The sequence below is a fragment of the Dipodomys merriami genome, unplaced genomic scaffold, assembly GCF_024711535.1.
Source record: "Dipodomys merriami isolate MVZ:Mamm:240054 unplaced genomic scaffold, mDipMer1.0.p SCAF_1370, whole genome shotgun sequence".
NCBI lineage: Eukaryota > Metazoa > Chordata > Mammalia > Rodentia > Heteromyidae > Dipodomys > Dipodomys merriami.
Window position 1 is genome coordinate 35,250 of NW_027202683.1, and position 139,137 is coordinate 174,386.

At 42.1% G+C, this 139,137-nt stretch overlaps 1 pseudogene; it reads left to right on the forward strand.

The window, feature by feature from the left end:
• The first annotated feature begins 44,343 nt into the window (after window positions 1-44,343).
• LOC138825523 (tubulin beta-2A chain-like) lies at window positions 44,344-117,995 on the forward strand (annotated as a pseudogene).
• The last annotated feature ends 21,142 nt before the right edge of the window (window positions 117,996-139,137 follow it).

Sequence of the window (139,137 nt, forward strand, 5' to 3'; positions counted from 1 at the left end):
ATTGATGTCTTTTTAAACCAATTGTATTCACAAGTTGGAGAGTCTTTAATTCATGCTTAGGTCTTGGTGTCCATAATTTTTAACCTCTCGTTCCTAACATTAATGATAGGTAAGACTGCATTTTTGGGTATATGAAAGGTAAATATTTATCTGGGGTCAAAGGTGAGTTTTATATCAGTCTTGCTTTAATAACATTTTAAAGTAATACATTTCTCTCAAAATGTTGGGTATAAAAAGCAATCAAAATACCTCTAATGGTAAACAACTTATGTGAGCTACAATGTGGAAATGATTGGTCTATAAGACCTGCAATCTGTTTCCATCAGGAATTGGGGAGATTATTCTTTCAGTATGACTGCGATGCAGTGTTGTCATGGGATAGAATATAATTTCTACAATTTTGAGCTAGAAATCAAGAATGTTATAGTTTAGCAGTTCCTTTCACCAGGGAGGTATAAATTGATTATGAACTTGGAGTTTTCATATTGCAGTTACCTATTTCCTTTTTTTTTTTTTTTTAGTTGGTCTTGGCACTTGAACTCTGGGCTTGGGTACTGTCCCTGCACTCTTCCACTCAAGTCAAGCACTGTACCGCTTGAGCTACAGTGCCACTTCTGGTTTATTAGCGGTTTATTATAGATAAGAATCTCTCGGACTTTCCTGACTGGGCTGGCTTTGAACCGCATTCCTCAGATCTCAGCCTCCTGAGTAGCTACGATTACAGGTGTAGCCACCGACATCCCGCTTAGTTTCCTATTTTCTAACAAAGATAAAGTGAAATATTATTAGAGTGTGGACAATAATTCTGGGAAATTTTCCTAGAATTAGTGGACTAAGTGCTGGTATTTTAGTCACAAAATAGAATGAAGTTATTTGGTACGGTGGGAATGGGCCGCAGGCTAAGATTTACCATTTGTGAAATGTTGTACTAGTAATTCCAACTCTGAAGACTTCAATATCATCATCTGAGAATTAGAAATAGAAGTAGTTCTACTTTATGGGATTATTGTGAGGATTAAATTAGATACCATAGGTAACGTACTTGGAAAAACAATCAGCATTTGATCCTTTCTACCTGTTATTTTATCATGTGATGAATTCTAACATTTTTACTGTGATTTTTATATTGTTTCTCTTTAGGATATGCAATGTGATGTATTGACATTCATTTTGTTGGTCACTTTTCTGTCATTTTGAGGAAAATAACTGCAAAGAAAATTTCTGAGAAGGAAACTATTATTTTGACTCATGATTGAAGAGAACACAGTTTAAGGTTCAGATGTCTCCATTGTTTTTTTTTTGGGGGGGGGTCCGGTCGTGGGGCCTGAACACTGGGCCTGGGTGATGTCCCTCAGCTGTTCAGCTCAAGGCTAGCTCTCTACCACTTGAAACACAGCGCCACTTCCAGCTTTTTATTTTTGCTTATGTGGTGCTGAGGAATCGAACCCAGGGCCTCAGGCCTGCAAGGCAAGTTCTCTACCACTGAGCCACCTTCCCAGCCCCGTCTCCATTGTTTTTAATTATATTTTTATTAGATAGTTGTATGAAGGAATTTCCATTCAACAAATCAGTTTATAAGTACAATGGATCTTTATGTAACTTTCCAATACCCTTCCAAACCTCACCCCACTTTCATTTCTTCTAGTTTCTGCATTGAATATTATACCTTCCCTCTCTTCATCCATAACTCTCTTTATTCCTTCCCTTTGACTTCCGCTCATATCTTCCAAATGATAGTTTCTTGGTATTCATTTTGTTGGAATAAAAGTTCAATTTTATAAGAAATTACACCTTTTAAATACTCGTCTGCAAAGAGCATGCTTTGGTGAATACTGTTGTGTAAACTTGCATAAAGTCCTATGTTCCAAATACGCGACAGAACATGGGTCCTTTGTGTGTCTGGCTCTGACTTAGTTTACTTAACATATTTTTAGATCTATCTATTTCTTTGCAAATTATGTAACAGTCTTCATAATGGATGGGTGCAATCCAATTGTGTATATGTGCCCCACTTTCTCCAACCATCCTTCTACCATAAGACATCTGGGCTGTTTTCATAACATGGCTATGGTAAATAGTGCAGCAGTGAACATGGTTGTGGAAGTGATTTTGCTGTATCTTTTGGAATTATTCGTCACTATCTTTCTGGGAGCAATCCTCTAGACAATTTTCAAGAATAAGCACATCCCTCCTTTCATCTCCATCACAACGTTTTGCAAGGCCTCAAAAACACACTACCCCCTACAGGTCTCAATAAGCTAAAACCACACTGGGCCCATATTCTTTCAATACATTTTTTTTCATGATTATACACATAATTTACTGAGAACCTTCTATATACTTTTCTAATGTGGGAATGAGAGACATGACAATAGAGTAAAAGTAAGAAAATTTCAATTTAATTAGCTATTATAATATTTAAAAACATTTTCAGCTCTAACTCATCTCCTCACTTACTATTGTTTTAATCTTTATTTGAGTACTTCATCAATCCCCTAAATTATAACAGGTGCGTTAAATACAAAAGCAAAAATTGTGGTTTGATTTTGATACTCATGTGTGAGGATGCACAATATGGGCAAATAGATAGATTGGAATTAATACCCATTATCCATTATGTTAAATTAAGATGGTTTTCCCAAACTGATTCTCGCAATTCATATTCCATTCAACAAGAAACTTGTGAGAATTCCCTTTGTTTTGCTCCTTAATAACTTTTGTTTCCATTTTATTTTACAACGAAGGTTGATATTTCATAAATCTACTGTAGATACAAAGATTCGATAAAATATTTCTGTCTGTATGCATTGATATATACATACACACATCTATTACACAGGTTGTAATGATAATTTATAACTTCTGTAACTACATGATTTACTAAACTATTTAAAAAATAGACAGCTTATGCCTGGAATCCTGGTTACTCAGGAGGATTTCCTGCAGGTTTTTAAGTACTGAATTAATTTGTGTTTTCTTGGGTTGTTTTGTTTCATTTGAATGTATGTGTTGAGTTGTTCCAAACTTTCCTTTTGTTTCTTTCACTCACGTTCTTACCTAAGTGCTGAGAAACCAATTCTTCTTTCTCAACATAGTCAAGGTGAACATTATTTATTCCAAAGCAATTTCAGTAATATTTAAATACCTTCATACATATGAATGTTATACGAATGCTAAGTGCTGAGAATGGTCTTTTTATTTTCACAGCAGTCTTTGGCATACACAGACAGATCATGAAATATATGAAGATAATAAAACTATACATGCTTGCCAGGAGGAGAAAATCCTATTATTAATTGTTTGACAAAGGCTTCCCTTCTCGTGAAAGAAATACTTTGTTTGATGCAGGATTTCACAAAATCATATAGCTAGGAAGAACCTAAACAATCATCTAATACTACAGAGTTGAGGGAGATGAATTGCCCTCCTGAATAATTTACTTTTGGGTCATATAAAAGCAGGCTTGCAAAAAGAGAATAGACTTTAGAGAAACATGATCAGTTATATGTAAATAGCTGCTTAGCTGATTTTGTTAATTTGTGAACCAATACATGGCAATAGGGTACAACAAGGTAAAAAAAAATTAAAGAAGGTAGCATTGAAATACTCATTGGTGTGTTTGTGTGTTCATGCACACGTGTGTATGCACATGCACATTTGCAGGAGCTCATGCATGTATTCATCATTCCTGAAGCTTGTTAGTGCCTGGGCACTATCCCTAAGCTTCTGTGCCCAAGGATAGTAGTCTACCACTCGAGCCACTGCTGCACTTCTGATTTTTTGGAAATAATCACATGTATTTTCGTGATTGGACTGGCTTTGAACAGTGGTCTTCAGATCTCAGCCTCCTGAGTAGCTAGCTAAGCTGATTCAGCCTCTGAGTAGCTAGTTAAAGTTCTGACTGTCCTTTATGCTTCACTGCTCTTTTATTCTTTTCCTGAGGTAATCACAAGCCTAACTCATATATATGTCAAGTTTTTTAAAAATACTGCTACTGCTTGGCACCAGGGGCTCCCATCTTTACTCTTAACTACTTAGGAGGCTTGAGTACAGAACCCAAGCCAAAAGTTTAGTGGACTTCCTTCTCACTCTATAGCTGGGTGAACTGGATCATTTCCACGATCCTGCACTATCTAGAGGCAAAGATTGGAAGGACTGCAGAATCCAGGCCAGCCAAGGTAGGCAGCTAGACAAGTTGGTGTGCAACTCTGATGCCATTGATGATGGGAAGGCTAAAAGGACAGATCAGGTGCATGTTCTTGTGGAAAGGGAACCCCTATCCTATAATTAACCACTGATATGACGCCAGCCTAGCAAGAACAATACTCCAAGTTGAAATCCCCACAGTTACCCACAACCAAAATAGGTAAATACATTAACATCCCACAACTTAGTACAATCTGTTCTTTGTTTTAATATCATCTTTATCTGATTATCATATGATGTGACAGAATAGTTTCTTCATTATCTTAATATATATTTTAAAAGACCTAGAAAGTTCTTTCTCACTTATTAAGTGCAAACGAATGGCAATTCGTCTCATTTGTTACATATTTGACTACCACTATAAATTCATCTTATGATTTTTATTAATAGTAATATATTCTGATTTATTACTTTACTTGTAACATTTATAAACTTTTTGCTTCTCTGCTGAAGTTTGAGTATTTAAATAGTATCATCAAAGTATATTTCTTGGGTTCCTAAGACAGTTTTTTACAAAGTTTTTAACCAATGGCTTCTAAGAATTCTTAATTGGTATATTATTTAGTTTATTTTTAATTTCAATTTAATTTTATTGTAAAGATAATGTACAAAGTGGTTACAGTAACATAAGTAAGGTAATGAGTACATTTTTTAATGGAAGGAACATTGTTATCCCCTCCATCGATTTTCTTGTACACTCAAAAAAAGAAATACTGATACTTTAGCTGGTGCTATTGATCAATGGGTACTTTTGCTTTCTTTGGTCATGCATTTTTTATTATAAAATTGATATACAGAGGGTTTACAGTTTCTTCAGTCAACTAAAGAATGCAATTCATTTCATTTTCTAAATTTCAAATTTTGAACTTAATTATTTTCTTTTGTTTCTTTAGAGTAATTCTTTTTTCAGAGTCGAAGGATTAATTTAATTTTGCATGAGTTTTACAATGTAAATTATTTAGACACATATATTTTGCTTTTAAAATATTTAACATGAATATTTAAAAATTATTTTCTTAATTTTTATATGGTTGGTGAATTTAAATAATTTTAATTTCTTATAGTTCTAAACATATTTGTCCTTACTGTGTTTCCAAGAAGCACATACTTTATTAAGAAGGCTTCATTACCTGGTCACTTTTTGGAAATATTTGTACTTGAATTAAAAAAATGTTTGAGCAGGGAATGGTGATTTGTGGCTTCCATTTTCTAGCTATGGTGGGAAATATAAGCAGGGTTTGTGATTCGGGAGAGGCTTTGAAATGATGAGACCTTTATTATAAAAGTATCCAGAGTGAAATGATTAGAAATATAGCCATCTCTAGCGAGATATAGAGCATCTGGTTATCATATTCTAAATCTTGAGTTAAAATACCAGTAACATCAATCTTTTGTCAAAATAAAAGTATACATGTTTCAAAATGTTTATTATTTAAAACTTGTTTGCAAAGGTTCTCGTGTCTTCTATTTCTTAATTTTCAATTTAGTTGATCTATAAGAATCTAAGTATATTGTGAGTATTTTATTTCTAGTAAACTTTTAAATAGTATGAGCAATAATATGATTTCATATTAACATATTTTTACTATTTGTGATAATTATCTCTGTTTAATATGATAATATCAATATTCCAAATGTGTGTATGTTGTGTGTGTGTGTGTGTTAATGTGGGTTTTTGTGTGTGTGTGCTTTGGGTGTACTTTGTAATGTTTGGGCGATCACACCATTGCTTCACACATGCTATGGCAATGTTTTACCATTGGGCTATAGTGTTTTAAATTATGACTTTTAAATTTTCATTTCCTATTACTTCAAAATCATATATGATAAAATATGATCCATCTTCTATCCACATTAGCAATTTTTATTGTTATTTTATTGTTATTTACAATATTTCTACTGGCTTTGCACTTCCAAACTCCTGTGTTTGTTATTGATAAAGGTTTATTTTGCTTCTTTTCTCTCTTCATTCTTTTTCCCTTTAGAGTTTACCTGTCCTTTCTTTTATTTCTTTGGAAAATATCATCTTCCTATTACAATTTCTTTACATTGTAACAGGTTTACACAATGCTTTATTTTCTATTTTTCCCATGTTCTCTGATTCTCAGTCAAACTATTAGGTGGATTAAAATGAAACTTGATTCAGGACACCTTATATTCCTGTTTCTCTTCTCTGAAGTGTTTCTGTTTGTTGAAACACAGTACAAATGACATACAGCTCCTATGTGGTCCATCATTCTATCCCCTCTCACTCTCTTCTGCTGTGCATCGTTATCTAAATCTTAACTCATTCCTAAATTAATTTTAGAAAACAAATATAGTCTTAGAGCAAACTAGCCTTGGAATACATTTCTTAATTGTTTTGAAAGTACAAAAGAATTGATAATCCTTTGCATTGGAAATCATTTTAAAATGTTTATCACTTATTATAATTCATATACCAAGCAAGAATAATTTTATATAATCATTACAAATATCATTTTATTACTACTGTAAACTAGAATTAAAGTCCAATCCCAATCTATTACCTAACTATCATTATTCTTAATTCCTAATCATTACCTAAATATCTTAAACAATCTAAATAGTCTTGTCTTTAACATAGACGTAAATATTCTATACTTTTACTTAACATTTTCCAGGGGCATGTATTCATGTTTCTAAGAAATGTTCACAACAGTTAAAATTTGCTTTTGTGAAATTAATGTGATACATTTTGTTGTTGTTGTTGTTTGCAAGACTTTGGCATTGTCCCCAATGTTTTTATGCTCAAGGACAGCACTCCACAACTGGAAGCACAGAGCTAATTCCTGTTTTTAGTGATTAATTGGGGATAAGACTCTAACAAGTACTTTTCTGTCTGGGCTAGTTTCAAACACAATTCTACGATCTCAGCACCCAGAATAGCTCGAATTATAAGCGTGTCACTGGCACTTGGTTTGATGTATTTTTTTAATTTTAATTATGTTTTAAGATGTATCTTTCACTATAATGTACATCATTCTACACAGAAATTTAAATATATGTACATATTTCTGATGACAAATAATCTCTAAAACTCTATATCTTTCTGCACATAACATATATATAGATATATATGTATATGTATTTCTGAAGACAGACTCCCTCTAAAATTTTTATGCTATTATTTTGACCTTTTTCATTTCAAAGATATACAGTCTTTATCTAAAAGTTCCTGAGAATAAAATAACTAATACTTGATTTGAAAGTAGACTTTATTACTTTAAAGGAAATTTTAGATATACACATGATATTGTAGTAACATTTAGAGTATATCACTTGAAAAAAGTTCTGTTCAAACTCTTAAATATTTGTGTGTAGTGACGGAGAGAGAGGAAGTTAATTCATACTGGTTAGGAATTTGTAATGCTTCAAAAATCTATTCCATAATTTGTTAAAAGCACATAGTCAAGCTACCTGATATAGTTTAGTTTTTTTAGTTTCTTTATTTGTTCAAAATTTTAATATGGATGCATGCACAGTGGTAACATTAAAATTATTAATCAAAAGACAAATAATAGCAACGTCATAGACACATACCAGGCTTTCAATAATTAGCACTTATGATGCTAATAATAATTTTGGTGAGGATGATGACCACAGTGTAGCCTGATGATGACTTATTTTTATTTCTGCATGAAAAAAATTGTGATTTTAAACCAACAAACTGAATTTGACTCTTTTCTTATTTGTAAGGTAAGGTGGAAAATGTAAGGACTCTTCACTTTTCTTTTTTCTTGCTCTAGAATTCAACAAATTCATTCTTCAATATTTCTGGTAGACTATATCCATTTACAGATGAGAAGTGTAATGCCAACAGTCAATGTAGTGAGTAATTAATGATACTAGAATTTGTGTCTGAGATATTCACTCTGTGTGCTTACATGGAGCAGTAATTTGGTGATGGAGAAGAACAATATGAAAAGTCTATGGGGAAAAAGCATACTATGTAAGCAGTTGTTTTAGGACAAAGTGACCAATGATGAGTATTTGAAACAGGCCAGTTTCAGTTGCATAAAAAGGAGTACATAGAAATTATATTAGTGACAGAAACAGAAAATCTTGATCATTCATCTTATCTAACAGACGGAAGTAAGAAGGGTAAGAAGAAATCTAAAGTGCTCCCACGTCTCTGGCTGGCAACCATGTTAGTAATATTCTTGGTGATAAGGATTACAGGTGGAAATGATGGATTTAGAGGAAAAAACTCTCTGATAGTTCTAAAATTTATGTTAAACAGATGCATAGATAAGTCTTTTTAGACATCATTAAAATATCCACGACCAAAAACAGATTTGGAGAGGTAAATGAGGGAACAAATTGTCAGGAAGATACTGAAGGAAATATGCTATTTGGATTTGAAAACTAAAAGGACATAGACAAGTTCAATAAGAACAGTGTTTTGGTGAAAGTCATATTAATAAAATTTTGAGATATGAATGTGAAGCCATAAAATTCTGGATCCATGAATTCAACAGATCCTGTTGATTTAAAATATTGAGAACAAATTCTTTTATCCTGACCTTAGAAGAATTATACAGATATAACTGTCATGATCTTTACTTAGAGGAATTCTGTGAATATTTTTGAAGAGTTTGTTTAGCCAGGTGATTATAGATTGATCTATAGCACAGATAAGACTAATTTGTCTACAGTTTCAATGAGTGAGCCATGTATCCATTCAGTTTGGGATTTTATTGAAATATCTTCAGATATGTTTGGATATTTTATCAGCCTATTCATTATAAATGTAGGACAAGTAACACTGATGTTACTGATGTTACTGAACAGTCCTTGAATTGATTCTTCTTTAGAATAGAAAATGCCTGATTGACACATCATAACTGACATATATTCTATTTAAATCTAGTTCTTGTTAGGGATATCTCCATGCTGAAATAACCCTGTCAATCAACATGCCACAACTTCTTATATGTAGGAAGTACTCTTATAAACTTTAAATGTTTATTGAATGGGAGAGTTCAGACATTACCCTCGCCACTAGGATTAAATGCCTAAAAAGATAAGACATTTTGTAATGCCTTTCTTTCATTTTCTCATCCATATTTGCAATAGGGAAGGATTCTGATGTAACAATAATACAATGGTGACTTGTATTAACACAGCATCTAAGATCTAGTGTTAATTCGGATACTTACTAATAAGCTCCAGGTTTTGTGGATATTTATATTTCTCCTGGGTAAACTAATAGCTCCAAGAAAATGTCCCTAAGTAGCCTTTCAATTCTAATATCACTGTTTGTCTCAAAATGCTTTAAATTCTACGCCCTCTAATGTGAGCATAAGGTTATAATGTGGAACTATTCTCCTCAGCATGTACAAAGTACCTTCATACATAGACTGGGCATGTGCAAACAAGAAGTGGTAGTTGAACAATGTTCTTAGCAGTTTTTACAGATGAAATGGAAATAGAGCAACCATGAACTCAAAAGGAATGTGCAAAAAAAGACAAAGGCACAAAGTAGAATGTGCCAAGGAAATGCTGAAGTATAATTTCAAATAATCTGCTCATGTGTGAGGGTGTGTTCAAAGCACAACTTCAGAAAATGTAGTTGGATATCTTGGGAGAAAAAACTACTTTAAACTATTCTGGGATAATTGTACAATTAGAAGCTCCTTAGTCTACCTCTAATCAGCCACAACATCATCAACTTAAGTACTATTTTCCAAGTGCAAAGTGAGAAAAAGAGGGCTCATCACAGTTAGTGTTCAGGTTGAAATAATGGCAATCACATACCTTTTCTTATGTCTTCATTTATTTAGGAGCATTAGAGTAGGAAAAAGCCAAGTAAACATTTTGCATGTACCTAAATTAAGTGCGACGTATTATATTGGTCTCTTTTTAACTTGGAAGTTATAGATTATGTCTTTTATACTCTAATTTGGGACAATGATCTGCTGTCAGTTATTTTCTTCTCTTCCCCTTCTTTTGCCCTTCCACTTACATAATTATTATTTAAAGAGACATACCTGAGCTTGCATTTCTAAATTCTTCAAAATTATCTCAACTACTTCATACTTCTGGCAACCTCCTATGTCTTTCTCAAGGGAATATTTTATCACTACCATTTTTATCCTATATGATATTGGATATCTTCCTGCCTAATTCAGTGCAAGATATAGATAGACTAATTCAGATACCTCAACACCTGCCACCATAAAATCCTGACATAGAAATCATGATTTTAGAATGTCTGGGGAAGTGGCATCTGTCATTTTTGAATGACCCAAAGTGATACTTACATGCAATCATGTTTTAAACCAATATGCCACTCAGTTGATGAACGAATTGACAAAATGTGGTATACACACACACACACACACACACACACATACACACGGTGGAATTCTATGCTTCTAAGTCATACGGAAATGGAAAGACTTGGAAATATCCTACTAAGTAAAATAAGCAAGACACAAAGAGATTCCATGGTTTCTCTCATTTGTAATAAGTAGGAAATGTCTAGGATAGTCCTAGCAGATGAGCCGAATGTCTCAATAGTTATGTATATATGACCATATAAGATAATGCTGAGCAAAATAAACTCCTAGATATGGAAACAGAGGTTTTTCTTTGAGGTTGTTGTTTTTGATGTACAATGTAATTTCTTTTTCTTTGTGTTTACCCCTATGGTTTATCCCCTGCTATATTTGATTTTGGGATCCTGTGTATTGTATATACATATATCTTAATTTGGCAAGAGAAGAGGAACAACAAAATGGCGAGACAAAGGGCAAAAGACAAACCAGTGCAGGGCTGGGAAGGTGGCTCAGTGGTAGAGTGCTTGCCTTGCATGCATGAGGCCCTGAGTTCGATTCCTCAGCACCACATAAGCAAAAAGAAAAAAGCCAGAAGTGGTGCTGTGGCTCAAGTGGTAGAGCGCTAGCCTTGAGCTGAAGAGCTGAGGGACAGCGCCCAGGCCCAGAGTTCAGGCCCCACGACTGGACCAAAAAAAAAAAAAAAAAGACAAACCAGTGCAATAGCAATACGCACAAGACTTGTTGGAAATTTACATTACAACTTGTAAGGGGTATTAGGGTGAAGGAAAAGTATGAGAAAAATGAGGGAGGAGGTAAAAAGTTCAACATGCTATATATTTACTACCTTACAATTACTGCAACCACTTCTATATATCACTTTGACAATAAAATTAAATTAAAAAATAAGCCACATAAAATATAATTTCACTATATTGGTATAGTAAATATTCTATGTGGATTACCTTTTTAAAAAATGAACGCTATTTGTTTTCTAATTTGTATTAATTACCCCTTTCTTTATCAGATGGTCATCAACTTGAATGTTATCAAACTATACAAATTTTTCAGAATATACTTGCCATTATTTTGGAAAAAACACATTATTTTAGTATTGTCATACTAAAACAGAAAACAGTTCAATTCTATGGAAACTCCTAACTTTTAAAACTGACTAATTGTTAAGAGGACAGAATATATGTATTTTTCAACATTCCTGTAACTACTAACTACTCATTTTCAAATTCTGAACATGCCGAACCAGAGACATTCAAAACAGTACCTGTTTGCATTTTATTCTGCAACTGATGCAGTTTCCAGTGGGGGGGGTACATATTTAAAAGTCAACAGAAAAAATAGCCACATTCTGGTAGAAGATAAAACTATGAAGTATCTATAATAAATTCCTCAAGTGTAAACATATGTTCATCAGAGTAAGCTATTATTTCTATGACCATCAATCCTAAGTTTTTATGCTGTAAATTCATCCTAGCCCAACAGTTTCCAACTTGTAAGGTGGACCTTAAAATTCCCTAAATTCACATCAGGACTAGCTTATCATTCTTGTGAAAAAATACTACACTTCTGCTAATGTGATGCTCTTCCTATTGGGGAAAGAACATTACACTAAACTTTGCTGCATCATTTTCCCCCCAGTGGTATTCTTGAGATCAAAACACTTGCAAATATTATTTATAGCTATATTTTTATCTATCACAGATATTCAGGAGATCTGAATACCTGAATATGAAGATCTGAAGCTTATGGTTCAAAGCCCACACAGGCAGGAAGGTTCCTTAGATTCTTATCTCCAATAAACTGCTCACGAAAAGCCAGACACAAGTGGTACTGTTGTTCAATTGAAGAGCAGTAGCCTTGAGCAAAAACAGGCTCAGGGACAGTACCCAAGCCCAGAATTTAAGCCCAAGGATAAAGCAAACAAAAAAACAAAAATAAAAACAAACCCCAAACCTAGCATTTTTCTCATCATATACAGAGGTATGTAATTAAGGAAATTTCTTCCTGTGTTATATATAGGTAGAAGAAAAAGGATGTCACACAATTACTCTATACATACCATGGTGTACCAAAGTCTCACAAAATTCCTCTTTTTCTAAATTTATAAATTAATGTTATAAATTTGTTGGCAACTTTTTCTAGATTATTCACATTATCATGTTACACAGGAACTGTTTCAATTATCTATTAACTAAGTTCTAATTATACCTCACTTGACAGAATATTTTAGGCAAATAGAATGCCAGAATCATTTGTGAATTTGTGAATTAAATCTTCTATCCTATAGAATATGAAATACAATATGAAATAGAATATGAAATTACAAACAAAAATTACAAACAAAAATATTTATTTTAAATCTAAATTCTAATTTAGACAGGTCTACAAAGTCCTACATTAGATGAACTTCGCTATTTCCCTAGGCTTAAGCTTTGGTAATCCATCATTTCTTTGGAATCCAACAGAATGATGCTTACTTTTTCAATTTTTTGTTTGGGAATCTTGAGCTCTTTAGCATCTAGGAATGTTCTGTAATGATGACAGCATTTAAAACACAACTGAGGATTACATATGAGTTGCATTTCAATAGGAAACTTGACTTCTTAAAACATAATGACAAAATTAGCCAAAACTTGCAACTGTATATTCCTTTCTTGTTTTTTTTATTCCTTTCTGGTTTTGTTTTATTGAGACAAAATTATATTACCTAGTCCAGGGAAGGTACCACTATGTAATTCCACTCTCTGATCTCCTGTTTTAGTCTGAGTGCTAGAATTCCAGGCTTGTATCTCATTGTCCTACCATACTTTGTTGGTTTATTTAATCTTGATATAGACTAGCATTTCTGAACTTCTCCGATAATATTTTTCAAAAGACTGATGGCTCAGAATGTTTATGTACTATTTTCTAACATTTGACACAGGATATGAACGTTTTCAGATGCACCTGCAGGGGTCTCTGATTCATTCCTCCATGGATCCAACCCCTTCAATAACGATTACTTGACTTTCTTACTATCTCTGGTCCCTAACTATGTAATATTCTCAAGCATTTTGGGGGGAAATTTCACTTGAGGACTTTCTAAAATTAAAAAATTATCACTTGATTCTAGTCTTAGGACATATTTTTTTTATTATTTTCTAACATTTCTGCACATTCTGAGAGTTGTTTCATATGTGTGTTTGCACATATAAGTGCCTTTGTGTGTATGTGCATGTTTGTATATATATATATATATATATATATATATATATATATATATATGATAACCTCAAGCTCTTATTCAGCAATCTTGCTTATAACTAGTATTCCATCACATGAGCCATTCTTCCAGTGCAGCTTTTGGCTGGTAATTATAAATAGTGTCTCAAAGACTGTTCTCCCAGGCTTGATGCAAGCTGAACTTCCCAGACTCCTTTACATTCTTAGGTTCTATTTTTCCAGGAGTATCAACTTTTAAACTAGAAACATTTTTGTGAGTGCAAAAGCTGTAGCCCAGATTTTTAACTCGAGTTCATATAAAGATAGAGAAACATACACATTACATATACTGAGTATACACTGTTAGAAATGTGATGTTAAGAGGGATGCTGGTGGCTCATGCGTATAATGCTAGCTACTCACGAGGCTGAGATCTGAGGATTGCAGTTCAAATCCAGCATGCGTAGGAAAGTTTCTGAGGCCCTTATCTCCAATTACCCAGCAGAAAACTGGAAGTAGCACTGTGTCTCAAGAGGTAGAACCCTAGCTTTGGACTGAAGAGTGGAGGCCCAGACTTCAAGCCCACAACCATCCAAAAAAAAAAAAAAAAAAAGAAAGAAAAATGGAAAAAGAAATGTGATCTTAGCCACCAGTTCATTGCTAATATAATTCCTGCTTTATCAACATGGCCTTTTTTTCCAATTAAGTCCATGCTCTTATATCTGACTTACTTGGAACCAGAATTATTTTTCCATTCTACTTTTTACAAATTTGCATGATTAGCTACCATGATTTAGAGTTAGTAGATGAAAGAGAGTGGCCTTATCCTTCATGTTTCATTAATAGTAATGCTTTCTCTATATCACTCCCATAGATCTAAATACTGGTTTTGGCTTTATTGTTTCAAAGTTGTGTTTTGCAGAGTCTTCTATAGTGTATTGGACCATTATATTTAAACACAGAACTTGTCTTTCTCCTATTATTCTCATTGTATCTCCTACTGTTAACTTACGTACACTAGGGAACTAATGAACACACACACTTACTAAAAAATGTTTCTGAGAATCTTCTTCCCACTTAAAATTGGTCTTAATTTACAGAGCATAGGAAATTTCAACTTAATGTACTCCAGGATAATTTCTGTCATGTTTTTTATTTTGAAAATGATGTACAGAGGGGTTAGAGTTACATAAGTAAGTTAATAAGTGCATTATCTAATGAGCATTGTTACATCCTCTTTGTTTTTCCCCGTCATCTTTTTTTCTCTCCACCATCCAAACTCCCCCTCCCATCCCCAAGTTTTAAAGTTCGTTTTCAACATAGTGTCTTGTTCATCTTGTTGTTACAATGGGTCATACTGTTTCCTTGTTTCAGCGTTTTTTTTTCCCTTCCCCTCCCCACATTAGAAAAATGTATATGTAAGGTGCAGATTAACGACATCAAATACAGTGAAAACAGGGGTTACACCATGGAGGAAGAAAATAGAAGAGAAACAAAAAATCACATAGTACATTTAGTACATTAAAAACAATAACAAAAAAGAAAAAAACAAGTTGTGTTCCTATCTTGAGGTTCATTTTACTTAACATCATCTTATATGGCCATATGTACATGGATAATGTTTTATAAACCATGACAATTCCATATTTTCTCATTACTAAGTTGTCTCTGAAACACGTGTTACCTCATGTCCAAAGATGTACTTGTGCTATTTCAATGAAGCCAGAAAACATTCATTTTATCGGGAGTAGCACCATAGATTGTTCCTGGAAGTAAGTGGAAGGAACTGTTATGGGAAGTGGATACTGATTCCAAGAGAGGAATTGAACATAGGGCAATGACCAAGTTCAAGTTAATTTGTGCTGTCCTTTTTACTGTACAAGAAAATAATCCAAGGCTTGAAGGAAAATCTGTCCCTGACTTGTTCCATTTTGTTCTTTACTCATATAAAACTTTTCTGTAAACTTCTAAAATTGAGAGTATTACAAAAGGAAACAATCTGCCATTTGAAGGCCAGCATAGAAAAAGAAAATAACTTTGTTTTAAAGTATTCTACTTCAAAGAAACAAAGACATGAGGTTTTAAAATGTCTTATGCATGGGTATTTAACTCCTGAGATGATTCTCTTGTTGCAAAAGTCAGTTATCCATTCCTTTAATCTGGTCCTGAGTTCACCATAGCAATGAGGATTCCAAAAAGCAGGTTCCAGTGAATATGATAAGCAAAAGGAGCCTCTTCTCAAACCAGTGCTGTAAGGATGGTCCCAAAGAAATATGTGGGTTTTTTGTTTGCTTCTTCATTTGTTCAGTTTTTTCTGGATATGGGGCTGGAACTCAGAGGCTGGACCCTGTCCCTGAACAGTTGTCTTTCTTGTCTACCTGCCCTCAAATCTAGTATACTACTACTTGAGCTAAAACCCCACGTCTGGCTTTTTTGGTGTTTAATTAGAGATAACAATGTGACAGACTCCCCTGCCTGGGTTGGCTTTGAACTGAGAAAACCAAGTGACATCAACTGTATGGACTTCTCTTTTGAAACAAGAAGTATTAGAAGAAGTTTATTTATAAAGCTAATATTTAGTAATTTTTAAAATAAAAGAATATATCCATCAAAGAAGCCATAACTTAAATAACTCAACTAAAGTAGGTGCACTGAATCATTTTGGAATTATTTTTTATGCATAGGAAGATTAATATTGACTTCGTAGTTCCTTTTGGGGAAACTGAAAGTCATATTTGCACTTGTTTTGTTTGTCGTGGGGCTTGAATTCTGCTCCTGGGCACTGTCCCTCAGCTCTTCAGCTCAAGTTGAGCACTCTACCACTGTAGCTACAGAACCACTTCCGGGTTTCTGGTGGTTAATTGAAGAGAAAAGTTTCATGGACTTTCCTGACTAGTCTGGCTTTGAACCACAATCCTCTGGTCTCAACCTCCAGAGTAGCTAGGATTACTGGCGTGAGCCACCAGCACCTGGCTCATGTTTGAATTTACTGCATTTAATGACACTATGTATGCAAAGAATGGAAATTTGAATCAAATGATGACATTGCAGCTTTTCAGAAAAATTGAGGTAGGAATAACTATGTCCTCGTTTTTCCATGTTGTTATACTAATGACTCATGAACTATGGGACTCTTACATTAGCATCCTCTGCCATCTGTGTAGGTGTTATTTAATATTAGGAATTGTTCATAGAGAAATAGAGAAAGACAGATTTTTAGAAAGCAAAGGATATCAGGAATGAAAGAACAACATAAAAGGAGATACAACTTATCACACAGAGATTAAGAACTAGCCAAAGTGATTTAGAATGCTAAAGGCAATGTGGAATGAGCCTAGTTGATAACTAGTTCTTCAATAACCCAAAATAGTTCCCTAGAACAGTTTCTGGTATAATTTAGTTATTATTATCATTTATTTCTTCGAGCTGGGGTTATTCCTTCACTTCTGTTAAAACTATTAATTAGCCTCTGCCTTTTTGGTGCCATAACTGACCAAAAAAGATTTCCAAATCTCAATTAGACTACCCTTCTCATTGTGATTAGAAGTGACAATTCAAAAGCATGGAATCTTTGAATTTCCAGGATTAATCTTCACCTGATATCTAAGCACATTCCTGGCACTAATTGCTGTGACCTGTTAACAAAAGGGTTTTTTTTTTTTTAAACACAGTATCCTAATATAGGTTAAAAAAAAAACATGAATTAAGGACTACTGTTACGTAATAGTTGGAAGGAGCAACTATATATTCCAAGTATGGATTCTCTATTCGGCATTTACTAGCTAAGTGACATTTTTGCCAGTCCTGGGGCTTGAACTCAGGGCCAAGGAAATGTTCCTGAGCTTTTCGGTGTTTTTTTTTTTTTTTTTTGCTCAAGGCTAGCACTCTACCACTTGAGGCACAGCACCACTTCCAGTGTTTCTTTTTCTGTTCATGTGGTACTGAGGAATTGAGCCTAGGGTTTCATGCATGCTAAGCAATCACTGTACCATGAAGCCAAATTCTCAGAACCCTAAATGACTTTCTTAAGATGGCATTACTTTTTCTTTCCATTACTTTGTATTATAATTTGGGCCAGGTGGTAGAAAAGGAAGTGGAAAACAATACTAAGTCCAGTAAGGTTTACATTCCTATCACATCACTAAGGAAGTACAGTGTTGACCTGCAGGACTCATAGGGCTGTTGCATGTGACATTATTATTGAAAACACTATTAACAGCTCAGACATCCAAAATATTCTGCTTCCACTTTCATGGTCAAGAGCCATATCTAAGCCTTTTTGTTGATTGGGTGTGTTTCCTAGGAAGGAAGAAGAAGGATGTGGAATATGATGGTTGAAAAATGTGTATATTTGTTCCCTGTCCAAATTTTTTGCAATTTAAAAAAATGCTACTGATGAACTCCCACCTACATCTAATTGGCTATGCTGTCTGCACTGGCCCTAAGCCGTGTTGGCTTAGGTTGAAGACACCTTATGTGTATATTCCCTGTGTAGGATATCTTTCTCTCACCATTACCTATAGATAGGTATTCTAGGCAAGGCCGGTGTGTGTGTGTGTGTGTGTGTGTGTGTGTGTGTGTGTGTGTGTGTGTGTGTGTGTGTGTGTGTGTGTGTGTGTGTGTGTGTGTGTGTGTGTGTGTGTGTGTGTGTGTGTGTGTGTGTGTGTGTACACCAGAGCCCAGACTCTGGTTCTACAGGCCTGTATAATCCGGCATGTCTTTCTCCCACTTGGCAGGCACTCTTCTGCTCGAGACCTGTGGCTCCGAGTCCAGCTCCTTCCCGAGTCCCTGGTCTCTGCAAGGGGGTCTGAACGTGGATCTTCACATACTGACCCTGATTCTACACAAAGCCTCAGAGCCACCTTCTACCTTGGAACCTACAGAGACCAATGGAAAATGGAAGTCTGGGTGACTTCTTAGAAGGTATCTGACTCAACCTCCTTCCCCCCTCTTTCTACCCCGATCTGTGTACTGGAAGTGTCCCTCTGGATGAGACCCCCCATCCCTGGGCTGTATGGGGCCAGAGCTGCCGATTAGCTGAGCAGGTGGAGCCACATCTCCTTAATTTCGACCACATGCAGCCCCTCTTCACCCCAGCACTCTCCTGTCAAATCCTCCACACCCTTTCCAATTTTACATAATTTTCATGGTCTAATGTCTTTATTTTTGCTTCTTAAATCTTCCTGCTCTTAGAAACCCCTCCTACCCACCCTCCCAGCAGAAATAGCTTTTAGAAGCCCTGCCCACCACATGTGCCAAAGTTGCCCCCCACACAAACAGATCAGATCTGCACCAGAATGCCCCCAGAAGCCCAAGTTCCTGAGTAGGTCCTGCACCACCCCAAAGGGGGCCATCTTCCCTCCTCGTCCCTCCTACCTTGTTCTATCCCTGGCCACTCATGACCACCAAGATCTCTCAGGCTTCTTCACTTCCTGAGTGCGGGTCTCTCCATCTGTTGGGAATAGATTTTAGGAGAACCCCCCCAACATACACAGAGTACCAGATGCCGCATCTGAACCGACCACCCACTCTCCCCCTCCCCCCTGCCAGCCCTTCACTGCTCCACCCACTGTTGAGCCAGAGGGTGCTTCCTGTACACCGTGCATCCTCCAGTGCTCCTTCCTGGACTTGATTCTGCACTGTGCTTTCCCTCTCCACCTTCCCCATGCAGGAAGGACCTCTCCATGTCTGGATAAGGCTTGTGAGACATGCCCCTGCCCCCTGCCCCACCTAGGGAGCCAAAGGAGCAATACCACCACTCCCCCGACTCCAGGGAGACAACTCACTGGGAGAGATGGGCTCCCTGGTGGGGCAGGAGTAGGCCCAAGCACCTGGCTCATGTTTCCCCCTCTTCCTTCCTGGACTGTTTCTGCTGTGGGCTCTGCAGGTGCACACGGCCTCCCCCAACCCCTTTCCTCTGGAGATGCCTTTTCTCACCCCACCTGGAGAGGTCACCAGCTGATTCCCCACCCCCTCACCCCACTCCCATCCCCAGCTCCTTCTTGGATCCCTCTTGGCTGTCCAGCCCTATGCAACCAAGTCTGATCTGTGTGGGAAATCCAGAAGCTGGCCTGCATTCCTGTGGGAGGCTCTCTCCTCCACTGCTCTCGGATGTGTCTTGAGTTCCCTCCCCCATGCTCACCCATTTCCCTGGGAAATGACCTCTCAATGCCACAGCCACACACAGAGCCAAGGCTCTCTGTTGGCACCTGGGCCATGTCAGCCACAGTGGGTCTGAATTAGAGAGGCCTCAGGAGCCAGAGGGGACCCACAGGTTGAGGGCAGCCTTTCCTATCTCCTACATTCCCTCATCCCAGGATATTAGTCTGGGAGGAGGTGCTGGTGCCCCGTGGCCCCACTGGTATGGTCGGATGTGTTGTAGCAAAGCCCAAGGGAGGCCTAGCCCCCCTCCCCCCTGCAGGCATATGGCAGCAGCCCCAAATTCTCCCTTCCTACTTTCTCCCTTCCCTGAAGGCCAACTTCAAGATTTCCCAGATGGAGGCCCACCCCTTCTCCCCTACTGGTCTCTGAGGGCTCTGCCTACTAAGTCCACCCACACTGCTGGGTTGGCCTGCTCCACATTTGCTGCCCCTCCCTGGCAGCCCGGGTTGGTTCTCATTGAGGAAGCCCAGAAATCCTGCCTTCCTCTTCCCCGCTTGGCTGGCCCTTTCCCACTAACTGCTCCTGCCTCTCCTGCCCCTCCAGTCCCTCTCCTGCTTCTCCTAACCATAGGGGCCTAGGGGCCCAGCAGGCACAACACCGAGACCCCATCTCCATCTGCTCCATCCTTGCTCCTCCATTTCCCCCATCAGCCCTACCTCCTCCATTCCTGGCCTGCCACTGTCCTAAGTTTCATGCCACTTCCACTTATCCCACCCCTCCTTGGCAGCCCGGCCCTCTCAGAATGGCATAGGCTCCATGGGCCATTAAGAGTCAGTTACCAGTCTTGGAGCTTGCTCCAACCTCATCCCTTCCAGGCCAGGGCCATTCTCTGCTTTCCAGGAAATGACTTCTGGAGCTGTCCTGATCCCATGGGCTGATGCGGGGCAGAGGAAGAGTTGCTGGGGCCTCAGCCTGAGGGTCTTGCCTGGGGTACCGGGGCTGCAAAAGGCCTACTGGGAACAAGGCACTGGGATCCAAGCAACAGCAGGAAAAATGGGGCAGGACCAGGCTCAGGAAACAGATGCCAGCAAGCCTGAAAGGGCAGGGCCTTGTCGCGAGTCTGTCCCTGTGATGCAGGTGGGAGCAGAAGGAAGTGGGTGGGCCCAGTCAGGCCCCTGCATCTGTTCTGCCCTGAATCCAGGGGATGGAGGGAGACCTAAAGGGCGAGTCCTGCTCAAGGTGCAGGTACTGATGGGCAAACCGCTGGGATGGGGCCCTAATTCGGGTACCGCCCAAGGCGCTCCTGCTAGAGAGCCCCATGGCAGAAACCGCCCCAAGCACCCCACTGGCAGGTGAGCTATGGGGCTGAGCCCTGGGGCTGGTCTTGCCAAAGAATGTGGATGCCAACTATATTTTAGATATGAGACTCTTGTCCGTTGTATGGCTAGTGAAGATTTTCTCCCAATCTGTGGGCTTTCTATTGATCTTGCTAGCTATGTCCTTTGCCATGCAGAAGCTCTGCAACTTCATGCAATCCCATTTCTCCAACCTTTCTTTGATTTGTTGTGTTTCTGGGTCTCTATTAAGAAAATTTCGGCCTGAGCCAAGGAGGCCTAGGGTTTCTCCTATTCCATCCTGTAATGTTTTCAGAGTGTCTGCTTTGACTCCGAGATCTTTGATCCATTTGGAGTTGATTCTGGTGCAGGGTGATATATAAGGATCTAGTTTTAGTTTTCTACAAGTAGTTAACCAATTTTGCCAGCACCATATACTGAAGAGGCTGTCTTTCTTCCATTCTATTATTTTCACTCCCTTATCAAAGATTAGTTGGCTATAGGTCTGTAGGTTCATTTCTGGGTTTTCAATTCTATTCCATTGGTCCTGAGGTCTGTTCTTATGCCAGTACCAAGCTGTTTTGATTACTATGGCTTTATAGTAGAGTTTGAAATTTAGTATTGATATTCCATCAGCAGTGTTCTTTACACACACACACACATACACACACACACACACACACACACACACACACACACACACACACACACACAGAGGAAGGTAGTAATGATGAGCTGAGCTGGAACTGGGGGCAGTCCTGAGGCATAGACATAGTAAACTCTCAAGGTGGATCAAGTAGTTTCTCCCTAAGTCCTTCTTGGGCTGAGGGTTCTGGGTCATGGCAGTTAGTACCATGGAACCTGCCCCTTCATCCGTGTATGGGGCCACAGGACCCAGGGAAGGACACTATGGATGTTCCTTTGTAGTCGGCCCACGATTGCAGACCTTCATATACCCCCACGCACTGGTGAGGAAAACAGGGTTCTGAGCCCTGGGACTCCAGAGATAGCGACTGCTACAAGCAGCAGCCAGCCGGCTTTAGATTCCTGAGCCTACAAGTCTATCATGAGCCCAACTCAACACCTGCTCAAGGTGTGCCTGATGATTAACACTGTTGTGATACTTGTATGAGTGGGTGTTACCTGCTGTGCCATTTTGCAGCCCTTGCCCCTCCTGGCCCAGAACTATGATCTGAGACGTCGATTGCCTGGTCAGATGCACCCATGACAGATGCCATTCTGATGACCCGACCAATGACCTCCATACCCCAGGGCTGGATTCTTCTCTGATACTGTGGCCTGCTCTATAGGAAAAGGCCTCAAAAGAGGCTGCACTCAAGACTTGTAGAAGACCAAGACATTGGGAGATCCTCAGGGGCCCACTGGAAAGTACTCTGCCTAGAGTCACAGAGTGAGGTCCAAGAAGGTCAGGTGTTGTTCATGGGGCTTGAACTCTGGGCCTGGATGCTGTCCCCTAGCTCTTCAGCTTGCCACTTGTGTCACAGGGCCAATTCCAGTATTCAGGAGGTTCCTTTTAGATCAGAGTCTCCTGGAATTCCTGCCTGGGGTTGGTTTTGAACCGTAATCCTCATATCTCAGCTTCCTGAGGAGCTAGGAGGAGAGGTGTGAGTCACTGGCACCTGGCTGATCTGACCTTTCAGTAGCTCCTGAAAGCTTTTCTTTATTTTTTTAGGTGCCAATGCTGGGGCTTGAACTCAGGGTCTGGCCTCTGGTCTCTTAACTTTTTCCCTCAAGGCTGGCACTCTACCACTTGAGCCACAGCTCCATTTCTGGCTTTTGTAGTTAATCTGCAAGAACAGTCTCACTAACTTTTCTCACCTGAGCTGGCTTGACTCATGATCTCTGATCTCAGTCTTCTGAGTAGCTAGGATTTACAGGGGTTGAGCCACTTCTGGCATTGTGCTAGAAGCTTTTCTTAAGCAAGCATTCTTCCCTGTGTTTGCCTTGAATCCTCCATGCAAAGGAGGCCTGAGGGTCAGGAGGTGTGAAAAATAGGCTTCCAGCCACAGGAAATGGCTGGAGTCCATGGTGAAAAGCCAAGCTAATCTTCCCCCTGGGCCCCATTCTGGGAACCCACCATTTGCCCTACCTGTGTCTCAACAAACCTTGATCCAGCCTTGAATGTTCTGCCAGAATGTCTGAAGCCATAGAACCTTCATTCCACCTACACCACTTGCTCCATACGACACATAAGGACCTTTGCCCATGATGGACCTTCTGCCTGAGGCTCTCTGTCCAGTTCCATGCCTTAGAACTCCTGTGGAATTTTGGCACTGGTTATATCACCTCCTGGAGCAAATCTTTCCTTCCCTTCTCCCTTTTTTTTATTATTAAGTTGCTATAGACAAAACGTGCAGGGTGACTGGCAAATGCTCTATCTTGGTGTGTTGTGTGTGCATGTGCATGTGTGCACCCACGCGAGCATGCGCGCGTGTGCGTGTGTGTGTGTGTGTGTGTGTGTGTGTGTGTGTGTGTGTGTGTGTGTGTGTGTGTGTGTGCCAGTCCTAATGTTTGAATTTATGGTCTGGACGTTGTCCTAACCCTGAGCTTTTGTGCTCAAGGCTAGCACTCTACTCTTAGAATCACTGCTCTACTTCTCACTTTTTGGGTGTTTAATTGAAGAAAAATGTCTCATATAGACTTTTTGTTAGTAATTGGGATCCTCAGATCTCAGCCTCCTGAGTAACTAAGATTACAGGGGTGAGCCAGCAGCACCTGCCTTCTACTCTACCTCTTACCTATAACCTTGGCCCTCCTCTGTGTCCCAGAAGAATATGTCTCACCAGACTCACTTTTTTTTTTCTTTTTGCCAGTCTTGGGGCTTGAATTCAGGGTCTGGGTATGTTCATGAGCTTCTTTTGCTCAAGGCTAGCACTCTCTCACTTAAGCCACAGTGCCACTTTTGGCTTTTTCTGTTTCTGTGGTACTAAAGAATGAAACTCTTCATTTGTGCTATGTAAGCACTCTATCACTAAGCCACATTTGCAGCCCACTTCTAATGGGAATTATGAGAGTGGGATTTATTGAATTACCCCTTTTGGCGCAGAAATAGCTGATTATTTCATGTCTATGCCAAGATTTGGGACTAGCTTTTGACTTGGCAATGAAGAATGATAGATGAGTGATAGCCACCAGGCCCCAGAGGTCTAGGCTCACATCCTACACAGGGATAGAGATGATGCAGAGAGAACCTTGGACAACTCCTCCAACCTAGGGACTGTGGACTCTCTGGAAGCAGTGGCTGGCTGCAAAGTGTCCCAATGGGATGCCTCAGACAGAACATTATGCACCCGTTGCACACACTAGCCCAGGCAAAGCCTTCAGGTCTTCAGTTATTAAATGGCAGAGGGTGCTTTGTTCAAGCTGCTGGCTCACACTTAGTACTCTATGAGGGCTTGTCCCAGTTTGACCAGGTTGGGGTGGCTGGGGACCGGGCAACCTGCTGAATGCCCATCATCCATACAGAGATCCATGTAGTTATTGCCTCCTTTTTGGGGGAGGGCAGGTACTCTATTGCACTATGATCCTAGGCCCTGCTCTTGAGCTCCTTTTGCTCAAGGGTAGCACTCTGCCATTGAGTCACAGCCCCATTCATGTTTATTTTTCTGGTGATCTCTTGGAAAGAAGAGTGTCCTAGACTTTCCCATCCCATCTGAATTTAAATTGGTATTTTCTACATCACAGCCTCCTGAGGAGCTAGGGTTATAGGCAGGAACCAATGGCACCTTACTTTATTTTCTTCTTGTTATTTTTTTCAATTTTAACAGTCTGAAATTTTCACCGTGTCATTCGAAATAAACTACCGAGGTCTGGAGTTCAAATGCTAGGACTACCACCCACAAATGGAGGGAGATCCTGAAAAACCCATTTCTGTTCATGTGAATGCTAACGGAATGTTATAAAAATGATAAATGTGCCGTTGATTCATGATTCTATTTTAGAATGCCTCTCAAAAAATATTGGATTTATGTCTTCCATTCTAGCACCATGGTATGATTAAGGGTATTGAATGATTTTTAATTAATACTTTTATAAGTATTCAACAGTAATATTTCATTAAATGGAGGCATAATTTAATAACTAATAATTGGTAATAATATATATAATTTAATTACCTCACAGTCCCTCTCTTTGTATATATATATATATATATATATATATATATATCTACACATGTCTCTATCTATATCTATCTATCTATCTATCTATTTATCTGTCTATCTATCTAAATATCAAGCACTCCTGTGGCTTGATCACAGGTCCTCAGAACTTCCTGGCAGCTCAGTTTCCCAGAGGCTGGTCTGCTAAGACTGTGACCCCATTTATGGACTGGGCATTCTAGGCTGTGAGCTGAAATCCCAGCATGGCCAAAAATTTATTCATGGAATAAGAAGCCAATATTAGCACATTGTTTTCCTTTTCTGTGAAAGTCCATGGTCTCAGTATGATGTATAATCCATATCTACATATATCCTATGTGATATGATGTAATAAAAGAAATGTTATATGTGTAATAATGCTAAATAAATAAGGGTAATAAATGTCATATTTCTGCAAAATTTTGATCAATCAACTTCAACAATTCATCCAAAAAATCATATACCACGATCAAACAAGATTCATTTCAGAGATGCACAGCTGGTTCAATATATGCAAATCAATTAATATAATTCATCACATCAACAGGAGCAAGGATAAGAACCACATGGTTATCTCAATAGATGCACAAAAAGCAATTGCCAAGATCTAACACCGCTTTATGATGAAGGTGTTGGAAAAATTAGGAATCCATGGAACATTCCTCAATACAATAAAGGCAATATATGACAAACCTACAGCCAGCATTATTCTTAATGGTGAAAAATTAATGCCATTTCCTCTTAACTCAGGAATGAGACAAAGAGGTCCACTCTCTCCACTTCTTTTGAATCTAGTATTAGAATACCTAGCTACAGGAATAAGACAAGATGTAAACATAAATGGGATCCAAATAGGGAAAGAAGTAAAACTCTCCCTCTTTGCACATGACATGATCTTGTATTTAAAGAATCCCACAGACTCCACTCCCAAATTACTCAAGCTGATTCAAAACTTTGGCAAAGTAACAAGATATAAAATTAACCCTCAAAAATCATTGACTTTTCTGTATGCCAACAATGAGAAAAGTGTGGCTGAAATTAGGAAATCGACTCCATTTGTAATAGCCCCACAAAAAAATAAAATATCTAGGAATTAACCAAAAAAGTGAAGGAGCTCTATGATGAAAACTTTAAAAAGTTGAAAAAGGAAATCAAAACAGAATTTAGAAAGTGGCAAAAACTCCCATGCTCCTGGATTGGAAAGATCAACCTCATGAAAATGGCAATACTTCCCAAGGCTGTCTATCAATGAGATACCTATCAATATTCCAACCTCAGTCTTCAAGGAAATAGAAGACGCACTCCAAAAATTTATATGGAACAACAAACGATCCCAAATAGCAAAAATGATCCTCAACAGAAAGAACAGTGCTGGAGGAATATAAATACCAAATTTCAAACTCTACTACAAAGCCATAGTAATCTAAACAGCTTGATACTGGCACAAGAACAGACCTCAGGACCAATGCAATAGAATTGAAAACGCAGAAATGAACTTACAGACCTATAGCCATCTAATCTTCGATGAGGGAGCTAAAAAAATAGAATGAAAAAAGACAGCCTTTGCAGTAAATGGTGGTGGCAAAATTGGTTAACTACTTTTAGAAAAATAAGCTAGGTCCCTATATATCACCGTGCACCAGAATCAACTCCAAAAAGATCAAAAACCTCAGAGTCAAAGCAGACACTCTGAAAACATTATAGGGTGTAATAGGAGAAACCCTAGGTCTACTTGGCACAGGCTGAAATTTTCTTAATAAAGAGCCGGAAAAGCAACAAATCAAAGAATGGTTGGACAAATGGGATGGCATGAAATTGCAGAGCTTCTGCATGGCAAAGGACATAGCTAGTAAGATCAATCAAAGCCCACGGATTGGGAGAAAATCTTCACTAGTCATACAATGGACAAGAGTCTCATATCTAAAGTATACCTAGAACTCAAAAAGTTAAATCCTCCAAAAACAAATCTTTAAAGAAACAACTGCCCAATAAATAAGTGGGCTAAAGACTTTAAGAGAAACTTCTCTGAAGAGGAAAGAAGGATGGCCAATAGACACCTGACGAAATGTTCAACCTCCTAGCCATTAAAGAAATGCAAATCAAAAGAACATGAGATACCACCTCACCCCAGTTAGAAAGGCTATAATCAAGAACTACAATAACAACAGGTGCTGGAGCGGATGTGGACAGAAGGGGACCTTACTGCATTGTTGGTGGGAGTGTATACTTCTTCAATGACTTTGGAAAGGAGTATGCAGGTTCCTCGAAAGATTCCACATAGAGCTCCCCTATGACCCAGCAATTTCACTTTTGGGCATTTACCCAAATGTTCACAAACAAGACCACACTAAAGCTACCAGCACGACTATGTTTATTGCAGCATTATTTACCATAGCTAAGATATGGTACCAGCTCAGATGCCACTCAGTAGATGAATGGATCAAGAAAATGTGGTATATATACACAATGGAATTCTATGCCTCCATCAGAAAGAATGACATTGCCCCATTGGTTAGGAAATGGAAAGACTTGGAAAAATTATATTAAGTGAAGTAATCCATGTCCAAAGAAACATAGGTCCCATGGTTTCCCTCATTTGCAATATCTAGTATATGTCTGAGTCAAGCAGAAAAGGTCAAATAAATTGATTTCCCGGAAATGAACCCTAAGATATGTATTCAAATGTGTTTTTTCTTTCATGTGATTGTTTCTAACACATTTATAAGATTATTTCTTTGTTGCTTTCTATGTCCCTCCCCACTTTATAACCTCTGCTTTCACTGTATTTGATGTCGGTATAATTTGTGGAGGGGAAGGGAAAAAACAAATTGTTTAAATAGGGATACAGGTGGACCCATTGCAACAATGAAATGTACAAGTCATTATGTCAAAATATGATCTTTACAACTGTGGTAGAGGGGGTGCTTGGAACGATGATTGTGTGGGGGGGTGAGGGGCGGGGAGAGAATGGGAAAAGATAGGAAGGGGAAACAAAAAGGAAGAGGCTACGATGCTTGATAAGAAATTTACTCATTATCTTGCCCATGTAATTGTAACCCCTCTGTACAGTATTTTCACAATGTAAAATAAAAGAAAATAAGTACCAATTAAAATAGTAGTTAGTGTATGATTATATAAAACTACATTGACTAATTTTCAATTAATACTTTATTATTTATTCAATCATGTTACTTAAAAAAAGAAGGAATAATTTAAATGCCAATAATTTGTAATAATATTTTATATGCAATTTCCTAGTATATATCTCTCTTGCTATATATATATATATATGCATCTATTTATCTATCTATCAATCTACATATTTATGTGTTCATACACTTGTCAGTCATCGTGCTCATTTGTAGATTGCTCACCTACTATGTACAAAGCCCTGAGTTCGATTCTTCACTCCCTTGTGCACAGAAAAATCTAGAAGTCGTGCTGACGCTTAGGCAGTGGAGCACTCGCTTTGAGCATAAAAGCTTCGGGACTGTGTCTAGACCCTTTCTCAAGACCCAGGACTGGCACCAAAAAAATAAAATAAAATAGAATGTTCTGACTGCAACAATATAAGGATAGTTCTGCAAATACCTCATCACAGAACAAGCATGGAGTCTGGTGCTTGCAGCTGCCATCTTACCTGACTTAGCCAGAGATAAATCACTGCAACCCAGCTCCACGGAACCAGAAGTTGCTGGTTCACTCACCACTGTCATCCAAGATACTCGGGGGCTGATCTGTGAAACTCTGAGCTGTGGTTCACAGTAGTAGAGCTCTAGCCTTGAGCAAAAGACCTTAGAACAGTACCCCCAAATTTTCAGTGCATTCCCCATGGCTCTTTGCAACAGAGAGTTATGATCTAGGTGTCTGTAGCTGAGGTCTGTCACCCTGCCTACTCAAGAAACTGAGATGTGAGGATCTGGGTTCTAAACTATACCAGACACAAAAGTTCCCATGAGACTATTATCTCCTATTCACCACTTAGATACTTGAAATGGAAGCTGGGCACCAGTGACTAATGCCTGTCATCCTAACTACTCAGGATCCTGAGAGCTGAGGATCATGGTCCAAAGCCAGCCTGGGCAGGAAATTCCTTGAGATGGACAATTCTCTCCAGTGACCCACCAAAAACCTGAAGGGGTGCTGTAGCTCAAGTGGTAGAGTGCTTGGTTTTAGCTGAAAAGCTCTAGGATAGACAGCACCCAGGCCTAGACTTCAACTCTTCCAACTTACAAGAAAAGAAAAGAAACAAACAAACCAAAAGAGGAGTGGTTAGAGTGCTTTGCATGTATGAATCCCTGGAATTGAATCCTCAGTACCACATCACTAGAAAAAAGCCTGAAGTGGCCCTGTGGCTCAAGTGGTAGAGTGCTACCCTTGTACAGGAGAAACTCAGGAACCATGCTCAGGTCCTGAGGTCAAGTTCCAGGACAAGTGTATGCACACACACACACACACACACACACACACACAGATACCAGAAGTGAAGCTGTGACACCAAATGGTGGTAAAGCACTGAGCTTCTGTTCTGAGCTCATGGTCAGCACCCAGGTCCTGTGTTCAACCCCAAAAGCTAGCCATCCAGGGCTCAACTAGGATAGGTCAAAGGTTTCAAAATCTGATGCACTTCACCAGCCTTAGATGATAGAAAACTTTGGGATTTTGCACAAGTGCTTAGATTTAGCAAGCTTCTGGAATCCTAGGGAGGCACCATTGCCAATTAGAAATTTTTTCATTAGGTTCAGCTCCCTTATTGTCTGCCAGAAGGACCCATGAATTAATTGGAGCAGGTTATTTCAATACTGGAACATAATCTAACAAAGACAGGATAAGTGCAGGGAACTTGGCCTGCCACAGGAGGTGGCACAAATGAAAGCTTCCTGGGGAGAGAGATAGCTTAGAGTACAAAGAAGCCTTTTTCTCCTGGCCTTCAAATTTTGCCTACACTCATCCTCACTAATTGGCTCAGATGGAATTGTTTGTTACACAGCTCTACAGGAGGGGGGCCTTTTTGTCTGTCTGTCCAGACCTGGAGGCAGACTTCCTCCAGCAGCCTGGAGTGCACAGAAACCCTCAGGCTACACTGGGAACAGTGACGGGAGCCCGGGAACATGCACTGTTTTGAAAGCAGTCTCTGTGCTATGAAATCATTCTATTCAAAGCAAATTTCCTAGCTGAGTGCCTTTCAACATAGCTATTGTGGATCTTTACCAATAGAAATACATGCATACATACATGGGGAGACATGGATTTACTACTTTTTCTTTTTTGGCAGGTCCGGGGCTTGTACTATGAGCCTAGTCACTCTCCCAGAGCTCCTTTTGTTCAAGAGTGGTGCTCTGCCCTTGAGTTTCAGTCCCACTCCTGGGTGTTTATATTCCTGTGATCCCTTAGAAATAAGAGTGTCCTGAACTTTCCTGTCCCGACTGAATTCAAGCTGCCATTCTCTACCTCTCAGCCTCCTGAAGAGCTAGGATTACAAGCATGAGCCTCTGAGACCTGGCTTTCTTTTATTCTTGATGTTCTTTGTTTTATCATGACAATCTGAAATCTTCACAGTGTCATACTAATGGTTTGCATTTCGAAGTAAACTACCGAGGCCTGGAGTTCAAATGCCAGGACTGATACCTACAAATGGAGGGAGATCTTGAAAAAATCATTCCTATTCATGGGAATGCTTAATGGACTGTCATAAAAGTAACAATTAAATTTCACAGTCGTTCATGATTCTCCTAAAGAATGCCACACAAAAAGTATTGGATTATGTCTTTCATTCTAGCACCATGGTATGATTCTCTTAATTAAAGAATACTGACTACTTTTACATTAATGCTTTAATAAGTATTAAACAATGATACTTTATTAAATGGAGGCTTAATTTAATAACTAATAATTCACAATATATATTATTCAATATCCTCATATTGTCTCTCTCTCATATATATATATATAGAGAGAGAGAGAGCAAACTACACATCTATCTATCTATCTATCTATCTATCTATCTATCTATCTATCTATCTATCTATCTATCTATCTATATCTATATCTAAATCTAGGCCACTATGATGGCTTGATCACACATCCTCAGAACTGGCTGGCAGCTCAATTTGCCAAAGGCTTTGTCTACAACTGACACTTTCATGAATTGGGCATTGTGGGTTGCGAGTTCATATCCCAGCATGGCCAAAAATTTATAGGTGGAGTAATAAGCGAATTTTGACATTTTTTTTCCCTTCTCTGTAAAAGTCCTGGGTCTCAGTATGATGTAAAATCCATGTGCAAATATATCCATGTGATAAAGATGTAATTAATGAAATAAATATTATATATGTAATAATAGTAAAATAAAGAATAAATAGATAAGGATAATAAATGTCATATGGGGTAAACCCATGTATGTAAAAAGATTTCATACATGAATATTATTTTTTCCAGTGCTGTGGCTTGAATTTGGTCCTGGAAATTGGTCTGAATTTCTTGTTTTCAATGACGGTGAGCTTCCTGTCCCCCAGAGTGCCACAGAGATACCCAGACGCTGAGTTCAAATCCCAGGCCTGCAAAAAAATGGTGCAAATTCCAAACCAGTGCCTTATTTTTTTTGGCCAGGCCCGGGGCTTGAACTCAACTAGTAGCAACTCTGCCTCAGTTTTGATCATCCTAGGCTGGGGTGCAACCTCTGGACCCACAGCCCATCTTGAGATCCCAGGACCCAAGTTTAAATCTCGGGACTGGCAAAAAAAAAAAGTGAAGGGCTGGGAAGGTGGCTCAATAGGAGAGTGCTTGCCTTGCATGCATAAGGCCTTGGGTTGGATTCCTCAGCACCATATAAGCAGAAAAAAGCCAGAAGTGGTGCTATGGCTCAAGTGGTAGAACGATAGCCTTGAGCTGAAGATTTGAGGGACAGCACCCAGACCCAGACTTCTGGCCCCACAACAGACCAAAAAAAAAAAAAAGACGGGGAAAAAAGGAGAAGTATAAAACTGGGAAGTTCCGGAAGGCAATTTTACATTGTTTTTTTCCTTTGCATTGTGACCATCCTGGGTCTAAATGACAGGACCCGAAAAGTGTACATGACCTTGCATTGTTGAAGTTTGGTGGGCTATCAGGAAAGTCACAGCCTAAACCAGCAACCTAGGTCCGGGGTTCGGATCCCGGGACTGCTACCTACAAATGGCAGGAGATCCTAAGAAACACATTTCAATAGTCATCCATATGAATGGAATGTTGTAAAAGTAACAATTTCATTAGTATTTAGTGTATGATTATATTAAAATTATACACAATAATCATAGTACATTGACTAATTTTCAATAAATATTTCATTATGTATTTAACCATGATACTTAAATAAAGGAAGAAATAATTTATCGATAATTAATAGTAATATAGTATATATAATTTAATAATATACAGACATCTCCCTCTTGTTTTATGCATATATATGTATATATAAAACAATCTACATATCTAAGTCTCCACTTGTCACTCCTGGGGTTCAGTGGTAGAGTGCTCGCCTAGTATGTATGAAGCCCTGGGTTTGTTTCCACACTATCACATGCACAGAAAAGCCAGAAGTGGTGCTGTCACTCCAGCACCAAAAAATCAAGTTAGAACGTGCTGACTGAAAGTATAGAAGGCTAGGACTTCAAATACCTCATAACAGAGCAAGCCGAGGGTCTGAAGCTCATGGCTGCCATCTAACCTGACAGCCAAAGGTCAACTGCTGCAAACCAACTCTATTTAGACAGACATTGCTGGCTCACCCCTAGCTGCTTGGGGGATGAGATCTGACACTGGTGGGTTGAAAACTCAGCCCTGGCAGGAAGTCTGTGAGACTCTGAGCTGTGGCTCAAAGTGGTAGAGCTCTAGCCTTGAGGAAAAGGTCTTAGGACAGTACCCCCAACCTATGAGTGAGATCCCCGAAGCGGACGACCCTCCCCCCCATTAACCACCCATCTGTATTGTTAGATGTGAACTTGTGTGGTTTGTGACGTGTTTCTGAAAGAATGGTGATACTGATGAAAGCACCCGAATTCTAATGACAGCTTGTGGGATACAGCTATGTAATGAGCCCTTCCTGGGATGCTGGGTGCTGAGTCCTTCACGGGTTGCTGTATGCCGAGTCCTTCACAGGGTGCTATGCTATGAGCCCTTCATGGGGTGTATTCTTTCATCTGGACCTTGTTAGAGCTCCACAAGTAAGATGATTGTGCTGATGAGAAAGTTGAAGCTCAGATATGTCCCCAAGGCAGGGTCAAATTTATGTATATACTGAACTCTACTGACTTGTCTCCTGCAGACAATTGTTTGGTTTAGTTTTCTCCATCATGAACATTCAACTTAGAGCCTAGGTACTGACTTTCCTCTTGGGCTCATGGCTAGTGCTCTACCTGTGAGCTAAGGACACCTTTGCAGCAAAGTGTGTCTTTAGCTGAAGTCTGTCATCCTGCCTTCTCAGGAAGCTGAGGTTCTGGGTTCCAAACAATCCCAGACACAAAAGGTCCCATGAGAATATTATCTCCTATTCACCACTTAGAAACTTGAAGTGGAAGCTGGGCATTGGTGACTCATGCCTGTCATCCTAGCTACTCAGGATCCTGAGAGCTGAGAATCACAGTCCAAAGCCAGCCTGGGCAGGAGATTCCTTGAGATGCTTATCTCCAGTGAACCACCAGAAAGCCTGAAGGGGCACTGTAGCTCAAGTGGTAGAGTGCTAGACTTGAGGACCCAGTCCCAGACTTCAACTCCTCCAACTACAAGGAGAGAAAGAAAGAAACCTGAAGTGGAGTGCTGGGGATGTTTCTTAGGGGTAGAGTGCTTTGCATGTATGAAACCCTGGGTTTGAATCCTCGGTACTACATCCCTAGAAAAAAAAAGCCTGAAGTGGTTCTGTGGCTCAAGTGGTAATGCACTATCCTTATACAGGAGAAACTCAGGTACAGAGCTGAGGTACTGAGTTCAAGCTCCAGGACTGGTGTTTACACACACACACACACACACACACACACACACACACATACACACACACACACACACACACACACACACACACACACACACACACACACACACACACACACACACACACAAAGATACCGTAAGTGAAGCTGTGACACTAAATGGTAAAGAAAAGAGCTTCTGCTCTGAGCTCATGGTCAGCACTCTGGCCCTGTGTTCAACCCCAAAATATAAACACCCAGAGCCCAACTAAGAGAGGGCAAAGGTTTCAAAACCTGATTAGTTTCACCAGCACTAGATGACAGGAAGCATTGTGATTTTGCACAAATGCTTAGAGTTAGCATCCGGAAAACTAGGGAGGCACCTTTGCCAATTAGGAATCTTTTCATTAGGTTCAGCTCGCTTGTTTTTTGCCAGAAGGACCCTTAAATTAATTGTAGCAGTTTGTTTCAACACTGGAACATAGTCTAACAAAGACAGGAAGAGTGCAGGGAACTTGGACTGCCCCGAGAGGCAGCACAAATGAAGGATTCCTGTCAAAACAAAGCACTAGGGAGAGAGATAGCTTGGGGTACAAATAGGCCTTTTCCTCCTGGCCTTCAGATTCTGCCCTCATCCTCATTCATTGCTCATCCTCAGTAATTGTTCCGGATGAATTGTTTGTTACACAGCTGTTCAAGAGTGAGGCCTTTTGTCTACCTGTTCCAACAATGAGGCAGACTTCCTCCAGCAGCCTGGGGTGCACAGAAGCCCTCAGGCTACTCTGGGAACAGTGAAGGGAGCCCCAGAACATGCACTGTCTTGAAAGCACTCCCTGTGCTGTGAAATCATTCCATTCAAACCTTTCTTCACAGCAACTCTAGATGGTCACTGATAGAAATACATGCATACATACACAGACACATAGAGTTACTGGCTCTATTTTTGTGGCAGGTCCTGAGGCTTGAACTGTGACCCCAGGCACTGTCCCTGAGTTCCTTTTTCTCAAGGAAGCACCATATTGTGTCTTAACCCATGATTACCCTACGCTGGTTTGCAGCATTTACACCCACAGATGATCTAGTCATCCTAGGACCCCAGTTAAACTCCCAGCACTGGCAAAAATATAGATGAGGAAAAAACCAGCAAGTATTACACAACTGTTTTACCTTTGTTTCCTTTGCACTGTGACCACCATGGGTCTCAATGACTCAGCTTGAAAATTGTATGTGACCTTGCATGGCCAAAGGCTCACAGATTGTTGGTAAAGCCTAAGCCCCACCCAGATACCTATGCCGTGAGTTCTATCCTCGGACTGCCACCTACACACAGCTGAAGATCCTAGGAAACTCGTTCCTATCTATAGGAACATTAATAGAATATTTGACATGTACAAATTGAATTACTATTTATCTAGTCTTTCTAGTATAATATTGTACGCATAAATATATAAATATAAATAAAATAAAAAATGATATATAATTATGATTAATTAATGGAGGCATAATATTAGACCAAATAATTGGTAGTAATAGAATATATAATTGGTAGTAATAGAATATATAATTGGTAGTAATAGAATATATAAAAATAAGATGTAGACATCACTTTATATAGAGTTATACACTAGATTCTACATAAATGTCTGTCTCTCTCTGTATACATTTATTTATAGATGTATATTCATATGTAAATACACACACACTGCAATCTACATATCTATCTTTTTATATATTGGCCACTCCTAGGGCTTCATCTCAGGTCCTGAAATTTGCCTGAAAACTTCATTTGCATCAGACTGGTGTGCTAACATTGACCCATTCATGAAGTTGGCCTGCTAGGTTTTGAGTTCAAATCACAGAACTGCCAAAAACTTAATCCTAGTGGAAGAAGCCAATTGTCCCACTTGTTTTCCTTATGGGTGTCAAAATTCCTGGGTCTCAGGAATGATGTATAATACATAGGCAAATTTATGTCCTATGTAATAGGATGTAAAAAATGTTATATGTGTAATCATACTCACTAAAATACATAAGAAATACATAAAAATAAAATAAAATGAATAACTACACTAACTGCAATATAACTAAACATGGGTATGCAAATATAAATCATGTATTTAAAATGTATATGAATATTATTTTTTGAGTGCTAAGACTTGAATTCAGGCCCTGGGAACAGGCCTGACTTTCTTGTCTTCCAGCATGGTGAGCTTCCCCTTCCCCGACAATGCTGCAGATTTTCCCAAAGTCTGAATTCAAATCCCAGGCCTGGCAGAAAAAATGGCGTGAATTCCAAGCTAAGAAGCCTCATTATTTTATAAATATTTTTAATGAATTTATTTATTTATTTATTTTTATTTTGTCAAGCACAGGGCTTGAACTCAGGTTGGGGCAACTCTGCCTCCACTTTGATCGCTCTAGGCTGGGGTGCAACCACTGGACCCACAGCTGAACCTGGGTTCCTGGGCCCCAAAGATTTACAGGAAAAAGATAAATAAAATGACACGGATAAAAATCTGGCAACTTGCAAATGGCTATCTGTTTTACATTTGTTTTTTTTTTTTTTGCAAGGTGACCATCTTAGGTCTGAATAACATTGATGAAAAGTTTTGTAACCTGACATTGCTGAAGGCTGGTGGGCTACCAGGCAAGCCATAGGTCAACACAGCAACATAGGCCCTGTGATCAAGGCCCGGTCCTGACCCCTACCAATGGTGGGAGATCCTAAGAGTCTCATTCCTATTCATAGGAATACTGATAGAAGATTATGAATGTCAAGATTAAATTAGTTGTTCCTGAATGATACTACTATAAAAGTAGTGATTTTAGGAGGCTGATGGATTTTAATGAATATTTTGACACATTAAAAGAATACTATTAATTACATGGATGCAATAGTTCTGTGACAGTGGTTGATTAAATTAATAATTCATTAAGAATGAACACAATAATACTAATGACATGGGGGCATAATAAATACCCAAGAATTGTTAAAAATGTAGTCTATATAACTGAAGAATATATAAACATCTCTGGTACTCTATAAAGATCTATATTTATTTGTGTACTACCATCCGCATGTCAATCTGTCTTATTTTGTCAACCCCTGGGGCTGGATCTCAGGTGCTGGTAACTGCTTGTCAGCTCCATATGGCCCAGGTTGGCCGTGCTGACACTCGCCCATTCATGAATTGGGCTTTGTAGGCTTTGAGTTCAGATGCCAGCACTCACAAAAATTGAATCGTGGAGTAAGAAGCACTGGTGACACATGTTTTCCTTTTCTGTGAGCGTCTGGGTGTCAGGTATGAAGTTTCATACATAGGCAAATCTATATCCCATGTAATAAATGTAATAAATATTCCATGTGTAATAACAGTCAATAAAATAAATGGTAAATAAATGAATAAAACTACAAATAAAATGCATAACTTCACTAAGCACAATATGGGGTCAACATACAGGGCTCATTCTCATTGGCTGGGAACTGCCTAGCAGCTGAATTGGCTAGAGGCTGCTGTGCTGACAGTCACTCATTCATGAGCTGAGCCTTCTAGGCCCTGAGTTTAGATCCCAGCCCAGCCAAAAATGCAATCTTGGAGTAAGAAGTCAAGAGTGACACATATTTTCCTTTTCTATGAAATTTCTCTGTGCCAGGTAGGATGTATAATTCGTATGCAAATCTATATACTATGTAATAGAATGTCATAAAGGTAAAACTGTCATAGGTGGAAAAATGGTCACTACAATAAATGAAAAACAGATTGAATTTGTAAGGTCCATTCCTGGACGACGAACAGACCTCGCCCAGTACCTGCGTTACCTAGGCAACTGGGATACCTGGAAGAGGTCACGTCCGCATCTGCTGAGCGTTACCTAGGCAACTGGGATACCTGGAAGAGGTCACGTCCGCATCTGCTGAGGTCACATCCTAACCTGATGTGGCCACACCTTTCTCCCACCTGATCCCACTTCCCTTTACCTGGACACACCCTTCCCCGCCCCCTACCCTATATAAGGCCTAAACCGCCGCCAGACCGCTCTCTCTTTTTTTCTTTTGCCAGCCGCGTGGAGTGCCAACCTTGCCTGGTCCCAGCAGGTCTACTGAATAAACCCCTTACCTGAATACCACGTGCGTGGTGCAGTTTCAGTTCTTACTCGGTCACCTCTTTTTAAAAACCTAACATAAATGGTGCCGTGACTCGGATAAAGGGCTTAAAGTCAGGACAGCCGAGATTCCTCTCTGTTTTTTTTCTTTTTTTCATTTTTGTTTTTCCCTTTTTGCTCTGAGGAATACCCACAGTTCTGACGGCCTTTTATGAACCCGTCTATCTGCTGCGGACACAGTGCATCAATTCTATTGCTGGCCTCTGCATCTTCCTCGACACTTCTACATTTTGGTGAGTGACCTGCTCCCTAAGGGGTCTCTGTCGTTCAGTCTCTTTACAGATACCACGCCGGAGAACCTACTAGGCCTTTACTTGACTCCGGTTGTTCGTCACTTCTCTCTAGAGGGCTCGGTGGTAAATTGGGACACCGCTTCCATTCAGTAAGCCCTCCTTCACTCACTAAATTTTTCCCCCTACGTTTTTCTCTTTTGCATTTCTAATGGGTTGTTGTAAGTCACGCCCAAAGGAGGAAACTCCATTGAAATGCCTCCTGCGTTCCCTGGATGTCTTGTCTATTGACTGCATCGACAAGAAACGCCTGATTTATTATTGCACTCAAGTTTGGCCACAGTACCAACTGGATAATCGTTCTCGATGGCCCAGAGATGGGACTTTGGACTATGTCATTCTCAGAGATTTAGACGATTTTTGCCGTCGTAATGGTAAATGGTCTGAGGTCATTCATATTCAGCCATTCTTTGCTCTCCGGGACAACCCGGCCCTATGCCAATCATGCCCGGCCTTTCCACTCCTCCTGGCACGTGGAGAACCCAACTCTAGCGCAGGGCTCCCTCCGGAGCCTGAGGTGCCTGACCCTCTTTTTGACTCTGCCCCTCTTCCTGCTGAGCATCTGGTGCCTTCCCCACCTTCTTCACTCTCCTCTCCTTCACCCTCTATCTCCTCCCCCCCTGCAGCTCACACCCGGTCTCGCACTGGTGGCACACAACCTCCACCAGACCCCCTGTGCCCTTTGCGAGAGGTGGCAGGGGCTGAAGGTGTAATTAGGGTGCATGCGCCATTCTCAATGTTTGATATTGCTCAGATTGAGAAGCGGCTGGGATCTTATGCCCAAGATTCTAATAATTATGTCAAGCAGTTTAAGAACCTGGCTCAGACCTATGACCTTACTTGGCAGGACATATATCTAATGCTATCCTCTACCCTTACTGCTGAGGAAAAAGAAAGGGTGTGGACTGCAGCCCAGGCACATGCCGATGAAGCTCACCGCCTAGATATTAACTTTCCAGTGGGAGCAACAGCTGTGCCTAGGGAAGAGCCCAATTGGAATTATCAACATAATGCTCCTGGGCGGGAAAGCAGAAATAGGATGATAACTTGCTTAGTGGCTGGCCTTCAAAAGGCAGCCTATCTTCCTGTTAATTACGACAAATTAAACCACATTACTCAAAGGCCCAATGAAAACCCGGCGGAATTTCTTGAACGCCTTACAGTAGCGCTCCAGCGCTATACAAGGCTGGACCCAGAGTCACCAGAGGCTAAGGTGGTTCTCAATACTCATTTTATTGCCCAATCAGCCCCCGATATTAGAAAAAAGTTAAAAAAGGCTGAGAACGGTCCTCAGACCCCTCAACGAGATCTGGTGAGTATGGCATTTAAAGTTTTCAATAATCGAGAGGAACAGGAGATTGCCGATAAGACAGCCCGTGAGAGGGAAAACTATCAAATCCTGGCTGCTGCCATCCGGCCTCCTCTGAGGAGACGCACCCAACAAACACCACCTGGAGCATGCTTCAAGTGTGGGCAAGAGGGCCACTGGGCGAAATTCTGTCCCTCACCACGACCTCCACCTGGACCCTGCCCAAGGTGTGGACAACAAGGACATTGGGGAGTCGATTGCCCCTCCTCACCTCCACAAGGTAGGCCAGCCCCTCCCCCACCCCGCCCACCCAGGCAGGCGGAGCCAGACCGGTCGGAGATTTTCTGCTTGGCTACAGAATGAAGGTGCCCAGGGCCACCTGCTCCCAACAACCAGACCATCACAATGACGGAGCCCAGGGTGTGTTTCTATGTAGCCGGTAAGTTAATATCTTTTCTCTTGGATACGGGAGCGACTTACTCGGTGCTATGTCAATATACAGGCAAGACTTTTCCCTCCCAGATCTCGGTGGTGGGTGTAGATGGCCTACCTACCTGTCCCCCAACTACGGGACCAGTATCATGTAAAATAGAAGACTTTCCTTTTTCACACTCCTTCCTAATCCTACCTCACTGTCCTACCCCACTCCTAGGAAGGGACTTGCTCTCTAAATTTCAGGTCTCCCTTTCATTCCATATCCCCAAACAGCCCACACCTGTTCTACTTTTGTCTTTAGATGAACCTCCACCTGTAACTTCCCAACTAAATCCTTTCCCTTTACCTCCAGATCTTGTCAACCCTCTTATCTGGGATACTTCCACTCCTACTATGGCTAGACACCATACTCCTGTCCTCATTAAACTTAAAGACCCTACCCATTTCCCTGGTACTTCCCAATACCCCATTTCCCTTAGGCACAGGCAAGGTTTAAAACCCATCATCCTTCGCCTTCTTAAACAAGGACTTCTCAGACCCACTAACTCCCCCTTTAACACCCCTATCCTGCCAGTAGTTAAACCTGATGGGACCTATCGCCTAGTCCAGGACCTGCGCACTATTAATGCTGCAGTCCTTCCCATTCATCCTGTTGTGCCTAACCCATATACTCTCCTTTCACAGATACCTCCTGGTACCACCCACTTCTCGGTGCTGGACCTCAAGGATGCATTCTTCACAATCCCCCTGCATCCTGACTGCCAAGATTTCTTTGCTTTTACTTGGGTGGACCCAGACACTTCAAGGGCACAACAGCTGACCTGGACGGTCCTCCCTCAAGGGTTTCGAGACAGTCCCCATTTCTTTGGACAGGCTTTATCAAAGGATCTCCTCTCTCTTCAGGTGTCTCCTAGCATTGTTCTCCAGTATGTGGATGATCTTTTGCTTTGCAGCCCTTCCTTTGAGTTGGCTCGCCAACATACAGCTGACCTCCTCAACTTCCTGTTGACAAAAGGATATAGAGTCTCTCCTTCAAAGGCCCAGATAGCAAAGTCAGAGGTAACATACTTGGGTTTGTCCATAACTCCTACAGAGAGAAGAATTACCCTTGATAGAAAAGCCTACATTGAGTCTCTCTCTGTCCCACAGACCAAGGAGGACATTCTGTCTTTCCTGGGACTTGCAGGCTTCCTTCGTATTTGGATACCCGGTTTTGCTACATTGGCCAAACCTCTTTATGAGGCATCCAAAGGTTCCCTACTGGAGCCGCCAGACCCCACAAAGCCCATTGACACCCCATTTAAAGTTCTGAAGCAAGCGCTTCTTCGGGCTCCAGCACTGGCTCTACCTAACCTCAAGGAACCCTTTATACTCTATGTCACTGAGAAGTGGGGAATTGGCCTTGGGGTTCTTGGACAAATGTCAGGCCCCTCATTTAGACCTGTGGCCTACCTCTCAAAGCAGCTAGACCCAACGGTAAAAGGCTGGCCAGCATGTCTCCGAGCTTTGGCCGCAGCAGCCACCTTGGCACAGGAGAGCACAAAACTCACTTTTGGCCAACCCACTACCATTCGCTCTCCCCACAGACTAAAGGACCTTTTGTCTCATAAATCCCTGTCTTCCCTTTCCCCTTCCCGCCTACAGCTGTTTCATGTTACTTTTATTCAAAACCCTGACTTTTCACTGGAAAGCTGCTCCCCGCTCAATCCAGCCACCTTGCTTCCATCCAATTCTAACCCTCTTTCCCATTCCTGTACAGAGACCTTGGAGGAATTCACACCCCATTTTACAGGTATCTCGGAAACTCCTCTTCCTGACCCAGAAGACACCTGGTACATCGATGGCAGTTCCACATCTACCTCTTCAGGAAGCCGAGTTGCGGGCTATGCCATCGTTAATAACTCTACCATTCTTGAAAGCAGCCCTCTGCCCCCTAGCACTACCTCACAAAAGGCAGAACTTATAGCTTTAACTAGGGCCTTAATTCTAGCCAAGGGCCGGAAGATCAATATTTATACAGACTCAAAATATGCCTATCTTATTCTCCATTCTCATGCAGCAATTTGGAAGGAACGTGGCTTCCTGACCACCAAAGGGACTCCCATAACTAATGCCTCACTTATTCTTAAACTATTAGAAGCTGCTTCCCTTCCCCAACAGGTTGCGGTCATCCACTGCAGAGGACACCAGACAGGATTGGATGCCATTACAGTCGGCAATTCAAAAGCAGACCGGGAGGCAAAGCTAGCAGCCCAGAGACAACTCCAGGGACAACTTCCAGCTCCCTTGCTTCTGGTATTGCCTTCAATTCAACCCTCTTATACCCCACAGGAGATCGAGGAACTTATGCACCAGGGAGCCTCCCAGGAAGCACAGGGATGGTGGTCTCTGGAAGGACGAGTTGTTCTTCCTGAGACACAAGCAGACAGCTTTCTTTCCCAGGTTCACCAGGCGCTGCATATTGGATACAAGCCTCTCTCCCACCTTCTTAAACCTTTAATCCATTGCCCTAGCCTAACTACTCGACTAAAGGCTATTACCCAAGCCTGCCCCACGTGTTCTCTTACTTCCTCACAGGGTGGTCTCCGACCAGCTGCATTCCCCACACACCAAGCACGGGGACACACCCCAGGGGAAGACTGGCAGATAGACTTCACTCACATGCCCAGATGTAAGCGGCTCAAATACCTTCTAACTATGGTTGATACCTTTTCAGGATGGATTGAAGCCTATCCCACAACGTCGGAGACAGCTGACACAGTTGCCTCTGTCCTTATTAAAGAAATTATTCCTAGGTTTGGCTTACCCAGGTCACTTCAATCTGACAATGGACCTGCTTTCATCTCCAAAGTGACCCAACAGGTGGCATCCTCTCTAAACATCCAGTGGAATCTTCACATTCCTTATAGGCCTCAGTCTTCTGGAAAGGTTGAAAGAGCTAATGCGCTCCTTAAGACACAACTTACTAAACTTTCTCTAGAGCTCCAACAATCCTGGCCAGAACTGTTACCCCTGGCGCTCACCCGCTTACGTGTTTCTCCCCGCAGCCCTACTTTCCTCAGCCCCTTTGAGTTAATGTATGGAAGACCTTTTCTCCTAGGTAATTTCCCTACTGACAATACCAAAACTCCACTAATAGACTACCTTCCCGTCCTAACCTTTCTTAGGCACATGCTGCGCCAACATGCTGACCAGTGTCTCCCTCAGCCTCATCAAGGCCCCTTTCCCACTCCCCCAATTTTGCCTGGTGATCAAGTGTTTCTCAAGACCCTTAATCCATCTGGTTTACACCCTAAGTGGACAGGCCCTCACCAGGTTCTGCTGACCACCCCCACAGCAGTCAAGCTCAAGGGACAGCCACAGTGGATTCACCTGTCAAGAATAAAAAGGTCTCCTGCTCCTGCCCCTTCTATGCCAACACTGACTTCGAGGTACACCTGTTCCCCCCTTGGGCCTACCAAGGTAAGGCTATCTCGCATCCCTGAAGATCCGGGTGAGTAACACTGAGCTAATTGCTCTCCTCCCCAAAGACCTCACTACCTCATCCCTTAGGTCACCTCCAAGCCATGGACATCCAATCTTTTCTTTCCAGTAATATATTTGCTTTTCATCTTTGTTCAGCCCCCTGCCTGAGAAGACTTCCTCCAGACTTCATCGAAGAGACTCACTTCTTGCAGACATCATGGAACTGGCAGACCAGGAAGCAGTCACCTCCTACTAGGTCACCTCTCTTCCCCCCCCTTTCCTTTTTCAGCCATGCTTCTCCACCATGCTGGGTGGGACTACAGTTCAGTAACTTCTTTTCCTGCCTGAATAGCGCATGGTGTTCTTTTCATCTACCCAATAACTACCCCTTTTGTGTGAACCAAAGTGCCTTGACACCATGCGAGATTTTTCACCAATACCATTTCTGGCCTTCACATCCACGTCCACACCACTTCTCTACTCTGGTGAGTGAAACTACTCTACGGCTCTCTGTCACTCAGTCTCTGTCCAGACGTGGCGCCACGCCAGAGAGCTCCTACGGCCTTTAGCTGAAAGGCCGGTCACCTCTGAAGCCGAGGACGCTTGGCTTTGGGGGCTTGGCCATTTCTCTCTAGAGGGCTCTGGGGGAAGTCGGGACGCCGCTTCTGCCTGGTCAGCTCTTATTCACTCACCAGACTGACTCTACTTTTTGGCTTGTGCCCTGAAGAGTGTGACGCAGGCTGGGTCCCGGGGACCCTCCCCTCTAGGTTCCCTCTCAAAGGCTAGCCATTCTAGGTTTAAAAATTGTCAGAGTTTCCATTTGTTCAGGTTTCCGTCAATGCCTCATGAAACTTCTCCAGACTCCGTCCAACAGACTCGCCTCCTCCAGACTTCATCGAGGAATCAACACCCAAGTGACAGCTGCAGCCTGCTGCCTTCTCCCAGCATGGACCACATCCCAGCCTTTTACCCCTACGACGCCCCTTGCCAGCAGGAAGTAGCCAGAGAGAGTCTTCGCCCTTTTTCATAATTATCAAAAGGCTGGAATGTAAGGTCCATTCCTGGACGACGAACAGACCTCGCCCAGTACCTGCGTTACCTAGGCAACTGGGATACCTGGAAGAGGTCACGTCCGCATCTGCTGAGCGTTACCTAGGCAACTGGGATACCTGGAAGAGGTCACGTCCGCATCTGCTGAGGTCACATCCTAACCTGATGTGGCCACACCTTTCTCCCACCTGATCCCACTTCCCTTTACCTGGACACACCCTTCCCCGCCCCCTACCCTATATAAGGCCTAAACCGCCGCCAGACCGCTCTCTCTTTTTTTCTTTTGCCAGCCGCGTGGAGTGCCAACCTTGCCTGGTCCCAGCAGGTCTACTGAATAAACCCCTTACCTGAATACCACGTGCGTGGTGCAGTTTCAGTTCTTACTCGGTCACCTCTTTTTAAAAACCTAACAGAATTAGTAGCGAATCATTCTGGGATAATATTAGACAAAATAATTATAGGACATGGATTAAGTTTAATTAATATATTATTAAGCATTAACAGAATGAAAAGTAAATGGAGACATAGTTAAATACCTAATAATTGGTAGTAACACATGATGCATAAATTAATTATAAATAGAGGTCTCATTCTATAAAATATGTAATTATATATATGGATGTGTGTACATATATGATAAACAATAACAGTAAATTGAGTAATAATTAATGTTTTATTAATTGTTCAACTGGGATATATAATTAAATGGAGACATCATTTAATACCTAACATTGGTAGTACTATTAGCTATAATTTAATAATATGCATAAATCTCTCTCTATATTTTTTTTTTGGGTCCAGTCGTGGGCCTGAAGTCTGGGCCTGGGCTCTGTCCCTCAGCTCTTCAGCTCAAGGCTAGCACTCTACCACTTGAGCCACAGCACCACTTCCGGCTTTTTTTTTCCTGCTTATGTGGTGCTGAGGAATTGAACTCAGGTCCTCATGCTTGCAAGGGAAGCACTCTATCACTGAGCCACCTTCCCAGCCCACATCTTTCTTTTTGTATATATAATATTTATATACAGCAATCTCTATTTATACCTCATGCACTCCTGGGACTCGGTGGTTGAGTGCTCGCCTAGTAAGCAGGAAGCCCTGGCTTCCATTCCTCAGTACCATATAAAAAGAAAAACCAGAAGTTCCGCTTTCTTTCAATCAATTGTGTACTAGCCTGGAGCACAAACGCTTGGGGAGAGTGGCTAAGCCCTTACTAAAGGCCCAGGACTGCTGCCAAAAAAGGTAGACTGTTCTATCTGCAACTATAGAAGGTCAAGACTTCAAATACTTCATCACAGAGCAAGCTAGGAGTCTGGTGCTGACAGCTGCCACCTAACCTGACTTATCCAGATGTAAATCACTGCAACCCAGCTCCACCGAACCAGACGCTGATGGCTTACCTCAGTCATTCTAGCTGCTCACCTGCGTTAAAACCCAGCCCTAGCAGGAAGTCTGTGAGACTCTTCCAAGTGGTAGAGCTGTAGCCTTGAGCAAATGTTATTAGAACAGTATCCCATTTCAATTCAAGCCCCATAGGTAACCTCCCCCCCAAAAAAACACTCCACTAAACCATTAGATGTGAACTTGTGTGGTTTGTGAAATGTTCCTCAAAGAATGGTGATACTGAAGAAAACACGTTGATTCTAATGACAGCTTGTGGAATACAGCTATGTGCTGAGTCCTTCATAAGGTGCTCTATGCTGAGTACTGCACAGGGTGCTATGTGCTTAGTCTTTCACAGGTTGCAGTGTGCTGAGTCTTGAATTGGGTTCTGGGTGCTGTGTCTTTTACATGATGCTGTGTATTGAGTCCTTCAAACAGTGTCATGTGCTATGTCCTTCACAGGGTGCATTCTTTCATCTGGTCCTTGTAAGAGCTCCACAACTGAGATGCTTAAGCAGATAAGAATATTGAGGCTCAGATATATCTCCATGGAAGGAAAAAAAATTAAGTATAACTGAAGACTAGTGAGTTGTCTCCTGCAGACCATTGTTTTGTTTGTTTGTTTTTTCAGTCATGAACCTTGATCTCAGGACCTAGATTTTGACCCTTACCTCTTGGGCTCAAGGCTAGCACTCCACCACGTGGAGCCAAGGATCCCCTTGCAGCAGACTACCATGGCCTAGGGGTCGATAGATGAGGTTTGTCATCCTGCCTTCTCAGCAAGCTGAGATCTGAGGATCTGAGTTCTAAATTATCCCAGACACAAAAAGTCCCATGAGACTATTATCTCCAATTCACCACTAAGAAACATTAAGTGGAAGCTTGATGCTTGCAGCTCATGACTATCATCCTAGGTTCTCAGGAGGATGAGAACTAAGGATCATGGTTCAAAGCTAGCCTGGGCAGGAATGTCTTTGAGACACTTAGCTCCAATGGACCACCAGAAAACCTGAAGTGGTGCTGTGGCTCAAGAGATAGAGCACAAGACTTGAGCTGAAAAACTCAGGGACAGCACCCAGTCCCAGACTTCAACTCCTACAACCAACAACATAAAAAAAATCCCAAAACCAGAAACAATCTAACAAACCTGAAGTACAGAGCTGGGAATGTGCCTTAGGGGTAGAATGCTTTGCATATATGAAACCCTGGGCTTGATTACTCAGGACAACATCACTAGAAAAAGCATGAAGTGGTTCTGTGGCTCAAGTGAGAGAAGGCTATCCTTGTACAACAGAAATTAGATACAGTGCTGAGTTCAAGCTCCATGACTGTATGCGCGCACACACATGGACATACACACACAGACACACAGACGCACACACACATACACACACACACACACACATAGACCAGAAGTGAAGTTGTGACACAAAATGGTAAAGCACTGGACTTCTCCACTGAACTTATGGTCAGCACCAAGGCCCTGTGTTCAACCTCCAAACCTAGCCATCCAAGGCCCAATTAAGAGAGGTCAAAGGTTTCAGAACCAGATGATCTTCACCAGCCCTAGATGACAGGAAGCTTTGTGATATCCAACATGTTCTTGGATTTCTCAAGCTTCCAGAAAACCAAGGAGAGGTATCATAGGCCCATTATCGCTGGCAATGAAACATTTCATTAAGTTCAGTGCCCTAGTTGTCTGCAAGAAGGACTTCTGAATTATATTGAGCACTGTATCTGAGCACTGGAATATAGTCTCACAAAGGCAGGATAAGTGCAGGGAACTTGGCCTGCCATGGGAGGTGGCACAAATGAAGGCTTCTTGTCAAAACAGAGCACTGGGAAGAGAGATAGCTTGGAGTACAAAGAGGCCTTTTTCTCCTGGCCTTCAGAGCACACACACACTTATCCTCACTAATTGGCCCAGATGTGGAGTTGTTACAAAGCTGTACAGGACTGAGGCCTTTTGTCTGCCTGTCCAGACAATGAGAGAGACTTCTTCCAGCAGGCCTGGGATGCAGAGAAACCCTCAGGCTACACTGGGAACAGTGAAGGGAGCCCTGGAACATACATTGTCATAAAAGTAGTCTCTGTGTTATGAAATCATTGTATTGAAAACAAATTTCCTAACTTGGTGCCATTCATCATATCTACTCTGGAGCTTTGCCTATAGGAATACATCCAGACATACACAAAGACATGGAGGTATAGGCTCTATTGGGGGCAGGCAGGTCCAGGAGTTGAACATTGAGCCTAGACATTGTCCCTGAGCTCCTTTTGCTCAAGGGTAGTGCATTAATCTTGAGTCACAGCTCACTTCTGGATTTTTCTGGGATCTCTTAGAAATAAAAGTGTCATTTCCTTTCCTATGCTGGCTGGATTCAAACTAATATTCTCTACATCTCAGCCTCCTAAGAAGCTGGGATTACACAGACACTGCCTTACTTTTCTTCTTCATTTTTTTAATCTGGACAATCTGACTTCTTAACAGGATCATTCCAATAGTTTGAATTTATGAGTAAACTACCCCAATATTCTTTATAGCTGCTTTCTCTGAGAAGGATTTTCTCTCCTCATCTTCTCTGGTCACAGATTTGAAGGCAAAAGTGAGAAATGAGTGTCACAGGATTTGGGAGCATATGTCCACAGGACATGCCATTTCCATCACTTAGCATTGAGCTGAATTGATGAGAGGACCAAAGCTGGAGTGATCTTCATACTGTCTGCATTGCTCCTTTTGCCTATAAAATGATCTAATAATTATGAGTGTTTTGTGTCTCCAACCTTAAGTATCTGGAGCATACTAGAAACAACTGCATGTTTCTGTTTTCTCTAGTACCTCCTGAGATTTAGATTAAGGGTTTGTATGGAGAGGCTCCTCGGTGAATCCCTGAGAAAAGCCACTGGAAACCCACTCAGGAGATCACCATCCAAAGGCAGCCCAACCAGGAAAGTCTGTGAGACTCTTATCTCCAATAAACCACCAGAAAACCAGAAGTGGAGCAGTGGCCCAGAGGGTAGAGCTCGAGCTTTAAGAGAACAAGCTGAGTGGGAGATACAGTCCCAGACCAGGCAGGAAAGACTGGGAGGTGCTTATGTCCAATTAACAACCAGATGGCTGGAGCTGTGGTGGTGGTAGAGCCACAGCCTTGAGCAAAACAGCTCAGGAACGCATCATGCCCTGAGTTTAAGCCCTGGGATGGCCAAAAAGAAAATTCAAAAAGAGGAGGCCAAGTTTATGAATCAGTGCCCTACCTACTTATGTGTGTAAATTACCTCCCTGAATGCAAACAGAGCACATGTAATGCTTCTGCTTTTATTTACTGATTTATTTTTCAGATATGTTCATTTTGCATACTACATCATTCTCTTCACTTCAGGCCTATCGCTTTTCTCTTCTGGGGTTCCTGGCCTGTGTCTTTATATGATGCATACTTAAGCTTTTAGCAGCCTTTATTTACATTTTATTGTGAGGCCAATGCATGAATGGCCACAAATGAGGCAGGGAAATAGAAGACCAGGTTTCATAGTAGTAACCGGCATTCAGAAAATTAAACGTAAAATTAAACGTGAAATGGAAGCATGCTTAAGTAAAAACTACCATTAAGAAAAGATGAGGGGACTGGGAATGTGGATTAGTGAGAGAGTGCCTAGCATGCAAGAAGCCCTGGGTTTGATTTCTCAACAGCACATACACAGAAAAAGCCAGAATTGATGCTGTGGCTCAAGTAGTAGAGTGCTATAGACAGTGCCCAGGCCTTGAGTTCAACCCAAGAACTGGCAAAAAGATACCTAGCTGGCTAGGTAGGTAGGTAGGTAGATATGGAGATTGATGATAGATTGATAGATAGATAGATAGATAGATAGATAGATAGATAGATAGATAGATAGATAGATAGATAGATAGATAGATAGATAGATAGATAGATAGATAGATGATAAATGAAGCTGGTCTTGGTCGTTAGAAGGAAAGAAGGCAACAATTCTGTCGTGAGGCCTTCTACAGTGTGCCAGGACACCAGCATCACCTTCAAACAACCACAGAGCAAGAAGACTGTCTCTGTCCCACTTCTCAGGCAGCCGAAGGCCCCAGAGCCAAGCGGGCACAGCCAGGTTCTAACTCAGGTGCTTGGAGACAGTAGAGAAAGGGCCCTGCCTCTCCTTGGACTGGGGATTTGAATTAATGATGTGGAGAATGAAGGAAGGAGAATGGACTGGAAGAGGTAGAAGAAGGGCCTTCAAATCTGACAGATGGAGAGTCAAAAACTCACTCCCTAAGACCAGAGAGCATGTTTTTTTTTACTCTGTTCCTGCCCTCTCCCCCACTAAACTGGCTCACTATTATGAACTTAATGATAGCTTGAAGCTCGTTTCACCTGAGAGAGGAAGGTTAATTAGTTGTTGTTTGAAGAGGATGAGAAAAGCCTGACCCTGGTGTAAGTCTACAAATATTTCAGGTTTCCCCCCATTTCTGGCTGTGCCTGGAATGAATGAAGTCGTTTTGCAGCTCACTTCCCTGTTGAGTGTGTACATTCTGCCTCCTAATCCTGCAGTCCTAGGTCTCTTCACCTAGTCCAGCTTTTAAAACTGTTTTCTGTCCTTCAAATATAGCGTTTCATTGGAGTTCTTCCTGCCAACAGGGCTAAGGCTTGGATCCTGAGAACTTCATTTGAACCCAAGATGGGTCAATGATGTTTCTTTCTTGCTTCTATAGCTCAAGAATTCTAAGAATATTTAGAGTGTGAGTAACTTCTCATCACCAAGCGAAACAGAGGAAGCTCTTGAACATCTAACCTTTCAGAAGAGGAAGTCAGAGTGTCATAGACTTTCCTGCTCTGGCTAGCTTCAGCCTGTGATACTGAGACCTCAGCCTCCTATGCTAGGGTGATGGGCGTGAGCTACTGGTGCTCTGCTAGCTTCAGAACTGTAATGAAATTGACAATACAAGTCAACTGCTTATCACAAAGGGCTTGGGGATCATATTAATCCCTTCAATATTGGACCTTTCAGAACCCTGTAGTATGCAAAGTTATAATGCTAGAGTCAGAGAGGCTGGGTATATGGATGTGGACACTTGAGCCTTGAGCTCTGACTCCAATTCTAGTGTACATCTGTGTTCATTTTCCACAGAATGTTCTCATAATTAGAAAGTAGGAAAAGTACTTTAATTAATCCTCACTTTTTTTCCAGTTGTGTGTCTTGTATCAAGCCTGGGCACTGTCCCTGAGCACTTCAGTTCAAGGTGAACACTCTACCACTTGAGCCACAATGCCATGTGAGGTATTTTGGTGGTTCATTGGAGATAAGAGTCTAACAGGCTTTCCTTGCATAGGCTGTCTTTGAACTGTGGTGTTCAAATCTCAGCCTCCTGAGTAGCTAGGTTTCCAGGAGTGAGCCATTGGCATCTGGCCTACTGTTTTTGACAGTCCTGGGGCTTGAACTTAGGGCCTGGGTACTGTCTCTGAGATTCTTTTTCTCAAGCCTAGCGCTATAGCACTTGAGCCACTCCACAGTTTCTGGCTTTTTCTGAGTATGTGGCTCTGAGAATTCAAACCTTGGCATTCATGCATGCTGAGTGAGCTCTTTACCACTAAGCCATATTTTAACCCCACCCTTGCAATTTTATCCCTCAATTTGCCTATCCTCAAGAAAAGGCTTCTGAGTATAAGTCATGTAAAGAAATCCGTATAGGAAGATGGCCATAGATAAATAAGACAAGGCTCATACTGGGAACAGATTCTAAACATGTTAAGACTGTGACAAATATCTCCATTTAATTATGTATTATGTTTCAACACTTAATGTAGTATTAATGAAAAATGAGTCAATGTCCTAATTTATTTTGTATATTTTTATAATACATGTACAACATGTAAAAATATGTGTATAATAACACTAAATACAATAAACAATAAATGAATCAAATAATAAATACAAAATCAATAATAAAAATAATAATATGTAATAAACATACATATGTAAGTATATATCATATATTACACATGTATGGAAGTATTGTTTCCATTGCAGCGTCTTCATTTAGTTCCTGGGAACTCTAGCCTGAATTTCTTTTCCTCAAGTTCAGTGAGCTTCACCTTCACCCTTGTTGCAAAAGAGTTACTGGGCGATGCAATCAAATCCTAGCAATGGCAGAAATACTGGCCCAGTTCCAAGACAGTGACTTGATTTTTTTTAATGGAAGCAGTTATGTTTATTCAGTTTCATACTGAGCATTAAAAGCAAAGCAGTGTAGAATTTTGTACAGCTATTTAGACATCCTTCCCTTACCCCCTAAATGCTTCTCTGATCATTACATTGTTTCTTTTTTTGCACGTTTTTAATTGTAAAAATGTTGTACTGAGAGTTACAGTTACATGAACAAGGTAATGAGTACATTTCCTATTGAGCATTGTTGCCTTCTCCTTTGTTTTCCCCCTACCATCCCTTCCCTCTAATATGGACAACTGCTCCCCCGCCACGGTCAGTGACAATTTTTTATTTTTGGCTTGGCATGGGGTTTGAACTCAAGTATTGGCAACTCTGAACCTTCCCTCACATTGCTACAGATATACCAAGACCCTGAGTTCAAATCCAAGGCTAGGAAAGAAAACTAGCAGATATTTCAAACCAGGGAGATTTATTTTTTTATTTAGTTAAATAATTAATTAATTTTGTATTTATTGTTTTTATTTTTGACAACCATGGGGCTTGAACTCTGGTCGTGGAAACCCTGTCGCAGCTGTGATCACCCTAGGCTGAGGTGTAGCTTCTAGACCCATAGTCGATCCTGGGATCCTAGGACCAGAGGGCTTACAGGACAAAAAAAAAGTGGGACAGCACAAAAAGTCACAAGCTGCAGAAAGCTGGGGGTTTTACGTTTTTTTCTTTGCATGGTGATAATCCTGGGTCTGCAATGACTCGGTTGCAAAGTGGACCTGACCTGCCATTGATGAAGGCTGGTGGACTATCAGGAAAGCTATAGGCCGACCTGTCAACATAGGCCTCATTTTCAAATCCCAGTCCCGACACCTACCAATGGCAGGAGATCACAAGAGACTGGATTGAAAGAGTAGTTTGTGCATCAGTCAAGTCTAAAATTGGATGCAATAATCCTAGGATGCTGATGGATCTTTTTTTGGAAGGTAGGAGGTCATGGGGCCTGAAATCTGGGTCTGGGCACTGTCCTTCAGCTCTTCAGCTCAAGGCTAGTGCTCTACCACTTGTGCCACAGTGCCACTTCCAGCTTTTTTCTTTTATCTGCTTATGTGGTGCTGAGGAATCAAACTCAGGCCTCATGCATGCAAGGCAAACGCTCTACCACTGAGCCACTTTCCCAGCCCCCAATTGATCTTAATTAATAGTTTATTAAGCATGGAAAGAATAATATTCCTTCAATGGCAGTATAATAAATACCAAAGATTTGGTCAGAATGTAGTAAGGGTCATTCAGTAATAGATAGACAGCTCTGGCACTCTTTACCAATATATATTTATTTGTATACCACCATCTGGTGATCCATGTACCGCTGTTTTGGCCAAACATGGGACTCAAGCTCAGTATGTGGGAACCACCTGAAAGCTTCATTGTCTAGAGGCTGCCGTGCTCACATTCACCCATTCATGAATTGGGTCTGCTAGGCCCTGACTTCAGATCCCAGCACTGCCAAAGATTTAATCTTGGAGTAAGAAGCTGAGTGTGACAAATGTTTTCCTTTTCTGGGAGAGTCCTGGGTGTCAGGCGTGATGGAGACCACATCTGCAAATGTAGATGCTATGTGATAGGATGTAAACAATGTAATAAATGGTATAGGTGTCATCAGAGTCAATAAAATATATGGAAAATAAATGAAAAAAACAAAAAAAATACAATGAATAACCACACCAAACATAACATAGAATGAACATCTGTATGGAAGTTCAATCCTATCTTTAAAATGTATATAAGGAGTACGTTTTCCATGGCTGGGGCCTGAATTCAGGCTTAGGGAACAGGCCTGACTTTCTGGTCTTCAAGCACACGGAGCTTCCCGTTTCCCCACAGTGCAACAGAGTTACCCAGACCCCAAGTTCAAATCACAGGTCTTGCAGACAAAAAATGTCACACATTCCAAGCCAGGGAGCTTCATTAGCATTTTTAATATTTTTTTAAAGTTCACTTTGCCTTTGTTTGATACATTTTGATTTTAAAACATGAGAGTTTTTTCAAAAAAGGGGTTTAAACTTTTACATTTTAGCATAGCACATTGGTGTTTCTATTTTGGCCATCTGCCATGAAGAGTGAGAATGAAAATAAGGACATCATTTCTCCCTAGAAGGTTGAGACAGTTGATGTTATTTCTTTTTTTGAGGGGGGGAGTTGGTCCTGGGGCTTGAACTCTGGGCTTGGGCACTGTCCCTACGCTCTTCTGTTCAAGGCGAGTACTCTACCTTTTGAGCCACAGCACCACTTCCAGTTTTCTAGTGGTTTATTGGAGATAAGAGCCTCATGGACTTTCTTGCCTGGGCTGGCTTTTAACCGTGACTCTCAGATCTTAGCCTCCTGAGTAGCTAGGATTACAGGCCTGAGTCATCAGCACCTGGCAATTGATGTTGTTTCTATTTAAAGTTATTTCTGTAATTATAAACTGTCTGCAATTGTGTTGTGTGAGTTTTCCTCAGTGCCTACCATGAAATACACTAGGGGTGTCATACCACAAAAGGTTGGGTTTGTGAATAAAATCTCATTTCTGTGAAGAGAGTAGGTACCTGTAAGCATTTTGGGAATAAACTGGATTGTAAAATGAAAAACAAAAACATTGGGACTTTGATGTAGCCCAGCAGTGGAGTAGTTGCCTAAAGAGCATAAGACCCTGGAAGAAAAGTTTCTTAACCTTCGAATGTTAGAAGTTTGTATGAACAAACTTCTTTCTTCAGCTTGGGCATTATTCCTGTGCTCTTCAGATCAAGGAGTGCACTCTACCGCTTGAGCCATAGCGCCACTTCCAGTTTTCTAGTGGTTTAATGGAGATAAGGGTTTCACAGCCTTTCCTGCCAGATCAGGCCTTGAACCACCATCCTCAGATCTCTGCCTCCTGAATAACTAGGATAATAGGGATGGGCCTCCAACGCCTAGCACATGAACAAACGTCTTAAAGATTGATTCTGAAGAAGGAAACTTGGAATATAATTTTAGTACAAATAATTTATAATGCCATGATTAAGACACTAATTCAGAAGTATTTATTCATTGGCTGGTTTCTTAGTTTATTCACATATATATACACATTATTTATATATATATATATACACATAATATATACATTATTAACAAATACATATATATTACTAAAAACATAGCTTTGAAGTGTACCTAAGAACATATGTGCTCATGTAAAGTTATTCAACTGCACAAGTTGATTTTTTTTTCACTTTGGTTGGTACCCTAAATTAGGTGGGATTTGTGTACTGTTGATTGTTCTCTGTTTTTGGAGGAGTTTTCTCCCCTTTATGCCCCAAACCCCCTTTCCCTGCATTTGAACTCAGCTTGCTCTTTCTTGGCTTGGTTTTTCATAGCTGATTTTCTACCAATTCAGCCATCCCTGTAGCCTGGTTTTTGGCAATTTATTTGGACACGATATCTCTCAGGCTTTTCTGCTTGGATTAGCTTTAAAACTTAATCTTCCACTTCTCACCTCTGAGTAGCTGGGATTACAGATGTGAGCCACTGGGGTACCTAGGGATAAATTAGACTTTGGTTGGTGTATTCATTCTGTTTTTCTATGCATGGGATGATCTACTATAGAATTTCTGTGAATGTCCTGCGTCTGAAGTAAGATATATAATGCATATGTAAATCTGTATAGTTCTCAGAAGATGTAATCAATTTAATACATAAGTATAATAATAGTCAATAAAAATAATGAATGAATGAATAATACAAAAAGTAAAATAAATACACTCAATGCAATATGCAATAAACACATGTAGATATTAATCATTATTTGAAATGTGGATGAATATTACTTTAACACGGCTGGGGATTGAATTCAGGCCTAGGGAACAGGCCTTGTCTTCAAAGCAGGTAAGTTTCTCTGTCCCCAACAGTGCATTAGAGTTACCCAGGCTCCGAGTTTAATTCCCAGGCATGACAGAAAAAAAAAAAAGGCATGAATTCCAAGCCAGGGGGCTTCATTAGTTTTATATATGTATACATATACATATATATATACATATATATGTATGTATGTATGTATATACATTATATATTGTTCATGGGACTTGAACTCTGGCCTTGGGAGCTGTCCTTGGGCTCTTCAGCTCAAGGAGAGCACTCTACCACTTGAACCACAGTGCTACTTTGCTACTTCCCGTTTTCTAGTGGTTTAGTGGAGATAAGAGTCTCAAGGACTTTCCTGCTCCGAATGGCTTTGAACCGCGATTTTCATATGTCAGCCTCCTGAGTAGCTAAGGTTACAGGCATGAGCCTTTGGTGCCCAACTATTTTTAATATTTTTAAATTATTTTATTTATTTATTTATTTATTTATTTATTTATTTATTTATTTATTTATTTATTTATTTATTGCCAAGCACGGGGATTGAACTCAGGTCGTGGCAACTCTGCCTCAGCTAATATCACCGTAGGCTGGGAAGGTGGAGTCTCTGGACCCATAGCCCATCCTGGGATCCCAGGCCTCGGGGACTGACAGGAAAACAAAATGAAAATGGCACTGAAAAAAAATTACAAACTGTGGATGGATGGTGGTTTCTTGATTTTCCTTACTTGCATTGTGACCATTCTGGGCCCAAATGACAAGGCTGCAACCTGTAGGTCACCTAGCATTGCTGAAGGCTGGCAGGCTGGTAGCGAAGTCATAGGCCAACCTGGACACCTAGGCCCTGAGTTTGAATCCCGGTCATGCCAGTATAAAGGTCTGGAGAGCCTAAGAAACTATTGTCTGTCCCTAGGAACACCAGAGGTATGTGATCAATGTTATGGCTGGATGAGTAGTTCATCTATAAGTCTAGCATAAAATTAGACCTAATAATCACAGGACACAAATTGATTTTAATTCATAGTTATTATGCATTAAAAGAATACTATTCATTAAATGGAGTCCTCACTAAAGACTGAGAATCCGTAAGAACACAGTATATGTCATTTAATACCAGATAGACATCACTGGCAGTATCTGTCCCGACCCGCAGGACTTCAACGAGGGTGGTGAACCTAAGCGAGAAGGAATGAAGGGACAAGAGACACGAAGAAGGACAGCAAGACAAGGATTCTGATCAAGCTGCCAAATTTTATTTTTCACACAGGGGTATTTATATGCTTAGAATAAGGAAGCTTTTTCATTGGGCATAGCAGCTGCAGGATGCTTGCTTAGGGCAATGTGAAAAGGTGGTCAATAGCAGCTACCTGGTCTTTGTTTGGGGCAGGATGCAAAGACCAGATTCTGTAAATAGCCTTAAGAGATGTTCCAGCGAGATAGTCAAGCTTATCATGCAGATAGACTCCCTGCAGGGCTCTCGACATCTCCCCCTTTCTTATTTAGAAAATTGACCATCAATTGTTGGTGCTCTTTTTGAGGGAGTGACAGAGGCTCTGTTCCTCTAAGGGGCCAGGGTTTTTCTCCGCTCCCAAGCGAGCATCCTCACTCAGGGAGGGGAATTTTACAGGCCTTGGCTTGTTTTTTGAGGAGACGGCTTGTGGGTATGCATGCCAACTGTCATGCACCAGAGCTTGCCACTCAGGGGTCTTGGGTTTTGGGATCTCACGGATCCATCCCCCTGCAGTCTTACCTGCACCCTTGATTTGAGCATTTTTTCTTCCTCCCATAGGTGCATCCTCCCCCAAGCGGAGGGGCCTACAGGAGGAGGGGTGAACCTATCCCTTATGGCAATAGGTCTTGCCCGTTGAATGGTCAGGAGTTATGAATAAGGAGAGTTTTCTAAATAAGAAAAAGAAGGCGGGCTGTTTCCCACTGGAACAAGCTCATGGCAAAACACTAATTAAAAGCCTGGGGTAAATCCTAGATCTCAATGCCATGGTCTGCCACATCAAGGCGATGGTGATGAACCTGTATGGGCTTAGAAGCCAAGAGATTAATCTGTTATTTAATAAATTCAAACAGGATGGTCCATGTCTGGAGTTCTAGCTGCATCTGCAAGAGAAAAGGAATCATCCTCAGGGGGAAGGTTTCCCCTGGGTTGTGGTAAGCCATTAACCTGTTTTCAAGCGTTCTGGCAGCAACCTTGGGGCTGCTTGTTCTTGACAAAGACAAAGAGTGGCAGGGAGTGGTCTACCTGTAGCTTGGGAGGGAATTGCCCCCTGTCTTTGTTTGCTGAAGGGACATTCATGTGCAAAGTGACCAGGTTGTTTACAATTAAAGCAAGTAAGCGAGCAAGCCCGGGACTGAACTTTGAAATGCCTTGGTAAAAGCAGCGCCTATGATGTGAGCAGTCCCTACTCCAGCACGAAGACAAACTCAGAGAGGTCACCCTTGTTTTTATGTGGCAGGAGGACATCTTGACATGCCGGGTTAGCATTTTCAAAGGCAAGATGTTTAACAAAGGCACTTTCATTTTCACTAGGCCCAAGAAGCCTTTCTGCAGCCAAGTTAAGCCGTGAGACAAAGTCACTGTAGGGTTCCTCTGGCCCCTGTCTAACCTTTGCCAGGGAAGTAGTAGCCGATCCCTTTTGAGGGAGACGCTTCCAAGCATAAAGGCCAGCGTTTTGAATTTGTGCCAAAAGTCCGGTAGGAAAGCACGCCTGTTTAGCATTGGTATCAAAGGGCGCATTAACCAAAAGTTTAGTATAGGTCCAGGTTTCTGAAGATGTTTTAGCCAAATTTTTTTGTGCGGTCTCTCTACATTGTTCCTTAAAGTCCGCATTCCAGAAAACAAAATCACCCCCACTAAGGGTGGCGCGGGCCAGAAACTTCCAATCATTAGGGGTGAGCCAGCGCGCACTTTGGTTTTCTAATAAGGCTAATGTATAAGGGGCAGTCAGGCCATACCGGAGGCTAAGCCTCTTATACTCTTGTTGGCCTTTTCCCTGGGTGGGTTGTTCCTCTTCATCCCCAGTATCCTGTTCCTCATCCTCTTTTTCCTCCTCTTCTGATTCGTCCTCCTCACCCTCTGAGGTCCTATCTGTCTGGCTCCGAGTTACTGGAAAGGCGAGAACTGATTGATGGCCTGCTCTAACCTTAATTTTATCAGGCTGTTTTGGCGTATCGGCCAAGGCCAGTGTGCGGAGTTCATAATCAAGGGACCGCAGTTCTTTTAAAAGTTGAAGGTGTTCTCGCCTATGTTGAAGAGTCTCGCGTAAAGGTGCCAGGTTAGGTAAAGGGGGGGGAGAAAAAACATCTGGATCTGGAGGGGCAGTGGGCCCTTGAAAGGCCGGGTCACAAAAGGGAGGGGGTGCATAGGAGGAATGCGGAATATTTGAGATAGAGGGTTTAGTCTGAGGTAGGGGGTGACTGAGTAAGGGGGGGCAATCAGGCTGATGATATTGGGCCGCCTCCTCTTCCAGGGTGGCCTCTTCCTCAGGATTTCAATTATTCTGAGGGGAATGGGCAGTCTGGGGTACAGGATAATAATATTCATCTACCTTTTGAGAAGGAGGTTCAAGATCTAATACAACCAATGGGCAAGCCGCGGGGGGCAGAGAGGCCTGTTGGAGAACCTCCTCTCCCATTTTTATAAGTTTTAAAATTCCACTATCAAACAGAGAACATTTTAAAACTTCATTAATCAAATTCCAGTAGGAAAAGGCGGTAACAGGAACCTTTTCCGGACCAAAGTTTTCATAATAATCTTTTAAACAATCTCCTACTCTTTGCCATCTTTTTGCATCTATGATTCCTACAAGTCCTCTATGAATGAGAAAAATAATTCTAAATCCTTTTTCTTAACCCGCGTTCCCCATGTCTTGAAGGCCTCCCTGAGGTCTGACAGAAATAGATCATGTGACGACATTGCTTGTCCCATGGTGGGTCATTCACCTTGCGCCGTCCCCACTCTCCTCCTGGATCTGTCTCTCAGTGGGGTCTGTTGAGGCGATCTCTCGATCTCGGACTGTACTTGGCCAAGTTTTCCCGGAGGACGGCGTTCCTTCCTTAGTCAGAGGCTCAAGCCCCACGTTGGGCGCCAGTTGTCCTGACCCGCAGGACTTCAACCAGGGCAGTGAACCTAAGGGAGAAGGAATGAAGGGACAAGAGACACGAAGAAGGACAGCAAGACAAGGATTCTGATCAAGCTGCCAAATTTTATTTTTCACACAGGGGTATTTATATGCTTAGAATAAGGAAGCTTTTTCATTGGGCATAGCAGCTGCAGGATGCTTGCTTAGGGCAATGTGAAAAGGTGGTCAATAGCAGCTACCTGGTCTTTGTTTGGGGCAGGATGCAAAGACCAGATTCTGTAAATAGCCTTGAGAGATGTTCCAGCGAGATAGTCAAGCTTATCATGCAGATAGACTCCCTGCAGGGCTCTCGACAGTATCTAAATACCTAAATATATATTTATCTGTATACCACTGTCTGCATAGAAAGGTATTGCTGTTTTGGCCAAACCTATGTCTCCATCCCAGGTCCTGGGATCCACTTGGCAGCTGAATGGTCTGGAGGCTGCTGTGCTGACCCTCACCCATTCATGAATTGAGCCTCGTTGGCCCTCAGTTCAGGTCCCAGCATTGCCAAAAATTTCATTTTGCAGTAAGATTCCAAGTGTGACACCTGTTTTCCTTTTCTGTGCAAATGCTGGGTGTCAGGTATGATGTATATAGTATGTCTGCAAAGCTACATGCTACAGAATAGATTGGAATAAATGTAATAAATATTATAGGTGTACTCAGGATCAATAAAATAATTGGTAAATACGTAAATAAATACTAAAATATAATTAAACACTTCAACAAACACGATATGGACTGAACATATGGATGTTAGTATAAATCATATACTAAAAATTACTATAAATGTTATGTTCTCCAGGATTGGGGCTAGAATTTAGGCCTAGAGAACTGTCCTGAATTTCTTATCTTCTAGGAAGGTAAACTTCCCCTTTCCCCACAGTGCTCCAGATTAACTCAGACTCTGAGTTCAAATCTCAGGCCTAGCAGAAAAAAAAGGGGGGGCACAAATTCCATGCCAGGGAGCTTCATTAGTCCCTTTACTATTTTTAGGTTTATTTATTTATTTATTCATTCACTCATTTATTTATTTATTTATTTATTTGCCAATCACAGGGCTTGAACTCAGGTCGTGGAAACTCTGCCTCAGCTAACATCACCCTAGGCTGGGATGGTGCAACCTCTGGACCCACAGCCCATCCTGGGATCCTAGGCCTCTGGGCCTGACAGGAAATCAAAATGAAAATGGCATTGAAAAAAAAAACTGTGAACTGCAGATGGTCAGTAGTTTCTCAGGTTTCCCTTCCTTTCATTGTGACCATTCCCGTGTCCAAGTGACACGGCTGCAACCTGTAGTTCACCTGGCATTGCTGAAGGCTGTCAGGCTGTCAGCAAAGCCATAGGCCAACCTGGACACCTAGGCCCTGAGTTTGAATCCCGGTTATGCCACTTACAAAGGGCTGGAGAGCCTACAAAATTATTGCCTGTCCCTAGGAACACCAGAGGAATGTGATCAATGTCATGGTTGGATGAGTAGTTCATGAATCAGTCTAGCATGAAATTAGACCCAATAATCACAGGACACAGATTGATTAAAATTCATAGTTTATTTTGCATTAAAAGACTACTATCGAATAAATAGGGTCCTCACTAAAGACCTGAGAATCTGTAGGAATGTAGTATATATCATTGAATATCAGATAGACATTTCTGACAGTATCTAAATATCTAAATTTATATTTATTTATATACCATCATCTGCATAGAGAGTTATTGCTATTTTGGCCAAACCTGGGGCTTAATCCCAGATACTGGGATCCACTTGGCAGTTGAACTGGCTAGCGGCTGCCATGATGACACTCACCCTTAGTCTAGGTCCCATCATTGCCAAAAGTTTCTTCCTGGTGTAATATTCCATGTGTGACACCTGTTTTCCTTTTCTGTGCAAGTACTGGGTGTCAGGTATGATGTACATAATATATCTGCAAAGCTACATGCTATGGAATAGATTGGAATAAATATAATAAATGTTATAGGTACACTCACAGTCCATAAAATAAATGCTAAATCGATCTATCAATAATGAAATATAATGAATCACTCCAACAAACATGATATAGACTGAATATATAGATGTAAGTATAAATCATATATTTAAAATGTCTATAAATGTTACGTTTTTCGGGCTGGTGCTTGAATTTAGGTCTAGGGAGGAGATGAGAAGTCAATGCATAATTCTCATAGGAAATGATATGCAAGATCTTTGGCACAATGATTATTTTTAATTAAGACTTCATGAAGTGTGACAATAATACTTACATTCAGGAAATTGAGGCATTGGGAAAGATCCAAGAATTGGTACTCACATGGTAGATAAGATTCCAACACAGTTCGCCACATCTCCTACTCTGTACAAATAGGTATTTATTAGCACAGAAGTTTCAGCATATGAATGGATGAATATCATGCACCAGCCCCACTCCGGGGCTCAAGCTCAAGTTCTGGAAACGGCCTAGCACCTTAGTGGCTCACAGGCTGATATGCTCACCTTGACCCATTCATCAATTTTGCCTGCTAGGCCCTGAGTTCAAATCCCAGTACTGCCAAAAGATTCATCCTGATGTGAGAAGTTTTCCTGTCCTGTGAAAGTCCTGCACCTAAGTGAGGATGGAGAATGCTATATAGCCATGGGAATAGGTTGTCATCCATGGCAGCACAGATATACCTGTCACAATACTCAATAAAATACACAATATATCCATGAATAGGACTCAAAAAAAAAAAACTACACTGAATGGAAGATGCATACCACAACTGTATGTAAATAAAGATCTTATGTTTAAAAGAGATGAGCTTGTTATTTTGTCCAGTGCTGGGGCTTCAAATCAGGCCCTGGACAAGGCCTGACATTCTAGTCTTCAAGGATGGTGAGCTTCCCCTTCCCCCACAGTGCAATGGAGTTAACCAGAACTGAGTTCAAATGACAGCACTGACAAAACTTTCATCCTGATGTCAGAAGCCAGTCGTTGCACCTGTTTTCCTCTCATGTGGAAGTCCTGGGTCTCAGCTAGGATGGAGAATGTATGCATAGACAACCCTTTAACCATGGGAACAGGTCATCATCCATGTCAGCACAGTTATATCTGTCACCATACTCAGTAAAATACACAATACCTCCATGAATTAGACACAAAATAAGAAGGAGTGCACTGAATGCAAGATGCTGTCCACACATATATGTCAATACAGATCCTGTGTTTCAAGGATGAATCTATGCCTATCCTGGCCCTCTCTGGGGCTCGATGCCAGGTCCTGGGAATGGCCTACCTCCTCAGTTGCTCACAGGCCCATGTTCTCTCTTTGACCCTTTTGCCAATTGGTCTGCTGGGTTCTGAGTTCAAATCACAACAGTACGGAAACATGAATCATGATATGGGAAGCCCATCGATCCACCTGCTTTCCTGTCCTGTGAAAGTCCTAGGTCTCAGCTAGGATGGAGAAAGCATAAGCAACTCCATGGACATGGGAATTGGTTGCCATCCATGTCAGTATAGTTATATCTGTCATCATACTCAATAAAATACAAAATGCATCCTTGACCAAGACACACACTGAAAGCATGAGGCATTCCACACATGTATGTAAATAGAGATCCCATGTGTGAAATAGGTGGGCATATGATTTTTGCTAGTGTTGGGGCTTCAGTTCAGGCCCTGAGAGCAGGTCTGACCTTGTAGTATTCAAGGATGGTGATCTTCCCCTTCCCCCACAGTGCAACAGAGTTACCCAGACCTGAATTCAAATCCCAGCTCTGGCAGTAAAATGGCATGAATTCTGAGCGACAGTGCTTCATTCATAATTATTTATTTATTTATTTTTATTATTATTAATTTTTTTTGCCAAACCTGGGCCTTGAACTCAAGTCGAGGCAACACTGCCTTTGCTGCAATCATCCTAGGCTGCAGCCTCTGGACCCACAGCCCATCCTCGGATCCTAGGACCCCAGGGCTTGCAGGAAAGAAAAAATGGCCAGAAGGGGAAAAAAGTAGCCAGAATTTCCACCTCATGCTTTTAAATTTATTTTCCTTTGCATAGTGACCATGTTGGTCTGAACCCGGTGGCCTACAGAGTGAAGGTGACCTGGCATGGCTGAAGGCCTGCTGGCTATCGGGGAAGTCACAGCCAACCGTGCAACGGAGGCCACGGGTTGGAATCCCGGTCAAACCCCCTACATTGTGGGAATGGTGGAAGATCCTGAAATACTCGTTTCCGGACCTAGGAAGTGTGAAATGTGATCATCTCATCCTTGAATTAGTAGTTCCTGCAAGATGCGAGTAGGAAATGATAGGAGAGACTCATGGGGTATCCATTTTTTTTTATGAAGAGTAGATGAAGCATGACCATAATCATCACAGTCATGAAATGGAGGCATTGGGGAAGATCTGAGAATTGGTAGTCACAGGGTAAATTGGATTCCATCACAGGTCGCCATCTCTCTACTCTATACAAATATGTACTTATTTGCATACTACCTTCAGCTTATAAGTGGATGAAGATTGTGCCCCCCTCACTCCAGGCCTCGATCTCAGGTCCTGGGAATGGCCTAGCTCCTTAGTGGCTCACAGGCTGGTGTGCTCAGGTGGAACCATTTGCCTATTGGGCCTGCAAGGCACCAAGTTCAGATACCAGCAGTGCCAAAAGATTCATCCTGATGTCTGAAGCCAATCATTGCCCTGTTTTCCTTTCCTGTGTGAGTCCTGGGTCTCCTCTAAGATGGAGAATACATGGGCAACCCTGTGGCCATAGGAATAGGTTGTCATCCATGCCAGCCCAGTTATACCTGTCATCATATACTCAAGAACATACTAAATACATCCATGCATAGCACACAAAATAGAGAGGATAACTAACCTCAATGCAGGAGGCAGTCCACACACGGATGTGAATAGACATCCCATGTTTCAATGATGCATTGACGATTATTGTGGCCTCCCTAGGGCTAGATCTCAGTTCCTGGGAAAGGCCCAGCTCCTTAGTTGTTCACAGGCTGGTGTGCTCACATGGACCCATTGGGCAGTTGGGCCTCCTAGACCCCAAGTTCGAATCCCAGCACTGCCAAAAATTCACCCTGATGTGAGAAAACAGTCATTGCACCTGTTCTTCTGTGCTGTGCAAGTTCTGGGTCTCAGCTAGGATGGAGAATGCATAGGCAACTCTATACTCATGGGAATAGGTTGTCATCCAGGTCACCACAGTTGTATCTGTCATCCTATACTCAGTAAAATACAGAATACGTCATGAATAAGACACCATGTAAAAACAATGACTACACCGAACCCAAGATGCTGCCCACCCATGTATGGAAATAGAGATCCTCTGTTTTAATTATGAATTGATAACTATTAAGGCCCCCACTGGGGCTCAATCTCAGGTCCCAGGAAGGGCATATCAACTTAGTGGCTCACAGGCTGGTGTGCTCATCTTGACCCATCCACCACTTGGGCCTGCTAGGCCTTGAGTTCAAATCCCAACCCTACCAAAAGATTCATCCTGATGTGAGAAGCCCATCGTTGCAATTGTTTTCCTGTGCTGTGAAAGTCCTGGGTCTCACCTATGATGGAGTATGCTATATAGGGAACTCTGTACTCATGGTTGCCAGCCATGTCAGCATAGTTATATCTGTAATCATACCCAATAAAATACAAAATACATCGCTGACTATGCCACACAATAAAATAACTACACTGAACCCATGATGCATGCCACACATGTATGTAAATAGAGATCATCTGTGTAAATTATGAATTTATATCAATAATGACCCCCAGCAGGGCTCAATCTCAGATCCCAGGAACAACCTAACCCCCTAGTGGCTCACGGGCAGGTGTACTCACCATGACCCATTCACCATTTGGGCCTGTTAGATATTGAGTTAAAATCCCAGCACTGCCAAAAGATGAATACTGATGTCCGAATCCAATCAATCCTCCACTTTTTCTGTTCTATGAAAGTCCTGGGACTCAGCTAGGATGGAGCATGCTATATAGGCAATTCAACCACCATGGGAACAGGTTGACATCCATGTCAGCACAGTTGTAGCTGTCAGCATACTCAGTAAAATACACAATACCTCCATGAATTAGACACAAGTTAAGGAGAAGTACACCGAATGCAAGATGCTGTCCACACATGTATATCAATAGAGATCCCATGTATAAATTATGAATTTATGACTATCCTGGCCCTCCCTGGTGCTTAATGTCAGGTTCTGGGAATGGTCTAGCTCCTCAGTTGCTCACAGGCCAGTGTCCTCACCTTGAGCCTTACACCAATTTGGCCTGTTAGGATCTGAGTTCAAATCACAACACTGTCAAAACATCAATCCTGATGTGAGCAGTACATCAGTCCACCTGTTTTCCTGTCCTGTGAAAATCCTGGGTCTCATCTAGGATGGACAAGGCATAGGAAACTCTATAGACATGGGAATAGGTTGTCATCCATGTTAGCAAAGTTAAATCTGTTATCATACTCAATGAAATGCAAATGCTTTCCTGACTAAGATAGAATAAAATGAATAACTACACAGAAATCATGATGCATTCCACACATGTATGTAAATAGAGATCCTATGTGTAAAGTAAGTGGGCATATGATTTTTGCCAGTGTTGGGGCTTCAAATTCTGGCACTGGGAGCAGGCCTGACCTTGTAGTCTTCAAGGATGGTGAGCTGCCCCCTCCTTCACAGCGCAACAGAGTTACTCAGACCTGAATTCAAAACCCAGCTCTGGCAGTAAAATGGCGCAAATTCTGAGCGAGTGTGCTTCATTCATAATTTTTTAATTTTTAATTTTTTTCCATACCCAGGGCTTGAACTCAAGTTGTGGCAATTCTGTCTCAGCTCTGATCATCCTAGGATGCAGCCTCTGGACCCACAGCCCATCCTTGGATCCTAGGACCCCAGGGCTTGCAGGAAAAAAACAAACAAACAAACAAAATGGACATGAGAAGAAAAACGTGGCAGGAAGTTCCACCTGATGCTTTTTTGTTTATTTTCCTTTGCATGGTGACCTTGCTGGGTCTGAACCTGATGGCTTGCAGATTGAAGGTGACTTGGCATGGATGAAGGCCTGCTGGATATCAGAGGAGCCCCAGGCTGACCAGGCAACAGACACCCCAATTTCAAATCCTGGACAGCCCCTCTACATTGAGGGAATGGCGGGAGATCCTGAAATACTTGTTTCCGGACCTAGGAAGAGTCATGGAATGTGGTTGAATGAGTAGTTCCTGCAGGATGCAAGCAGGAAATGGTAGGCAAGACTCATGGGGTATCGATTATTGTTCATGAAGAGTTGATGAAGCATGAACATAATCATCACAGTCATGAAATAGAGGCATAGTGGAAGATCTAACCATTGGTAGTCACAGGGTAGATTGGATTTCATCACAGTTCGCCATCTTTCCTACACTGTACAAATATGTACTTATTTGCATAATATCTTGAGCTTATAAATGGATGACTATTGTGCTCCCCAGGACCTCTGCCCTGGGGCTCGATCTCAAGTCCTAAGACTGGCCTAGCTCCTTAGTGGCTCACAAGCTGGTGTGCTTACGTGGACCCAATCACCTATTGGGCCTACTAGGCCCTAATTTCTGATCCTAGCAGTGCCAAAAGATTCATCCTAATGTGACAAGACAGTGTTTACACCTATTTATTTTTCTTGTGGGAGTCCTTGGTCTCAGCTAGGATGGAGAATGCATGGGCCACCCTATAGCCATAGGAATAGGTTGTCATCCATGTCAGCCCAGTTATACCTGTCATCATATACTCAAGAACATACTAAATACATCCATGCATAGCACACAAAATAGAGAGGATAACTACACTCATTGCAGGAGGCAGTCCACACATGGATGTGAATAGACATCCCATGTTTCAATGATGCATTGACGATTATTGTGGCCTCCCTAGGGCTAGATCTCAGTTCCTGGGAAAGGCCCAGCTTCTTAGTTGTTCACAGGCTGGTGTGCTCACATGGACCCATTGGGCAGTTGGGCCTCCTAGACCCCAAGTTCGAATCCCAGCACTGCCAAAAATTCACCCTGATGTGAGAAAACAGTCATTGCACCTGTTCTTCTGTGCTGTGCAAGTTCTGGGTCTCAGCTAGGATGGAGAATGCATAGGCAACTCTATACTCATGGGAATAGGTTGTCATCCAGGTCACCACAGTTGTATCTGTCATCCTATACTCAGTAAAATACAGAATACGTCGTGAATAAGACACCATGTAAAAACAATGACTACACCGAACCCAAGATGCTGCCCACCCATGTATGGAAATAGAGATCCTCTGTTTTAATTATGAATTGATGACTATTAAGGCCCCCACTGGGGCTCAATCTCAGGTCCCAGGAAGGGCATATCAACTTAGTGGCTCACAGGCTGGTGTGCTCATCTTGACCCATCCACCACTTGGGCCTGCTAGGCCTTGAGTTCAAATCCCAACCCTACCAAAAGATTCATCCTGATGTGAGAAGCCCATCGTTGCCTGTTTTCCTGTGCTGTGAAAGTCCTGGGTCTCAGCTAGGATGGAGAATGCTATATAGGCAACTCTCTACTCATGGGAATCAGTTGGCATCCAGGGCAGCACAGATATCCCTGTTACCAGACTCAATAAAATACACAATACATCCATGAATAAGACTCAAAATAAAAAAAAAATCTACAATGAATGCAAGATGCATACCACCCCAGTATGGAAGTAGAGATATGTTTGAAAGAGTTGGGCTTGTTATTTTGTCCAGTTCTGGGGCTTCAAATCAGGCCTTGGACCAGGTCTGACATTCTAGTCTTCAAGGATGGTGAGCTTCCCCTTCCCCCACATTGCAATGGGGTTACCCAGATTTGAGTTCAAATCCCAGCACTGACAAAAGTTTCATCCTGTTGTCAGAAGCCAGTCGTTGCATCTGTTTTCCTCTCGTGTGGAAGTCCTGGGTCTCAGCTAGGATGGAGAATGAATGTATAGGCCACTCTATAACCATGAGAACAGGTTGCCATCATGTCAGCACATTATATCTGTCACCATACTCAGTAAAATACACAATACCTCCATGAATTTGACACAAGTTAAGGAGAAGTACACCGAACGCAAGATGCTGTCTACACAAATATGTCAATACAGATCCTGTTTCAATTAGGAATTTATGCCTATCCTGGCCCTCCCTAGGGCTCGATGTCAGGTCCTGGGAACGGCCTAGCTCCTCAGTTGCTCACAGACCAGTGTCCTTCCCTTAACATTTTCACCAATTGGGCCTGCTAGGCTTTGAGTTCAAATCCCAACTCTGCCAAAACATGAATGCTTCTTTCAGAAGCCCATTGTTGCACCTGTTTTCCTGTGCTGTGAAGTCCTGGGTCTCAGGTAGGACACAGTATGCTATATAGGCAACTCTATACTCATTGGAATAGATTGCCATCCATGTCAGCACAGTTATATCTGTCATCATATGCAATAAAATACAAAATGCATCCCTGATTAAGACACAAAATAGAAAGAATAACTACACTGAATGCATGATGCATTCCACACATGTAAGTAAATAGAGATCATCTGTGTAAATTATGAATTTATATCAATAATGGCCCCACCAGGGCTCGATCTCAGGTCCCAGGACAGAACTAACACTCTATTGGCTCACAGGCTGGTATACTCACCATGACCCATTCACCACTTGGGTTTGTTAAGCCTTGAGTTCAAATCCCAGTACTGTTAAAAGATGAATACTGATGTGAGAAGCCAAGTGATCCTCCTCTTTTCCTGTGCTGTGAAAGTCCTGCTTCTCAGCTAGGAATGGAGCATGCTATATAGGCAACTCTATAACCATGGGAACAGGTTGTCATCCAAGACAGCACAGTTATACCTGTCACCATACTCAGTAAAATACACAATACCTCCATGAATTAGACACAAGTTAAGGAGAAGTGCACCAAATGCAAGATGCTGTCCACACATGTATATCAATAGAGGTCCTATGTTTAAATTATGAATTTATGCCTATACTGGCCCTCCCTGGTGCTCAATGTCAGGTTCTGGGAATAGTCTAGCTCCTCAGTTGCTCACAGGCCAGTGTCCTCACCTTGACCCTTTCGCCAATTGGGCCTGCTAGGTTCTGAGTTCAAATTACAACACTGCCAAAACATGAATCCTGATGTGAGCAGTATAACAGTTCACTTGCTTTCCTGTCCTGTGAAAGTCCTGGGTCTCATCTAGGATGGACAAGGCACAGGCAACTCTATAGACATGGGAATAGGTTGTCATGCATGTCAGCACCTTTATATCTGTCATCATACTCAATAAAATACAAAATGCATCTCTGACTAAGACACACAATAAAATAAATAACTACACTGAAAGCATGACACATTCCACACATGTATGTAAATAGAGATCCTATGTGTAAAATAGGTGGGCATATGATTTTTGCCAGAGTTGGGGCTTCAATTCAGGCACTGGGAGCAGGCCTGAACTTGTAGTCTTCAAGGATGGTGATCTTCCCCTTCCCCCACAGTGCAACAGAGTTACCCAGACTTGAGTTCAAACCCGAGCTCTGGCAGTAAAATGGGGCGAATTCGGAGCTAGGGTGCTTCCTTCATAATATTTTTTAACAGACTCAGAGCTTGAACTCAAGTCGTGGCAACTCTACTTCAGTTCCAATCATCCTAGGCTGTAGCCTCTGGATCTACAACCCATCATCAGATTCTAGGACCCCAGAGCTTGCAGGAAAAAAAAAAAAGCTGCTAGGGGAAAAAAAAAGTGGCAGGAAGTTCCACCTGGCCCTTTTATGTTCATTTTCCTTTGCATGGTGACCATGCTGGGTCCGAACTCAGCGGCCTGCAGAGTGAAGTTGACCTGGAGTGACTGAAGGTCTGCTGGCTCTCGGGGAAGCCTAAGGGCAACGGGGTATCGGAGACCTCAAGGTCGAATCCAGGTCATTCCCCCTCCATTGAGGGAATGGCGGAAGATCCTGATATACTCGTTTCTGGCACTTGGAAGGGTCGTTGAATTCTCATCTTTGAATGAGTACTTTCTGCAGGATGAACTTAGGAAATTGCCACGGACCAGCTCTGTCGGACAACTGAGGACACCAAGTGGAGATAACTGGAATAGGTGGGGAGATGGCAGACAACTCACACACAAGAGGAGTGAGTGCTGAGTGGGATTTATTGCAGAGGATAACAAGCTTTTATAGCAAAAGTCTCCATGAGAATGGGCAAAAGGTTACACAATCTTGTTGTAAGGCTTCATTCTTGGGTGATCGGTCACCAGCTGGTCACCTGATCTTGTTTTTTGGATGACGAACTATGACGATAGGCACTTGTTTTTGGCTTTACCTCTATTTTTAAGAAATACAATTGGTTTCAATGTTTATCACCTATTAACCATTAACCAGAGCATATGGGCAAGGGCTGAACAGAAAGGCATGAACTCTAGTACTTCATAGTTACTTTTGTTTAGTTTTGTACTTTATATGATTCAAATCTTTTTTAAGCAATTTTGCTTCTTTGCCATTCTTTAGAGGGTCCCCAATTTGTGGCCCAAATCATGATATTTAGTATACTTAGTTAAATCTGGCCATATATCAAATTTAAGCTCACAGTGTCTTTTCTGTAACCCGTTCACATAATCGTTTACTCTTCTCCATAGAGGCCTTAACTGGCTCATAAGATCTTTCTTATTCCTTCTTTGATAGTAAGTACCAAAGAGGCCTAGATCTAGCAAGTCTCTGAGTAAATGGAAGAGAGTAATAGGAAGTTCTTTCTCCTAAGTAGTTCTCCCAATGATTGCCATCCTTATCATACACAACTGTAAAAGGCTATGGATCTGGGGGAAGTCTCTGGGGTCCTCTAGATAATGGAGGATCCCATCATTTTCCTTTGATAAGCCATTGCCACCTTCCATCTACCGACTTTTTAGGAATCTTATTTAGTTTTTGGTCCACATATCCCTCTACATCTTTCTTATCCACAGGATATCTATATGAGTCTATTGTATATGCTTCAGGATTAAAGGGACGTCTCCAATAGCCATACACTCTTTCTGCTCTAGCCGTGCCTACAGCTTCTTGTAAATTTCTTACAATTCCTTCTGCTGAAGTGACATCATGAAACCCCCAATACTTTTATATTTACTTATGACTTGTCTACTAGCCTCCATAAGAGGGGCTTTCAGGGTAGCACTTAACTCTGGTGAGTTAGTCATATCCTCAGGACACTCATCGGATGTTGGAGTCGTCAACAAAAGAGCCTTGAATAAGGGAACGTAGAACATGAGTAAGTAGAACAAGCAGCAAGAACAGTAAAAGATTAATAGGCGCTCCTATACAGTGAGGAAAAGGAAAACAGAAACACATCTTTCCCAGGGGCTTGGCAGCCTTTCCAGGAGGTAGGCCTCTTTAAAGCCCCATTCTCAGATCTAAAAGCAGGTTTGCCATGCTAAGCAGACTCCACCGGAGTAGGCGTGGCAGGAAATGATAGGCAAGATTCATTGTGTATCGATTATTTTCAATGAAGAGTTGATAAAGCTTGACCATAATCATCACAGTCATGAAATGGAGGCATCTGGAAAGATCCAAGAATCGGTAGTCATGGAGTATATTGGATTCCATCACAGGTCACCATCTCTCCTACTGTATACAAATATGCTGACTACCTTCAGCTTATGAATGGATGAGTATTGTGCTTTCCCTCTCCCACTCCTGGGGCTCGATCTCAGGTCCTGGGAAGAGCTTAGTTCCTTATTAGCTCTCAGCATGGTGTCCTCACCTTGACCCTTTCTCCTATTGGGTTTGCTAAGCTCTAAGTTCCAACCCCAACACTTCCAAAAGAGGAATGCAGATGTGAGAATCCAATATGTCCACTTGTTTTCCTGCCCTGTGAAAATTCTGGGTCTCAGCTAGGATGGAGAAGGCTTAAGCAATGCTATAGACATGGGAATTAGTTCTCATCCCTGCCAGCACAGTTATAACTGTCATAATAATCAATAAAATACAAAATGCATCCCTTACTAAGACATAAATAAAAAGAATAACTACATTGAATGCACGATGCATTACACACATGTATGTAAATAGAGATCCTATGTTTGAATTAGGTGGGCATATGATTTTTGCCAGTGTGGGAGTTTCAATTCAGGCCCTGGAAGCAGACCTGACCTTGTAGTCTTCAAGGAGGGTGAGCTTCCCCTTCACCCACCGTGCTATAGTGTTATCCAGGTCTGAGTTGGAATCCCAGCTGTGGCAGAGAAAATGATGTGAATTCTGAGCTCGGATGTTTATTATTTTTTATTTTATTTTATTTTTTTGCCACCCAAGCGATTTGAACTCAGTTCATGGCAACTCTGCCTCAGCTTCGATCACTTTAGGCTGGTGGGCTGCCATGGGCGCATAGCCGACCCTGTGATCCTAGGCCCTGAAGCCTTGCAGGAGAAAATAAAAACACTCACTGAAAAATAGCCGCAGAATGGATTTTTTACATTTTATTCCTTTGCATGGTGACCAATCTGGGCCTGAATGACAAGGCTACAAGTTTACTTCACTTTGCATTGGACAAGGCTAGCGGGCTATTGCGGAAGCCACAGGCCCATATGTTAGCGAAGGCCCTGATATTGAATCCTGGTCCTGACACCTACCAGTGGGGAGACTTCCCAAGAGACTTGTTCCTATGCACGGGAATAACGATGGAATATTTGGAAACTCATGATTGAATAAGTTTCTGCGGGCATCGTCTAATCTAAAATGGGACGCAATGATCCTAGGATGCTGATTGATCTTAATGAATGGGTAATTAAGCATGAAAACAATACTATTCCTTCAATGGCAGCATAATAAATACCTAAGAGTTGGTAGGAATGTAGTTGATGTCATTGAATCTTAAGTAGATGTCTCTGGAATTCTATACAAATATATATTTGTTGGTATACTGCCACCTGCCTATCCATGTATGGCTATTTTGTCCACCCCTGTGGCTCAATCTCAGGGTCTGGGAACTGCCTGGCAGCTTCCTTGGCTAGAGGATGCTGTGTTGAATTGGGTCTGCTAGGTCCTGAGTTCAGATCCCAGCACTGCAAACAACTGGATTGTGGAATAATAAGCCAAGTGTGACACCTGTTTTCCTTTTCTCTGAGAGTCCTGGGTGTCAGACATGATGGAGAACACATCTACAAATTGAGATACTATGTGATGGGATGTCATCAGTATAATAAATGGAATGCATATCTTCACAGTCAATAAACGGTAAATAGTTGAATAAAACAAAAATACAATCAATAACTACAACAAACAGGATATGGACTGAACATCTATAGGTAAATACAAATTCTATCTTTATAATGAATATAAATAGTATGTTTTCCAGGGCTGGGGCTTGAATTCAGGCCTAGGGACCAGGCCCGACTTTCTTGTCTTCAAGCATGGTGAACTTCCACAGTGCTACAGAGTTACTCAGACCCTGAGTTCAAATCCAAAGCCTGGTAGAAAAAAACAGCGTGAATTGCAAGCCAGGGAGCTATTTTTTATTTATTTATTTATTTTGAGAAACAAGGTCTTAAACTCAGGTCATGGCAACTCTGCCTCAGCTTCCATCATCCTACGCTGGGGTGCAGCCACTGGAGCCACAGCAGATACTAGGATCCTAGATCTCCAAACCTTGCAAGTGGGAAAAATATGCACAGAGTAAAAGTGACAGAGGCGGGCGCCGGTGGTTCACAACTGTAATCCAAGCTACACAAGAGGCTGAGATCTGAGGATCGCAGTTCAAAGCCAGCCCTGGCGGGAAAGTCCGTGAGAATCTTATCTCCAGTAAACCACTAGAAACACGGAAGTAGTGCTATGACTCAAGCGGTAGAGTGCTCGCCTTGAGTTGAAGAGCACAGGGACAATACCCATGCCCAGAATTCAAACCCTATGACCGACCAAAAAAAAAAATGTTGCATGATTGCATTTTTACATTTTCTTCCTTTGCACCATGACCATCTGGGTCTGAATGACAGAGATCCAAAGGGTACTTCATCTTGCATTGCTGAAGGCTGGCGGGCTATTGGGGAAGCCATAGTCCTGCAAAGGAACATAGGTCTAGAGTTCGAATCCCAGTCATGCCACTTCCAGATAGTGGAAGATCCTAAGAGACTCATTCCCATCCATCGGAATAAGGATGGAATGTTATGAATGTACAGTTGAATGAGCTAATCGTGAATACTACTCGTATAAAATTAGACATCATAATTTCAGTAGACTGATTTTATTTAATATGAAACATTAAAAGAATACTATTTCTTACAGGGATACAATAATTTCAGGACCTTGATTTACTTAATAGTTTATTAAGGATTAAAACAATAACATTAATTACATGGAGGCATAATAAATACCCAAGAATTGGTAGAAATGTAGTTTATATAACTGAATAATGTATCAACATCTCTGGCACTCTGTAAAGATATATATTTATTAGCATAATACCATCTACATGTCAATCTGTTCTTATTTTGTCAACCCTTGGGGCTCGATCTCAGATGCTGGGAATTGCCTGTAAGCTCAATTTGTCCCGGATGGCGTGCTGACACTCACCCATTCATAAATTTGGCCTTGTAGGCTTTGAGTTCAGACACCAGCACTCCCAAACAATGAATCATGGAGTAAGAAGCTGATGGTGACATGTTTTCTTTTTCTGTGATAGTCCTGGGTGTCAGGTATGAAGTGGAATACATATGTAGACCTATATCCTATGTAATCAATGTAATCAATGTTCTATGTGCCATAATACTCAATAAAATAAATGGCCAATACATGAATAAAACAAAAAATAAAATGAATAACTACACTGAACGCAATAAAGAGTCAACATATGTATGTAAATATAAATAATGTATATAAAATATACATGAAAAAGATGTTTTCTAGTGCTGGGGATTGATTTCAGGCCTAAGGAACAGACTTGAATTTCTTGACTTCTCAGAGGTGAGCTTCTCCTTCCCACACAGTGCAACAGAGTTACCCAGACCATGAATTCCAATCCCAGTCCTGGCAGAAAAAATGGCACCTTCATTCTATGTGACACCCAATTCTTAGATATTTCATTATGCCTCCATTTAATGTATATGATTGTTTAAATGCTTCATGAAGTGTTACTTAAAATCGATCAGAGTCCTAGGATATAATTGTGTATAATTTTATCCTAGAATCGTTCAAGAACTGCCCATTCATTCATGACATATATCACATTCCATTGGTATTCATATGGATAGGAATGAGTTTCTTAGGATCTCCTGTCATTTGGAGGTGGCAGGAACAGGATTCAAACTGTGGGCTCCAGCTTCCACCATTCAATCTGCAGGATAGGGAACTCACAGGTCTGTCCAAGAACATCAGCAATGATTAGGCAGGCACCAATGGCTCTCAGCAGTCCTCCTTAATACTTAAAAGTCTGTGATAGGAGGATGATGGTCAAAGTCACCCTAGGCAGGAAAGTCCTTGAGACCCCTGTCCAACATCAGTGCCAACAAAGCCAGAAGTAGAGCCGTGTGGCTCCAGAGGTTGAGGGCTAGCCTTGAGCAAAAGCAGCTCACAGACTGTGCCCAGATCCTGAGTTTAAGGTCCAGGACTGGCAACAAACAGACATACAGAACAATCTGTGCAGCCATCCAGCTAAAGCAGGTCACCTTCTTGTCCCCATCTGGATTAGACAGACTTTCCTGGGAAAGCGGCTGCTCTCATCTTGACTCCGCCCATTTTGCCTGCATCACAGTATTCTGGTCACACCCCCATTCTTTTTTTTTTATTTTTATCTTATTTTATTTTATTTTTTTGTGGACACACTGTACAGAGGGGTTACAATTACATGGGCAGGATAATGCATACATTTCTTATCAAGCATTGCAGCCTCCTCCTTTGTTTACCCTTCACATCCCTTCCCAGCCTCCCCCCAACCCCTCCACCTAATCACCCCGCCTTCCCCCCCATCCCACCCCACCCCCTGCACCAACGTTGTAAAGCTCGTTTTCGACATGACAACTTGTACTTCTCATTGTTGCAACAGGTCCACCTGTATCCTTAAACGACTTGCTTTTCCCCATCTCCTCTACAAGTTATACTGACATCAAATATAGTGAAAGCAGGGGTTATACTGTGGGGGAGGGACATACAAAGCAACAAAGAGATAATCTTATAAATGAGTTAGAAACAAATGCATGAAAGAAAAAAATTAAAATACATATCTAAGGGTTCATTTTCCTAACTTCACTTTATCTGACCTTTTCCGCTTGACTCATACATATACTAGATATTGCAAATATAAGGGAAACCATGGGTCCTACGTTTCTTTGGGCCTGGCTTACTTCACTTAATATAATTTTTTCCAAGTCTTTCCATTTCCGAACAAATGGGGCAATGTCATTCTTTCTGATGGAGACATAGAATTCCATTGTGTATCTATACCACATTTTCTTGATCCATTCATCTACTGAGGGGCATCTGGGCTGGTTCCATATCTTAGCTTTGGTAAATAATGCTGCAATAAACATAGTTGTGTTGGTAGCTTTAGTGTGTTCTTGTTTGTAAACATTTGACACCCCCATTCTTTCATGGTTCTTTCTGACCAATGGGATACAAGAATGGCGGCCACACCCACATTCCATGCTGCCCAGGATTCCCTCTGTTGGTTGACACCATTACTAGCAGTTGAGGAAGGTAGAGGTGGCTAAGTGGTGAGCAAGAGACTCCAGGCGACCTTGGAGTAGAGTACGAAATTGACATCCTAATCAGTGAGTGGGAGAATAGAGGATTTCCCAGAGCCTGGGAACATGTCCAGCCCATCTTTCCCATCCCAGCGCTCAGATGTCTGAAGCAGTAAAACTCCATGAGAAAGCTGTGGGCCTGAAACTGCCGCCAGAACACCGGTAGAAGAATCCTCCTGACAGACCTGCCACATTCAAGAAAACAAAGAACATGAAAAAGGGAAGGATCCACAAGACAAACACCACCAGGGAGAGTGATTCAATGGAGGGTCCGGCCAAAGGTGATGCCCACCACGGGCCTCCCGTGCATTTGGACACAGTCACAACCACGAGGTTCCAGAGTGTCAATGGTCCTGATACCACCAAGGATCTGTAGAGGTGCTACCGACACGTGGTGCCCACCCTGGACCCCAGCAAAAGAAGAAACCAGGCACTCTATGCCAAGATCCAACCACTGAAGCAGGAAAAGACTGACCTGCAGGATCAACGGGAGAAAGAGAGGGAGAAGATAGCCTAGGTGCAGGTAGCACCTAAAATGGAGCTAGAGAGCCACAAGGCACCCATACAGAGGTTGGTTTCGGCAGAGAGCAATTTACAATGTGCACTCGCTTGCATGCAGCAGGCGGCTGATGACACAGAAAGGGAGCATGAAGCTCTCACCAGCTGCCTACAGGCCACAGAGCAGTGCGTGGCAGAGCTGGAGATGTCGGCTTCTGTGGTCACTGATCACAGAATGAGACTGAAATGTTCTTTGAACAGCTGCATGATGTGACCCTTCTGCTCAAGTAAAATGCCAGAAGCTTCGATGACCTGGAGCAAGTGAACTCAAAGTTACAGGAGAAGCTGGAAGTGCTCTGGACAACAGGAAGAAAGGAATCTGCAAGGTCCAACAAGCACTGGTGGGGCATGAGTTACTGAAGAGACTACTGGACAACGTGAGCTGACTGGTGAGCACATCCAATCTCGAGAAAGACACCTTCACAGAAGACCTGAGCATTGAGAGGTCCACGTGGAAGGAGGAGGCCCAGCAGCTGACCCAGCGGGTGAACCAACTGACTAAGGAGAGGGAGCGAGGGGCGAGGCAGGTGTTTGGCCTAGAGAACAGGCTGGAGGAACCATGGCCCAGCTCAGGCCAAGTGGCAATTGCAGGCCCAGGCCTACTGCACGCAGATGGAGTTGAAAAACCTGGAGGAATAACTTCACATCCCGGACCAGGAAAACCAGAGTCTCCATCTCCAGAATGTGGAGCAGCAGGAGCAATTGTGGAGACTGGAGGAGAAGGCCAAGGATTGGCAGGAGATCCCTGAGACACCATGATGTGCATATGTGTGTGATGGACAGCTGGAGGAACAGCTGGTCCTGCTGTGGGACACTCTCCAGAGGGTGAGCGGTGAGAAGGAGGAGCTCACCAGCATCCTGGACACAGAGCAGCAGGTGAAGAAACACTAGTGGGAACATCTGGTCCACACAGAGGAGAAGATAGAGGAATGGAAAGAAGTGGCTGAGAAAGAAAGAAAGCCAAGAATCGCAGGACCAGCAGGTGCAGTCCCTGGCCCAGCTGCAGGAGCTCAGAGCCACCTGTGAGTGTCACATCACCTCCAATTAGCGGCTGAGCACCGAGAAGGAGGCCCTGCAGCAGCACCTAGAGAGGCAGACCCAACTCTTGGAGCAGCTGAAGCAAGTGCATGGCCTGACCAACTGGGGAGACCAGGTGGTGTCCCCAAAGTGGCAGGACACTCTCAAGTGCCTGAAAGCAATCAGACCACAGGAGGAGCGGCTGCAGGTCCAGCTGAGTTTCCTGGCTTTCCCTGGGGAAGGTGAAGTTGAAAATCCTGGAGAAGCACAAGGTTAGGAGTCAACTCCCCCACCCCCCACATGACCATTGCAGAGGATGGAGACATTCCCCAAACTGAGAGGGATGTGGATTTGTGAGGACTCTTAGTGGCTGAAATCCACAGGGGGAAACTCCTGCAGCAGGAGTGGCAGGCCCACTGTGGGCAACTGGTTCACCTGGCAGCTCAGTGCCAGAGAAAGCTTGAGCCACAGGCCCTCCATCCCGTGAGCTGGCACCACAGCCTGTGTGGGGATGGGAAGCGGGACACATGGGTGTCCGAGAAGAAAATCTACTTTGTCCATGACCTGCCTGATAAGATGGACTTCCATAGTCCAGCGGGTGATCTTCAACATAGATGCAGCCAGCTGTTGGCACACATCACACTGTTGAGGAGTCCCTCATGGCATGTAAAGAGCAGATGTTCATTCTGGCTGAACTGTGACAGAAGAAACGTGAGCATGTGTACCAGCTGTCCTAGGAAAAGATGGAGAAGAGGAGAGAGCTGTGGGAGCCACTGTCACTCCTCACAGGGGAAGACATGGACAACGGGCTCCAGATGCCAGCACAGGCTGCGCCTTCTGTCACTGCCACCTCTTTGAATGCCTCCAGGCTCCAGGGCGGGCAAAATGAGGGAGGAGCAGAAAGGTTTTGAAGAATTGCCACTTCAACACAGTGTGGAAACTGCCAGAGGAGAGATCGAGGTTCACAACCCCATAGAGGACTCCCCCACAAAGCACATCCTGCTGCAGCTACCCCACATCCAGATCCACCCACAGCTCATGGGCTCAGGTGAGGAGTGCTCCCTCCCTTTCTTCTTTAGACTGATGCAAATGATGACTATGTGACATAATGACTCTCCAAAGCCTCAGCAGCAACCATAAGTAGGTGGCCAGTGGCCTTTCTCTCAGGCCTCCATCTTCTGGGTCTTGGGAAGGGTTAACTGTGGGTTGGGTAGGGCAAAGTCTGCTGAGAGGTGGTCCATATTCAAGGGACATCTAATGGCCTATTGGTGGCCAGGGAAGAGGCCCATGTTATGCTTATCACAAAGAAAAAATCGTTTTCAAAGGGAAAACAAGCCTCCAATAAAGATTTGTTCTTCCAGTTCTGGGGCTTCAACTCTTTTCCTGGTCACTGTCCCGGAGCTCTTTCTCTCACGGCTAGCACTCTACTACTTGAGCCACAGGGCCCCTTCTTGTTTTCTGATGGTTCATCGATGATAAGAGTCTCACACACTTTCCTGCCCAGGCTGGCTTTGAACCGTGATCCTCCAGATCTCAGCTTCCAGAGTAGCTAGGATGACAGGCATGAGCCATCAGTGCCCAGCATTTGATACCTTTTGAAGGCATCTTGGCGAGTCTGTAAAAGGAGATCCAAAGAGCCTGGATAGACCTTGACCCAATCAAGGAGCTGAGATGGGGGAAGGCTGACCTTCTAGCCATTCTGTTCCCCAAAATTAAATATGCCAGGTGGTGTTGGATGCATCAAACACCTAGGCCAATAGCCACCAGACTCAGTGGGGAAAAAGTAGAGAATACCCAAAGATTGCAGTGTAGAAATCTTTGATTTTGCATGCATGTGGAGTGTGTGTGTGTGTGTGTGTGTGTGTGTGTGTGTGTGTGTGTGTGTGTGTGTGTGTGTGTGTGTGTGTGTGAACTCAGGGCCTAGGCTCTATCCCTGAGTTTTCTTGCTCAAAGCTAGTGCTCTGCCACTTGAGCCACAGCCCCACTTGCTTTTCGATGGTTAATTGTAGGTAAGTCTCAAGGACTTTCCTGTCCAGGGTGGCTTCAAAGCATGATGCGGTCCCCAGGGAAACAAGAGAAAACACAACTCGATAAAATCCCTATGGTTGACAACTCCTGCCTCCTGGTGGCCAGACGTGGAACATATGTCCCTGTGCCATCGTGGGGGACTATTGTCCTCTAGAGTTCAATTTGGGGAATAGACAGGGGCCAACCTGACTTTTGCTCACCCTGAGTGCTGATTCCAGAGCCGATCTGTTCCACCCTAGGCCAAGAGAGCTCCAGGAGGCCTTGCTTCCACGGGCACAAGAAGTGAGAAGTCAGCTCCAGGCCCAGCTAAGAGCCTTTGCCCATGGACACACCAACTTGGCCTTCCTGATCACCATAAGGCCTGGCAAAGAACAACCCAAAAAAAACAAACCAAAATTGGAGCTGTGAATCAAAGTGGTAGAGCTCTAGCATTGAACCAAAGAGCTCAAAGACAGGGGCCCAAGCTTTGAGTTCAAGACCCCCAGCTCACCTTCCCCCATAAAACACACATTAGCTAAATGTGAACTAGTAGGATTTGTGAAGTGTTTCTGAAGAATGATGATACTGAAGAAAGCACTCTAACTCTAATGACAGCTGAACTTGTGACATACAGGTATGTGCTGAATGTTTCACAGGATGCTGTTTTCTGGTTTCTTCCCACATAGTGTGTTTTTTCTGAGTCTTCATAAACCATGCTGTTGTGCTGAGTCATCCCAAAGGGTGCTATGTTCTGAGTCCTTGAGAAGAGTGGGCTGTGCTGGGTTTTTCAAAGGGTGCTGTGTGCTGAGTCCATTACACAATGTACTTTATGCTGAGTCCTTCAAAAGTGCGGTGTGCTAACTCATCCCAAATGGTGCTATGTGATGATCCCTTGAGAAGGGAGGGACAGATGAGTTTTTCAATGGGTGCTGTGGGCCCAGTCCTTTACACAGGTACTTTTCCTGAGTACTTCAAAGATGGCTATGTACTGAGTTATCCCAATGGGTGCAATGTGCTGCATCCTTGAGAAGAGAGGGATGAGGTGAGTGCTGTGTGCCGACTCCTGTAGACAGTGTGCTCTGTACTGTCTTTCAAATGGTGCTGTGCTGAGTTCTTCCACAAGGGGGTATGTGCTGAGTCCTTCAAAACTGTGCTATGTGCTGAGATTTTCAAAGGGTGCTGTGCACTGAGTGTTTTACCAAGGGTGGTATATACTCAGCCCTTCAAAGGATAGTGTGTATGGAGTCTTAACAGAGGGTGCTATGTGCTGAGTCCTGGGAAAGTGTGCTACGTGCTGAGTTTTTCAAAGTGTGCCATGCACTGAGTCCTATTCACTGCTACTATGGACTCAATCCTTCAAAGGGTGCTGTGTGCTGTCATCCCAAAGGCTACTATATGCTAAGTCCTTCAAAGGGCACATTGTGCTGAGTCTTTTACTCAGGGTGCTTTGTGCTGTTTTTTGAAGTATGCTGTGTGCTGAGTCAGCCCAAAGGGTGCTATGTTCTGAGTCCTTGAGAGGTAGTTTTCCCCAACAATCTTTCTAAATCTCTCAGTCTCTCTCTCTCTCTCAGTCTCTCTCTCTCTCTCAGTCTCTCTCTCTCTCTCTCAGTCTCTCTCTCTCTCTCCCTCTCTCTCTCTCTCTCTCTCTCTCTCTCTCTCTCTCTCTCTCTCTCACTGGGTCACTGTGCACATCCTTGATATGTAGAGTGGAGAGGCTTGGAGGAGAGTCTCCTCTAGTGGTGGGGCTGAGGGAGATTTGATCCCCTGAGCAAGTGCTACAATTGGCGGGGAGTGCTGAGCTGAGGTGAGGCTGTAATTCCCATGGCCTGGAAGCCTTAGGGCTCAGTTAGGGCTGCTCTTGTGGGCAAGGGTAGGGGTCGGAGCCAAGGGGAAAAGGGGACTGAGCTGAGGGGAGGAGGAGGCAGGGCCCAGGGGCCGCACTGTGGAGGCAGCAGTGGCCAGGGTCTCGCAGGGGCAGGTGTGCATGCGCAGAGGGTGTGAGGCGGCCTGCGAGAGGAGTGGAGATAGAGAGAGCAGAGAGGAGCGAGTTCAGGCACAAGGGTAAGTGGCTTCACATGCTCTGTTTGTGGATCAATAGAAAAATAGCCAAAACAAGAATAAAGGCAACAAATGTACAGCCAAGAAGAATATAGTTAGAATAAAGGTAGAGGCAATAAAGGTGCAGCCAAGTGTATAGGAAGCCTTGAGCCAACACCCGCTTCCTGCAGGCATGCTTCCATGAGGCTTATGCTTTGTCTGGCATGATCTCTCACGCAGATTCAGCAGGAGGTGTCATGGCATTTCTTCCTATTTTTTTTTTAATTGAAGCTCATGAATGTCTTGGTGCACAGAAGAGACAAATCCAAAGATCATCCTGAAAATGACTCAAAATATAAGAATAAGAATTGAGAGAATTGATCTGACAATGGCAATTATAATTATTACATGAATCCAATCCAGAGGATTGAGGGCCTCCAAGTTATGCTTAAATAACTCTGCCAAAGATTGTAAATTTTTTACATCTAAATGAGCTTTACTAATTGATGTAATTTTGTCTTGTAAAGCCTCCATAACATGAGAGATATCTTTATCTCTCCAAACTCCTAACAAATGATTTTTGGTAGCATTCCAATTAAAAGAAAAGTTATATTTTAGAGCAGTAACACCGATATATTTAAAATTAGCATGACATTTAACAGAGTTGTGTTTTTAAATTTTGAACTTCCTGACCTATAGCCAGAACCACTTCCTCCAGAGCATTTATTTTCATTTCTAACTTTTTATCTATAATTTGTTGTTCTGCTAGGTCTAATGAAACATTTTTGCTTAAATCAGTAACAAAATGAGCATTGTTTACTTCATTTACTAAGGCTGCTGTAGAAATCGCTAAAGAGCTAATTATTGTTATTAAAGAACTTATTCCTAAAATCAAGGCCGTAACAAAGCGTTTTGGCTGCAACATAATATCCACAGGGTCATTTTATAGATCTACATGTAACATTACATATGAAGGTCTTTTTAAAATAAAAATTACAGAATATGTTTTATCCAGAGAAGAAGTAAGACAATTAGTAAAAATACAACCCTTACAGCTAATATAATAAGATTTTCCTTGATTAATAATGATTAAATTATCTAGTTTTCCAGCTAAAATTTCCATAGGATAACTCACACATGCTCTTACCCCAATTGCAGTACTCTTAGTTTCTATGGGCTTTTTCAGTAAAATCATGTTTGTTGCTGCAAAAAGTCTGAACAAATCCAGCTGAATGCCAGTTTTATTGTGAAAGGGAGAGTGACTCACCAAAATGGAAGCCACCCACCCTGGAGTGAGCCATCTTTTCAGGGGTTCCCCGGGCGTATCAGGAGCATAGCCATTAAACTTTCATGAATTATGTTTTAAGTAGGCGGCATAATCATAATCGGGGTTAGCAATGGAAAAATCAAAAATACTATCTGGTGCCCCATCAGGTTGTAAAAAAGAGGCCTTTTGAAATCCATGGCAGCTTTCAGAAAAATTGAGGTAGCAATAAATAAGTCCTCCCATTCCATTTTGTTACATTAATGACTCATGAACTATGGGACCCTTATATTAGCAACCCCTTGCCATCTGTGTAGGTGTATTTAGTATCAGGAAAGACTGTGATTTTTAGAAAGCAAAAGAGATCAGGTATGGAAAAACAGCATAAGAGGAGATACATTTATCACATAGAGATTAAGAACTAGCCTAAGAGATTTAGAATGCTAAAGGCAATGAACAATAAGCCTGGTTGATAACTAGTTCTTCAATAACCAAAAATGGTTCCCTAGAATGATTTCTGGTATGCATTAGTTACAATCATTTGTTCCTTCCATTTAGAGTTATTCCTTCTCTTGTCCCAACTGATAATTTGCCTCTGCCTTTTTGGTGCCATGACTGACCAAAAAGATTTCCAAATCTCACTTAGACTATCCTTCTCATTGTGATTAGCAGTGACCACTCAAAAGCCTGGAATCTTTGAATTTCCAGAAATAATCTTCACCTGACATCTAAGCACATTCCTAGCATTAATTGTTGTGACCTAATGAACAAAACTTTTTTTTCAACACAGTATCCTAATATAGGTAAAGTACATGAATTAGGGAGTATTGTCAGGTATTAGTATGGAAGGAGCAACATATATTCCAAGTATGGATTATTTATTTTGCATTTACTAACTAAATTTTTTTAATGTTTTTTGGTTTTTTTTTGCCAGTCCTATAGTCCTGGGGATTAAACTCAGGGCTAGGGAATTATTCCTGGGCTTTTTCTTTCTCTCATGGCTAGCACTCTACCACTTGAGGCACAGCACCACTTCCAGTGTTTCTTTTTCTGTTTATGTGGTACTGAGGAATTGAACTCAGGTTTTCATGCATGGTAGGCAATCACCGTACCATGAAGCCACATTCCCAGAGTTCTAAATGACTTTCTTAAGATGGTATTATATTTTCATTCCATAACTATGTATCATAATTTTGGCCAGTTGCTAGAAAAGGACATAGAAAACAATACTAAGTCCAATAAGGCTGGATGGACAATAAGGCTGGATGGTCTAGCCAGGGCACAGAGGGGCTTACCTCATGGGGCTGGTTCAACAGGCTGAGTGAGACAGTTCCTGACCCACAGCCCACCTCCAGAATGAGAGGGCCACCTTAGGTTCCAGCCACATGGGGACACTGGGCCACCTCTTCAGCACCCATTCAACCAGTTCCTGTGAAAGAAAGAGAGAGAGAAAAAGAAAGCCAGAATTACAATTAAGCCAGGTGCCAGTGGTTCAGGACTATAATCCTAACTAAGAGGCTGAGATATGATGAACATGGTTCATAGCTAGCCCAGGCGGGAATGTCCATAAGACTCTTATATCCAAAGAACCACCAGAAAACTGGAAGTGGCACTGTGGCTCAAGTGGTAGAGTGCTAGTCTTGAGCTGAGGAGCTCAAAGACAGCACCCAGGCCCAGAGTTCAAGCCCCACGACTGACAAGAAGTGGACTTCCCACCACAAGAAGTGTACTGAATACCACTCATTCTCCTAGGGACCATGGCAGAGAAGTCAGGCTGAGCTTTCTGTCAACTGGAGGTCATGAGTTGGTCACCTATCTTCTCCGTGCCTCATTTTCCCCAGCTACAAAACTGAACACAGTGAAGGATCTCCTTCCTCATGGGAATAGGATAAAGATGAAAGAGAACCATGTTTTGTTTCATAATCCCGTACATGTCACATGACTAATAACAGGCCCCATCTGAGCCCTTTCCCAGTTATCTTCCTGTCATATGCTCCCAGAATTGCCAAGAACCATATCTGACAGCCGCTCCCTCTGTGCCAGGCCCTGCTCCAGAGATCCCCCTATATTGATCCCTTGTTTCCTCACAACTGTCCCAGGAGGAGACTGAGGTACAATGGTGGAGGCCCAACCCAGAGCTTTACGGCTGCTGTAAACTAAGTTTAGGACAATCATCTAAATGGATGACTGAGCATGGCGCTATATGTCTACCATCCCAACTAAGGAGGACCAGGCCTCGTGGCGCATGCCTGTCACAGATCGGAGGACCACGATCCAGCCCAGCCTGAGCACATATTGAGTGAGTCTCTATCTCGGAAATGCCCAAGACATAAAGGCTTGGCTACCGTGGTAGAAGACCTGACTGGCAAGCCTAAGGCCTTGAGTTCAACCCTAATACACCAAAAAGAACGAGAGTCCCGGTGCCAGAGGATCATGCATATAATCCTAGCTACTCAGGAGGCTGAGATATGAAGATCACAGCAAAAGATTTAAAATAGGTTTGGCCTCACCCATCAGAAGTCAAGATGAGAAAACCCGGAGTCTGACATATGCTGGTGCACTCCATACCAGCAGGGCTCACCTCCTTACTAAGTGCTGGCCATGCTCTCTGTCCCCCTTGGAAGCCAACCCCTGTGGGCCCCATACCCAGGTCCTCCCAAGCTCCAGCTGCCACCAACCAGGCCTAAAGGAGTAGAGAGCTCGAAGGCACACAGTTCCCTTGGTCTTATAATTTAATGTTGCTGAGTCCCCTTCAAGCGTCTCACTCTAGGCCCCCAGACCTCAGCCACAAAGCCCATGCATCCCCCAAATGTATCAGGCACAAGTTACCAAAGGACCCAGCCACCTTATTACAACCCACTTCTACACACACACACACAAATCCAGACCAGTGACAGAAGACTCATCCATGCAGCACCTGCAATTTTCCAAATGATCACTCACCTGATCACAGTCAGGTTATACAAGGAGGAAGATGATATCTCTCTCTCCCTCTCTCTCTCATGCACACACACAGACACAGACACACACAGACACACACACACACATACACACACACACACACACACATACACACACACACACACACACACACATACACACACAAACAGACTCAGAGTAGTGCCTCTCCAGAGTTTGTTGGTTCCTCATCTGGGACAATGTACAAGCTAGTGCACGGGGCTTCCCTTGGAGGAATCAGGAGCTCCAACCCAAGGGGAGCACCACTCTAATGATGCAGCACCACCCTGCCTATCCCTTTCTCCAGGGCCAGACCCTTGACTCCCCATTCAACAAAACCCTAGTCCAGGACGCTGGGTGAAGGAGTCCCGAGACAAGCGGCTCCTCAGAGCCAGGAGAGGAAACAAGCAGGGGGTCATGGTGACCCCAGAGGGGTGTCTGACCCCAGGTGGGGGTGGTGTTGGGGAAATGGATGGGGTCCTAAAGGCTACATACATGGACTTACTCCCTACTTCCAGCCTACATGCTTCTGGGCCACATGGCAGATTCTTGGGAAGGACAAGGAGACCAGATAGACTGGGGCACCAGCAGAAGCTGGCAGAGCTGGGAAATGTGATCACTCTGTGAGAACTGTTGACAGTTGGGGGGAAGGGACAGGCTGGGTGTATGTGTATGTGAGTTTGGGGGGGTGTTCCTCCCAGATATTCACATTCTGCTCTGACCCCCAGCACTGTCACTTCCCTACTGGGCTCTTCTGGGACCCTCTCTTCAGGTGAAAGGGTGACTGAGCACAGAGGACAAGGGCTCACACAGCAAGAGAGACCTATTTTCTGCATCCAACACCCCCAGCCCTCAGAAAAAAGGAAAAGACCCAAGAAGGCAGGTGTGGAGGTGCTGCTCCCCACCTCTGACTAAAGCCACCAGGTTCCCACCAGGAAGAGGAAGGGTGTAGATGCGTGGCTGTGTGGTTCCCACTGCTCCAAGCCAGGGTCTCTGTGGTGCCCCCTCCTCACCCATCCCTGCATTTCCCTGTTTCCTGGGACACTGGCAGCTAGGGATGGGCATGGGATCCCCTGGTCAACACCCACTCCCACCCCCACCCCTGGGGCACATTTGTTGCAGCGCCCTGGTCAGACTGTAGGGCATAGGGGAGCCGGAGGTCCAGTTGGGAAGGGGGGGGAATCGCATGGTGTGGGGGTCATAGGGTATGGGCCGAGGAGGAGGCCACTCACATGTGCTGCTGGGAGAAGCTGTTGGAGGCAGCTCCTGGTGGGTTCGAGCAGCGAAGGCATTAGCATGGCAAATACTCAGGCCTGGAGCAGAGACAGGGGGGCCTTGACCAGGTCAGGGCCACAAGCCTGCCTGTGGTGTGCCATCACCTGAGGACTCCAAGAGGTACCATGGGTCCAAGCAAGCAGTGCTAGGTTTGAAATGCAGTGCTGCGGAATGCTGAAGGGGACCGGGGCGTGGGCAGGTGCGTGGCAGGGCTGAGCAAGGCCTCTCCTCTTACAGCTTGAGTCTTGATGACCACTCAGCCACCTCTACCTTCCTCAACTGTTGGTAGTGGTGTCAACCAACAGAGTAATCCCAGTGCTATCAGGCAGCATGGAATGGGGTGTGAGCACCATTCTTATATCCCATTGGTCAGAAAGAACCATGAAAGAATGGGAGTATGGCCGGAATCCAGTGATGCAGGCAGAATGGGCAGAGTGAAGATGACAGTGGCTCCCCAGCCCCTTTCCCAGGGAACTGTGTCTAATTCAGTTGGGGACAAGAGGGTGACCGGCTTTAGATCGTTGTGTATGTCTGTTTGTTGCCAGTCCTGGACCTTAAACTCAGGATCTGGGCATAGTCTGTAAGCTGCTTTTGCTCGAGACTAGCCCTCAACCTCTGGAGCCACACAGCTCTACTTCTGACTTTGTTGGCATTGAAATTGGACAGGGGTCTCAAGGATTTTCCTGCCTACGGTGACTTTGACCATTGTCCTCCTATCACAGCCTTGTAAGTATGAAGGAGGACTGCTGAGAGCCACTGGTGCCTGCCTAATCATTGGTCTTGCTGATGTTCTGGCACAGACCTGTGAGTTCCCTATCCTGGGGTTGAAGTGGTGGGAGCTGGAGCTCACAGTTGGAATCCTGGTCCTGCCACCTCCAAATGGCAGGGGAACCTAAGAAACTCATTCTTATCCATAAGATTACCAATGGAATGTGATCAATGTCAAGATTGAATGAGTAGTTCTTGAATGATTCTAGGATCAAATTATACACAATTATATCCTAGGACACTGATCAATTTTAGTTAATACTTCATTAAACATTTAAATAATCACATTCATTAAATGGAGGCAGAACGAAATACCTAAGAATTGGACCTCACATAGGTGTAATTTTTTCTGCCAGGATTGGGATTTGAACTCATTGTCTGGATAACTCTGTTGCACTGTGTGGAAGGGGTAGCTTGCCTCCTTGAAGTCAGGAAATTCAAGTCTGTTCCTTAGGCCTGAAATTGATCCCCAGCACTAAAAAACATCCTATTAATGTACATTTTAAATATATGATTTATATTCATATACAAATGTTCACTCCATATTACACTCAGTATAGTTATTCATTTTTGTTTTTCTTGTATTGACCATTTATTTTATTGACTATTATGACACATAGAACATTGATTACATAGGATTATAGGTCTGCATATGTATTTCACTTTATACCTGACACCCAGGACTTTCACAGAAAAGGAAAAAAAATGTGTCACCATCAGCTTCTTACTCCACGATTAATTGTTTGGGAGTGCTGACATCTGAACTCATGGCCTACAAGACCAAATTCATGAATGAGTGAGTGTCAACAAGCCATCCTGGGGAAAATTGAGCTGACAGGCAGTTTCCAGGACCTGAGATCGAGCCCCAGGGGTTGACAAAATATGAACAGATTGTCATGCGGATGACAGTACACTAATAAATATATATGTTTATAGAGTGCCAGAGATGTCTATACATTATTCAGTTATATAGACTCATTCCTACAAATTCTTGGGTATTTATTATGCCTCCATGTAATTAATGTTATTGTTTTCATCCTTAATAAACTATTAATTAAATCAGTGTCCTGAAATTATTGCATTCCTGTAAATAATAGTATTCTTTTAATGTTTCATAAATATTAAATAAAATCAATCAGCTTCCTGAAATCATCTTGTCTAATTTTATAGAAGAATCATTCACGATCAACTCATTCAACCGTGACATTGATAACATTCCTATGGATGGGAATGAGACTCTTAGTATCTCCTGCCATTGGTAGGTGTCAGGACGGGGATTTGAAATCAGGGCCTATGTTGCCACGTAGTCCTATGGCTTCCCCGATAGTCCACCAGCCTTCAGCAATGGAAGGTAAAATACCCTTTGCAACAGTGTCATTTGGACCTAGGAAGGTCACCTCACAAAGGAAGAAAACATAAAAAGGCCATCTTGCCACATTTTTCCTGTGATTTTTTTTTTCCCCTTCAAGGCCTAGGGATCTAGGATCCCAGGATCAGCTGTGGGTCCAGTGGCTGCACTTCAGCCTAGGGTGATCGAAGCTGAAGCAGAGTTGCCACGACCCGAGTTCAAGCCCCACTCTGGGAAAAAATAAAATAAAATAAATTTAGCTCCCTGCCTTGCAATTCCCACCATTTATTCTGCCAGGTTTTGGATTTGAACTCAGGGTCTGGGTAAATCTGCAGTGGATTTGAAGATAAGAACTTCAGGCTTGTTGACTAGGCCTGAATTCAAGCCCCAGCCTTTGAAAACATACTATTTATATAAAGATAGGCTTTGTACTTACCTATAGATGTTCAGTCCATACAAGTTTGGTGTGGTTTTTCCTTGTATTTATTGTTGTATTCATTTATTTACCATTGATTTTACTGTCTATGATGACACCCATTCCGTTTATTACATTAATTCTATCACATAGCATCTAGATTTGTAGACGTGTTCTCCATCATACCTGACACCCAGGACTTTCAGAGAAAAGGAAAACAAGTTTTACACTCAGCTTCTTACTCCATGATCCAATTGTTGGTAGTGCTGGAATCTGAACTCAGACCCTAGCACGACTAATTGGCAAATAGGTCAATATGAACACACCATCCTGTGAGCAACTAAGGAGGAAGGCCATTCCCAGGATATGACATTGATCCCCAGGGTGGGCCACAATAGTTATAAATTCATTGTTTAAACATAGGATCTATATTTACATATATGTGTGGACAGCATCTCGTGTTCGGTCTACTTCTTATCCATGGAGGTATTGTATATTTTACTGCGTATGGTTACAGATATAACAGTGTTTACATGGCTGACAACATATTGCCATGTCTATAGGGTTTCTTATGCATTCTCCATCCTAGTTGAGACCCAGGACATTCGCAAGACAGGAAAATATGTGAATCGATTGGCTTCTCACATCAGGATTCATATTTTGGCTGTGTTGGGGTTTGAACTCAGAGCCTAGCAGGCCCAATTGAGGAAAGGGTCAATGTGAGGACACAGGTCTGTGAGCAATGAAGGAGATAGGCCATTCCCAGGACCTGACACCGAGTGCCAGAGAGGGCCAGATAGTCATAAATTCATAATTTAAACATAGGATCTATATTTACATACATGTGTGGGCAGCATCTTGCATTCAGTGCACTTCTCCTTATTTTGTTCCTAATTCATAGAGGTACTGTGTATTTTATTGCTTATAGGTATAACTGTGCTGACATGGATGACAAGCTGTTCCCATGGTTATAGGGTTGCCTATGAATTCATTCTCCATCCTAGTTGAGACCCAGGACTTTCACAGGAGAGGAAAATATTTGCAATGACTGGATTCTGACATCAGGATGAAACTTTTGTCAGTGCTGGGATGTGAATTCAGGTCTGGGTAGCTCTGTTGAATTGTGGTGGAAAGGGAAGCTCACCATCCTTCAAGACTAGAATGTCAGGCCAGGTCCCAGGCCTGATTTGAAGCCCCAGCACTGGACAAAATAATAAGCCCACCTTTTTTAAACATAGGATCTCTCTTTATCTACAGGTGTGTTATGCAACTTGCATTCAGTGTAGTTATTCTTTTTATTTTGTGTCTTATTCATGATTATTGAGTATGATGACAGATATAACTGTGATGATGGATGACAACCTATCCCCATGTCTATAGAGCTGACTATATAGTATTCTCCATCTGCGCTGAGACCCATGACTTTCACAGGACAGGAAAACAGATGGATCAATTGGCTTCTCACATCAGGGTGAAGCTTTTGGCAGTACTGGGATTTGAACTCAAGGCTTAGCAGGCCCAATTGGTGAATTGGACATGGTGAGCACACCAGCCTGTGAGCTACTAAGGAGCTTTGCCGTTCCCAGGACCTGAGATCAAGCCCCAGAAAAAGAAGGAAAAAGCAAGTAACTTCCTTTGGGTTTGATCAATCTATTTCTATCTTGGAAGCTCCTGAGGAGCTAGCAGGACAAGGACCAAAGAAGGACATGGACTAGGAGAGCAGGCTGAGTTCAAGGTTCAAGTGTAGCAGATCCATCTGCCCAGCCACTCACGTGAAGATTGTAATCATCTTGTGTCCTCCAGTGGGCTTCCGAAAGATCACATGTTCAAGAATTCCTGGGTTTCCCTTGGTGATCAGAAGTTACTTACATTCTAAATGTTCTTAGAGTTCTCAAGCTATAAAAGCAGGAAAGAAACATCATTGACCCATCCTGGGTATAAATGAAGTTCTCAGGATCCAAGACCTAGCCCTGCTAGCAGGAAGAACTCCAATGTAACTCTTTATTTGAAGGACAGGAAACAGTTTCAAAAAAACAGGCTAGGTGCAGAGACCTAGGCCTGCAGGATTAGAAGGCAGAATGTATACACTCAACAGGGAAGTGAGCTGCAAAACCACTTCATTCATTCCAGGAACAGCCAGCAATGGGGGGAAACCTGAAATATTTGTTAGAGTCACACCAGGGTCAGGCTTTTCTCAGCCTCTTCAAACAATGACTAATTATCCTTCCTCCCTCAGGTGAAGGGAGCCTCAGGCTATCTTTAGGTTACCAATAGAGAACCAGTTTAGTAGGGGAGAGGGGAGGAACAGAGTAGAAAAATACTGCTTTTTGGTCTTAGGGAGTAGGTTCTTGACTCTCTATCTGTCAGATTTAAAGGCCCTTCTACCTCTGCCAGTCCATTCTCCTTCCTTCATTCTCCACATCATTAATGTACATCCCCAGTCCAAAGAGAGGCAGGGCCCTTTCTCTTCTGCCTCCAAGCATGTGAGTTAAAACTTGGTTCTGCCCTCTTGACTCTCGGGCCCTCCACTGCCTGAGAAGTGGGAGAGAGACAGTCTTCCTGCTCTGTGGTTATGTGAAGGTGATGCTGGTTTCCTGGCATACTGCAGAAGGCCTCATGGTAGGGAAGTGTTCCCTTCTTTCCTACTGACATCCAAGACCAGATTCACCTATCATCTGTCTATCTATCTGTCTGTCTGTCTGTCTGTCTGTCTGTCTGTCTGTCTGTCTGTCTGTCTGTCTGTCTGTCTGTCTGTCTGTCTGTCTCTCTCTCTGTCTGTCTGTCTGTCTGTCTGTCTGTCTATCTATCTATCTATCTATCTATCTATCTATCTATCTATCTATCTATCTATCTATCTATCTATCTATCTATCTATCTATCTCTCTGTCTGTCTGTCTGTCTATGTGTCTGTCTGTCTGTCTACCTACCTATCTACCTACCTGGTATCTCTTTGGCAGTTCTTGGGCCGAACTCAAGGCCTGGGCACTGTCTCTAGCACTCTGCTACTTGAGTCACAGCACCAATTCTGGCTTTTTCTGTGTATGTGCTACTGAGGAATCAAACCCAGGGCTTCTTGCATGCTGGGCAAACACTCTCTCACTAATCCACATTCCCAGCCCCCTCATCTTTTTCTTAATGGTAGTTTTTACATAAGTATGCTACCATTTTTCGTCCCCAAGTTAATTTTTCTGAATGGCTGTAATAAATATGAACCCTGATCTTCTCTTCCCCTGCCTGATTTGTGACTGTTCCTGTGTTGGCCTCATAATAAAATGTAAATAAAGGCTGCTGAGAGCTTAAGTGTGCATCATATAAGGATGCAGGCATGGAGCCCCGGAAGAGAAAAGTGATGTGGGCTTGAAATGAAGAGAATGCTGCAGTATGCGCAATGAGCATATCTGAAAAATAAATCAGTAAGTAAAAGCAGAAGCATTTCATAGGGTCTGTTTGCACTCAGGGAAGTAATATACACACATAAGTTGGTAGGAGGACACTGATACATAACTTGGCCTTCTCTTTTTGAATTTTTTTGTGGGCATCCCAGGGCTTAAACACAGGGCCCAATGCATTCCTGAGCTGTTTTGCTCAAGGCTGAGGCTCTACCACCGCCACAGCTCCACTTCCAGCCATCTGGTTGATAATTGAACATAAGCGCATCCCAGGCTTTACTGCCTGCTCTGGACAGTATCTCCTGCTTGGCTTTATCTCTCAAAGCTGGAGCTCTACCCTCTGGGCCACTGCTCCACTTCTGGTTTTCTGGTGGTTTATTGGAGATAAGAGGCTCACAGACTTTCCTGCTTAGGCTGGCTTTGAATGGTGATCTCCTGAGGAGGATTAAGCGGCTTTCCTTAGGGATTCACTGAGAAGCCGCTCCACACAAACATTTAGTTTAAATCTCAAGAGGTTCTAGAGAAAAACAGAAACAGAAAGATGCTTCAAGTGTGTTCTAGATACTTAAGGGTGTAGACAAAAAAAAAACATTCATAATTTTATAGACAAAAGGAGCAATGCAGACAGTATGAAAATCGCTCAAGTTTTCAGTCCTCTCGTCCTGAGACAGTAAATTCACTGCAGCTCAATGCTAAGTGACTGAACTGGCATGGCCTGTGGACATTTGCTCCAAAATCCTGGGACACTCATTTCTCATTTTTGGCTTCAAACCTGTAGCCAGAGGGGAAGATAAGGAGAGAAAATCCTTCTCAGAGAAGGCAGCTATAAAGAACATTGGGTATTTACTTATAAATTCAAACCATTGGAAAGACCCTGTTAAGAAGTCAGATGTCCAGAGTAAAAAATGAAGAAGAAAAGAAAGGCAGGTGCCAGTGGCTGCTGACTGTAATTCCAGCTCCTCAGGAGGCTAAGATGTAGAAAACCTTAGTTTGAATCCAGCCAGTGTAGGAAATTTGACACTATTATATCAATGAGATCAGAGAAAAACCCAGAAATGGGGCTGTGAATTTTAATGCACTACCTCTGAGCAAAAGGAGATCAGGGACAATGGCTAGGGTTACTGTCCAACCCCAGGACCTGCCCCCCACCAAAAAAGAAAAAGACAGTGTAGCTCTATGTATTTGTATATGGATGGATGTATCCCTATAGGTGAATCTCCAGAGTAGCTATGATGAATGCACTGAACTAGGAAATTTGTTTTCAATACAATGATTTCATAGCACAGACAGGGCTTTCAAGACATTGCATGTTCCAGGGCTCCCCTCACTGTTCCCAGTGTAGCCTGAGGGTTTCTCTGCATCCCAGGCCTGTTGGAAGAAGTTTCTCATTGTCTGGACAGGCAGACAAAAAGCCTCACTCCTGTACAGCTGTGTAACAAACAACTCCATCTGGGCCAATTAGTGAGGATGAGTGTGGGTAGGCTCTGAAAGTCAGGAAAAAAAGGCCTCTTTGTACCACAAGCTATCTCGCTCACCCGTGCTCTGTTTTGACAGGAAGCCTTCATTTATGCCACCACCCTTGGCAGGCCAAGTTTCCTGCACTTATCTTGCCTTTGTGAGACTAAATTCCGGTGTTCAGATACATTGTTCAATATAATTCAGGAGTCCTTCTGGCTGACAACTAGGGCACTGAACCTATTGAAATGTTTAATTGCAGGCAATGATGGGCCTATGATGCCTCTCCTAAGTTTCTGGAACCTTGGGAAATCAAGCACATGTCGGATATCACAACGCTTCTTGTCATCTAGGGCTGGTGAAACTCATCAGGTTTTGAAATATTTGACCTCTCCTAGTTGGGCACTGGGTGGCTAGGTTTTGGGGTTGAACACAGGGACTGAGTGCTGAACATGAGCTCAGTGCAGAAGCCCAGTGCTCTACCATTTGGTGTCACAGCTTCACTTCTGGTCTGTGTGTGTGTGTGTGTGTGTGTGTGTGTGTGTGTGTGTATGTGTGTGTGTGTGTGTGTGTGTGTGTGTGTGTGTGTGTGTGTGTGTGTGTCCATGTGCATTCGTGCATACACCAGTCCTGGAGATTGAACTTAGGACCTAAGCAGTGTACCTAGTTTCTCTTGTACAAGGATATCTCTCTCCCACTTGAGCCACAGAGACACTTCAGGCTTTTTTCTAGTGATGTGGTCCTGAGAAATCATGCCCAGGGTTTCATATATGCAAAGCACTCTACCCCTAAGGCCCGTTCCCAGCCCTCTGCTTCAGGTTGGTTAGTTTGTTTCTGTGTTTTTCTTGTTGTTGTTGTTGTCTGTTGTAGCAGTTAAAGTCTGGACCTGGGTGCTGTCCCTGAGCTCTTCAGCTCAAGTCTTGTGCTCTACCACTTGAGCCACAGCACCACTTCAGGTTTCCTTGTGGTTCGTTGGAGTTAAGTGTCTCAAGGACTTTCCTGCCCAGCCTAGCTTTGAACCATGATCCTCAGATCTCATCTGCCTAAGTAGCTAGGATGACAGGCATGAGCCACAAACACCAAACTTCACTTCAGGTTTCTTAGTGGTCAATGGAGATAATAGTCTCCTGGGACCTTTTGTGTCTGAGATAGTTTGGAACCCAGATCCCCAGATCCTGAGATGGCAGGATGACAGACCTCAGCTATAGACCCCTAGGCAGTGGCACTCTGCTGCAAGGGGTTCCTTGGCTCCACGTGGTGGAGGGCTATCCTGAGCCCAGAGGTAAGGGTCAGTGCCTAGGCCCCAAGTTCAATGTACATGACTGAGTAAAAATAGAACAAAACAATTGTCTGCATGAGACAACTCACTAGCCTTCAGTTATACATAATTTTGTCCATGCCATGGGGACACATCTGAGCCACAATATTCTTTTTTTAATCAAACTCCTGTTTTTCTTTATTGTGAAAATACTGTACAGAGGGGTCACAATTACATTGGCAAAGTATTGAACACAATTTTTAGTAAGCATTGTTGCCTCCTCCTTTGTTTCCCCTTCCTATCCCTTCCCCCTCACTCCCCACCCCCCAAGTTGTAAAGTTCGTTTTTAGACATAATGAATTGTACATCTCATTGTGGCAATGGGTCCACCTGTATCCCTATTTAAACAATTTGATTTTTCCCTTCCCCTCCATTAATTATACCAACATCAAATACAGTGAAAACAGGGGTTATACTGTGGGGGAGAGACCTACAAAGCAACAAATAAATCATCTTATTAATATGTTAGAAACAACCACATGAAAGAAAAAACATTTGAATCCTTATGGTGTGGTTCATTTCGCCTAAGAGCAACATATCTGACATTTTCTGCTTGTCTCAGGCATATACTAGTTATTGCAAATAAGGAAAACCATGGGACCTATGTTTCTTTGGGCCTGTCTTACTTCACTTAATATAATTTTTTCCAAGTCTTTCCATTTCCTAACAAATGTGGCAATGTCATTTTTTCTTATGGAGGCATAGAATGTGATATATATATATATATATATCACATTTGTTGTCTGCAAAATCATCTCAGTTGTGGAGATCTTACAAGTACCAGATGAATGAATGTGCCCTATGAAGGACACAGCACGTGACAATCTTTGCATGACTCAACACACAGCACCCAATGCAGGACTCAGCACACTGCAACCTGTAAAGGACTCAGCACATAGCACCCTGTGCAAGACTCAGCACAGAGCACCCTATGAAGGGCTCAGCACATAGCTCTATTCCACAAATTGTCATTAGAATTAGGGTGGTTTCATCAGTATTACCCCTCTTTGAGGAACATTTCACAAACCACACAAGATCACATCTAATGGTTTAGAGGGGTGTTTTTTTGTGGGGGGTTAACCATGGGGCTTGAACTCAAAGCATGTGGATACTGTTCTAATAACATTTGCTCAGGGCTAGAGCTCTGCCACTAGGAGCCACATTTTAGAGTCTAACAGACTTCCTACCAGGGCTGGGTTTTAAAGCTCCCAAACAGTTAGGATGATGGGGTTAAGCCAGCCATCAGTGTCTGGTTCCATGCAGCTGGGTTGCAGCGGTTTACATATAGCTAAGTCAGGTTAGGTGGCAGCTGTCAGCACCAGACTCCTAGCTTGCTCTGTGCTGATGTATTTGAAGTCCTGTCCTTATATCATTGCAGGTAGAACATTCTACCTTTTTTTGGCGGCAGTCCTGGGTCTTGAGTAAGGGCTTAGAAAATGTCCCTAAGTGTTGGTGCTCCAGGCTAGCATTCAATTGATTGAAAAACAGCAGAACTTCTGGATTTTCTGTTTATGTGGCACTGAGAAATCCAACCCAGGGCTTCTTGCTTACTAGGCGAGCACTCAACCACCGAGCCCCAGGAGTGAACGAGGTATAAATAGGTAGAGCTTCCTGTATATAAGTATTATATACACAAAAAGATAGATGTCTGTATATTATTGAATTATAGATAATATTACTACCAATTATTAGGTTTTAAATTATGTCTCCATTTAATGATGTGTCCCAGTTGAACAATTAATAAAGCATTAATAATTACTCAATATCCTGTTATTATTTATCATAAATGTACACACATCCATACATATAATCATATATTTTATAAATGAGACAAATTAAATTATGCATCGTGTGTTACTACCCATTATTAGGTATTTAATTATGTCTCCATGTAATTTTTATTCTCTTAATGCTCAATAAAATATTAATTAAACTTAATCCAAGTCCTATAATAATTGCGTTGAATTTTATCCCAGAATGATTCACTACTAATTCAATCTGTTTTTCTTCCACCTATGTCATTTCTTACCTTTATGACATCCTATTGCATAGCATATAGATTTGCATACAATTTATACATCCTACCTGTCACCGAGCACTTTCAAAGAAGAGGAAAATGTGTCACACTCGGCTTCTCACTCCATGATTACATTTTTGGCAGTGCTGGTATCTAAACTCAGGGCCTAGAAGGCTCAGTTCATGAATGGGTGCCTGCCAGCACAGCAGCCTCTAGCCAATTCAGCTGCCAGGCAGTTCCCAGGCCCTGAGATCGAGCCCTGTATGTTGACTCCATATTGCACTTAGTGTAGTTATTCATTTTATTTTTTGTTTTATTTTATTTATTTACCATTTATTTTTATTGACTGTTATTACACATAAAACATTTACTACATTTATTACATAAGATATAGATTTGCCTATGTATGAAACTTCACACCTGACACCCAGGACTTTCACAGAAAAGGAAAACATGTGTCACCATAGGCTTCTTACTCCACCATTCAATTTTTCTGAGGGCTGGCATCTGCACTCATAGCCTACATGGCCCAATTCATGAATGGGTGAGTGTCAGCACACCAGCCTGGGGCATATAGAGCTTACAAGAAGTTCCCAGCACCTGAGATCAAGCCCCAGGGATTGACAAAATAAGAACAGATTGACATGCAGATGGTACTACACAAATAAATATAGATCTTTAAAGAGTGCCAGAGATGTCTATACATTCTTCAGTTATATAAACTACATTCCTAGCAATTCTTGGGTATTTATTATGCCTCCATGTAATTAATATTTTCATTTCCATCCTTAATGAAATATTGATTAAATCAACTACTGTCCTGAATCTATTGTGTCCATGTAATTAATAGTATTCTTTTAATGTGTCAAAATATATCCATTAAAATCCATTGGCCTCTTAAAATCACTCTGTTTAATTTTATAGTATTATCATTAAGGAACAACTAATTCAACCTTGACATTCATAACCTTCTATCGGTATTCCTATGTATAGGAACCAGACTCTTAGGATCTCCCTGCATTGGTAGGGGTCAGGACCAGGCTTCGAACACAGGGCCTATGTGGCCGTGTTGGCCTATGGCTTCCTTGGTAGCCTGCCAGACTTCAGCAATGCCAGGTTAGAAACACTTTTCAGCCATGTCATTCAGACCCAGTATGGTCACCTTGCAAAGAAAACAAATGTAAAACCGGCAGCCATCTGCAAGTTGCTGATTTGTTTTTTTGTTTTTTGTTCTTGTTTTTGTTTTTGTTTTGTAAAAATACTGTACAAAGGGTTACAATTACATGGGCAAGATAATGAGTACATTTCTTATCAAACATTGTTGCCTCCTCCTATGTTTTCCTTCCCATCTCTTCCTATACCTTCCCTGACCCCTTACCAGATCCTCCCCCCCCAGCAATGTTGCAAAGTTCGTTTTTTGACATAATGACTTGTACATCTCATTGTTGCAATAGGTCCACCTGCATCCCTATTTAAACAAGACCCTCAGGTTATATTTTATTTTTCCATTTGGAGTGTGAATGCAGGCCCTGAGATCATAAGCAGCATCTTGAAGTGTATGGACAGCTGTATTGAGCTATAAGACTCACCTCAGAAAACAAGCAGAGGAAGTGGGATGCAAAATACACAATCTGAACCAATAGATCTATAGGTGACTGAGAGTCAATTTCCACATTAATGGCATGAATACAAGGGTGAGTCCATTTGAAGAGAGGTCTCCAACAATTTCATGGGACCCCATGGACAAGCCTGGCAGGAAGACACGTGTGTGTGTGTGTGTCTGTGTGTGTGTGTGTGCCTGAAGGCTGGGCAGGGGCTCAGGCTTCTCTACAGCTCCACTTCTGGCTTTTTTGGTAGTTGATTGGAGATGAGATTCTGATGGACTCTCCTACCAAGGCAGGCTTCGACTGTGATATTCAAATCCCAGCCTCATGAGTAGCTGGTATTAAAGAAGTGAGGCACTGGAACCTGTCAGGAATCCTCTTAAATACCAGAGCTATTCTTAGGGAGACAGGAAACACCTCAGTCCAAAAGATGGTGTTTTTTTCATGCTTTAAAGAAAAAATGCACTCAATACTAAAGTATGAAGTAATATTGAAGGAAAGAAGACAGCAAACTTTCATAAATCTGGCGTTGTGAAAGCCCATCAGACATGAGTCTTTCATATAGGAATCTATGTGGCAACATTGAGACTCACCCATGTGGTCATGTGAACTGGTTGAAGACCTATTCTCACACTGACATACCTTCAAAAGTCTGGGGTTCTGCTCTGTGGAAGATGTTTCCCAGTCACACTTGTAAGTCTCTTAGTTTTTCACACTTCTCATCCCTCATTCTTAGTATTCACCAAGTATCTTTTCCATTGCTGCTCCAGAAGGTGTTTTCAATGTCACTGTAAGGATTAATCTAATAAGAGAAACATGTTTGAAGAACTTTAATACTTATATTAATAATATCATTACTAATAAAGAGTATTATTCAAGAACTACTTTAAGATAAATAAAACATGATTTGGAGCAGTTATGTAGTTTGGATATTAAATATGATAACACACATATATTCTTAGGCCATTACAAATCTGTAGTTACTGCAATCTTACAATACATATATTCTTAAGAAAGAAAAAGTGTTGATAAGATAAGCAACCCAGTAGTTGTTGAATGAGATAAATATAGTGAGGACTTCTGTTGAGCTAGTACACACTGGTTCTTGCTCTGAAAGCATCACCTATCTGTTCTGAGAGCCAGTCAGGCTTCAGGCTTAAGTAGGACACATGCTTCCAGATGACAGACCTGCCTGGCATTCACTGCCTAAGTCCATTCAGGCCCACAGCCCATAGAAAATATAGAACAACCTTCAGAACAGTCATCCTGACTTTAAAGCTCAAGCCTAGCTCATCAGCAGACTGATGTCTGAGGATTGTGGTTCAAAGTCACCCTGGGCAGCAAAGTCTGGAAGACCCTTATCTCCAGTTAACCACAAAAAAGCCACAGTGGGAGGGATAAACTGAGAGCAAGGGAAGGGGTGTAATTATCCCCCAAAAATGTATTCATTACCTGACAACTGTTTAATTTAACTGACTTAACTGTTACCCCTCTGAACATCATATTCCTAATAATATTTTTTAAGAAAATGAAAATGAGGCTGGGAAGGTGGCTCAATGGTTGAGTGCTTGCCTTGCATTCATGAGGCCCTGAATTCAATTCCTCAGTACCATATAAGCAGAAAGAAAGCTGGAAGGGACGCTGTGGCTCAAGTGGTAGAACACTAACCTTGATCTGAAGAGATGAGGGACAGTGCCCAAGCCCAGAATTCATGCCCATAACTGACAAAAAAAAATAAAGAAAAGGAAATAAAAAAGGAAGAGTATTGCTGCCAGGCTCAGTGGCCAAGCCTGTACTCCTAGCTATTCATGAGGCTGAGGATCAGTGATTGAAGCCAACTTGGGTAGGAAAGCCTATACGAATTTTATCTCAAATTATGTACAAAAAAAATCTAGAAGTAGAGTTGTGGCTCCAGTGGTAAAACAGTAGACTTGAGGGGAAAAACAAACTACAGGTATAGTATCCATTTCCTGATTGCAAGCCCCAGAAAGGCACAGAATAAAAGAAGGAAAGACACTATGAACTTGGTTTATCTGTACCTGAGATGACTTTGTTAGAGACGATTATGGACTGAAACTCTGAACAGGGCATACTAGGTCTGGCATTTTTTCTACACAAACTGTGTGCACAACCATCTTAAGTCCTTCGCTATTTTATAGTTGCAGGTTGCATTATCTTCTCACCATGGAAGAGGTCCAGTATTTACTTTCCCTAGGGTAGCTGCTTCCTTGTCTTCTGCTCTTTACTCATGGACAGCAGTATTTTAACTGAGAATGCAAGGAGGAGGATTGGCAATGCCTTGAAAAAGGGAATATTCTAGAAGTGGGTGAGATGGTGGTGATAATGCCCAGGACCAGGTGAGCATTTTGGTGATGATTGGGCATGGTGTGTCATTCTTTATCAATATGCTGAGGGGCCATGGACATGAAAAGGAGGCCTCAATGCCTCCTGGGGTCATTCAGACTACATAGATATAAGCCAGCTAATCTTCCTCTCACTTTCCCAGCATGGAGTTATGGGCCCTGGCTGGAAGGGGACTCATGCCCAAGTATGGACAGCTATCCATACAACATCCAGTTGTGTCCTCTACATTGTTACTACATTGAGAGCAGTGCAGCACAAATCACATGGAGCATGTCTAAATCATTAAAGGGATGGGAAAGTGGTTCTATGTTATATGGACCAAGACAGACAGAGAACACCATATAAATTCCCTTTCAGAGACCCCCCTTCTGTTCAATGGCCAAGAGAACATACAGGAAAACCTGCAGAAGGAGGAGCTATGTTCCTAACCTGGACCCTTCACTGCATGATTTCCCAAAGCTTATGGATACAATGAAACTAAATCTCTCCAAGATGAGGCACGAAGTCTCTCAGAGACCATTGCCCACATCTGTGAGGAGAGCATAGGAGGTAAAATGGACTGTCAGGGGAGGGGAATAGCCACAGAGTGTCTCCATGACATCTCTGGCATCCAGTATTCAGATAATTAGGGAAAGGTTATGAAAGCCTATTTGGTGTGGATAGTGAATCATTGCAGCAGGTGGCACAGAGGATGGGAAAGCGAGTTTAGGAGTACATGGGTCACATCAAGTCTCAAGATGCGCAGATCTACCATCAAGAGAGCTGGACATTATGTTGCATATGTTACATGATAGCCTTTGCTAATGCCATCTTAGACACATGTTATACTACAGTGACTCTGCTGTCTACTACCACAAATGCATGGAAGAGAGATAGAAACTTCATACAGTTGCTGACATCACCAAGATCATCCTAAGGAAGAACTTCATAGACATTATCATCTGATTGTGTGTGGGGTCTGGGGTGGGGGTGGGGGGTATATGTGTGGACACTAGGGATTCAACTTTGGGCCTGGACAGTGCCCCTGAGCCTCTTTTGCTCAAGGCTTGTACTATAGCTCTTAAGCCACAGATCCACTTTCAGCTTTTTTGATATTTTATTGGAGTCTCATAAGTATTTACTTACAAGATAAACTTTAATTATGAGGTGATATGATTTTAAGGATGATATACTACTATGCAAATGCAATAAATAAAAATGGGAGGTAAAAAGACACTCTAAGGAGTATATAGGAAGTTTTATGAAATCCATGAAAGTATATCTTAAAAAAGTGTTATTAGTGACTTAAACAGCAGTGCTAAATTTTTTGTCCTGGATAAATGAATGCAGTCAGTTATTTCTGTTTAAATGTATAATGTTATTTTTATCTTTTTACTGTTTGTAATCTATACTATTAATATTAATAGGTGTAGGAGACTCGAGCTGAGCTGTTGAACCTGGAAAAGGTTTGAGAGGTTGGAACACCACCTCAATAGTACTCAGAAAGCTGAGAGCTGACCATGCAAAGGTTAAAACACAGCTCTGTGAAGTAAGCCAGGCCCAAAGTTATTTGAAATAACTAGTATATGTCTGAGACAAACAGAAACTGTCAGACAAGTTGATGTTAGGTGAAATGAACCCCAAGATAAGGATTCAAAGTTTTTTTCTTTCTTGAGATTGTTTCCAACATACTTATAAAATGATTTCTTTGTTGCTTTATATGTACCTCCCCCATGGTATTAGCCCTGCTTTCACTGTATTTGATGTTGGTATAATTTGTGGAAAGGAAGGGAAGAAAAACAAATTGTTTAAATAGGGATACTGGTGGACCCATTGCAACAATGAGATGTACAACACATTATGTCGAAAAGCGAACTTTACAACTTGGGGGGGGTAGGAAGAGCGGGAGGGAGGGGTGTGGGGAGGGATGGGGGGAGGGATGGGAGATGGAAAGGGATAGGAAGGGAAAACAAAGGAGGAGGCAACAATGCTTAATAAGAAATGTACTCATTATCTTGCCCATGCAATTGTAACTCCTCTGTATGGTATTTTCACAATAAAAAAATCAATCAATAAATAAATATATAAATAGGGTTACAGGTGACCCCATTACAACAATGAAATGTATAAGATGTTATGTTGAAAAACGAACTTTACAACTTCGGTGGGGGATGGAGGGAGAGAAGGGGGGTTGAGAGGGGAAGGGATGGTAAGGGGAAACAAAGGAGGAGGTAAGAATGCTTGATAAGAAATGTACTCACTATCTTGCCAATGTAATTGTACTCCTCTGTATGGTATTTTCACAATTTTACAAAAAAGCACAGCTCTGGAGAGGGTTAAACTATTGCCCCCTTCCATAGTGCTTTAAAGGCCTTGAAGCCTGGGAGGTAAAAGAATTGACAACTTAACCTAGGAAGCTAGATAAAATAGACCAAATGTCTGGATTTTCTCTGGGTTGCATTCTCCTTTCTCAAAACAAAAAGGGAACCAGTGTTTCTCACTCACTGTGGTGGCTCTGATTGCAATATAGAAGCTTCATTTTTGCATGTATCCATGGTAACATTCCCAGCATGAATTCAAATAAATATGATTGCTTGTGTGACCTGGGGCCCAGGTGCCAGTAAGCCTTGGTACCCAAGGTCCTCATTGATTTTTTTTTCTTTTTCTCTATACCTGTCTGGTATTTTCTAATTTTCTTCAGCTTGGTATCCTATTGCACTGCCTTGGGTTGCAATTAGCAACAAATATGAATATTCTTGAGTTGTAAAACATAAAAGACTTACAAACTTTCTTATCCCAGATGGCTTCAAACCACAATCCTCAGATCTAAGCCTTCTGAGTAGTATTACAGGCATAAGCCACTGGCAACCAGCATGCATCTGAAGAATTGATGTCAGTGAGATCTTTCTTGGGGAATGTCTGCACATCTCAGTCCTCCTCAGCTCTGTTCCTTCCTGTTGCCCAAACAGAATCAAACACTTTCACTCCTTTATGTTCAAAATCCTTGAAGTTAGTGAACTGACTTGCCTGCCATGTACCTCCTTTCTATAAATACAATAGTGGGTTTTACTTCTTACCATCGATTAACTAAATTAACTGGGATCCACACAGAGGTGACATGTCCTTTTCTGGAATGCACACCGTACACCTATGTTTTACTTTATCTAATAAAGTTAACATAACTTACCTTGTTTGAGGTTTCTTAGTTCCCATATTTCTTCCTTCTCATCCCTCTTTCCCTTGCACAGAAGGAAGAACAATTTGGAATTGTGAAGAGTGAGTTTTTAGTCATTTTCTGAAAAGCTTTGCCAATGGATCCTGATTTCCAAGTCCTGAGTAACTGGCCTGTAAAGCCTTGTTCTTTAATCTCTCCTCAGCTGACACAAATGACCATATATATCTTAAAAAGGCTTTGGGAAATGAGTTCAGATTATCAGTTAGGAATCCTAATTACCTGGTCACTGCGCATAAGTTGTTTTTGTTTTTTGTTTTGTTTTGTTTTGTTTAAATAGTGTACAATTAGTACCAGAATTAGACTTCCAAGTATTTTTTTAAATTCAAAGCTAGCAGGCTTTCTTATTTGAACCACAGATCAACTTCTGCCCCACTCTCTTTATCTTTTGGTGGTAAATAGGACAGAAGTGTCCCACAGGAATTCAAGGGCACTACACAGTATCCTCAAATCTGAGGACTGTGGTTCACAGCCAGCCTGGGTAGGAAAGTCAATGAGCCTCCTATTCCCAACTAATCAGCAAAAAGAAGTGGAACTGTGGCTGAAGTGGTAGAGCAGCAACCTTGAGCCTAAAAAAAGCTAAGATAAAGCTAAGAAAAAAAAGTTTTATAAAAAGGTAAGTGAAAAACAGATCTAGCACTAAGACAACCACAAAATAAATTTTTAAAAAAGTACAAGAGAGCACAAAGAGTCTTAGAAATGATAAAAATTAACAAGAAACTGGTGGCTCACACTTGAAATTCTAGCTACTCAAAACACTGAAATCGAGCATTACTATTCCAAGCCAGCCAGGACAGGAAAGCCCATTGTGTGTGTGTGTGTGTGTGTGTGTGTGTATGTGTGTGTAAAAAGCCCATTGTGTGTGTGTGTGTGTGTGTGTGTGTGTGTGTGTGTGTGTGTGTGTGTGTGTATGAGTGTGTGTGTGTTCCTTTCTGGGATATGATCTACAAGTTTTTGCTTGACCATTTCCAATCTTTTGGAGGTTAATTTGAGATAAGAATTTCATGAACTTTCCTTGTCCTCTGACAATGAACCGCAATCAGTATAATTCAGGACCTTGTGGGAGTGTCTATACTTCCCTCCTACTAATCACCAAAACCAAAAAATGAACCAAATTGCAACTGTTACTAAACTTTTAGAGCATTCTATCCTTCAGCAAGATTGGTGAGGCCCTAAAAACAAGAGAGAGAACCAACAAATAAATAAATGTATGTGAAGAAGAAAAGAGCCAATTAGTTTTTTATAATATAGACTCATATCTTTAATCCAAGCTGAAATGTAAAGATTACAGTTCGAATCCAGCCTGGGCAGGAAAGTCCAACTAACTTCTTTTTGAGTGTGCTAGACATGGGCTTGAACTTGAGGGTTTTTACTCAAGTTTAAAAATACTACTTCCTGTCTCATCTGGTTAATTGGAGATGAGTCTGATGGACTTTCTAGCCCAGGCTGGCTTTAAACTGTAATCCTTAGATTTTAGGATACTGTGTAGTGCCTTGGTTCCCATGGGACTCTTATCTACTATTAACCACTAAAAGAAAAATAGAGGCAGAAGTTGAGCTGAGGCTCAAGTAGTAGAGCCTGCTAGCTTTGAAATGAAAAACAAAATACCCAAAATAAAACAAAACAACCCTCATAGTCACTAGGCCTTGAATTCAAGCCTCCCCTCCCCCCCCAAAAGAACCCTCAGGAGTTGAGTTTTTGTTCCTGCTAGCTTTGAGCAAAAAACAAAAGGCCAAAAATCTCATGGACAGTGAAGTAGTGTGGCCTAAATGTAGAGCCTGCTAGTTTTGATCTAAAAAAACAAGCCAGGTGCCTCTGGCTCATGCCTGTAATCCTTGCTACTCAGGAAGCTTAGATCTGAGAATCACATTTGGAAGCCAGCCTCGGCTAAAAAGTCCCCTGGTGACTGTTTTTTTTCCAACTAAGTAGAAGTGGCACTGTGTCTGAAAATAGTAGTGTACCTGCTGTGTCCCTGACAGACAGTTCCTAGGCATTGAGTTCAAGCCCCCAACTGACAATATCAATAAATTAATTAATTAAATACTGAGCATAAATGAGTAGGCCCTAATAATAAAGGACATAAACTTTGAAAAAGGGGGAAGGGACAATCAAATAAATGAAAAGGTGGAAAAGGAGCTATTAAGGCTTTCTAAATCAAAACTGTAAGTCTACCTGCTCAGATTACTGAAAACTGAGGACTGTGGTTCAAAGCCAGCCCAGGCAGGAAAGTACAGGAGACATATTTTACTGTGTTCAGTATGGGGGCTTGAACTTGCTATGTTTTGCTCATGGCTACAGGTCTACTTCTTCTAACCTCTTGGTGGTTGTTAGAGATAATTGTCTCATTGACTTTCTTGCCCAAGACTGGCATTGAACCATGATTCTCAGATTTCAGTCCTTTCTGTAATGCTCTTGACTTTCTATTGATATTCTAATCTCCTATTAACCACAAAAAATGCAAAAGTTGAGCTGTGGCTCAAGTAGTGAAACCAGCTACTATTAAGGTAAAAATAAATAAACCTCAAGGAAAGTCATCTTGACTTAATTTCAAGACCTAAGAACCACCACTCAATTAAAAAAAATAGAACCTCAGTCACTGTGACCTGAGTTTAAGCCCTAGAAAAAGAGCTGCAAAAAAGAAAAACAGCCTGTAGTTTACCTGTGGTCAAAGTTGTAGGGCATGGTAGTTTCAAGGGAAACAAAAAAACAGCATAAGAGCTAGCGCCTAATAACAAATGTCAAAAGGAAAGAAAGAAAGAATAAATAACTGAAAAGGTGAAAGAAGAGGTAATTAAAGATTTGTAAATGTTGACTCACACTTATAATTCTGAATGCTAAGGAAACGGAAATCTGTAGGTCATGGTTCAAAGCCATACTGGACAGGAAAGTCCATGAAACTTGCTTCAGTGTGTTCAGTTGAGGGACTTAAAATTGAAGTGTTTTGCTCAAGGCTACAGCTCTACTATCTTCCACCTATTAGGTTGACTGGAGATAAGAGTCCCATTGACTTTTCTGCCCAGGCTGACTTTGAACTCTGATCATCAGATTTCAAGCCTTTCTGTACTGCCCTGGACTACCCATGGAATTCTTGCCTCATATTAATCACTTAAAGAAGGCAGAAGTTTAGCTGTGGCTCAAGTAGTAGAGCCACCTACCCTTCAGTTAACTAAGTAAATCAATAAAACCTCAGAAAGAGAGGAGAGGAATGAGAGTGAAAGACAGAACGTCTTACAATAAGCAAAAGGAAAGAAATGTATATATCACCTGGGAGAAATAATTGTATTGTCAAAGCTTATAGAATTGTATTGTCAAAGCTTATAGAATTCACAAACTTTAACAACCATAATAATGACAATTTGCATTGTGAAGGTTAAAATATGTTTGTGACTTCAACTAAATATCACTATTCCACAATATTCTGAAATAAGAGAAATTTAGGTAATCACCTAATCTCAATAATAGTAAAAATCTCAAAAAGAGTCACCAGGCCTTAATTTCAAGCCCTAACACCAACGTGCCTAACTCCGGCCACACACACACACACACACACACACACACACACACACACACACACACACACACACACACACACACACACACACACACACACACACACACACACACACACACACACACACACACACACACACACACACACACACACACACACACACACACACACACACACACACACACACAGAGCAGGAGCTGAGTTCTCATGCTTGGAGCAAAAGCCAAATGAAACAAAAAGTAGACTGTAGTAGACCTATGGCTTAAGTAATAAAGCAAGCTGCTTTTAAGAGAAAAGAAAAGAAAACCTGAGTATGAAGGCAAGGCCCTAAGCCCCTGACTCTTCCCAGAATGGAAATCAGTCATGGAATCCAACAGTTTGTGCTTGTTCTTGGGATCACAGCTGAACGTGCCCCTTCAGTTCTAGGCCCTCCTATCAAAAATAGAAGGTAGGCTTGTTCTTGGCTTCTGGCACAAGTACCTTGTGTAAAGGAAGCCCCTCCTCTTGCTTCCTGGATTCCAGGGTTCAGCCTCTCTTGTGAGTCAGGGTGGGACGTGGATGGCAGTGTGACAAGAGGTTCCAAATAGAGTGGCAGCTGTGCTAATTGACTTGAGGCTGACAGCTGGATGCCAGGGCTAAGTGATAACAGGTAGCTATCTCTGATTACCCAGCAGTAGGGAGAATGAGCTGGAGCACCTACTGGCTCTGCCTATCAAGTCCACCCCATCTCCTCTGCCCCTGTAACAACCAGAGGTTTAAATGGGGATCTGAGTTGGCTGTGTCAGATTCCTGCTCCCCAGCCCTACCTGTTTGCCTCTGTGTACACCACTGCTGAGGACACGCATCCAACTGCTCTGCAGCCCTACACCGTGAGGGAGATCATGTACATACCGGCAAGCCACTGTGGCAACCAGATTGGCGCAAAGGGGAGCATGACACTGGCCTAGGATCCTAGTCTCAAATTTAGGGGGATGAGGAGGAAGAGGATGGGGTTGGAGGGTGCAGGTGGTGGTGGTCATGTCTAGGCTGAGGTAGGTGGGGCTCCATAGTAGTCCCTAACCTCCTGGAAATCAAGTCCCCCAGATAGTTTCCCCAATTTCCCTAATTTGTGTGGCCCAGGTGGGTGTGGTTTTTTAAGCAAGGCTTGCATGTCTTTGTCTTACCTGAGACTCAAGTCATTGTACTTAGTTTCCTGGGAATAGACTAATGCATTTTTGGTCTGATTTGAATGAAAGGAGTGCAGTGTCTTTGAGCTGACAGATACAGAGGATTCCCTTTTTGTCAACTGATGAGTATCAGATAATTGAGAACAGTTCGTCCACCTTAATGCAAATTTCTCTGAGTTTTCATGCCCTAACTCAGTTCCCTTAAGTTGGGTGTTTCCTTAATCAGTGGTTGTCTAAATCAGTGTATGCTCTGAGGACCCTTGGGGTTCTGGAGACCCTTCTAGCTGAGTCTTCAAGTTACTGCTTTGGCAACTTAATGTCCATATAAGACCAGGTTCTGGTCATAGAATCCAAACAGAATATGGTATCCCATAAGATAGAATACTCATAGGAGAACCCAGATGTCTTCTATTCAGCAAGATAGCAAAGAGATTAACAAAGCTAAAATACTATCAATTTTTGTGCTTTTTTAATTTAAAAAATCTAATTTTTTTACAAAAATAGTTGTGTCAACAGGACTTGGGTTTCTTATAGTTATTTTAAAATCCATTGTTTGGACAGTTAACATTCTAGGCCATAATACACTTCTATTTCCATCTCAGTTTTGGGAAATGCTAAGCAATGAGCACAACATTGACTGCACTGGAAACTACTATGTAGACAGCAGCTTACAGCTGCAGAGAATCGAGGTGTATTACAATGAGGCAGCTAGTGAGTGTCTCCCAACTGGCTTCCAATACCGTGGCAGAATAGGTCCCTAGGAATACTAATGACAAGGAAGGAGTTCCTGCCTTTCTTAGGGTGGTATTGTAGTTCGAATTTGGGGCCTCCATCTTGTAAGTCAAGTGCTGTATCCACCTGAGCCACTCCACCATATATTTTGTTTTAATTTTTGAGTATACACTTGTGAATTCCTCAGGAAAGCCTTTTACTGAATTCCCCCTACCTGTACTTGCTGACTAGCCACACCTGGATTTTTTTTTCTTGTCATGGGGTTTCAACTCTGGGCATAGGCATTGTCCTTCATCTCTTCAATCTTTCTTTTCCTTTTATTATCAGGGGTTCCTTTTTTTAGAACTCTCTGGGCTTCTGGGATAACTCCTTCTAGCTTAGTTTAATTCATTAATTCTGCTTGTTGTAACATATTTGGAAATTTTAAGTTTTTATGTTTACTATGCGTGAGCTGCAAAACCGCTTGTGAAGTTGTAGGAGTTTTTGGAGGCAGCGTCACATCAGATGATAGATTGATTGGGGCATCGCCCACATTTAATCTTTGGTCCTAGTCTTTATTATTTAGAGAAGTCATCTCCATTGGACTGGAAAGAAACAACATGCTCTGTTCACGGATCAATAGAAAAATAGCCAAAATGAGAATAAAAGCAACGAATGTACAGCCAAGAAGAATATAGTAAGAATAAAGGTAGAGGCTATAAAGGTGCAGCCAAGTGTATGGGATGCCTTGAACCAACACCCTCTTCCTGCAGGCATGCTTCCTTAAAGCTCTTTGTCTAACACGATCTCATGCAGAGGTGGCATAGGAGGTGGCATGGCACCAACTATTTCAGGTAGTTTCTTGGAGATAAGAGTCTCCCAGAATTTCCTGCCCCAGCTGGCTTCAATCTGCGATCCTAAGATCTCAGACTTTTGAGTAGCTAGAATTTCACCCTTCAGCAACCAGAGCCCAGTTGCATTGCCCTCTTTAAAATACAGATTAAATTTCTAAAAAGAAAATTTTTGAAATTGAAAATTTTAAAATTTTAAAGAGGGATGTTCAGTCACTAATATATATGTGAATAGTCCAAATCACAAAGCATAAATAAAGTGTCTCACCCTGAAATCTATAACACTTCTGGACTTCAGCATTTTGAATATGAATACTTAGCCAACAATAAATTCTTTTTAAGGTTTTTAAAGTAAAAAACATTGTTGTGATGTAGAAAAACCCAATAATAATGTGTAAACACTGCTTTTAAATGATTCATATTGTCTTTCCTAATACAAACAACCTTACTGAAGTCTACAGAGTAGATTTTCAGTTTTTGTAAATGTCAATGTGAAATTCATTTAATTTTATATAAAGAGTTTCCATTCTACATTATTGTATACAAACAGAATCGTAGATAATTGGTTTTCCTGTGTAATAAACCAATGAAAAAGTGCAAACAAAAGGACAGAGCTATTTAATGTATTTGAGTTTTATGGATCTACATTTGGGGATGTCCTCACCTTGGTATTTTGTGTTGATATTGCTTAAGTAAGATATAAGACTTTAATCTTGTGGTTCCTTGGTTGAGAGTTGTGTGGGATTGTGTCACTCCTATGAGCAGTATTTTATGTTGTGTCTTTATTAGATCCTGCATATCAGGAAGGATGGCCAGTTTTCTTCATGTGATTGTTTAGGAAGGGGGCAATCTCAAACTCATGTTTATATTATTTTAACTGATATCCCTTTTGAAAAATCAGGTTAAATGGCAAATTGCAAGTAATTGCCCAAGGTTGCTCTGAGTATTTGAATACAGGGAAATGTGCTATTTGATAACAATTATTGAAACATTATAACACAAGAAATATGTATTTTATGTATTTTCCCCAGGAAAGCATTATACTTGAATTCCTCTACATTTACTTGCTGAAGAGCCACACCTGGCTCTTTTGTTTTGTTTGTTTTTTTGTCAGCAGTGGCGCTTAAACTCTGGGCCTATGCACTGTGCCCCAACTCTTCTGTTCAAGACAAGCAGCCATACCACTTAAGCCACAGTGCCATTTCTGGTTTTCTATTAGTTTATTGGAGATAAGAGTCTCACAGACTTTCCTGCCGAGGCTGGCTTTGAACAGCGATCCTTTGATCTCCAAATCCACAGTTGCTAAGATTATAGGCATGAGCCAATGGTGCTCTGCACCTAGCTACTTTTAATTGGGGAAGGAAAGGGAGAACAACAAAGGAGTGGGTAACAATGTTCAACAATAAATGTTCTCATTTCCTTACTCATGTAACTGTAACTCCTCTATACAGCACCTTTACAATAAAAATAAAATTAACAAAAAAAGAGAAAGGTTCTTGCTGATAGGCAATGATGACTCACACCAGTAATCCTAGCTACTCAGGAGGCTGAGAAATGAGAATCATGGTTCAAATTCAGCCTGGGCAGGAAAGCCCCTGAGACCTTATCTACAATAAACAACTCAGAAAACTGAAAGTGGGACTGTGGCTCAAGTGATAGAGTGCTAGCCTTGAGCTGAAGAGCTGAGGGACTCAGCCCAGGCTCAGAGTTCAAGCCCCACCATGAACAACAACAACAAGAAAAGGTGTTGTCATCTTTCTTTTGCCCCATTAGACTCAAAGCCTGATGCTCATCTTTGCCTCCTGAGTAGCTGAGATTTCAGCCACCATGCCCAAAGCAAAGGAATGAAATGCATGGAAATAGACAACTGCAAACGTCCTTAAAGTTGCTGAAGCCTCTTGCATGGTGATTCATTCTCAAGATATCTTTTCTGTTTCCATGTCTGAAATGCTGTAATTTCTGTAATGAATGCTGAGAGCCACTTAGAATCATAAGCTCTGCCCCTAAGTTCCTTGTCAAGTATAGGCCTAAGTCAACTCTTGTTCCCACAGGCAACAAATATGTTCCTCGGGCCATCATGGTGGACGTAGAGCCTGGCACCTTAGACTCAGTAAGATTGGAACCATAGAGTTTCAGACCAGACACTTCATATTTAGTAGGTCAGCATGGTCCATGGAAGATGGCTAATAGGCACCCCTCCTTCCTAACATCCAGGCACTCCAGTTCCCAGAGCTGAGCTGAGCCTTTATCCATCTAGATATCATCCTCACCTAACCTACCTATTTCAGTCCATGGGAGTCATGTCCCTGGCCACTCAATCAGCACAGATAAATGCCAGTCTGCAAACAGCCTCTGAAGGGAATGAACAGCGAGCAGGGAATGCCTCCAACAAGGTTTCAGCGCTGCTGGCCATTTCAAATACCTGGCAATAACAGGGAACCACTTCAGGACACCAGAAATCAAAGCACAGCTATGTATGAGCAAGGTGCAGACAAGTGCCTGCAGCTTAGCTTCCCTCTTACCATTCTGTTCTCCTGTTCCTCCTGTGAAAGTAAGTACTTTTCCAGTATTGAGGCAGGCTCTGTTCATTTTTTTTTGGTCGGTCGTGGGGCTTGAACTCTGGGCCTGAGCACTGTACCTCAGCTCTTCAGCTCAAGGCAAGCACTCTACCGCTTGAACCACAGCATCTCTTCTGGCTTTTTCTGTTTATGTGGTGTTGAGGAATCGATCCCACGGCATTGTGCATGTGAGGCAAGCACTCTACCACTGAGACCCCTTCCCATCCCCAGGCTCTGCTCATTTTTAGAAGTACGCACGTGGTTTGGGTTAAAATGTATCTTCCTCCACATTGTCTTTACTTTCTTTAGAACCTGGGTGATTTGTAGGGTCCCAGACACATTGAAAACATTTCCTGAGGGCTAGGAAGGTGGCTCAGCAGTACAGTGCTTGCCTTGCATGCATGAGGCCCTGGGTTCGATTCCTCAGCACCATATAAGCAGGAAATAAAAGCCAGAAGTGGTGCTGTGGCTTAAGTGGTAGAGCACTAGCCTTGAGCTGAAGAGCTGAGGGACAACGCCCAGGCCCAGAGTTCAGGCCCATGACTGGACCCAAAAAAAGAAAACATTTCCTTTATTTCACCAAAGTGTATCTAAAATAATAGCCAAAGTTGCTCAGAGGAGCCTATAGTCTTCACAATGCATATAGCACAGTCATTATTCCTGGAGTATGTGTCTCATCATGTCTTTGTGTCTGATAGGCCAGAACAGGGCAGGCAATAACTGGGCCAAGGGCCACTACACAGAGGGAGCCGCGCTGGTGGAGTCAGTGTTGGAAGTGGTGAGCAGAAAGGTGTGGCTGTCTCCAGGGTTTCTAGCTGCACTACTCCCTGGGAGGTGGCACCAGGTCAGGCATGGGCACCCTGATTCTCAATAAGATCCGAGAGGAGTTCCCAGACAGCATCATGAACACCTTCAGTGTCATGCCCTTGCCCAAGATGTTGGACACTGGCACCTTAGACTCAGTGAGATCGGAACCATTTGGCCAGAGTTTCAGACCAGACAACTTCATATTTGATATGTCATCATAGTCCATAGGAGATGGCTAACAGGCACCCCTCCTCCCTAACGTCCAGACACTAGTTCCCAGTGCTGGGCTGAGCCTTTATCCACCTAACCCTATCATCCTCACCTAACCCTACAACACCATCTTGTCTGTCCACCAGTTGGTGGAAAATGCAGATGAAACATTCTACATTGACAACGAGGCCCTGTATGACATCTGCTTTTGCACCCTGAAGCTGCCCATGCCCACCTATGGAGACCTGAACCACCTGGTGTTGGCTACCATGAGCAAGGTCACCATCTGCCTGTGCTTCCCTGCCCAGCTGAATGCAGACCTGAGCAAGCTGGCTGTGAACATGGTGTCCTTCCCCTGCCTGAACTTCTTCATGCCTGGCCTTGCACCCTGTCCAGCCATGCCAGCCAGCAGTACAATGCTCTTTCAGGGCCCAAGCTCACCCAGCAGATGTTTGACACCAAGAACACGATGGTAACCTGTGATCCCCACCATGGCTGCTACCTGATAGCGGCTGCCATCTTCCGAGGCCGCATGTCCATGAAGGAGGTGGATGAGCAGATGCTCAACTTGCAGAACAAATAAGCAGCTACTTTGCAGAATGGATCCCCAACAACGTGAAGACACTTGTGTGTGACATCCCCCCACATGGCCTCACGATGTTGGCCACATTCATTGGTAACAACACGGCCATCCAGGAACCCTTCAAGCACACCTCAGAGCAGTTCAGTGCCATGTTGCAGCACAAGGCATTCTTGCACTGGTATACAGGCAAGGGTATGGATGAGACGGAGTTCACTGAGGCTGAGAGCAACATCAACAACCCGGTGTCCAAGTACCAGCAATGCAAAGATGCCACTGCTGATAAACAGGGGGAATTTGAAGAAGTCTTGTGGAAGAAGAGGTTTAAGACTTCCCATTGCTAGCAGTGCAACAGGAATGCCAGAGCCCGCCTACGGCTTCTCAAATAAATGGTGCTTTCCTGAGCTACTGTTGTCCTGCAGTGGGACCTTGCTATGTATCATCATGCTCAGCCTTCTCTGTCAGGAACTCACTGACGGTGAATGTAAAAATGCAGATTTCTTTTAAATATGATTGTTTTAAAACCCTATTTGTATAAATAAAGAAGTATACATTTTATACCCTGAGCCCTTATTCTTCTTTAGAATCCTTTTTATTCTTTCAGTGTATTTGAAATATAAATTTGGCCAGAAGGATTTAATCTTAACAATATAGGACTGGTACTCAAGAGGAGTATTAAATTCATGGTTTTTCTGCTATTTTGAAGAGGAGGATGACAAGTGCCAATGTTGTTTTTCCCCCTGGCCCAGTTTTATAGTTTTCAATCTCTCAAAAGCATGCAAGTAGCAAAAAAGCAGTTTGAAGAGAAAGAAAACTAGATCCAGATGCTACTTCTTCAGACAACCACAGGTTCTTGTCTCATGTCCCATCAGAGGGATTTCAGTCACATTCCCCAGAAACAGTATCAGGAACACTGATCCCTGTGTTTAGAGTTCAATTGGCAATGAAGCAGCACTCACAGGATGAGTGCAAGTTCCTGGTTTCCAGGGTAGTTTCTCAAGGTGTCTGGAGCTTTAAGTACAGAAGTGACTCTAGCTGTTTGAGGGAGTGAGAGGCTGAGAAGCTGACCAGTCCCATAGTGTATCAAGAACTGCTTGACACAGTACTTCCAAGTCAAGGAGAGGAGGGGAGACATGGCCTGTCCCAATGACCCATTCTCACGTTCACTTTTCCAGCAGTCAAAGCTGTCTGAGGCCCACAGGGTGTTGTAAGGATATAAGGGATGGCTGGATCTAGCCTGTTGGGTATGTTTACTTTACGTGAGTGAAACAGAAATCTCAATTGCTTAGAACCTACAATAGCCAGGAAAAAGGTAAACACTTCTGTTTTCACTGGAGGCCAAATCAGTCACTGGTTCTTTTTGCCAGAATCTTTCATTCTTCTTTCAGTGAGGCTCCAGGCAGGTTGTCTGTGCCAAGCATTCCTCCATGGCCACCAATAACCTGTAAGAGCACCTTTTTCTTCAGAAACAGGGCTATGGGAATATGGCAAATTATAGAAAGCTCTAAGGAAAAGGTACTTCTGGGTGAGGTGCAAGTCCCTTGTTGCTAGTAAAGTTGGGAGATGGTAAGTTCCGTAAGTTTTCCTCTACCAGGCCTGAGGTTGGGGTAGGGTAGGGAGGGGTGGGATAGAGGTCTTTAAGCCAAGCTGGTCTCACTCATTAGAAAGTAAAACTGTCCCAGAGAGTGATCTATGACTAGAAGCAGGTTTTGTGTCCTTGCCCCAGGGAGATCAAAGTGCAAATAGCTTCCATTGTGGGAGTCCTAGGGAGTAAGTGTTGACTCCCCTAGGACTCTAGTCCTAGAACTGACCAGGTTGGATGACCCCAAATCTTCTAAGGTTGCTGGGTCAGAACTGAAGGCAGGCCTGGCCAAGGCACTCTCATTCCTCAGTGGGTTAAGGATTGAGGCCAAGCTGTGATGGAGGCACCACCCATCCTATCTACCAGTGTTTGACTAAGAACATTTTTGTTTTCTCTTAAGTACTCATTTATGAGTCTTTTCATGAGTCTTTTCTGGTGGCTTTGGCTTATTTCTTTACACTTTTGAAGAAGTAGTTCTTGGTTCATAATTAATGACTCATGCCTCACTCCTTAGAAAACTCCTGTTGATAATTTTACCAGTAGACCCCCATGTATTTTTCAGGCATGACTTTTGTTTTCTCCTAGCCAGAGCTCTGCATTCATTGCCACACAAGCTAATGTGGAGGTGATTCCTATAGATAGGTGATTTTTTGTCCAATTGCTAAGTGTAGCATCTCCCTTATTCTCATGTACCTTAGTAATTGTATCAAATACTTAATAGAGTTCTTGACAAGTATGATAAACAAAGTTCAGAGGTGAAGATGCAGCTCAGTGGTAGAGTACATCCCTGGCAAACACATGACTCTCAGTTCAGTCCCCAGCACCAAAAGGAGGAAAGGCAACAAATGTTAGGCTCAGGAGAGGATACATTAGGACTCATAGAAAAGCAGCACCCAGATTGGCAATGAGGAGTTGTGAAATGAGGGAACATTGGTAGAATATTTGTAGGGGGGAAGAAGAAAGCCCCTTGATGTGTGTACCCTTTTAGAAAGCAGAGGTAGAAACAGGGAATTAACCTCTGGTAGTCAGCCTAGGCCGTGGAAGGAAGAAGCCATGACATTTATGTTACTCTAATGGGACCAGAGTGTATAGTGGCACCACCATACCAGGCCATGGCCTGACAAGAACAGACATTCTTGCATTGGAGAGGTGTCTTTTGACCACTTTGGCCATGTTAATGATATTTCCTTATGCTGTTTCCTTTTTCCTTCCAACTTGTCGTACCTATAGCAGATCCTGTCCAGGAGACCCATTCTCTCTAATCTTATTCTCTAAAAGTCTCCTAGTTTAAGGAGGCTGCAATGTTTGGTAAGAAATGTATGCATTATCCTGCCCATGTAATTGTAGCCCCCCTGTACAGTATGTTCTCAAATAAAATAAAATACAATTAAAAAAAAAGTCTCCTAGTTTATAGCTACACATATCCTAGACCAAAAAAGTAGGGGGTAGATACTCTGTCAGACATAGATTGAAACTGAAAGGTATCTTTAAAGTAGACTTTGACAAGGTTCTGGTATTGACAGTCTTGTGTTGATATGTGCTGTGATTGCAACCAGCTTCTGGTCTAATTCTGAGATGACAGTGGGAGAGAAATGGTGATAGGACATCATGGACCACTATGGTTTCAAACCCTTCACAGGTACATCTCCATTCATGGATGTGCTATCAGCCAACATACAGATGTCTGTTAAAGGGGTGATGGCTGGGAAAAGGAAATTTATTGGCCACAGATGAGACCAGCCTTTGGACAAGTGGTTGCATTTCAGTGTGAGGCAAAGAGTGCCTACCTATACAGAGATATTTTTCAGGAAGCAAGATGATTCACTCACATCTTCTTATCCACAAAATAATCTGAGAATAACTCTGGAATCCCAGAGGTGAGAGTCATGTGCTTTGCGTTTCTACACGACTGCTTTGCTTCATGGCTCTTTATGCTCTTCTGAAACCTCCTTCTGAGCTGGCCCACAATGTGCCCAGGAGGCAGGAATCAAAGGGGACTTGGAAGCTTGGCTGCTAATCACTCTGGTCACACTGACTTGGGGCTGTAGGCATGTGCTGGGCATCTGCTCTATTCTAATGGTATGGGCTCCAGTGGGAGCTTTGGTTCTTACCAGGAGAAGGTAACAGTGCCTCTGTTTTTGAGCCATCTCCCAGGTCAGGATGTCTTTATCTGCAAAGGCTTGAGCTTTGCCATATCTCTCATCATGACAGGTTTCTTTCTTTCTTTCTTTCTTTCTTTCTTTCTTTCTTTCTTTCTTTCTTTCTTTCTTTCTTTCTTTCTTTCTTTCTTTCTTTCTTTCTTTCTTTCTTTCTTTCTTTCTTTCTTTCTTTCTTTCTTTCTTTCTTTTTTCCTTCCTTCTTTCTTTTTCTTTATTTTGTTGGTCATGGGACTTGAACTCTAGGCCTAGGGGCTGTCTCTCTGTTCTTCAGCTCAAGTATAGCTCTCTATCACTTGAGCCACAGTGCCACTTCCAGTTTTCTGGTGGTTTCTTGGAGATAAGTGTCTCAAGGCCTATCCTTCCCAAGCTGGTTTTTTACTGGCATACTCAGATCTCTGCCTCCTGAGTAGCTAGGTTTATAGTCAAGGGCCACTGGCGCCCAGTTTGACAGGTTAATTATTTGCTAAACATAACAATGGCTGCATTCTGTCCTGGGAAAAGTTTCCCTATCATCCTACAACACTGATGGTCTTAGTGTTGTGGCAGAGCACACAGCAAGGGGGCTTTCTATGTATGCATATTGACTAATACCTGAAAAGGCAGCTTGCAAAGGCCAAGGAGATTGTTGTTGAAGAGATTGTTGTTCAAAAGCCCCTAGTGCTAGGAAGGCTCTGGAAATGCATACATCTCAACTTGCACTGGGCATTTCCAAATTTTAAGTTCTAGTGTTGTTTCTTTTCCTTTGTACACAGCTTGAGTAGGTTGTTCCAGACAAGGAAAGCTACCTACAGAAGGTCTGTGTGCTAGCTACACTCATACAGAACAAGCAGTTCAGGGCTTGATTTTTGGTACACTTTTAGACTGCAATCTCTTCACTGGTGAGGTTTTTTAATGTTTCCAAGATCATTTTAAATGATTTTTTGCCCTCTCACCATATCACATAGGTTTCTATCCTAAGCTAAATCAGCAACAACAATAACAAAAACAACAGACTGGACTCACTTGTAAAGTAGTTAAAAGTGCCACCTGCTGTTCAAACTGCAGAAATACCCATTTCTTGTAACCTTCAGAGAAACAAAGGCTTTCTTTTTATTATTATGATTATTATTGTGAAAATACCATACAGAGGGGTCTTTAAAATGCTTATAGTAGTCTGTACCCAAAGTGGTCCTTATCATTGGAACTTATGGTGACTTCCCGGTGATAAAAGAAGTCCTGAGTGCCCTGAAAACAGCCACTGCCAATGACAGCAGGTCTATCTCAGTGCACCCGGCAGCATCTTCTATTGTGGCCTGGACTTAATTTACTTCATAGACCATCTCACAGATGATAGAAAGAGAAAAGGCACCAAGATGGCAGATGCAATCAGGTTTGCAGAGCCAATGTGTTTGCATCGGGGTTGGGGTTAGTTTTCCAAGTACTAGAACTGAAGATCACAGCCCTGCATAGGCTTCAATGTCAGTCATTTAAGTCAGTTGACTCAATTAACTCATCTGCTCTTTCTATGAGTCTGACATTAATGACTGCTTATCAGAGGCCAACAACTGAAACCCAGCAAGTGCTCGGCATGTTGGCTAAGAGTGCTGTATAGATAATGTACAGCTGCATGGTACTTGTGCTGTACACTTCTCCTATGCTTCCCCGAATTCTAAATATTTCTAGTAGAGAGGAAAAAAGCTGAATCAGCTAATGAACACATCTTACATCTGTTGGGTTGTTTTAATAGTATTATGGTTTGATTGGACTCAAAGCCTCATACATGCTAGGCATGCATTCTACCACACCTCCTGCCCCCATCTTGCTTTAAGTATTTTAAGTAATTTTTGGGCTTTGCTCTTCCCTCACATACACCTCCCACAGAGCTGGGATTTCAGGAATGAACCACCTAGCCAGAATAATTTGTTGAGATAAGGTCTGCTTGCTAAAACTTTGCCTAGACTAGCCTTGGATCTCAGTCCCCCCCCATCTCTGTTATTCCCCAAAATAACATACCTATGGTTTGAAATATTATAATCCCATTATTATTCTGAGTTCTCAGATGTGGTGCTAGAAGGCATTGCCTTCTTACTTGACTTGAAATTATAAACCTTCATCAGTGGACATAATTCTGCTCTAGACTATCAGAACCTCATATCAAAGTGTAGACACTGCTCATTGTTAAATCATAGTTCAGGATATGTTGCATGTCTTTAAGCCTCACTTTTTACACACACACACACACACACACACACACACACACACATATGCACACACATACACACAAACACACACACATACCATTGTCTTCAGTGGTGACTTTGTACATCTTCTGTGAGACCACCTGAGTCCTCTCTTATGTATCTTAGAGCTTTTCTTACCAATCTTGCTGCTCTCCAGTCTTCTCCCTCCTCAGGTGTCCAGTCTCTGCCCTTGACAGTGGCTGAGGCTTGTAGTACTGGGATTAGAGAAAGAGAAAAGATAGATACAGATATTTAAGTAGAAACCTCATCTCATGCACTTTTAGGTGATTTTAGATGATTGTTTTCATCAGATCCTCACTCCTATTACTTCTCCCAGCCTCCCTATGCCATGTCCTTCTCCTAGATCCCACAGAAGGCTCAGCTGATATTATAGGAAACTGAAACATTGTGCTTCTGTGAAACCTGCATTGCTGCTGCTTTGAGTAAACGTATTTTTATCAGCGATAATTTTGCTTAATGGAATATGGGAGAATCAGAAAAAACTACTTATTTAAAGCAGTTTCACTTAACCTTTCTCTTACTCAGTTTATTTAAATTAACTTTATATGCCTATGAGGGACATTACACAAAACAATCTTTCTATGTATTGTATTTTTGCTTGTTTCTGTGGTATCATGACTCAAATTCCTTAAACTTTTTGAGGCAAAGATCTTCATTGTGGCAAATATTCAGAATGGAAGGAAAGGGAAGTGATAATGGAGATCAATTAACATCTTACATCATCCACTGTCCAGGGCTGCTATTTCCACTATTGGAATTGATGATACCCAGTTTGCAGATTCATTGTCATGAAATGGCCCTTACATCATTGATAAAACTGAGTATCTTGGGTTCCCTTTATAGCATTGGACTTTTGATGTCTGCATACTATGTGTCTGAAGGACCCAAGAGCAAGCTTATCTCCACAGAAGTGAGGTCTCCTCTCATGATAGAGTGAGATAATGTGCGGACTTTCCAAAGGAAGAGGCTATTATTCAGCACTCCTATATTACAGGATTTGGAGAGAGAACAAAACAAACCCGTAAACTCGCCCTAGAACTTGACCTCTTCCTACTCATTCCTTTCTTCAGATAATAAAGCTGAGTAAGCTGAGGAAGGAAGCACACTACCTCCTAATTCAAATTTTGTTGCCTGGTTTCCCCAGACAATTCCTACACCCTTCCATGAGGGTTTGACCTAATATCTGATCTTGTCAAGTGTCTTCTCAGAAGGAATTCTATTGAATAATAATGTCTTCAAAAACTAACTTTGTGGAAAATCTTTCCTTCCCTTCCATATCTAAGACAGCCTTTAACTCAGTTCACAGATAATCCAGTGGGAACAAATACAAATTGAGTATGCTGCATTGTACACCTATTAATGTTTATGGGCTTTAATATTAAGTTTTAAAAGATAAGTATAAAAACCAGGAGCCTGCTGGTTCATGCCTGTAATCCTAGCTACTCAGGGGGCTGAAATCTGAGGATTGCAGTTTGAAGCCAGCTGAGACAAGAAAGTCCATGAGACTCTTATCTCCAATAAACTACTAAGAAAAAGCTGGAAGTGGTGTTGGGATTTAGTTGGTAGAACACTAGCCTTGAGCACAAAGAGGCTCAGAGACAGTGCACAGGCCCTATGTCAAGTCCAATGGCTAGCAAACACAACCGCATGTATACTTAACAAAACTGTACACATTTCCTCTTTAGGTCCATCATGATCTCCTACCACTAGCCACACTGCCGCTGGATTTTTGTAGTTCATGATCATACAGCTTTGTGGACTGGAGAGGTCTCTCCTGACAGGTCATTTCTACAAAGATTTGGTGGGTGGCTGTGTTTTAACAAACTGAGTTTCTGTTCAACTCATGTTTACAAATGAGTTTACACATCATCATTGCACCCTTCCTCTGAGCAGGGCTGCTGATGAATTTAGCATGGACCTCTGAAATAGAGACATAATTTCATTTGACATTATTATCATTCCAGGCAAAAATTGAAATTCCAGTTATAAAACAATGTATCAATCCTATTGAAATCCTGGTATTGATTTTCCTCAAAGACTTTGAAACCAGAATTTTTTTTAATCTTGAAAATGTAGTACAGAGGGGTTACAATTACACGAGCAAGGTAATGAGTACATTTCTTTTTTTGGGGGGTGGGGAGTCCGGTCATGGGCCTGAACTCTGGGCCTGGTCGCTGTCCCTCAGCTCTTCACCTCAAGGCTAGCGCTCAACCACTTGAGCCACAGCACCACTTCCAGCTTTTTATTTCTGCTTCTGTGGTGCTGAGGAATCAAACCCAGGGCCTCATGCATGCAAGGCAATCTCTGTACCACTGAGCCACCTTCCCAGCCCAAATGAGTACATTTCTTATCAAGCATTGTTCCCTCCTCCTTTGTTTCCCCTTACCATCCCTTCCCATCTCCCTCCCCATACCATGCCAGAGTTGAAAATTCATTTTTGACATAACGTCTTGTACATCTCATTGTTGCAATGGGTCCACCTGTATCCCTGTTTAAACAATTTGTTTTTTCCCTTCCCCTCCACAAATTATAGCAACATCAAATACAGTGAAAACAGGGATTATACTGAGGAGGAGGGACATAAAAAACCACAAAACAATCATCTTATAAATATGTTTAAAACAATAGCAAGAAAGAAAAAATATGAGTCCTTATCTTGGGATTCATTTCACCTAACATCAACTCCTCTGAACATTTCTGCTTGTCTCAGACATATACTAGTCATTGTAAATAAGGGAAACCATGGGACCTGTGTTTCTTTGGGCTTGAGATGAGAATTTTTTATGTATGTACAAATATATCATGGGAGAAGCATGGAATCATGGACAGTTTTTTTATTCTTATGTTTTCATGTACCACAGCTTTATTGTTAAACTCCATTGTGAGCTTTCGAATAATGCCTTGGGCCATCTCATTTAGAAACCTTAGATATTAGTGTGGCTTATTCTTTTAAAGGATCAATTCTTGCATAATGCAAAACATTACTTACCTTGGGGGCAATTGGCAAGGCTGAGATGAGGTTGGCCTCACCTAATGGACTACACCTCACACCAGTTGCTGGAATCTGCATCTGCAAGCCCTGTTCTCCTGTGTTCCTTACAAACCTCCCAACCTCCCTCCTTACAATATAATCTAGCTGGAAGCAGTGACTCACATCTGTAATTCTAGCTACTCAAAAGTCTGAGATACATCCAGAGGATTTGTGTTAATACCAGATCAATTAGAAAAGTCTGTTAAAATTGAGCCTCCAATGATTAGTACAAACAGGACTGAAAGTGTGATTCAAGTATTCAAGTGCCAGCCAACTAAGCAGAAGACCCTGAATTCAACTGCAGGACTTGCACAGGGGTGGGGGGGGGAAGGGAGGGGGAGGGGAGATGCAGCACTATATTCCATCTTGATAGTATTCAGAGGATGAGGAACTAGTAGGAAGTGCCTCAATAGCTGTTGTCAGTCAAGCTCTGGCTTAGAACTCTGTATATGAAAAGTTTTAGTTATTCTTCAAAGGTCAGGCTCAAACTACCTATAAAGAGTCACTTTATATGTATGTAGGTATAAGTTTATGCTTTGATCTACTCTGTGAAATCAGAACAAGAGACTACCTCTGAAAACAGAATCAGCTGTATGGTGGGGAGGAAGAAGCAGATTCCCTATATAGTATAGCATCAACCTCCCTGGAACTACAAAGCCTATAAAACAAACTCCAGCACAGCATTGGTTGTGTTTTATGGCAAGTTCTTGTTCCCTGCAAAGGCCTCCCTCTCCCATGTCTGCTTTGCTCTCCAATTTCCTGTGGCAGTAGCATCCAACAACACATAATGGGATACAGGCATTGAGATGCTTGCTGATCTTTATTTCCAACCTTATGTCTTAAATTAGCTTATCTCCATGTCCATAAGTTAATTTAGTCCAGTTTATAAGACCTTAGAAAATACGTGTTTCCAATTCAATGTGTAAAGTCTCCTTGCAGGGGCAGGTTATATCGCTTAGTCAATAACCCTTCAGTCAGTACCAGACAATCTTAGTGCCAAGTTCACTCTGAATTTTCCCTTTTCTTGGATACAAGAACTCCCTAAAGTCAGTATGATCCTTGGGTCTTCAAAGAGAGAAAGTTGGAAATGCTATATGCAATAGTCAGAGTGGCCAAGAGCCACTGTAAATATGAAAGCCCTTCTGGCTATGTCACCTACAACTGGTGGTAGCAGCGACACCTGTGTAATATCCAGGCTGTAGGTAAGCCTTTACAACCTGCAGCAGGTAGATCCACAATCTACCTTTTCTGGGAGGAGGCTTTTTAAGAAATCTTAATTTTTATGATTTGCATAGTTTCTGCTTGGCAACTTCCAATCTAGAATAGATTTTTGTCATCTGCTCACATATGCAATGTTTTTACTTGTTCCCTGTGTACTTTTTTAACTTTAGAAACTTAGTGAATACTTTCATCCAGTTTAAGAAGCCTAATTTTGTAGCAGTAAAAGGCCCAGCCATTGGACTAGGAGCATCCACATGGCCTCTTTGTAATGTGGTTTGGACCAAGGAAAAGGCTTGGTTCCAAACACCTTGTACCCCCGTAGGACAGAATCCAGATGGCTGCTCTACTGATATCTTTCCCAAGGATATGAGAGGCACATCTGTGAGCACCTTGGTTAAAAACTTATTTTAGACAATGTCCTAAGAACCTGTGCTTTGGGTGTTGTTTCACTCAGGGTATCTTGTGTGTTCTCTGGGGACATTTCATCAAACCCACTTGGTTCATGTAGTGCTGTAATACTTCCCAGGAGAAGGCCTTTCCTCCCATGAGGAGCCTCCAGATTTACCTAAATCACACTGATACCCAGTTTTCAATCAAGAATTTTCTTTTACTTCACTTTAAAAGCTGCCCTTTTAAAGTGGCAGTGGGAGGCCATGCACTAGTGGCTCACACACTAGCCTTTTGGGAGGCTGATACCAGAATTGCAGTTTGAAGCCATTGTAGGCAGAGAAACCCAAGAGATTCTTATTTCAATTAGCCTGGAAAAAGCCACTAGGGATCAGTGGCTGGAATGGTAGAGTGCCAGCTTTGAACAAAAAAGAGCTAGGTTAAGAGCCATAGGCCCTGAGTTCAAGTCCTATTATACACAATATCCCCCGCACCCGTACCCACACACCTTCCCCAACAAACACACAAAAGCAATTAGGGAGCAAACTTGCACAAATACAAGAAGCAGGGAGAGGGGTTCAGTATAATTTTGTGGTTCATTTTTTCACTATTTAAATTGGTCCATTCATGATGAGAGATTGTGTTTGTGTTTTCTCAATTACATATACCTTGTTCCTTAGTTCTAGAGACAGACTGAGAGTGTTGGCAGAGAGGAGAATCCACAAAGATTGAATTCTGTTGAAGAGAGGGACTGGATGTCAGATTGGATAGGGGACAAGTGCAACTCCTCCAGCTCCACCACTGAGTGTCCCATAGTTTGACCTGGCCAATTGGCATGATGCTGTCTTTGTACCCATCAGTGTGGGGAGTGCAGGAAGACAATTGTGTCATGCAAAATGACTGTAGCTGAGGGAGTTGCGGAAGGAACTGACAGCCCACAGCTGAAGTAACAGGATCTCCCTTTGGGGTTCACAGCTAAGTTTACTTCCTCATGTAGAAATATCCAGTATCCAAGGGTATCACTTCCTTGGGGAGCCTACAATGAGGGGAGATAGTACAATTTCAGGCAATCTTGGGAGCAATTAGAGTACAATGAAGAAGAAAATGTGTGTCTCCTCTCTGAAATTCCAGAGGGTAAGAGTAACTGAGGAGAGGAAGCTGTCAGTCACTGCTGAGTTGGTAGGGTTGAGAAGGAAGGCACATTGGAGCTGGGAGTCACATGTGTAATCCTAACTATTTAAGATGCTGAGATTTGGATGATCATTATTCAGGACCAGCCCAAGCCAAAAACTGGGTGACATCTCCTCTTAAGCTATCAATTAATATCAACTTCACTACAACAGGAAGCTTAAAATAGGTGAGTCCAGGCCCAGGCATGTACCTGGATAGGAAGCAAGACCATAACTAAAAAATGACCAGCACAAAATAGGAATATAGCTCACCTACCTAGCAAGTACAATACTCTGAGTTCTAACACGAGTACCATGAACAAGGTTAAGCATGGTGACCTCGGTGCCCCAGTGTGATTCACTGAGATGGCTGCAGCATCTGTTGCTCTGTAGGCTCCTGCCAAAGAGGAACAGTCCATCGACATCCCTCAATCTATGCTTACCAAGACAGCAAATGCTGAGCAGAACCCCTCACAATGGCCAAGGATGGAGGTTTAGTTGGAACTTTGGCCCCTCAAAGGAGAGGAGAGCAACGATCTGCAGGACCAGATGGACTCCTGAGTGAGAGAAGGGCAGAAGGAGGCAATGTTGAGGTTGGTACGGGGTTTGTGTTTAATGACTACTATGGCTTCAGTGGAAATGTTCTGACTTTGATTAACATGTTTTATGACATGTGAATCAAGGGAGAGCTAGGGCAGTGAGGGAAACACACTTGTGTAAATTTTCCATAGGTTGAAACTTACTCTAAAGTCTAAGTTGTTTTTGAAAACTGAAATGTGGAGAAGTTGATAAAAGAGCACAGCTGCCCAGTACTGGCACTGTTCTCTGTAGATTTACCTGCCCTATCCATCCCTCTACTGGTGGGTACTTGTCCCCAGGGTGCCTCATACCCCATCCCAGTGTGCTGCTCAATCCAGAACAGCTGCTGTTGGGCAGGGAGGATCAGGAAGCCCTGATGCACTCATGTGCCAACAGTGCCTCCTTCCCTTGGAGGCACAACACAATCCAGAGCTCTGCAGCACCCTATCATTGCTATGAATTGGAGTCTCCAACATTTGGGCTTTGCCTGCATTATTCCCCCACACCTCCAGACCAGCCTTTTGGGGACTTCTGAGACCTGGAGGATAAGAAAGGGAAGCCTGGAGGCAGCATCTCTTCCCATTGGAGCACTGAGTTTGCCACAAGGACCTAACAGGCTGAGAATCTTGGGAATGAAAAATGCAGGGTGGCTAAACTTTGATACTCTCTGCTAACATGTCAGGCATTTACTGACATTTATATTCTAGCCCTCTGTGTCCACCAAACCATGGCCATTTGGGGTGTGTGTGTATGTCTGATAAGTCAGAAAGTGATTGCTAGCAAACAAGAATGACCAGTGCTAATGGGTTCATATGGTTGACTGTACTGGCCCTTTATGAGAGATCTCTGGTAGATCTGAATGTGATGTTGCAGTTGACAATTCTTTCCATCAACCCATCCCTCTATTTATCATTCAATTCACATCCTATTCCCTACTTTTCCAGCTCTCTGACCAGCAGTCCAGGTTAACACTCAGTACTGTTCAGCCCCAATACTTTGACATCAAGTAGATGACCAGTGCAGTCCCATTTGGGGTTATTTTCCTCTTCTTGTCACTATAGGATGATACTGTAAGGAAGTGGCCAGTCCCCTCCTTGGCTTGCATACCCACACTGTCTGACCACAACAAATCAATTTCTATAAGCTCATAAGTTCTTAGTAAGTATGAAGGTGTCTTCTCAGAAATTGCATGCCACGTTTTAGGCTCCTGTCTTTCTTCACCTGTAGCCTAGCATACCTTCCTTGGGCAGAATACTGAGTTTTTCTGAAACTTTGCCAGCAATTTGAGAAGAGTAAGGGTTGGACTCAGGTCTCAGCCTCCTACTTTCCTGATATCCAGGAGTCCCACACGTACAAGAGAGTATTCTGCCCTCACCTGGGATGTCCATGTTTAGCACATGATGGTATCGCATCAGGTCCCATAGTGGTCCACCTGGCATTGAAATGCTTTTTTGTCCATTTTACTATGCTGTGTCCACCTATCCCTACCTGATTAAGGGTAGATCTTTAAGCTCATTGTGAGTTATTACTGAAGAAGCTGACTTGCTAGCAATTAAATGCTAATTCTACCACTAAAGAATCCTTATTTCCAGGAAAATGTTAAGATCATTGTAAACAATAATCTGGGGGAATGTGTGGAGGTGCAATGGTATGGGAGGATGAGAGTCAACTAGAGGAAAGACTAAGTAAATATGGATAGGTAAACACCATCTAACCAAATGGCATTTTGGAAGTGGAATCTTTGTAATGAATGTTGACAGTGGTAGAATTCTTGATGGTTCATTGTGTTTGGAAAGATAAAAATTAGTTTGAAGTCTCTGCAACATAAGCACGTGCAACTTAATATTATCAGTGTACACAACAAGTGCATGAGTACGTGAAGTTGTACACATACACACACATACACAAAGTTGGAATTGAAGAGATGTTATTAGTACAGACCTGGGACTAAAGGACCTGTGCTACAAGCAGCACAAGGTGACCTATACTATGACAGCTCTTGCTCATATTGTATGCTCACCGTAAGCCATACTTCCAGCCCTTCTTTTGCGATTATTTTGAAGGTGGGATCTCAAGACTTTTCTGCTTAGACTGGTCTCAGAGCCACCATCCTCCAGATTTAAGCCTACCTATTAGCTAAGATCACAGGTATGAGCCACCAATCCTGGCCCACTGCTTGTGTGTTTAAGTGGAAAATGGTTAACAGGGGGCTGGGAAGGTGGTTCAGTGGTAGAGTGCTTGCCTTGCATGCATGAGGCCCTGGGTTCGATTCCCCAGCACCACATAAGCAAAAAGAAAAAAAGCCAGAAGTGGCGCTGTGGCTCAAATGGTAGAGCACTAGCCTTGAGCTGAAGAGCTGAGGGACAGCGCCCAGGCCCAGAGTTCAGGCCCTACAACCGGACCAAAAAAAAAAAGAAAGAAAGAAAAGAAAAGAAAAGAAAATGGTTAACAGCCTTGAATCAGTCATGTCATTCACACTCTTGGCAAAATTCAGGAACTCCTTTTATTGTCTTGCACATCCAGTCATTTGGAAAAGTGAAAAGCACAAGTCAGGAAAGACTCCCTAGTAACAAACAGATGTGTATGGAGCTAGCTGGGAAGATGGACCACCATGACAGTGTGCTGGCTAGAGACAGATGGCTCCAGTTAGACCAGATGGAGAGAACCAGATAAGGGCATGAATAGAATGTAATGGAAGAGAACGATGTTAGAGCTATTGGCTGACTTTCAAAGGGCAGAAAACAAAAAGAAGTAATGAGACTAGGCATGGTGGTACATGCCTATGATCTGCATACAAAGGTAGCTTAGCCCAAAGTCCTACTTAGATTAGACCCTATCTCAAAAAAGAGAAGTTACTGAGAGAACAGAGTGGAACCACTATCACTGAGTTATCTGGACCTGAACATATTGGCATATACTATTGAGAATATACTTCTATTGGCTAGCAGGACTAGGCTGTGGCTTCCCTACTATATGTTGAGAAAGAAAATGATGTTCTAAGATGGGAAAATTCAGTGGTCCTAGAGCCCTTCTCCTTTATCCACTCTCACTTGTCTGCCTTGAAGAACTGACTTAATATAAAGAACAAGGTTTAGTGAGATTTCTGATAAATGTTTACTTATAGTAGATCCTTTTCCCCCAAGGACAGGCTGCTTAGTCAACCTGTGTATTAGCAGAACATTCCACACTCTTCAGATGCTTATGATCTGTCCAAGACTGTGCTCAAATGCCAGCCTCACTTAGGGTGATGTTCAGAACCTTGCAAGGCTGTCTGCTGAGGAACAGGTCCCCTGCCACTGTGTTCATCCTTCTTGCCTCTCTTGAAGGGTGGTGAGTCAGCCATACCTGTGCCCTCCAGCATTAGTTCGTGTGCTATGTGCACTGCGTGGAAGTAAAAAAGCAGTGGAAACTGTAGTGTCCTGTGGGCAATTTTCATGAAGATTTCATCTCTTGAGAAGGGAGACTCTACCCACTGCTTGTTTACCTGAAGCCCAGAAGCTCTGGGTCTGGTTTTCAGCACTGCCAGGGAAACACAGAAGGAAGTCATCATTTCGACCCATTCTCCCCTCCTCACCCTGCATGAGCATCTGGGAGCCTGTTGTTGGAATGGTAAATCCAGACACTTTCCTCTGAAACCAAAATGAAAACCTGGGACAAAATTAAAGTCAGTGTAAAGTGAATAAGCATGTATCGATTTATACACTATTACATGTTGTAAAAACAAAAGAATGTTCACTTCCTTCATGCAGTCATTCGAAGTCATGTGTCAGACTCACTCAGCATGGCAATAATTTTGGGAACATCAAAGTCCTGGCTGCTTTGTCTCTTATAGTTATATCCACATGGTGAAATGTGATATCCAGCAGTAATAGCTCAGCCATTAGAACATGGGCTCTGTCTCAGGAACAAATCACTTTTTGTAACTCAGAGAGGAAAAGAAACCCCAGACAGCCATTCTATGCCTGGCTCACTTCCATAAGATTAACAATTACTTGGCCTTATTTATGGCTCATTTTCTTGCATATGAAGAGTTCACACATGGGAGCTGACTTTAGAGGACAGAGTGCAGATAAAGGAAGTTAAAACAATAACCTCAAACACAAAGTAGACCTTTTCTAGTTCACATTTTTGGAGTCCATATGATTCTGAATGAGGTTATGTCTTTCTCATAATAGCTCAACCCATCTGCCCATTGGATCATGACTCTACACAATTCATAATTAGTGTCTACTAGCACATGTGCCACAGGATCTGGGGTTTGTGAGTAACCATCCTCATTGTTGACATTGGGGGATGAGGCTCCCTCTGTCTGTTTGCATCATGTTTCACATCTCAACACTCTCCTTCCTTTCAGGCCAATGAAATGATGCTCAGTGGTTGGAAGCTGACCTCACAGGAGACTTGTGGCAAAGGCCTGGTCTCCCAGGTTTCTGGCCAGGGAAGTCATGGTTCTAGTCATGGAGCTTGCCTCCTGTAATACAGTTGCTCATGTAGTTGTTTCTTTTACATGTTAGTTTTTTAAAAAATAAAATATTGGGTTGGGAAGGTGGCCTAGTGGTAGAGTGCTTGCCTAGCATGCATGAAGCCCTGAGTTTGATTCTTCAGTAACCACATATCCAGAAAAAGCTGGAAGTGTTGCAGTGGCTCAAGTGTTAGTATGCTAGATTTAAGCAAAAAATGCTTAGGGACAGTGCACAGGCACTGAGTTCAGGCCCCAGGAATTGCAAAAGTGAACAAATTGTCGATCAGCTTTTACCACTTCAGGCCATAAAAAAGGGTAACAAGGCTCAGGACTGTTGCTACAAGAGTTCATGTCTTCCCACAAACAGAGGGATAAGGCTCCTGTCTCTCACTTTCCAGTACCCAGAAAACCCTAAAATGGTGAATGGATCAATAAAATGTGGTATACATGTATGAGGTTACATATATATATATATATATATGTATGAGGTTACATACATACATATATATATGTATGTATGTATGAGGTTACATACATGTATACCACATTTTATATACATATATGTATATATAGATATAAATATATATACATATATGTGTGTATATGTACATATATACATATATATAAATGTATGTATGAACACACACACACACACACACACACACACACACACACAAACAAACAGAGAGAAATCCCACTCATCTGTCAGAGAGCATGATAGACTACCATTTGTAATAATGTGGAAAGACTGGGAAAGAATTATATTATGGGAAGTAATCCAGACCCAGAGAACACAAGCTGCATGGTTTCCCTTATTTGTGGCTGCTAGAATGTTCCAATAAACCCAAAAGCAAATACATTCAGTTGTATGCTAATAGTTACAGATGAATTAACTGAAGTATAGTAGACTCTATGAAGAGCAGAAATAGTGTGGTATTTTTTCCTCTAAATGAATGTTTAATGGTCTGCCAAGAAAACAAAAACTCTCAAAGTTTGTCTGGCAATCCATTCACTTGTTAATAACTTAGTAATTAAGGATGCTCTCACCAGAGTGGGCAAGAGTAAACGTAGTAGTCACACACATTTTAGTGACTAAAATTCCAAAGCTTACTGACATCACAAATAAATGTATCATGTTTAAAATTTTAATCTATTTCTATTTCCTGACTTGCCACACCAAGAACTATTGTCTTACAAGGGAATATGAAAATAAAAACATCCATTTGTGGAAATGAACATGAGATTAGTTGTTCTTTCTTAGAAGTTTGTCTCAATGAAAACAAAGAATTAAACTTAAATGCTGAGGAAAATAAATGTTATTACTTCATTATACCATAAAAGAATGTAAACTGTGAGCAAGGTAAATATGACAGGCAAAAATAAGGCAAATAATAGAGTTTCAGTGAAGTAAATTTCTTTTTTCTCATTGCTATCTAAAACTCTCCATCTCTGTGTTCTTCTAGTACACAGCTGAGAATCTTGCAGACCTCTTAAGGACCAGAGCAGAATGGACAATCTCCACACAGGCCAGATGAACACAGTGAGTTGACAAGTACCCAAGGAGTGGGTGTTTCAATATGGGAAACTGTTGGAATAATTATTGTTTCCTCATAATCCAGACAAATGTTCACGCCAAGGTCCAAAAATGTCGAAGTCAGGCTTATAAAGGCCACAGGTGAAAAAGAAATAATCTAACATGAAAGTTAAATGTTTCAAACAGGAATGTGGTAATGCATGACTGTAATCCTAGAACTCCGGAATGTGAGGCAGGAGGATCTTCACTTTTAGTCCAGCTAGGCAATAAAGTCAGGTCCTGCCTTAGGAAGCTCAGGTTTCCTACTATCACTTGCCAAAGAATAACTACTTGCACTAGAAGCACCATCTGAAATTTCCATGGCACCCTCTCCATCTTCACATTCATTGCCTTTACTGGTTTCTTCTCTGTCACTGTCCATTTTCTAGTCAATCAACTGCAGTTCATCTCCCTTGGCTCTATCTTCTTTCTGTACACAAATTGTTCCTGCCAATAGTGCCAATCCCATTGTTTCTCTGTATTTTAAACAGTGTCCTATCTTCATCTGATTGATCATTTTCACTGGATCTCCATGGTATACTTGTGAGCTCAATTACTAGATGTGGTTGTTTCTTTGGTCTTGGAGATAATTCAATATTTCAATAATTCAATATTTCAGATGTCCTGAAATCCCTCTCCAAACTTGAGCCATGCTTCAGAGAGGGAAGCATCAGCTGTGCCCACTCTCCTAAGACTTGTTCTTCTGACCTGTGGTGGACTCTTTTGGAAAGGATGGGTACTCTATGTCCCACTTCCCTTTCCACTTGGATCTGCTGGTGCCATCACCAGAGACATAGTATCAGCCTATGATAATAGACTTGTTTTGAGAGAATAAGACAAAAACCAATAAAGGAATCACAATGAAAGTATATGGTGTTCAGTGTGAAAATAGAAAATTCATAGTGAAGCAAAACTTATGCAGGTCAAACCTCCATTTTCAGAGGCCATGAAGGTCAAGCCATCATACTAGTTCTTCATGTCTGTGTGTAACATATATCCTCATGCTCTTCTGTGGTCATGTAGATCATACTGACCACCAGGAGTCACTGGAAGTACAGGACACATTGGTGCAGGGGTGGAGGGGTTCTCCTGGAGGCCTTTTTTGGCACTGACAGGCCAGCGATGAGGGCAAGAAGGAGGCAGCAGTAGTTGCAGGGATTACTGCCAATTATTAGATATTAAATTATGTCTCCATTTAATGATGTGTCCCAGTTGAACAATTAATAAAGCATTAATTAATAATTACTCAATATCCCATTATTGTTTATCATATATGTACATATACACATATATATTTACATATTTTATAGAATGAGACAGATGTCTTATATAATTAAATTATGCATCATGTGTCACTACCTATTATTCGATATTTAATTATGTCTCCATGTAATTTTTATTCTGGTAATGCTTAATAAAATATTAATAAAACTTAATACACTTCCTATAATTGTTGCATCTAATTTAATCTAGAATGATTCACTAATTCAACCCTTTATCATTTATTGTAGTGACAATTATTCCACTTATGACATTTATTACATTTATGACATCCTATTACATAGCATATAGATTTGCATCCAAATTATACATCCTACCTGACACTGAGCACTTTCAAAGAAAAAGAAAACATGTCATGCTTAGCTTCTCACTCCAAGATTATACTTTTGGCAGTGCTGGGATCTAAATTCAGGGCCTAGAAGTTCATGAATGGGTGATAGTAAGCACAGCAGCCAATTCAGCTCCTAGCCAGTTTCCAGGCCCTGAAATAGAGCCCCATCTGTTGACTCAATATTGTGCTTAGTGTAGCTATTCATTAAATTTTTTGTTTCATTCATCTATTTGCCATTTATTTTATTGACTGTTATTACACATGGAATATTTATTACATTTATTACAGAGGATATAGATTTGCCTATGTATGAAACTTCACATCTGACATCCAGGACTTTCACAGAAAAGGAAAACATGTGTCACCATGGGCTTCTTACTCCACGATTCAATTTTTGTGAGTGCTGGCATCTGAACTCACAGCCTACAAGGCCCAATTCATGAATGGGTGAGTGTCAGCATGCCAGCCTGGTGCATATTGAGCCCACAAGTAGTTTCCATCACCTGAGATCGAGCCCCAGGGTTTGAAAAATAAGAACAGATTAACATGTAGATGGTAGTGCACAAATAAATATAGATCTTTATAGAGTGCCAGAGATGTCTATACAATATTCAGTTATATATGCTATATTCCTACCAATTCTTGGGTACTTATTATGCCTCCATGTAATTAATATTGTTTTCATCCTTATTGAATTATTAATTAAATCAACCACTGTCCCAAAATAATTGCATCCATGTAATTAATAGTATTCTTTTAGTGTGCCAAAAATATTCATTAAACTCCATTGGCCTCCTAAAATCACTCTAACCTTGACATTCATAACCTTCCATCAGTATTCCTATGAATAGGAACGAGACTTTTAGGATCTCCCACCATTGGTAAGGGTCAGGACCGGGCTTCCCACCCAGGGCCTATGTTGCCATGTTGGCCTATGGCTTCCCTGATAGCCCGCCAGCCTTCAGCAATGCTAGGTTACCAACACTTTTCAACTGTGTCATTCAGACCCAGGAAGGTCACCTTGCAAAGAAAACAAATGTAAAACTTGCAGCCATATGCAAGTTGCCGAGTTTTTTTTTTCTAGTGTTTTATTTTTTTCTTGTCAGCCTTTGGGGCCCAGGAACCCAGGTTTGGCTGTGGGTCCAGTGGCTGCACCCTAGCCTAGAGTGATTGAAGCTGAGGCAGAGTTGCTGCGACCTGAGTTCAAGCCCTGTGCTTGACAAAATAAAAATGCATACATATATACATACATACATATATGCATACATACATACATTAAAAATATCTAAAATATTTTTTGAGGCTCCTTGGCTTGGAATTCATGCCATTTTTTTCTGCCAGGCCTGGGATTTGAACTCAGGGTCTGGGTAAATCTGCAGCATTGTGGGGGAAGGGGGAGGTCATCATGCTGGAAGACAAGAAAATCAGGCCTGTCTCCAGAGCCTGAATTCAAGTCCTAGCACTCGTATAC